Source organism: Panthera onca, chromosome A1, assembly GCF_046562875.1.
Source record: "Panthera onca isolate mPanOnc1 chromosome A1, mPanOnc1 haplotype 2, whole genome shotgun sequence".
NCBI lineage: Eukaryota > Metazoa > Chordata > Mammalia > Carnivora > Felidae > Panthera > Panthera onca.
In genome coordinates this window covers 62,297,994-62,441,265 of record NC_138339.1, presented here as the reverse complement: position 1 = coordinate 62,441,265, position 143,272 = coordinate 62,297,994, and the positions used below count along the sequence as shown (strand labels likewise).

General features: G+C 49.0%; 1 protein-coding gene across 2 annotated transcripts; it reads left to right on the top strand.

Moving 5' to 3' along the window:
* The first annotated feature begins 37,033 nt into the window (after nucleotides 1–37,033).
* Nucleotides 37,034–142,298, top strand: SH3PXD2B (SH3 and PX domains 2B). Of its 2 annotated transcripts, XM_081796372.1 has the most exons (14): nucleotides 37,034–37,263; nucleotides 71,193–71,273; nucleotides 82,825–82,900; nucleotides 89,246–89,322; nucleotides 102,016–102,107; nucleotides 106,035–106,060; nucleotides 114,177–114,311; nucleotides 118,393–118,497; nucleotides 119,902–119,985; nucleotides 122,486–122,603; nucleotides 125,652–125,878; nucleotides 127,778–127,827; nucleotides 128,744–128,869; nucleotides 135,953–142,298. In XM_081796372.1, the coding sequence occupies exons 1-14, from the start codon at nucleotides 37,189–37,191 to the stop codon at nucleotides 137,492–137,494; spliced, it is 2,814 nt and encodes a 937-aa protein (XP_081652498.1). In that variant the 5' UTR covers nucleotides 37,034–37,188; the 3' UTR covers nucleotides 137,495–142,298. The 2 variants fall into 2 exon arrangements, with proteins under 2 accessions (XP_081652498.1, XP_078302989.1); XM_078446863.2 differs by lacking the exon at nucleotides 119,902–119,985 and having other exon boundaries at nucleotides 37,035–37,263.
* The last annotated feature ends 974 nt before the right edge of the window (nucleotides 142,299–143,272 follow it).

Sequence of the window (143,272 nt, the reverse complement as noted above, 5' to 3'; positions counted from 1 at the left end):
TTTACATATATACCCACTTATGTGTATATAGTTATATGTTCGTATATCTAGATATTTGCTACATACTTGCAAACACATATAAACACTCATATATTTATTTGGTTTGTTCTCACAATCAAGAGATATTTTTACATGGATATGAAAAGAATATTATGAGTCGTACAAATCTGAAACCTTAAATAGAAATGTCAGGAACTTACAGGCCCCTGGTAATGTATGAGTCATAAGGAGGTGGATTAATGTTTTTAGGCCAAGAAGTTGATCAAAGGAGTTGACCATGTCTTTAACTTCATTTTCTTAATTCCATTACATAAATGATTGAAGGCTACATTTTTCAATCTTCTTTGTAAAAGGAAGTAATATGCTAATCTCTTTCTGGCTGTCCTATGGTATTGAAATAGACATCCTCCTAACTTGTTCTATTTGCTGACTCTGCCCTATGATTGACCATTTTCTTGTGTGTTTGTAGTTTTTTTGTTTTTTGGGGTTTTTTTTTTGTTGTTGTTGTTTTTTATGGTAACCTACCTCATCTTTCCCAAGGGCTGTGATTTCTATGGGGATCCCATGAGCCCTGACTTGGAGAAATGTCTCCAAAAACCAGCTTTACATTTGATCTTTCTGATGCACCTGAGTTTTTGCCAAGCATGACCGGTTTTTACAATGTTTTCTTGGTCTGGGTCTGGGTCTCCTGTATCAGTTGGACAGTGTAAATTCATCTCCACTCACTCATATGGCACAGGCTTGAGATTCAAATTTTCAAGAAGGTACTTTTTCATTTCCACCCGGAATCTGATTTTGAGACCGTGTTTTCGGTGAAGATTTCCCTCCCCCCACCTTTCATGGAGGGCTATGGCAGTCGGGATAGGCAAAGTTATTTCATGGTAGCCCCAATTTTCAGCAGCTTAACACAGCAAAGGTTTATTTCTTATACTCTATGTCCATCAGGGATCGGTTGAGAATTCTGTTCCGTGCATCTTCACTCAGGGACCCAGGATGATGGAGCAGCCATTCTCTTGAACATTCCCTGTCTGGACAATGAGCACACACATTTAAATATTCTGGAAATATTTGGCCAACAACAGGAGCAGCTATTCCACAGGAAATGCCTTGCTGAGGTCCCTGCTCCATTTAAGTATCCCAGTTCTTCCTGTCTACCACATGCATGCCAAGACCATGTCTCCTGTCCCAATGGGGATTTCTCTTTACTTATTTGAAGTTCAGCTAAGTGTTTCCAATACTTTTGTTTTATTTTACCCAGAACTTCTAGACGTCTCTTTGGTTGCGATGAGGAAGGAGAAGTGTCAGCTCAGTTTGCCAGGTTGCCAAAATCAGAAAAATGTATATTGTGTCTTTTACACTGGGAACAGGTGGTTTTGTAACCCTTTTTCTTTTAACTATGGGTTATAATTATTTTCCTGTACCTTGTATATTCTTCCGAAGCATAACTTAATTGCTACACAGTAGTGTGTGAATGAATGTACCACTCATTTAACCGATCCCCTCTTGTTGGACACCTAGATTGTTTCCAGTTTCTCCCTATTGACATTAGGGAGGCAACATTCTTATATTCAGGAGTGGCTTGCAAATATCTAACAACTGGGATGGTCTGGGTTTGGACACCGACCAGCTGGAACAGGCAGTGGTCATAAACGGCTGGTTTGTCTGAACCATGTGTCCCCGCCATGTATACATTTATCTTTGCACACATCCTGTGATTGCCCCTGGATACATTTCAAGAAGTGGGATTTCTGGGTGGCCCAAAGGATAAGCCAACATTTAGAGACTTTTGCACCTGCTTCTACAAGGCTCTGGCCTCATTCCCACTCTGAGAGAATCCCAGCTTTCCATTGGCACTGCTGTTCACTTAGTAACGGGTCAAGATAGGCGCTGGGATGGCATTTCTCACCAGAAATTCCCTGGTCACGGGGTTTGTAGTTTGCTGTTAGAGGGTGATCATGCTAATGACTCATGGAGTGTCCAGGGTCCCTGGAGGAGGCCTAGGCAGGGAAGTTAGAGACGTGAGTAAGTGTACCTCTGTCCCCACAGGGAGGGGTGGCGGGGCTTGTGGCCTGGAGGGGTTCCCAGCAGCAGAGGAGTCAGGATCTTCAAAGACCTGCCCTGGGTTAAGTGCATCATGTCTGAAGCCTGGGTTCCAATCAGCTCTGCTTCCAGCTGTGTGACCTTGAGTAAGTCCGTCCTCACTGAGCCTCAGTTTCCTCATCTGTAACATAGGGACACCTCCTCCCAGGGTTGCCTTGAAGCATACGTTCCACAAGATAATGTGCACATCTTTCAGGCACCGGGCAGCCACGCTTCAAGGAAGGTAAGGATGAGGCGGTGGGAGGAGCTCTTCCTGTGTGAGGACACACTGGGCGCTCCTAATTCTCTTCTGCAGGCTGAGTGTTCCCCGTCCCTTTGTGGTGCTTCCAAAGGGAAGGAGGTCAGGAAACCTGGACTGACCTGACCCAGAAGGAGAAGAAACCAGATGTGCACAGCAGGAATTCGCCCACTTGGCCACAGCACCTCATGTTCCTCCATAAGGATCTCTCCCTACCGTGACCTCTGAGGTCCTCCGTGTTCTGGCCCCTGTTCTCCCTCTGCCCCCATCTCCTACCACCCTTCCCTCGCTACACCACACCAGCCTTCTTGCAGTGTGTTGAACACATCCAGTTCCCAGCCCCAGGGCCTTTGCACCTGCTGTTCTCCCTACCTGACATGCTTTTCTGGATCTTTTCAGAGTTCATTTCCTTGCTTTTTTCAGGCCTCAGCTTCAGTGTCACTTCCTCAGAAAGGCCTTCCCTGGTCACTCCACCTGAAATGGCAGGCTGTCCCTGTACACCATCCTGTCCCTTGTTCTCCCTATTCCCTCACCTGCTTGTTTTTTTTCGTAGCACGTACCTTACTTAAAATTATTTCATACGCTCCTTTATTGCTTGCTTATCGCATGTCACCTCAATAAAACACAAGCCCCACGGGTAGAGATTTTGCTTTGTTCACTGCTGTACCCCCAGCATCCAGCACAGTGCCTGGCACACAGCAGATACTGAAGAAAAACCACTGATCCCCTTTTCATTGAAGCAGGTCCCTTTCTTTCGCTCCCAGGTGGGTCGCTTCACGGCAGTGTGACCTTGGGCAAGTCACTTCATCTCTCTGCCCCCCACTTGCTCAGCCACACAGTGGGGTTAAGCACCCCTGATACGCGGCACAGCGGGATCGCCACAACACGGCAGTTGTTTAAGACCTGCTGGTGCTCGTCCCCCTCCCAGGGCACATCCTCTAGGGAGCTGTGACACACGTCACCCCAGAAAGCTTCAGCTTTGCTTATTCAAGGCTGCGGCGGGGTGAAGCGTCTCCCACCTTTTACTCCATCGCCCCACCCCGCTTCCCAGCTGGGCTCTGTGCATGGGTTCCTTCAGGCCCCATGAATAATTGATGATGCGTGGGCCCCTCTCGGCGCTCCTCATAATCACTGGGGGAGAAAGAAGTCTTTCTCTGTCTTGTTTAGATCCCCAGACTTGGCCTCCCTCTCTGTGGATGAGTCACCCAATCTTAATCCTACAGCTCATCTTGGCAGGTGGCTGGAGGCCTCCCCTCGGAGCCCCAGAGGCAGGGCTGGGGAAAAGAGCCTCCCTGGAGTGTGGGCGGTCAGTGGGCAGGACTGGTGCACCCAAGCTGGTCTAGATCATTCTAGAAGCAATCTCAGCTCACCTGCAAATGATAGGCAGAACACCTATTCCTCCCACCGTATCTTTAGACCCAACCCTAATATTAAGTCTAGAGCTACCCTGAGGGCAAGCATGTGCCCAGGGGTGGACCAGCTATGCCCCACTGGGAGCCATGCACACTTGTTGGGCCCTGGCCATGGGCAGGCATTATGCTGGACATGTCATGAGTCGTATCTCATTCATCCCTCTGGAGAGCTAGGGGTGGTTGAACTCATGACACAGCCGAGGAGACAACAGGGAAGTAAAGTAACTTACCCAAGGTCACACAGACCAGCAAGTGACAGGTATGTCTGGCCCTGTGTCCATGTTCTCTCTATGATGCCAGAGAAACCACGCCAAGAATTTAGGGAGAGCTTCTGGAAGTAACCAGAAGTCTATCAAACCAGGGCCTAGAGACACATGAGACTAGAGAGGGCCCGGCCTGTTCCAGGCACCCTCCCTCCCCTAACCCACCAGGACAATGAAAAGACAGCCCAGGGTGATCCCCCATAGCATACCCCTTACTCACCTCCACTTAGGAGCATTTATTCACGACCCCGAAACCCAGGGATGTGACCTTTGGTGCAATGAATCACACCCCTGACTGAGCACTCCCCTGGGAGTCAAAACCCCTAAATTCTATCATCAGCTCTGTCACAGAACTGTGTGATCGGTCAGGTCATGACTTTCCCATTGCCTCGTTCATGAAATAATAGATCCTGTGGTTCCCCGTTGGGAAATTCAGGTTCTAGAAGCCACGGGGAGATCTTTAAAGCACTGTGGTTTTGCACCTCTTCTTTCGAGACAGGCGGCCCAGCTCCTAAGTGTGGGGACACAGACACCTCCTTCCTTGCCTACATTCTACCGAAATGCCCTCCATCTTCCAACCTTGCCAGCCCAGAGCCAAGGCTCAATGTTCCTGTTGCCTCAAGAGCACGAGGGTTTTGCCACCCAGCATCCTTCCCAACCCTCGGTCCATGGGGCAGTCAGAGAAGCTGACTGACCCCACCCCGGGGGTTGACCTGTGACGGACCTGTCCACTTCAAGTGTCCACAGACCTGACTTGTTCAGGGAGGGCCTGGAACCCAAGATGACCTGTGGGAATGAATTTCAAGGTTTTCCAGAAAATGCTGGAAAACGCTTGTCCCTCTCCGTGTGACGTGAATGAAGCTGTGTCTCTGGGCCCTGCTGGCAGCCACCGTGGGACCACAGATGGAAGGGCTGCCTGAGAACAGAGGCCTCACGGAAGAAGCCGACCCCCACAATCCATGGAGAGAAACCAAGAAGTCTTGGATGGAGCTACCCTGGGGCTGTTCCGTTACGCCAGCCTCTCTTCTGTCACTCGCCTCCAAAGAATCCTACCTGGTACTGGCCCAACTGGTACCCAGCCGCCGATCAATAAACGTTTACCAAACTGAGGTTTATTTCAGAGCTCAGCGCCACGGTCCTACGCACAGTGGTGCCCTTAGGGTCAGTAAATATAACCTGAGGCTGGCGGAGAACACAGCATGTGCCGGGGACAGAATGTGGTCGCCCAGGTAGGGAACGTGAAGCCCCAAGAAGAGCCTTGTCCCCAAATGCAGAGTTGGAAAGTGGCCCAGCCAGGACCCAGCCCCAGTTGATCTCGGTATTAATTCCACAGAAGTAAGGGAAGTGGGTTGTCCTATTGCTGGTCAAGGGCCCACTTCCTACAGAAAGAAGGTCTCTCTTTCCCTCCCGGAGTCTCGGCTCCAGAGCGACCTCCAGATCAGCTTGTTTGACATAGTCCAGACATCGGATGCCTTCTCTCGCAGCCTGCCAGTGGGCACAACCTGAGCCCCCAGCACAGGCCTGCCCACCAAGCGCCCTCAGGGGCCTGCCTGCACCCCCACACCCAAACTGCTGCTTCCCTCAAAGCCCCTCTGAGGAGCCCTAGCCCTTCTCTCTCCCTTCCCACTTTTCCACAGATCCCACTCCACTATTAAAGTTTTCACCGGGAGGCCTTGGGCAAGCTCAGACCTCCAGAGCTGTCCCTCCCACCGGCGTGGCTCTGACGGGCCACTCCCCAGTCTAGACCCCCACGGGCCTCCCTCTCAAGGCACCGTTAGGAACAGATGCTGAGCTGGGACATTGGAGGTGGCTCCCGAGTGCCCTGGCACAGCACAGCACCTGAGTTTGAAGTAAAAGGGCCCTTGTGAACACCTACTGTATACCAGGCAGTGGGGAAAGTAGGAACAGGACAGAAGCAGTGTCGTCTCCTGGTGTCAGTCTAGTGACATCAGACAATAGCTACCTAACGTCTACAGCCTGCTCCGGTCACGCTTGAGAACCATCCACCCACCAGCACCCACACAACAACAAGGCGAGATATAATTTCACGAGCACAAATAAGTCGATGGAAATGCAGAGAGCCTGGGGCGCCTGGGTGGCTCCGTCGGTTAAGCGTCCGACTTCAGCTCAGGTCACCATCTCACAGTTCATGGGTTCGAGCCCCGTGCCGGGCTCTGTGCTGACAGCTCAGAGCCCGGAGCCTGCTTCGGATTCTGTGTCTCCCCCTCTCTCTGCCCCTCCCCTACTCATGCTCCCTCTCTCTCTCTCTCTCTCTCTCAAAAATAAATAAACATTAAAAATTTAAAAAAAGAAAAAAAGGAATGCAGAGAGAAAGCTCTGTAGGAATCCATGTCCGACTGCTAACCACGGTCCCCTCAGAGATGGGGGGTCGGTCGTTCAAAGGGACTTGAGCCTCATCTACAGTGCTTGTGCCTAGAGGAGAATGTACTCTTGTTTGGTTTGTGCTCCTAAAAATTAACTTTTAAAAACAAAAATCAAATACCTGGCCATAGTTAAACCATAACTTGCATTTTTCTTAGAGCGTCCAGGGTGCTGACTCTGCCCATCTCAAGACAAAGAGTGCAGGAAACACAGAGCAGGCAGGAGACAGAGACAGGAGCTCCCCCTACCCACACTTCTAACCACCGCATGGGAGTGGTACACCCCCTTCAGCCTTGCCCCCAGGGCTTGGGAATTTCCTGGAAGCCTGAGGCATCTTGAGAAAAAGCATCTTTCCATCTTCTCACGGCCTTTGGACAAGTGTCTTTTAATTAATGTTTTCATCATTTTTCTGTATTTTACTAAATCTAACACATGGTGGAGTGTGGGGGGAATAAAGCTTCAGAGAGGAGAGGTCAGCGTTTCATTAGGTCCAATACCCATCAGAGTGATGTTTTCTGGATAAATCCAAGCCCAGGGCCAAACAAGCCTTTGACAATTTTTTTTTTAGTTTGTTTATTTAGAGAGATACAAAGACAGCACAAGTGAGAGAGGAGGGGCAGACAGAGAGGGACAGAATCCCAAGCAGGCTCCACACTGTCAGCACACAGCCGGACGCAGGACTTGAATTCACAAAACCATGAGATCGTGACCTGAGCCACAATCAAAAGTCAGATGCTTAACTGACTGAGCCACCCAGCCACTCCAAGCCTTTGACAACTTTTTAAAAATTATTTTGCAGGGGTGCTTGGGTGGCTCAGTGGGTTGAGCGTTCTGACCTTGGCTCAGGCCGTGACCTCATGTTTCATGAGTTCGAGCCCCGCGTCAGGCTCTGTGCTGATGGCTCCGAGCCTGGAGCCTGCTTTGGATTCTGTGTCTCCTTCTCTCTCTGCCCCTCCCCCACTTGTGCTCTGTCTCTCAAAAATAATGTTAAAAAATAATAATGAAAAATATTTTGTATTCTGTGTTTTAATTGGACAAGAAATATAGGAATATATGCTCTTAAAAATTCAAACAATCTCAGTGAAATTAGGTTCCCTCTGCCCCACACTCCGCATCCATTCCCCGTGGAAAGTGGCCATCCTACTCAACTTGACGATTATCCTTCCAGAACTTTCTTGGGAACTTTCAATACATGGATGCATTGAAATAGGTCATCCTGGTTTGGCTTTGTTTCTCCGTGAATAATGCTGTACATACTCTTCTGCAACTTTTTTTTTCTGTTAACAAGTCTTGCTCACGTGGATCTGTTTTGTTATTTTTAAATGCCACAAAGGACCATAGTATTGAAGTGCTGTGCATTATTTAACTATTTAATACGGCGCTATTTAAAACAAAACAAAACAACTTGTATCAATTTGCAAAGAAAAGAAACTTGCCCCTCTCACCCTGCACCCCCACACCTCTGCACCTCAGTTTCCTCGTTTGTAAAACCCAGACATTAGCTTCGATGACGTCTAAGGGCCGTAGCACAGCTTGTGGTTTTAAACATTTCCTCTGCCCTTGTTGAGAGTCCCCCTGCTATGTTGCTTTCCTCTTCAACCTTGGCTTTCTCCAGGTCTGTTTGTGAGTCAGCCAAGCAGAGTGGGGGCCCTGCCCCGACTGCCTGGCTTCTCAGACTGGATCCAGCTCCTCCGACAGGGCTGTGACAAGAGGATACACACAGCACACCCGGAGCTCCCGCCACTGCCTTAAAATAGTAGGTTCGTCTCACTCCTGTGCTCTTCTAAAGCAGTCACGCTTGGTTTTGTCTGGAACTGTCTGGAAATGGAGACAATGGGCCCTGCACATTGTCTCCAACTCTCAGAAGCTAGGGGCCTCGTGCCAAGGACAAATCCTTTGCATCAAAGGTCCTTTCTGATTAGTGCAAAGGAGTGGGGGACTCAGGCACAAGAGGGAGCCTCAGATGGGCCTAACTGCATGTTCCACTTCCAGCAGGGGGTAGTCAATCCTTCTCTTGTCTTGGTTGCTCCCCAGAAGGACTGCCCTCCTAAGTACCCGGTTTGGGTTTGTCTCTGCAAAGCTCTGTTCCCCACAAGATAACACCTGACATATTCCAAGTACTTTACATCCATAAGCTCATTGAGTGACAGAAGAATCTTATGAGGTAGGTTCTGCTATTATCCCCATTTAGCAGATGAGGAGACTGAGGCCAGTACCCCAGGTAAGCACAGCTACTTAGTGGCAGAGCCAGACCCAGGCAGCCTGTCCTTCAAACTGGAGACCATATATGCCCCATGATCTCACCCTTTTGGAAGGAATGGGAAGATCTTTACAAATTGAGAGTGGCGGTAACAAAAGGACTTACCTCAGAGGACCATAGGATATGGTGGAAGGGCTATTTATGGAACGAGGAGGCATGGGTCCAATCACAAACTTTTTTCTCACCCCAGGACCTTTGCACATGCTATTTTCTATTCCTGGAATATTCTTCCCATTCTACCCATCCTTCCATCTATCCTTCCTTTGCCTAACTCTTCCCATAACTAACCTTTTATCTTCTATGTGAGGAGTCAGCAAGAATCACTTACTCATTCACTCACTCATTCGTTCACAAAATATGTATCACATGCCTACTGTGTGTCAGGCACTGTGTTATCAACAAGGCACAGCATCTTCCATGGTGAGGCTTATAGACCAGAGCTGGGTAGAAAACGTTCAGCCAAGAGACCAGCACGTAGTAGGTCTTCAGTAAACACAAGGCAGACTTGGAGGAGTTATGGTGAGGTACGGCTGAGGACACGGAAGTGAGAGGGGCTGGTACCTATAGGAGCACACTGAGCAGTCAAGGGCACTCATCTGCCTCCCCCAACCCACCCCATGCTCTGAGTACCCTCTTTCCAAGATGGTGACAACGGAAACTGCCTTCCACCTCCCCAAACCACTTCACAGAGGAATTGCTGCCAAACCTTCCAGCTCCTCAGGGGGGCCCAGGCTGCTCTGAGTTTTCTGTGCTGTGGTTGCCATGGCAGCCAAGTGGGTTCTCGCCTGCCCGGCATCCTGTTAATTTCATGGATCCCCTCTGTATTCTCTGAGGTCACTCTGTGCCCAGGCCCATGCCAGACCGGGGACATACAGAGGAAACAAGCCCCTCCTGAGTCCAGGGAGAGCCCAATTGGAAGGAGCCTTGAAGGAGAAGATTGGCCACTCAACTCCACACACACACACACACACACACACACACACACACTTGCACACATACTCACACTCTAGACTCCAGAGCATAAGGAAGTGATGAACCAAGGCTTTCACAAGCACATGGGGGATGGGGGAGACATACACAGATTAGGAGACGACTCTCTGACCGTGATTCACAGGGCATAGGATGAGAACCCCTTGGGTGGGGGTGCTGCGGTAGCCCAGCTGCATTAGTTATCACTGACATAACAAATTCCCCCAAAACTTCGCAGCCTAAAACAACAAACATTGATTATCTCACAGTTTCCAAGGGTCAGGAATCCTTAGGGTCAGGAGCAGCTTAGCTGGTGGGTCAAGGCCATTCATGGGGTTGCAGTCTCTGAAGGGATCGGGGCGTCTTCTGAGCATACTCATGTGGCTATTGGCTGGAGGCTTCAGTTCGTGGTTACGGGGGCCTCTACACAGGGCTGTTCGTGACACGGCTTCCCCAGAGCCAGTGATCCAGGAGAAGGAAAGAGTGTGCAAGTGACCAACAGAGCAGCCAAGAGAGGAATCACAGTTTTCTATAACCTAATCTAGAAGTGAGACGTCATCACCTCTGCGCTATGCTATTGGTCACACAGACCAACCAGCCCAGTGTAAGAGGAGACTACGCAAGAGAATGAATGCCAGCACGCAGAATCACTGGGGCCATCTTGGAGGCTATCACACTGAGTCATAACCTATCCTCCTCCCCTGCTATTTAAACTCAAATTTCAATCAGACGATCCCTCCATAGCTCCAAGGAGAGAATCTGATTGATTTGAGTTAATCAGGTAACCCCAAATTCCTTATCTGGAATTGGTTTAGAATGTGCAGATGACCCAATCCTGGCTAAGGGAAACTTAGGGACTCTTGAGAAAGCTTTTCCTCCCGCTACAGGAAAGAAATTATCACATCCTCGCCAGGTGTCACACGCAGGTTTGTCTGGAGCTGTGGCAGCCATTTTGCAACCCTGAGGAGAGTCATCAAGAATGTCTACTAAGAGGCAAAGAGGAAAGACCTGGTTGTGTCCAAATTAACTTAATGGAACTGTCCTACCTCCAGACCCCTTGTCAAATGAAATGATAAGTTTCTCATCACTTCAGCTTCTTTTAGTTGAGTATTCTGTTATGTTCTGCCAAAGGCACACCAATAAAAATAGGCACTTCACCAAATCAGGGAAATCAGGGCAGGCTTCTGAGAGGAAGTGCCTTTTCAGTTGGGCCTCGCTGAATGACTAGGAGTTCACCAGATCAAGCAGAGAGAGAGAAAGCATTCCAGACAGTGGCCCAGAGGTCTGAAAGAACAGGGCCCCTTGGTTCCTTGGTTCCTGAGGCACATGAGTAAGGGGCAGAGGTGAGAGGCAATGCTGGAGCGGAGCAGGAAGTGCGTTGTGTGGCCCCCCTCAGTCAGGATCAAGTGGCTAGACTTTATCCAGAGGGCGATGGGAGTGCGGGGAGAGACACGATTTCGTTTTCTAGAAGGTCCCCTCTGGGAGAAGTATGGAGGCTGTAGAGGAGGCAGTGAGGCAGCACGAAGCAGGAGAATGAGTTCTACCTTGTGACGGACGTGTGGCTCCCTGTGGAGAGAAGGGCACCAGGGTGGCACCAAGGCCCCTGGCTGGTTGCAAGAGCCCCCAGAGCTCAGGGGAAGGGCTTTGCTCGGGAAAGTGGCAAGGTCAGATCACATCATGCCCCTTCCTCCTCTAAAATCATCCTGTGGTTTCTCATCACTCTGATGGTAAACTCCAAACTCCCCCCCTGGCCTCACAGGCCCCGTGTGATCCAGTCCTGGCCAACCGACATCTCTGGCTCCACCTTATACCCCTCTGCTTGCCCAGAATGCTCTAGTCACTGGCCCTTTGAACATGCCACCTCAGGGCCTTTGGATGTGCAGTTCCCTCTGCCTGGAAGGAGCCTTCCTGTGGCTTTTTGCTCGGCTGTATATAGCTCAACCTTCAGGTCGTAGCTCAGATGTCGCCTCCTCAGAAGTGTCTTCTTGACCACCCCAGTCCAAAGTAGGTTTCCTTAGCTTCTGTTACTTTCCGTTACACTGAACTCCTTAGTTCCTTCTAGCTCTTACCACAACCTTGAAATATCATGTGCATTTATTCATTTGCTGTATATTGTCCGTCTGTATATTATTGTCTGTCTGCCCCATTGTCACATGTCCTACTATCATGGCCCAAAGTGGGCACAGATAAATATCTGTTCAGCTCATACTCACATCTTTCCCTTCGTGTGGAGTATGAGGCCACCCAGACAGATAAGAAATCACTCTCAGAGGCAGTAAGATACCCAACCATTTTCCCATCTTGTTGCCATTACGTTCAAATTGATACCTGGCAGATTGTGTAAGTAACTTTGAGGGCAGAGACTGTGCCTTCGACCTTCCGTGGGGTCTGAGTACAGTCCTATATGGAGGTATTTGACGAGCACTTGTTTGTGCAAACCAATGATAATGGGGGTGGTGATGATAAGCTTTGCACTCGCACGCCCATTTGGAGGGACTACTTGCGACTTTCTATTAGTCAGTCATCAAACAGCTGGGGACTATGGGAATAGAAGTCTAAGGTAGAGCACTTACCTTCATGACTTTACAATCGAAACAGAGAAGCCAACGAGAATTCCAAAGATAACAGCGTAGGACAGAGGAAAGAGCATGGGCTCTGGAGTCAGACAGATTTCGATCTCCAACTCTATCACTTACCGCTGTGTGACCCGGCAAAATCCTTCACCTCTCTGTGCCTCTTTTTTCCCTGCCTATGGAAAAAATGAGTCATTCTTGCCTGAACGGTTGTAAAAACATGTCATTCAGTATTATTCCTCCACGAATGGTCATCAGGGATATAATCCCAATAGTATACAACACAGTAGACTCCTGGTCTAATATTGCATGTGGTTGCATTAAGAAAATCCAGCGACAGCCAATAAGTAAAAGTGTTTGGAATGTTTATCATAGTCATTCATGAAGAGCTCTAATGGCAGGTTATGGGAGTTACGTCACATCAAGGAAACTTTACCAAAAATCCTGGCCACCGAGAAAAGGCTCCACAAAACCAAAGTTGTTTTAACAGAGAGTGCTTATCTTTTACAGACATATACTGCAATATTTATAAATAAAATGCCATGATGACAGAGACGTGCCTCCAAATAATCCAGTGGGGGGACGCCTGGGTGGCTCAGTCAGTTAAGCATCCAACTTCAGGCTCAGGTCATGATCTCTCGCGGTCCCTGGGTTCGAGCCCCACATCGGGCTCTGTGCTGACAGCTCGGCACATGGGACTTCAGATTGTGTTAGTCCCCATGTTCGTATTTGTGTTTGAAGTGCTTCATGATGAAAAGTATATTTTGAAAGCTCCCCAAAGAACCTTGTGAAAAAGAAACTCTAATTTCCCTGTTGCACAGATGAAGGAGATAAGACAGAGAGGTTAGGTCACTTGTCCAAGGCCACACAGCTTGTCTGGCAACGGAGTCAGAATTCAAAACTAGGTCAGCGTAACTCCAGAACCCAGGCCCTGGCTGCCACACAGTCATTAGGGAAAAAATGACAAGACAACCAAATATGGGTTCAAATGTTCACAGAAAGGTATATTTAGTTAAACAACGAGAAGAGAACAGTTTTAAGAGGCCTAAACTGAAATATTGAAGGAAAACTTTTTTTTTTTTTTTTGAATCATCAGTTTGGTAGGGGTAGGAGGAGAAAGAACCCTGGTCCTCTTCCTCCATCCTGGTTCTCTTTTCTTTCAGGATCAGAGTTTCAGAAGGTGGAAATAAATAATAACCGCCATAAATGTGCCCTATGTTGCCAGCAGGACTGGCCGCTATCCCTGGGTCTTCCAGAGACCCCCACGGAGGCCTGGGCACAGCGCCGACCCCTCCACAGAGCCTGCCAATTTGGAACTGAATGGGGAATGGGGGCACATCACGGTTCCCTAGAGCCCAACGGCCAGGGTTCGAATCCAGTTTGCCCCCTCTAGCTGTGTGACTATGGGCAAGTTACTCTCCCCCTCTGACCCTCGCAAGGCCCTTAGCATTGCGTTGGGCAGGTAGGAACCCAGTGAAGAGGTAACCCCCCATCTCTGCCTTCTCTCTCTTGCAGGAGCGAGCCTTGCAGAGTAACATCAAGCACCAACCCAGCCCCCTGGGTGACGCCATAATAAATCGTGAATGAGCGAGAACCCACTTACAAAAGCTGGAGCTGAGTCATTCCCTGCACCTTCTGCATCTGTGGGGGCTCCTGCGGCAGAAGGCAGATGAATGGGCTGAGTACACATCGTCGGCTCGGCAGCTCTAGCACGGCATCGGCATCGCCACCAGGAGACTCCCCTTTCACATGGAGTGCACAGCAGGGGCTCACCTGTGTGCCCGGGGCACGTTCTCCCTAGAGGACTGGGACCCGGCGTCGTGAGTGCTGGTCTCAGCCATTCGGAGCTTAGAGTGATGGGCTGCCTAGCCCCTCATTTTAGATGAGGAAACAATCGATTGAGAAACAAATTAGAATCTGATGGGTTTGCCTATCGTCCAGCACCCTGTCCACCGGAAGATGCTTTTAAGAGAGGTGACAAAGCCCTCTGGTGGCAAGTCAGCCTGAGGCTGGAGGAGGCCCTCCTTGAGTGTGTACGGAATAACAAAGCCGTGACTGCCCCCATCTGGCGGGAGTCAGGAATACAGGACTCATGATTTAAGAGCTGAGAGCCCAAAGGCCCCCAAGCTGACACAACAGTCAGGAAAAGCTACCTTTTAATGAGCACCTACTATGTGCCGAGCTCTTTTCATAAGCAGTCTCAGTTAATCCTCACAGTAACCCTTCGGGTTACCATTTTACAGAAGAGAAAACTGAGGCTCCGAGAAGGTTGCTGGTCTGGCCAAGGTCACCCCGTTTATTCAGCAGCAGAACCAAGGTCACATCCAGACCCACGAGTCCCAAAGCCCAGGCTCTGTTTGCCAGATGGAAAAAAAGAGAGGAAAAGAATGAAAATAACATGTCCTGAGCATCATCTGTGTCCCAGGCAGCATGGCTCCCTTACAATAAGAGCTGCCAACACTTACCAAGTGCTCCCCACATGTCACGTGCTGTGCTGTTGTAGGGGCGTTCCCCAGACCAACTCATTTAACCCTCCTGATACCCCCTAAAGGACTATTTGTATTCTCAGTTTATATATGAGGCACGAGGGGGGGTGGGGGATCAATAGCCTCCCCAGATCACACAGAGGTAAGCGGGGCTCAAAGCCTGTGCATGTAACCTCCCGGCTCTGCGGCCTCTCGGAGGAGCGCTCACTGCCACGTGCAACCGCCCCCGGGGCCGCAGCTCCTCGCTCCCATTCTAGAGATGAACGCGTGGGCACCAGAGGTTCATGCACCGCTCCCTCACCCTCTCATCCAAGCGCTTGACCAGCCCCTCTGACTCCACTTGAATTCAGTTCGTTTCAGAACGTCAGACTCCCTGCCAGTGCCAGGGACGGGGGCTGGGACAGTGAACCAGCCCTGGACCCGGAAGTTCTTCCTTTCCCTCCACCCCCACAGGACGCCCCCACCGGTGCCACTAGGCGCCCCCATCCCGTCCTGAACAACCAACTTCACTTCCTCTCCACCCATCGTGGAAGATCTGCTTTCCATCCCGCAGCTGCGGAAATGCAAAGTCGGCCTCCCTGCACAGCACCCTCAGGGTCCCCACGGGGGCCTTCAGCTCAAAGTCCCAGCCCCTTGCAGGGCCTTGATGATGTGACTCCCGCAAGTCTCACAGCCCCTCCATCTCACTGCTCCTACTCCGGCCATGCCAGGCATCCCTCACTGTTAGCAACCAGGCCGCCCTTCGTCTCAGAATACACGGTGGCTAAGCACGCAGTTCTAAGCCGGACCACCTGGGTCCAAGTCCCAGCTCTGCCACTTACCTGCTATGTGGCCTCGGTCCGGTTACGGAAGCTTTCTGGGCCTCGCTTTCCTCATCTTTAAAATAGGGACAACTGTACATTTGTACATAACATGTACATGATACATGCCAAACATTTAGTATAGGGCCTAGCTCATTGACAGTGCTAGGTCAGTGCTAGCTATGGTTATTTTAGTTAAATTTCAGTTCCACCATTACTGGTTACGGTGAGGGCAGTATTACTCACCAGATATTCCGTTTGTTTCCTTATATTCCGCAGCGCCCCGCCGTGAGGCAGGGTCACGTGACCAGTCCGGCCAGCGACTTGCGACTGGAAATGTCAGACGTAACCTTCAGACTAAAGCAGTGAGAAGCACACAGGCAATTCTCTAGCTGCCCCCTTTCCTTCCATGGCCACAGACGGAGCTTCATGTGGGGATTAAAAAAAAAAAAAAAAAAAAAAAGCCTTAGGATCCAATTTGCCTGGTCACTGAGTCACCACATGGAGAAGAGCAGCCCTGGAGGGTCGCTGAGATGCAGAGCCAGTCTTCCGTAAGAATGAGTACTTGTCCGAGAGGTCTAGGGTTCGACGGGTACCACGGCAGAGCTTAGCCTGTTCTGACCAATCTACACGGGCTGAGCAAATTGAGTAAGCTTTGTGAGTTACTCTCAATTTCCTCATCCACGATAGCAAATTACATGAGGGTCCTGTGGCTGCGGCAGCAAACCACCACAGATCTGGGGGCTTAGAGTAACAAAAATGTATCACTTTAGGCCACCTGCCTCACAAGGCGAGGTGAGATCTTGCACATAATTTAACAGCCTGAAGAGATTGCGCCTTTTCTTCTCCCACCCCCAGATTCAGTGAGGTATAACTGACATAGAACACAGTGTGAGTTTCAGGTGCACAAAGTGCTGATTTGGTTTATGTCCATACTGCAAAATGATTACCACAGTTAGGTTACTTAGCACATCCAGTACCTTACATAGTTACCCGTTGTGTGCGAGTGTGGTAGGAACTTGTAAGATCTACTCTCTCAGCAACTCTCAAGCATACAAAACGGTATTGTTAGCTAGAGTTACCACGTTCTACATTACATCCCCAGAACTTACTTATCTTATACCTGGAAGTTTGTGCCTTATAACCTACGCCCATTTCCCCCACCTGCAATCTCTCGAGAATCACCAATCTATTCTCTGATTCCATGAGTTCAGGTTTTTAGATTCTGTGTACAAGTGAGATCATACAGTATTTGTTTTTCTCTATCTGACTTACCTCACCTAGCATCATACCCGCAAGGCCCATCCATGCTATCACAAATGGCAGGATCTCCTTTTTATGGCTGAATAACATTCCTGTGTATATGTACGTGCATACCTCATATGCACACCATTCATGTGTATGTATATATGTATATGTAAGTATATATGTGTATATATATCACATTTTATTTATCCATTCATCCATCAGTAAGCAGGTTGTTTCCATGTCTCGCCTACTGTGAATTGTTTCCATGTCTCGCCTACTGTGAATTGTTTCCATGTCTTGCCTACTGTGAATAATATTGCAGTGAACATGGGAGCGCAGATATCTCTTCAAGATAGTGATTACATTTCCTTTGGATGTATACCCAGAAGTCGAATTGCTGGGTCATGTGGTCGTTCCAGTTTTAATTTTTTGAGGAACCCTCTATACTCTTTTCCATAGTAACCATGGCAGTATGCATTCCAGGGTGCCTGGATGGCTCAGTCGGTTAAGTGTCCAACTTCAGCTCAGGTCATGATCTCGCGGTTTGTGAGTTTGAGCCCCGCGTCGGGCTCTGTGCTGACAGCTCAGAGCCTGGAGCCTATTTCGGATTCTGTGTCTCCCTCTCTCTCCGCCCCTCCCATGCTCATGCCCTGTCTCTCTCTATCTCTCAATAATAAATAAATGTTAAAAAAATTTTTTTTTACATGAGAGACTTAAATATGGAGAACAAACAGAGGGTTACTAGAGGGGTTGTGGGAGTGGGGTTGGGCTAAATGGGTAAGGGACATTAAGGAATCTACTCCTGAAATCATTGTTGCACTATATGCTAACTAACTTGGATGTAAGTTAAAAAAATAAAATAAAAATTTTTAATTAAATTAAAAAAATTTTTTTAAAATATGCATTCCTAGCAACAGTATACAAGGGCCTCCCTTTCTCCACATCCTTGTCTGTTGGATAATGGACATTCTAACAAGTGTGATGCCTCAAATTTGCATTTCCCTGGTAATTAGTGATGTTAAGACCTTTTCGTGTACCTGTGGCCATTTGTTTATATTCTTTGGGAAAATATCTATTCAAGCCCTGTGCCCATTTTTAAATTGGATCATATATTTTTTGCCATTGAGTTGTATGAGTTCCTTGTATATTTTGGATATTAACCCCTTATCAGATAGATGGTTTGCAAGTATTTTCTCCCATTTTGTAGGTTACTTTTTCATTTTGTTGATTATTTCTTCGGCTATACAGACGCTTTTTAGTTTGATGTAGACCCACTTGTTTATTTTTGGTTTCTTTTGCTTTTAGTGTCATATCCAAAAGTTTACTGCCAAGACCAATGTCATAGAGATATCCCCTTATGTTTTCTTCTAGGAGTTTTACGATTTTAGGTCCTACATGTAAGTCTTTAATCCATTTCAAGTCGTTAATTTTTGTGCGTGACATAAGATAGGCATCCAGTTCCATTCTTTTGCATATGAATATCCAGTTTTCCCAACACCATATACTGCAGAGACTATCTTTTCCCCATTGAGTATTCTTGGCCCCGTTGTCAACATTAGCTGACTGTATATGTGTGGATTTCTAGACCCAGAGCTGTTGCACTGTTTAGGTGTCTGTTTCTATGTACCATACTGTTTTGATTACTATAGCTTTGCCATATAGTTTGAAATCAGGGCGTGTGGTGCCTCCAGCTTTGTTCTTCTTTCTCAACATTGCTTTGGTTATATGGGGTCTTTTGTGGCTCACAACAATTTCAGGATTCTCTTTGCTGTTTCTTTAAAAAAAAAGTTCTTGGTCAGGCCTAAGGGGAGTTCCCAAGCCCACGTTGCCCAGTGGGGAACATCCCACAGAGGGCAACAAAGGCCTGGTTCTTGGACCCCCACTGTGTTCAGTCCAGGGTAAGTGTGGTCTGAGTGGACCAGAAGTGAGGCCGTAAGTCAAATATGCTCCCCACAGCAGGTCCTCTTGAAGGGAGATCTGAACAGAGCACACTCAATGGCTGTCACAGGCAGTGAAGGAGATGTCTGCAGATTGCCCCATTGTACCCCATTCCTGTAATTGATAAGTAACCTGTGGAGCAGTTCTTCAAGCCTACTTGTAGGCTTGAACATTCTGTTCACCTACTACCTCTCACCTACTGATTTTAGTAGTCACTCATGATCTGTGCCTGAATCAATTATCGGTTGCAAAATGGTGGCTTTCGACTTCTTTCATCCCTTCTAAATTTATTATTCGTCACTCTATTGTAAGACAGAGCCCCTTTCTTCTTCAGCATCATTATAAACTCATACATCTTTAAAATTCAATATATATCGATCCATTCCCAATGCTATCCTTTTGGTGTTTAAACCATACCCAAATTGGCCAGTGGGAGCCCTTTCAAGCAGACTCATGTGCCCTTCTTGTCCTTTACTCTTGTCCCCATTGGTCCTGGAGCACTTGCTTGTGCCCCAGACTCACCTTGTTCTCTTCCTGCCCCAGTGCTGGAATCGGCCATTTCACCACAGAGCTCCTTGTGATGTATTTAGAAACCAGGGTCTGGTTTCTCACCAGAGGTGCTCACCACTGCTCTAGTTTAGTGTTAGTCATTAGTTTATAATGTTTTTTTTTTTTAATTAAAAAAAATTTTTTTAATGTTTATTTATTTTTGAGAAACTGAGCACGAGTGGGGGAGGAGCAGAGAGAGAGGGAGACACAGAATCCGAAGCAGGCTCCAGGCTCTGTGCTGTCAGCACAGAGCCCAATGAGGTGCTTGAACCCACAGACAGCAAGATCATGGCCTGAGTCAGCACTTAACCGACTGAGCCACCCAGGCGCCCCTATAATGCTTGTTCTGATTCAAGTTCAACACCATAGGTTTCTTCTGAGCTTTCCCCCATTCCATAGCTACATCTTCCTTCTTCCAGAGGGAGAACTCTGGCTCACAATAGCATCAATGTATTAACTCCATTCCACAGTATGCACAAATCACTACTCCAACGTGACACGCAGCACCAACCACAAAAGCCCTACTGAGTGAAGATCATGATCTATTTGAGGTTCTTTTCACCCTTTCACCGTATCCAGCTAAGAGTATGGAGTCACAGCCCTGGAAATGCTTTCATGGTCTGAACGGCTGTCACCAAGTTGACAGCCAGGTTCATTTGTTTCTGTCTGTATTCAATCCTAAGGTTGCTTTCTCCATCATTATTCAGGTTTGTTTTGTTTTTTTTTTTAATTAGGGAAACTAGATGGCTGAAAAGTCAAAAGCTATAAAAAGATAGGGACTCTTCCAACCCTATCTTTCTTGCCCTATTCATACTTACCCCCATAGGTGACCGTGTTCATTATTTCTACCTTATTCTCCCCATGTTCCATCTTTACAAAACAACAAAGGACAAATACATGTACACATGTATGCGTGTTCTTATTTCTTTTTCCTACAAAAAGAGCACATGTTACAAGAACGTTTTTGCGCTTTGCCTTTTCTCACTTAAAGATACATCTTAGAAACTATTCCAGATGAGTTCCTAGAGGTCCTCCTCGATCTATTTGAAAATTTTAATTTTTAATTACACAAACACTAATAGCTCTCTGCTTGTCCTTTAAAAGCAGACCCAGGGCGCCTGGGTGGCTCAGTTAGTTAAGCATCCAACTCTCAGTTTTGGCTCAGGTCACGATCTCATGGTTCGTGGGTTCGAGCCCCACGTCGGGCTCTGTGAGGACAGTGCAGAGCCTGCTTGGGGTTCTCTCTCTCTCTCCCCTCTCTCTCAGCCCCTCCCCTGCTCACCCACACTCTCTCTCAAAATAAATCAATAAACTTAAAAAAAAATTTTTTTTAATTAAAAAAATAAAAGCAGAGCCTGGAAGGCTGAAGACTGTCTCAACATCTCCCCAGTCTCCCGCCTCCTTGTGAAGCCATCTCTACGGTTTGGTGTTCATCTTCCCAGACCTCTCCCCATGAATGCACGTAGCATACACACGCTTGGGAAAGGTTTCTTTACATAGATGGTATCATATTTTAAACACGATTCTGTAGACCAGCTTTCTTGACTGAACAATGCATGAGGATTCACTTGTGTCTCTCCGTAACGTCCCCCCCTTCCCTTACCTGAAGAAACACTTCACCTCCTGAAGACCCGGCCCAAATGTAACCTCCTCTTCAAGCCCGCAGGCATTGTGGGAGTGACGTCATCCTTACTCCTATGATCCTGCTGCCAGTGATCGTACAGCCTTTATCCCGATATAGTAATCATAACAGGAATACTATGTAAGGTTATGGATAGTGTCTGTGGCACACATCAGGCCCTTAGCATGACCTTAGGACAGGCACGTGCTGGGTGAATATGGGTGCTCTTGAGAAGAACAGGGCCCATGTCTTCATTTAACATTCTTCTAGGCCTGGGCAAGACACTGGGCATAGAGTGGAGGAAAAGGCAGATGTGGCCCGCTGGTCAATGCAGTATGGGGTAGTAGAAAGCATGAATTCTACAGCCAGCTACCTGGGTTCAGATCCTGGCTCTGCTTCTTAGGAGCCGTGTGACCTTGCTGATCCTGCCGTTATTTACGATTCTGCTACTTCTGGAGTGCCTGGGTGGCTCTGTCGGTTCAGCGTCCAACTTCAGCTCAGGTCATGATCTTGCGGTTCATGGGTTCGAGCCCCACGTTGGGTACTGTGCTGACAGCTCAGAGCCGGGAGCCTGCTTCAGATCCTGTGTCTCGCTCTCTCTCTGCCCCTCCCTGCTCGCGCTCTGTTTCTCTCTTTCTCTCTCAGAAATAAATAAACATTAAAAAAAAAAGGTTTTAAAGATTCTGCTACTTCATCATATTTTTTGCATTAATTTTGTTATTAATAAATCTTTCATTAACATATTTTTTCTCTTTGTTACTGAGGGTTTTTGGCACCCCCTTTACATTTTGTATCTGAGGGGCACCTGTGTGGCTCAGTCGGTTAAGTGTCCAACTTCGCCTCAGGTCATGATCTCACAGTTCGTGAGTTTGAGCCCCGCGTCGGGCTCTGTGCTGACAGCTCAGAGCCTGGAGCCTGCTTTGGATTCTGTGTCTCCCTCTCTCTCTGTCCTCCCCTCCCCGCCCCACACTCTCTCTCACTCTCTCTGTCTCAAAAATAAATAAACATTAAAAATTTTTTTTAATTAATTTAAAAATTTTGCATCTGAAGTGAGTGCTTCACTTAGCTCACCAATGTCCTGGCTCCATCTCGTGCATTTATTTCATCCCTTTGTGCCTCAGTTTTCTCATCTGTAAAATGGGGAAAACAGTAACACCTCCCTCACAGTGTTGCTGCAAGAATTAAATAAACTAATATACATACAGAGGTTAGACCAGAGCTCAGAAGGCGTAAGGTGAGTATTAGCTGTCATTATGACCATAGTGCCTAGGAAGTTTGGAGCACACGGTTAATGGTTGCTGTTAAGTAAATACTACAATAGCGTATGCTTGATATTTAATTTGGCACCTCTTACAGTCTTCATATTAAGCAGGATTTTTCCACAATCATCTGGAATATGTAAGGTGCCTGATGGTGCTCTTTGCCCTGCAATGATGTGTTTTAAATGTAATCTCACAGTTCTTTTATGAAAGATAAAAAGTTCCTCACTCAGACTCAGAATTCTGCATTCTTGCAAAACTCCGTTCATCTCTGTCCGTGATCACATCTTACCTTTTCCCCCAGCACACTCTCCAAAGCTTCAGGACCCCTCCCTGGACAGGGTTCCTATTGGATCTCAATCACCTGCCATCATTGCCTTCATTATCTTGCTTCCTTTTCACATTCGGTCTAACTCACAAAGGACATTTACAAAAACTGTCTTCCGTTGAACGTCTTCTGTCAAAGCAGAAACCTCAGGATTGCCAGGCAGATAGATCCGCCTCCCTCCTGCCTTACAATCTTCCAAACCTAGAGCCATCCACCTTTGAGCTCTTCCTTCTACTTGGTCCAGCCCCTCCCTGTGCTAGCTAGCTTTTAAATACACCTCAATTATTAATCTTTCTCTCATTGAATTGTTCCTGTTTCCTTTCTTACTCCATAACATATTCATTATTTTTCTCCCATTTTCTTTATTATTTTATTTGCTTCCCATTCAGAATCTTGATATTCTACTCTCTAGCTTCCTTGCCTATATAGTTTAAAGCAACAAATATTGATCTCCATTCCATGTGGCACTTCTCAGTTGTCCCCGGTGCCATTTAATGCACCCATTTGTAAAGCTTCTATCTTCCTGAATCCATTTCCCTTGTGATTAACTCCACAACAGAAGCCATTGCCACAGTCAAAGCCATGGTGGGCCCTGACTCCACTCCCGGGAGGCTCATCTATCCTGGCCTTGGTCCCAAGAGACAGAGAGAGTGTGAGCGGGAGAGGGTCACAGAGAGAGAGAGACAGAGGGAGACACAGAATCCGAAGCAGGATTCTCCCACACCTCTTGGTGCCCACAGGAACCTCCAGCGCCTGTCCCTAATTCTGCTGAGAAAAGAAGATGGCCCTAGGGACCACCAGACACTGGGAAAACGATGTACCCGCAGCAGAATCTCTGATAGCTTCTCAATCACAATAAGGGCACATTTCATTGATTTTTCTCTTGGGTCCAACATCTATTCAGAACAGCTTTTATTTTTTGTTTTTTCTATTTCTAAGTAGTTTGAGCATTTTCTTTTAGTTTAAATTAGTGTTATTTATGTCTTTGTTTAGTTGCCTTGTGGGCAAAGGATACGGACAATATGCTTTCTGCCTTTGGTGTTTAACTGTTCTTAGTGGCTTCAGGTAGGATCCATTTTTGTAGCTTGTGTATGGGCACATAAAGAAGGTACATTTTTTACTTGCAAAGTACAAAGTTCCATGTATGTCCAGGGCACCAAGTAAGAGCCAGCCTCCACTGAGGGCTTGCTGTGTGCCAGGCTCTGCGCCGTGCCCTTTGCACACATTCTCTCATGTAATCCCCCACAACCCTGCAAGAAATGTCTCTGTGATCCTCGTCTTACAGACAAGAAAACTACGGCTTAGAGGGGTTCAGTAACTTGTGTAAGGCCACACAATGAGAGGCACGGAGCTAGGATTCAAATTTAAGGTGATTGCTAAGCTCAGGCTAGTTTATGATTGAAGTCTTCCATATCAGGGACTCATGGAGCTCCTGGGGGACATAGTGAGCAGCCCCCATCCCAGTTACAAAAGTACCAGCATGCCTGCAGATGTGCATTTTTCTGAAGCAAGTGTTCAATGAGCACATTAGATGCTCCAAAAAGGTCAAAAAGCACTGTTCTGTGTCCATGTATATTTTTTTTGTCTATTTCACCTGTCAAAGATGGAGATGGGTGTCTTAACATGCCCCTTCTGTCTTGGGTTTCTTTCTGTTTCTTTCTATTCTGCTTTATCTATTTTGCTGCAATGTTTTCCAGTACATCAATGCCTAGGACTCATATCATCAATGCAAACTGTACTGCTTTCTCGAGAGAGGGAAACAAACCACAAGATACTCTTAATGATAGAGAACAAACTGAAAGTTAATAGAAGGAGGTGGATGGGAGATGGGCTAGATGGGTGATGGGCTTTAAGGAGGGCACTTGTTGTGGGGCGCCTGGGTGGCTCAGTTGGTTAAGCAACTGACTTTGGCTCAGGCCATGATCTCACGGTTTGTGGGTTCAAGCCCTGCATCAGGCTCTGTGCTGACAGCTCAGAGCCTGGAGCTTGCTTTGGATTCTGTGTCTGCCCCTCTCTCTGCCCCTCCCCCACTTGTGCCCTGTCTCTCTCCCAAAAGTAAATAAAATGTAAAAAAAAAAAATTTTTTTTTCTAAAAAGGAGGGCACTCCTTGTGATGAGCCCTGGGTGTTGTATGTAAGTGATGAGTCACTGAATTCTACTCCTGAAACCAATATTGCACTGCATGTTAACTAACTAAAATTTAAATGAAATTTAAAAAAAGAAATTGTATCTCTTTCTCAACATAAAATGACTCTCTACAACTAAATAACTACTTTTTTAGAATCCAGGTTTACTAATCCTTGGTGGCTATATACCTTAGACCCCACAGTTCCCTACTCTGAACTTTGGTCCTATAAAGTAAGACCCCCATTCCTGCCATCAGGACCCTGGCTAGACTCCACAGCAACCTCAAGCCCACAAGGCCAGAAACATGTGTCTACAAATGAATTCCTACCCCTCTCTATAGACATGCCTCCTCTCCCAATTCAAGCAGGTGGCAGGCTCCGGGCCTCCTTGCCTCTTGGGAGATTTGAAGCAAGACCTTTCCCTTCCCAAACCCAAGGAATAACAGGGTTCCCCTAGTGAGAACAAGCTTGAAGAAGGGGATGAAAAATAAAAAAGCAATATGATGGTCTCTTGCTCCCAGCCAGACTGTGCTGGTCCATCCTGAACATACACAATCTCCTAGAGCACCAGTGTCAGATGAGGACGTTCTGTGATTGTGATGGAACAGAACAAAAAAAGACCAGTCCTTAGTCACACCCAAGCAGAGAGAAAAACAGAGACCCTTGAGCAATCCCTTAAATTAGCAAACATCCCCTCCCCCCTCACCTGAGAGGTTACTGCCCAGTTCCTCCCACCTCCCGGGCACAAAGTGTCACCCGATCACTGAATTACCCCACTTCCTGACAGCACCCAATCCAAAACAAACCCCCATGTCCCCTAACACAGACCCCAGCGCTCTAATAAGCCCCCCTAACCTCTCTTACCCAGATGCCTCAGCTCTCCATTGTGTGCGTCCTGCTCAATGCAGCAGGTGATACACCCAACTCTGCACACAGGTGTGTGTGCCTGAGCTTTTGGGCTGGTGGCCATCACCTAAGATTTCCCCCAAGACAAAAAGAGCCCCCCCTCCCCAGGCTGGGGAGGAGCAAGAGGGTCTGTAGAAGGGATCTGTGTTCCCTCTTGAGCTGCACCTTGAAGAGTGATGGGAGTTCTGCAGAGATCCTGGGGATTACCAGAGAGGCTGGATCCTGGCCTAGAGCGCCCCCTAAGCCTCCCCAGAGATCCTGCACCCCTAGCAGGGTGTGGATGTTCTGGGCAGGGGACGTGAAAAGACCACGTGGGCAAGAGCCCTGGGCAGCACCACAAGAATGGCTGGCCACGACACCCAGAAAGAAGTTGCCCTGTTAGAGCCTAGGGGAAGGGTTGCCTCGAGAGTGGCTGAGATGAATTTATCCAACAACCAGCAAGTTAGAGAGAGTCAACAATTAGCTAATTTGAGAAAATTAAGAAATTAGGTCTTTCTTGGATACGTACATCTGTGGCCTGAGTTCCATACCTACTACACCGGATTAAGTCAAAAGGGGGATGAAAGGGACACTGACGTGTCTTGATGAACTACAAGGCAGAGATGAAGTTGGGCCTCCAGACGACTCTGTACCCAGGCTTGAAAGGAAGCGAGGACTCCGTGTTCACCTCCCATCCCGGTTTCTCTGCACAAACCTGTGTGATCCTTTTCTGCCATTTCACATGACCCACTATCCAGTACACCGGCTCGGTGCAGCCTGGGGTCCTGGGAAAGCAGAGCTTGAAGTCAAGGGAAGCCTTTTGCTGAAGACTGGGATTCAGGGAGCAGGAGGGAAGGGCAGGAGGGGGAGCCATTCAAAATGCCCCCCAGCGGCCAGGGCTTCAGGGGACGTGCTGCTCGATCCCACAGGCTCAGCAGAGAAGTCATCCTTCGGAGGGAAGAGAGGGGAAGCATCTTACCATTCCTTGAATGTACCAGCTAGCTCTGAACCTCTGGCCTGCCACCCAGTAATGTGATTAGGTGAGTCCTACTTATCCATCAGTTCTCCACTTAAACATGACTTCCTTGGGGCACCTGGGTGGCTCAGTCGATTGAGAGTCTGCCTTCGGCTCAGGTCATGATCTCGCGGTTCGTGGGTTCGAGCCCCGCGTCAGGCTCTGTGCTGATGGTTCAGAGCCTGGACCCTGCTTCGGATTCTGTGTCTCCCTCTCTCTCTGCCCCTCCCCTGCTCATGCTCTCTTTGCCTCTCAAAATGAATAAACGTTAAAAAAAAAAAAATGACTTCCTTAGGGAACCAGCAGACAACTGGTCCCTTTGTACACCAGTCACTGCTGTGGCCACAAGTTCACGCGCAGCCATGGACATAAATCACGTGATACCTGCAGACAGACTGCTTCAGTTCAAATTCTAGCTCTGCCACTCATCAGCTGTTGAGACCTTGAACAAGTCATTCTTTTTCAATTTCTTTGTCTGCAAAATGGGAACAAAAATAGTATCTACCCCATAATCCTGCTGTGAGGATTGACTTGTTATATACAGAGGGCTTAGAAGTGCCTGGCCCAAGGTAAGTACAATGTTTGTGTAAATAAGCAAATAAATAAAAATACATATGTGATATTAATGGCAAGTTAATAGTAATAGAAGGTTTTTTTTTTTTTTTTAAGCTGGAAGTATTTTTAAATCTCCCCAAAAGATGTCATACCTGGGTGGCTCGGTTGGTTACGCATCCAACTCTTGATTTGGCTCGGGTCATGATCTCATGGTTAGTGAATTCGAGCCCCATATCCTGGGATTCTCTCTCTCCCTTTCTCTCTGCCCCTCCCCTACTCACGCTTACGTTCTCTCTCTCTCTCTCTCTCAAATTAAATAAACTTTAAAAGAATTGAATAAATCTCCCCCAAAGCATCAGAAATGTAATAATATGTGTGTCCCTGGCCAGGAACCCAAATTGGTGACCAAAGAACTCAAGGCCAGTTTTATTCTAGAGGTATTTGCCAATGCAATCAATTGAGAGGCTAAATTGCCCTTTTGTCAGGTTCCAAGTGCTAGGTGGGCACAATTTAGAATCAAGGCAGGGATCTTAGTACAACACATTTGGTCTGAGACTCTGATAGACTATCTTCAAGAAATAATTATAGATCAGAAGGAAGCCAGCCATGGGATAGACTATAGCCTAACTTTGCAGCATTAAGCCCAGAGCTTATGCTAAGGGACCCCAAAATCCTTTATGAAGGAAGATAATATTATGTTGGGCCTCAAACTATTTCTACAAATACTTTCTCAAATAAAATGTCTAGGGAAAAAAATGGAAGATATGAGGAGACCAGACAAACATAAACTAGAAACAGCAGAAACGACCAGCCACGGAAATAGACCCATAGAATCCCGGGTGTTGAATCCTTAGACAGACTGTAAAATGCTATATTTTATCAACTCCAAAATGCCATTAATCATTAGAGATAGCATTATTTGATGTCTTACCAAAAGAAGAAGGTTAGGCTGCCAATAGGTCACATGAGCCTCTCGTGACTTTGAAATGGATTTCAGCCATGTGAAGAGATCAGGCAATTATTTTGCCTTCAGTAGCATCGCTTGGTGAATCATGGGCAATCTTTTGCACAGTTTCAGTATCAAAATGCAGTACAGGGCTTCCGGCCAAGATGAACTAACAGAGACCAGATTTACCCTTCCATCAGCAATAACTAAAAAGTAGGATAAGGTGTATGAAACCATGGCAGTCGCAATATTGCACACCAACAACAAAGGATGGTGACTCCAGGGAGCCATGGAACAATTGAAGGGAGCCCTAGGGCGCCCCAAACACAGCTCAAGGAAGAGAAACCTTGGCAGCCTCCCTGAGTCCAACAGAGGAAAACGTTGGGAGCGTAGGGAAGCCAAGGCAGCTAGAGTTTGCAGAACAAAGTATTGGAGAGGAGAAGGATTCTCAGAGAGAATTCCAGACATCTACAGAGGGTCCCCTATGAGTATTCAGTTGAAAGTTTATCAGCACATGCATGTGAGGAAACTACCAAGGCCAGGCAAAGAACTACCTTTAAAGATTAGAGGAAAATGTGCACAGAGCCCACGCAGGGGCAGGAATCATGCCTTTCTCCAAAAGCAAGAGCAGAAAACCTCATAGTGATGTTCCCATTCATTTCTAAAGGGCCTCAGGGCATCATTAAGGTATCTAAGAAGGATCTTGCCTCAGTAGTGGGGAAAAATTAGCCCTAGATTAAATGCAGTTCTGGTACTTCATAAAAAAAACGTAAAGATAAGATCTGAAAGGACCAAACTATTTCCACATAACATAAATGCATTCCAGAACAAAGCTCAAAAATGTCTATAGGAATATAAGAATATCCAGCACCCAACAGGATAAAATTCACCGTATCTAGAACCTACTGCCCTCAGCATTTCTACTGCCAATACTCTGGTCTGGGCCACCATCATCTCTCCCCTGGATGATTCAAGTAACCTCCCAGCGGTCTTCCCCTTCTCCCCTTGCATCTAGCAGTCAGGATAGGCCAGGTTATGCTGCAGTGACAGATAACTCCAAAAAGCCCAGCCACTTAACCAGCAATGGTTTCACTCCACACTCACATTCAGCACAGTTCTGGAGAGGGGCTCTGCTCATTTGTCTTGGTCCATTCGGGCTGCCATAACAAAGTGCAACAGACTGAGGAGCTTATAAACAACAGAAATTTATTTCTCACGGTTCTGGAGGCTGGGAAGTCTGAGATCTAGCATGGTTGGAGTCTTCTCGTTGTGTCTTCACAGGGTAGAAGGGGCAAGGGAGCTCTCTTGGGTCTCCTTTACAAGGACGCTAATCCCATTTGTAAAAGCTCTGCCTCCCAAAGGCCTCCCTTCCTAAGATCATCACTTTGGGGCTAGGTTTCAATATATGAATGGGGGGTGGGGCAGGAGTCACATTCAGACCATAGCATCACCATGGTCTTTGCGGGACCCAAGCTGGCAGAGCAGCCACAATCTGGAGCATTGCCAGGCAACAGAGTAGAGGTGAAATTGCCTATTCACCCTTCTGCCTGGAAGTGAAACACTGCTTCGGTTCACATTTCAGTGGCCAAGAAAGTCTCATAACCCACTCTGAATAAGGAGTGGCAGACTGCAATCCAAGCATGTGTCCAGGAGAGCTGGAGTCTATTCTCATTCTAGCAGACACAGCGATCTCTGTAAAACATACATCGGATCACGCTGCCCCTCAGGGTCAAAGCCAGCATTCCATGGTCCCTACAAGACCCTGTGGAAGTCAGCGCACCATTACCTCACTTCCCTTTCCCTGCTCCACTCCAACCACACTGACCTCCTTTCTGTTCTCAGACGTGCCAGTCATGCTCCCACTTTTGCACTGGCTGTTCCCCTCTTCTAGATGGTTCTTCCCCTAGGCGCAGACATGGCTCACCGCCTCACCTTCAAGTCTGTACTCAAGGTCACCTCCTCAATGAAGCCTACCTGTTCCACCCTATATAAAATTGCTTCCTGCTCTCCTGACCCCCAGCTTCCTAGTCCGCATTACCTTGCGCTATTATTTTGCTCTGAACACTTTTTACCTTCTAATTTCCCTATTTCTTATGTTTATTGCTAGAATAGGAGTACCACCAAAAAAAAAATCTTTACCTATTTAATAAAACTGATATGTCCCAAGAACCTCATGCAGTGCCTGGCACATATTAGGCACCCAATAAGCACTGCGGATGCAAGTGATCAGTATTTGCTTACAAGCCATAAATAAGTATCAGATTACATAACTGGGATCCATGAGCTACCTTCGTGGGATCATGCTCTGATGCACTTTATACGAGTAGGCAAGGCTGAACCATAACCTTTGGTGCAACAAACTTATAGGGTAATCAAGCAGTTAGATTCACCTGTTAATGTGGGGTGTGGGAAGCACTGGGGATGATTAAACAGTAATTGTCGTACCTGGGACGGGAATGGGGCGGTGCATTGGCAGGAGTGACAAGCTGGCTGCCACCCTGTGGCTGAGTGAGGAAATGCACCCAGTCTGATTTTGGGAAACTGACAGGTGATCTCTACCTTGTTAATACCTTTCTTCAAATTTCTTTAGGCTCTGTGAACAAGGTGGGAGTCACCAGTCTTGTCCCCATCCAAGGTCTCTGGAGTATGTGCCCATTGACCTGAAATGTAGCCCAAACCCTTTTCGTTATCTATCTGATCTCTCACACACTCTCACATCCATTTGTTCATCTGTTCATGTCTTTTTTTTTAAAGACTGAAAATTTTAAAAAGTATGTATGTATGTATGTATGTATTTTGAGAGAGAGAGAGAGAGAGAGAGAGCATGAGCAGGGGAGAGGCAGAGAGAGAGAGCATGAGCAGGGGAGGGGCAGAGACAGAGAGAGAGTTAGAGAATCCCGATGCAGGGCTCAAACTCATGAACGTGAGATCATGACCTGAGCCAAAATCAAAAGTTGGACATTTACCCAACTGAACCACCCAGGCGCCCCTCCATTCATTTCTTCAACAAACATTTGCTGAGCAGTTGCCAGGGGTCCAGACACTGTGGGGGAGAAGAGGCCCTACCTTTCTCGTGGAGAAGAAGGCCATTCATTTATTCCAAGACTATTTACCCACTACGAGCCTATGAGCGCTGTGCTGACATTACAGATGATAACTGATGAGACAGTCTGAATTGAAATGGTGGAGCTGATGTTCTACTGACAGAGAAAAAAAGAGCATGACAACAATGATAAATGCTGTGAAGGAAATGCACATGGGAGAGAGGGGCTACTTTAGGGAAGGTCTCATAAGAGATGATATTTAAACTAAGGCCTGAAAGACAGGAACGGGCCATGTGAGGGAAAAGCATGCCAGAAGGAGGGAACAGCATGTGCAAAATGGTGAGTATTCTAGGAATGGAGAGAAGGCCAGAGTGCCTGCAGGGGAGTGTGCCAGGGGGAGGGGATGAGATGAGGCCAAGAGGTCAGCAGAGGCTTGACCATAGTGAGGCCTTAACCTTTGTAGATATTTTCTAACTTTCTTTTTGTAAACACCCATCTAGCTGGAGACATAGAATGGCTTTAGGGGTGTCAGTCCATATGGGCTGCAATAACAGAATATTATAGCCTGGCTGGTTTATAAACAACAGAAAGTAATTTCTCACAGTTCAGGGGTCTAGGAATTCCAAGATCAAGGTGCTGATTTGGAGTCTGGAAAGGGTCCACTTCTTAATTCATCAACAGCTGCCTTTTCACCGTGTCCTCGCATGGCAGAAGGGGTGAAGGAACTCTCCAGAATATCTTTTATAAGGGCACTAATCGTCTTCATGAAAGCTCCACTATTGTGAACTAATCACCTCCCAGAGACCCCTACCTCCAGATGGTATCAATTTGGGAATTAGATTTCAACGTGGATATGGGGACACAAACATTCAGTCTGTAGCAGAAAGATATCTACTTAATGAAGACGAGTGGATACAAACATTAAGAAAACATCAGTCCTGGGGCGCCTGGGTGGCTCAGTCGGTTGAGCGTCCGACTCCTGATTTCAGCTCAGGTCATGATCTCACAGTTCATGAGATGAAGCCCCGTGTCAGTCTCTGTGCTGACAGTGAGGACTCTGCTTAGGATTCTCTCTCTCTCTCTCTCTCTCTCTCTCTCTCCCTCTCTCTCTCTCTCTCTCTCTCTCTGCCCCTCCCTCACATGTGCATGCTTTCTCTTTCTGTCTCTCCAAATAAATAAACATTTAAAGAAAAGGAAACATCAGTCTTATCTTCAAGTGGGGTCTTGCTTCCAGAAAAAAACATGGCTCACGCACCCAGTAGATCTGAGCTTAAAGCCCAGCTTCACCACTTTTCTGTGCTAGGACCCCTGGGCAACTTGTCTGAACTTTGCTTTTCTCACTTGAAAATGGGAAAAATAACACACCGCAGGTTTCCTGGACGAATTAGATAGAGGAATGCGCATAGAATGTCTGCGGCTGTACATAGCACCTGGTAGGTGCCGAGTAAAAGACACATTGCAAGACACATGCACATCCCTTTACAAAGTAAGGAACAGACAGAAACAGGTGCAATTTATAGACACAAAGTAGGAAGAGATGAAAGCAGTACTGAAGGGTCAAGGTCATGGAGGCCTTGAATGCCAATCTATAGCACATGAATACCTTGAGCAGTGGGTGGGGCGGGGGGAGGGGGGGCGAGGTCAGTGAAGGTTTCTGAGCAGCAGGGGGTGGCGGGGACAGTGCTTTCCTTCAGGAGGAAGATAATTATGGCAGCCAGGAAAAGGGAGAAGATAGAAGGAATCTGTGCTCTCCTCCTTCCAGCCGCTGAAATGTAACTTCACTCAAGCTCCTCCCCCACATCCAAGGCTCTGCCCTGCCGCCTGGGCACCTGGAACTTTGCTTTAAAGCCCACTTCCTTCCAGCCCGTAATCCATTCCACAGGACCACGTGTGCCTGGCCACTGAGCACTTGTAGGTTTAGCTATGAGCATCTTGCTGTGCCAGTCTTGGAGGGAAAGAACCTCTTTTCCAGTCCCCCGCCTCTGTTCTGGAAAGAGAGAGGTCTGACTCCATCTCAGACAGTTGATGGACAGAGGAAGGAAAGGAGCGGAGCCTCAGTTCCCTGGGCCTAGCCGTCTGTCTTGGGGACTTGGGATTTGGGAGAAGTGAAGCCTGACAGTCAGGCAGACATCAAAAATCACCAAATGACCAGAGGCCTCATTCAGCCTGATGGGCTCAATGCCCCTCGAATGTATAGCCCTCCTCTCAAGTAAACCTGCCATATGGAATTCTGCGGTCCGTTGGCTTCAGCATTGATTTTCTACAGTCTACAGCTCTTGAGCTTGCAAAATGCACTTCTAGAACAGAAATTTAGAAGAATGAAGTCAGCTAAGGCAACAAATTTACCTTTTTCTCTGCCCTGTTCTCCTCCCACCCCAATCAGGAAAAATGCCAGTGTTCCCAGGAGTGTGGACACAGTGAAGCTTGGTGTGAAGAGGTCTCTGGGGAACAGGTAAGGACAAAAGCCAACCCAACCCTGGAGAGGAGTTAGGTTAGCATTAAGGAGATGGAGATAGATTCATTCATCCCACAGGCATTTCCTCCGGGGCCTCTCTGTGCTAGTTTGTGCCAGATGCTGGGGGATCTGAGACAAATGGGACCCATTCCAGCTCCTTGGGGGCTCAGAGTATGGCAAAGGAATCAGATCTATAAGAAGGAAATAATGGCTATGACAAGGGATAGTGATAGCTGCGGGGGATGGGTGTTGGGGAAACAATTACATATCTGGGATGCAGGGCTTCCTGGAGGAAGTGATATCCCACCAGGGCTTTAAAGGCTGAATAAGAGGTCACTGACAGACAGGGTGGGGAAATGAATCACTTACCCTTAGGTATGCAGGTAGGAAAAAACAAAAATATATTTCCTTCTGGAGATCACAAGTCATTTCTATTTGGGGGAACAGGGAGGCAGCTGGTGGGAGATGAGGCTGGACACAAAATCAGGGGCTAAAAAGAGAGTCAAGACTAGGAAAGAGCAGGGGCACCTGGGTGGCTCAGTTGGTTAAGCATCTGACTTTGGCTCAGGTCATGGTCTTGTGGTCTGTGAGTTCGAGCCCTGTGCCAGGCTCTGTGCTGACAGCTCAGAGCCTGGAGCCTGCTTAGGATTCCATGTCTCCCTCTCTCTGTTCCTTCCCTATACACATTTAAAAATTTTTTTTAAAAAGGGCACCTGGGTGGCTTAGTCAGTTGAGCATCCGACTTCGGCTCAGGTCATGATCTCGAGGTTCACGAGTTCGAGCCTCGCATCTGGCTCTGTGCTGACAGCTCAAACCTGGAGTCTGCTTCGGATTCTGTGTCTCCCTCTCTGCCGCTCCCCCAATCACACCCTGTCTCTCTCTCTCTCTCAAAAATAAACAAACATTAAAATTTTTTTTAAAAAAGACTAGGAAAGAGTAGATATAATTCATGGCAGTTGGGATTAAAATTAGGTTTGAGATTTTGGATGCACTTAAAGGGAGATATTTAGCTATCTCAGATCAGCTAATAGCAAAATAACAAAAATACATGTACTTTACATGCATTGTCTCATTTAGACTACAGAACAAGCCAATGAGGTCAGTGGCTATTCTTATCCCATCTTATAGATCAGGAGATAGAGTACAGAGAGGTGGCGTGCCTTGCCAAGGTCACACACTAGGTAAATGGTGGTTGCCAGGGGCTGGGCAAGGAGGAATGGAGAGTTATTGCTTAAAGGGTACAAAGTTTCAATTTGGGAAGATGAAAAAAGTCCTAGAGATGGTTGTTGGTGACGGTTGCACAATGATGTGAATGTACTTAATTTCACAGAACTGTATGCTCACCAAGGGTTAAAATGGTAAATTTTAGGGGTGCCTGGGTGGCTCAGTCGGTTAAGCGGCCGACTTCGGCTCAGGTCATGATCTCGCGGTCCGTGAGTTTGAGCCCCGCGTCGGGCTCTGTGCTGACGGCTCAGAGCCTGGAGCCTGTTTCAGATTCTGTGTCTCCCTCTCTCTCTGCCCCTCCCGTGTTCATGCTCTATCTCTCTCTGTCTCAAAAATAAATGTTAAAAAAAATTTTTTTTAAATGGTAAATTTTATATTGTGTATATTTCACTACAATAAAAAAGAAGAAAATGGATGACAAAGGAAGGGTACGGAAAGATACAGGTATTGCCTCTTCTGCTACGGGCAGGTGAGAGGAAAGTTTGTCTTCCCAGGCCATTCCTGCCACCACAGAAGAGGTGAGCACAGGCGGGCTGAGGACCCAACTTTGCCACTCAGCACACAATTAGGGCCAGGTCTCATCGCCTTTCTGGGAAAACCAAGGAAGCTGGCTGATTCACAGATTTCCTCTAGCGTCTGCGTTCTGTGGTTCTGCCTTATTAGGAAGGCCGGGCTTATTCACAGGATGAGGTAAAAGGAACAGAAAAGCCAGGCCTTCGACATACTGGACATTTCCAAGTAATCCGACTTGCAACTGTGCTTCAGAAGAATGTGCCTTACAGAAATGATATCAGTGAGGGTCCTGGCATGAAACAGATGCCACCCTCAAACAGGGCGACCAGGGGACATTTACTGAAAAGTCCCCTTGCAAAGGTGTGGCAGGACTTGGGGAACCAAAAGGGGACAGGACTGTTAACATGTCTAGTGGAAACAGTGGTCCCAGGAACCCTCAGGGAAAAGGTATGTGGAAGGCCACCTTGGAGGCACAACCCTGCAGGACAAAAGAGAACTCAGGAAATTAATACCTAGACCTCTCTCTTCTTCTGCCCTCAAACTGCTGCCAGGGCTTCCCATTGGCCAAGCCCAAGAGGAAGCTGAGGACAGGGAGCCTGTCCCTGAAATCCTAACAGGCCATCCTCTAGGGCCAGGGCAGGGTGGCAAAACCTGGCAAGGAAGTTGGAGGTGCAAATGGAGGGGTGAATCCAAAATGAATCAGCACCAAACCATCCAGGAACCTGGCCAGGGCTGCCGAGAAGCATCCTCCCCAGGATGACCCTCACCGTCTTTCAAAGGCTGACCTCAGATCTAGGGTGGGAAGGAGCCCTGGGTTCTGTCAGGCCCGGAGGGGAGTTACGCAGTTTGTTGGAAAGAGCCCCCGCTTACTAGTGTGACAGCATTGGCCAGGCTCCCATCCATGCATCGATGTGTACATTCATTCAGACATTTGTTCAGCCAACATCTGAATATGACTCTGAGCCAAGCCAGGGCTAGGAGGCACTGGATGAAGAAATGTGGAACAGCCCCAGCCACCCTTAGCTTGTGAAATATGCCTAGAGCCAGATAGTGATGGGTTCCTTCCACCAGTTCTGTGAGTCCGCAGGCTGTTCTCAGTCACCTCCTCTGTAATACGGGTCAACCATCTTTTCCTCCCGGAGTTGTCTTGAGGATTCAAAGGGAACATTTTGGAAAAGCAGAAAGAAGGTTCTGCATCTGGCAAGGAAGAAGTGTCCCACATTTGGGACTCAATGGCCTCTGTTACCAAGCACCCAACTGCCCCTCACTCGCTGACCACCCTACGCTGTTCTGCCACTCTTGCAATTATATTGTACTTGTATTTGTTGCCATTTTACTCCCTGAATCTCCGAGGCTCGGGTCTGGGTTTAAAACTGCCAACTTTTATACCCTGGCCAGACATTGCCGACAGCTTCACGTGCATCTTCACGCGGGGAGCTCAGCCCTGGTTGGTGGGCACTCGTACCAGGCCCATTTTACAGATGGAGAAACTGAACCCGGAGAGGAGAAGCAACTCGCCCAAGGCCACAGAATAGACAGCGGCAGAGTCGGAATTTGAACCCGGGAGCCAGGCCCTCAGATCCGGCGCTGGACCGCGACTCCCGAGCGAGCGCGTGCGGGAATGAGCCAGCGAGTGACTGGACGGCGGGTGCCCGCCCGTCCCCTCCCCCGGCCGCCGGGGCACGGCGCCGGGACAAAGGCGCGGCGGAGGCCGGACGTGGGCCAGCCGGGTCCGCGCGCCGGGGGCGGGAGCGGGGCCGGGCCCTTTAAGGGGGGCGGGGCGGCGGCGCGGGGGGCGGGCCGGGGGCGGGCCGGGGGCGGGCGGCGGCGGCGGCCGGCCGGGCCCGAGGGCGCGCGGAGCGAAGGGCGGCGGCGGCGGCGGCGGCTCGTGCTCGGCCCGGGCTCCGGAGAGCGCTCGGCACACCGCTCGCAGCCCGCGGCGGCGCGCCCCCCGCACCCGCGCCCCCCGCACCCGCGCTCGGCCCCGCGGAGGACGGCCATGCCGCCGCGGCGCAGCATCGTGGAGGTGAAGGTGCTGGACGTGCAGAAGCGGCGGGTGCCCAACAAGCATTATGTGAGTGCCGCGCGGTCCCCACGCCCCCTCGAGCCCGTGCCCCGCCGGGGGCGACCGAGAGCCCCCCGGCTCTGAAAACTTCCGAACCGTCTGCTCTCTCCCCACCCTCTCCTTCTTTCCCCTCCTCGGCCCTGCTGCTTCGAGCCCGGGTCTCTCCAGCTCCTCCCCCTCCCCCTCCTCTCTTTTGCCCTGTTCTCCTCCCCTCCTTCCCGTTCTCCCGCCTCGCCCCTCCGCCGCTCGTCTCCCCCTTAACTGTCTTCTCCTCGGCCCCCCACTCCGTCCTGCCCATCTGTGGAAAAGTCTGGCCCAGGCAGTGTAGGGGACAGAGAGACAGAAAGAGGGGGAGGGGGAAAGAGAGAGACACAGATAGAAGCTCCTGTTCTCGGGCCGCCCGCCCTGTTCCTCCTTGTCCAGAGGCACTCAGACCCGCAGTGTCTTAGCCACAGGTAGCCCCTCTAGGGACCGCCAAGTTTGGCTCCGTCCTTTTGGAGCAGCCAGCCAGCCTAAGCGATCTCTGAGAATGGATCCTTTGAGTGCCTGCACCGTGAAGAGGTTTAAAAAAAAAAAAAAAAAAAGTCTCTGCCCTTTTTCTCCAGTAACTTCTGTTAAAAAATGTGCGAAAGTTTTCTCCTGGTACCTCCCTCTGTAAAATGAGAATCTTGTTTAGAGCTAGTGAGGACTTGAGAAAATGGGCCAGTAACCTCATTGTGCAGATGGGAAGGCTGAGGCTCCAAGAAGCTGCAGGTTCTAGAACATGGAGCTGCATTCAGGCCTTCCCTGCCTCTGGAACGTGTGCCAGGGCAGGCGGTGACCCCCACATGGGAAATGGATTCTGCAGCAATCTAGGAGCTGAATCTGGGTTCAGGGGCCATGGGATCACCTCAGAGGTTTTGGGTGGAGGTATAATGGGTCTGTGGGGTGTTGGGCCCAGGTGAGGCCTTGGGGAGGCCTCCCTTACTGGAGGGAAGGGGGCTCTGGTGTCTCTGGTGGTGAGAAGGGGGCAGTGGCAGCGCCTAGCTGCAGAGAAGTTAACCAGGAAGGAAAAAAGCAAGAGGGAGGGAAAAAATCCTAACAAAGAAGTGTAGAACAATGAATAGCAAAGGGCGTTGGCTGGCTAAATTCAGCTCCTTGGCCTCCCTGCAAGTCTTCTCTGGATCTGTTTTCTTAAGAGGCTCATTCTTACAGAGCAGATCTATATGCCCTCCGTGAATAGCTTATAAAATCCTGAAAGGAGATAGCCGGAATCCACTCTGCACTCTCCACGAGAAAGGGTGTGCTGTGTGAGTCCGTATTGTTATTGGCTGGGCAGCCAGTTATTCAGCCCTTAGCCAGGCTGTGGGAAGCAATTTCCTGGACCTGTGGCATCCTTAAATAGAGTGAAGTTTCCCTTGATTCCAGAGCTGAGCTAAATTGTCTTTTTTTTCTTCTTCTTCTTTTTTTTTTTTTTTTTTTTGTCAACTGTTTCAAATACTGCCAAATCGTGGTTTCTTGTTTGAGCTTGTTGAGTGTGTAACTGAGTTGCCTTTTTGGTATGAAGACAGTTTTCACCAACATGGCAACAAAAGGAAGTCTAAAATTCTCCATGCTGCCTCCCACCCAATCTGTGAGCTGGCAAAACCAGAATAGATACAGTCACCACGAAGTGGGCATCATCATCCACTAACCCTCTCCTCTCCGCTCCCGGTGCACACCACATGAGGCAGAGGTTCTTGAGCCCATTTGACGGATGAGGAAACTAAGGCTCAGAAAGGTGAGGTCTTCTGCCTGAGGTCACAGTCACAGGCAGAGCAAGGATGTCAATCCACGTCTGTTGGACATCAAAAGGTGGTGTTTCACCTGACCACTACATCACTTTCTAGATCCCATACCTTCATAGTTTCCTGAAGCAAAGTCCCCTTAAGAACCAAGAAGTCTGCCATCATTTGTGATCATCCTGCGGCTTTTCATTCCCTGCTTAGTCGGATCCATATCCGCCAGCTGTTTGAAGGTTCGGCAGCTTTAGGGGGCATCTTGCTTGCTTTTCCATCCCTTTTTTCGGGGTCCTTTGAGACAAATTACAATATGGATTTGGGTTCACATCGTGGCCTCAACTTGATAGCTGTGCGGCTTCTGAGCCTCAGTTTTCTCATCTGTACCTGGGGGGTGATGGTGCCCACTTCCTCGGGGGAGGGACCACGTGACAGCAGGGCTGGCTTGCCATCATTGTTAGAAGCCTGCCTCCCTGCTCCATGGTGTCCATGTCACCCTGATTGGGAGTGTGCCGAGGTCACATGTGGAGGGATTTCACCAAAAACTTGTTTTTCTGCATGTGGGGTTAGTCACTCTTGTGACTCAAGGGGGCCCCCTCCCTTGGATCCAGCCTTTTGGGTTCGTCAGATGACATGGGGCAATGGGTTGAACTGAAGGCTGAGTTATCTACAGGAACAGGGCAGATTTAATGCCATGATGGCAGGGGACCTGAACCCACCAGAAACTGCCAGTGCCTCCCCCTCCTGTTCTCAAAACACACCCACCCCACCACTCTGGAAGAGTGTGGAGGCACCTATTGGCATAGGCCTAGACTCTCATCCCATTTGGTACCCTCCTTTCAGAACCTGGCCCAGCCACCCTGGAGGGAAAGCATGAGAAGGGAAGTTGGACAGTCCTGAGCTCTGCTGTGTGACCTTAGGCTGCTCAGTTTCTCTCTCTGAGCTCCAGCTTCTGTAATCTGCAAGCTGTAAATACTGCTGCTTCCCCCTAGGACCGAATTTCTCACCTCAACCCTGTTGCCACGTTGAGCCAGATCATTCTTGTTGCCAAGGGCTGTCCTGAGCACTGTAGAATGTTTAGAATCCTCTCTGGCTTCTATCCACTAGGTGCCAGTGGCATCCCCCTCCCAAATTGTGACAACCAAAAATGTCCCAGGACATGTCTCCCATGATTCCCCCCAACCCCCTGCCCCAACCATTGTGTTAGAATATACATATCAGTTATGGAGAGTTCCGTTAGCCATGCCCCGTAATTTTCCACCCCCTCCTCCCCATTTGCAGCTACCTTGCCTACCACCTGTTCATCCCTCAGTTGCTTTGGAAGGAACAGGTAACAGGGACTGTAGATGTCATAGAGAAACTGCATCTGAGCTCAGGGCTGGGCCCCCTGTTCCACCTGAAAAGGCAGATCTCCATGATCAGGGTGACATCCTGTCTCTGCCCAGCCCCCGCCTCCTTCGCTTTTGGGCACAGACATCATCAGTGGGCCCAGGGGCAGAGCCACAGGTCAGGAGGTCTGGAGAATGCAGGGGCAGAAGCTCCCGGGGCCTCTGAGAGCCTAACAGTTGGAGAGGGGGTTTTGTTGGTGATAATATTGGTAATAAGGATAGGATTATTTGGAGAGTCTCTCCCGGAGCCACCACCCTCTGTCAGAGGCAGGGAGAGATAAAGGCTTAGAGAGCTGCTCCATTTTTGTGCGGCCACCTTTCCTGCCCCGGAACCCAGGGCTTTCTGAATGAATGGAAAGGGGGCTTTCAAGCGCGATACCCTGGGGAGACCCTTCCCGGCTAGGTTGTCTTCTTTCTGACTTGAGGGGAGGAGGAAGTGCTCCCTGTACGTTTTGCAGGTTTTATTTGGATCACCCCATTTCCTGCACTGGAGCGGGATGTGTAGAAGCCTTAGGTTCAGAAGACAGTGCTGTCTGCAGGAGCTAGGAGATGCTGGCTTGCCTAATCGAGATCTTGAGATGTTAAGAGGAGCAAGATGGTAGTAGTCGTTACAACAGCAGTAATCACAACAGCTGAAATATGATCAGTCGTGGTGGGTCAGGCACTGGATTAAGCTCTCTATATAATTAGTCATCATAACAGTCCTTTAAAATAGGTACTCTTGGGGACGCCAGGATGTCTCCGTTGGTGGAGCATCCGACTCTTCATCTCAGGGTCATGAGTTCAAGCCCCACATTGGGCATGGAGCATATTTAAAAACTAATAATAATACAATAGGTACTTTTTCATTATATTAATCTACTGTTTGAAATATACGAATACAGAAAGTATCTATCCACCATCCAGCTCTGTCAGAACTTCATATCTTGCCATATTTCAGATCTTTAATTTTGTTCGTTGAGAAATAAAACATGGCAGATGCAAAGCCCCTCGTGTACCCTCCCCAGCTCACGCCAACCCCCTCCCCCACCCAAATGAACCAGTGTCCTGCATTTGGTGTTTGATGTTTGTCATTCCCATTCGCTTAAAAAAAAAAAAATAGAACATTCGGTCTATTAGATAGGATTTTTTTTCTCCAGCAGCTTTATTGAGGTATAATTTACATGCCATAAAATTCACTCATTTTAAGCGTATGTTTGCTGATTATTTTAGTAAATTTACAGAGCTGTGAGACCACCACTACAATCCAGTTTTTTAACATTTGCATCAACCCCAAAAAGATCCCTTGGACTGGTCTGCAGTCAGTCCCCTTCCCACCCCAGCCCTTATGCCCCTTTTAATGTTTTTTACCTTTTTAACTGCCCCAAATCTTGCATTGAGTATTTTAAAACTACATAAAAACATCGCCCTTTCAAGATCTATGCTGACACACGTGGCCCCAGTTTCATTTTAACTACTATTTAATATTCCACTTGAGGGGCACCTGGTGGCTCAGCCGGTTAAGCATCCGACTTTGGCTCAGGTCACGATCTCGTGGTTTGTGGGTTCGAGCCCCGCATCGGGCTCTGTGCTGACAGCTGAGAGCCTGGAGCCCGCTTCTGATTCTGCCACTCCCCCTCTCGCGCTCTGTCTCTCTCTGCCTCTCAAAAATAAATAAATGTACTAAAAAATTTTTTTTAATATTCCATTTGAATATACCACTATTTATTCTAGCTCCTGGTGGGGTCTTTTGGGGTGTCCCCAGCAGTTCAGATCTGTGTGGCTGCTTCCTGCACGTGGTGGAGTTGCTGGGTCAAGGGGTTTGTGCACTTTCAGCCTTTACGTTTAGATGCCCCCAGAGCAGTGTCTGTGCATCCCTTTGCTGCGTGTCCTAGCTAACACCCCAAATTGTCAGCCTTTTTAGTTTTTGCCAAGCTGCTGGGTGCAGAATAGTATCCGATGGTTGGTGTGTGTTTGGATTTTTCCCTGCTTGCTGGTAAGGTTGAGCATCTTTTCACACCTTTGTCGGCCATTTGAGTGTCCTCTTCTGTGAATTGCCTGTTTTATCTTTTGCTCCTTTCTCAGTATATCGAGTTATTTGTCTTCTGTTAATTGGTACGATTTATTTATTACAGTCAAGATCCTAATCCTTCAGGTAGTTATTACATTAAGGGTTCCCATTCTCCCCTTGAGATTGGAAGGGAGGGCGTGCACCTAACTAAGGTCACACAGCGAGGAGTGGCAGCATGGGGATTGAGCCAGATATGTACGTGCTCTAGGAGAGGTGGCAACTGTGTGATCCCAGCCCTAAGCCAAGTGATGTCGGGTGTGTCACCTGGCTTCTGGACCCCAGTTTCTCCACCCTGCCCTTCCCCCCATCTCACTGCTCCCTCAGCCTGGATTGATGCAGCTCAGGCGGCCGCCAGCCCTAAACATTCTCACCCCAGGAAGCTCTGGGTTGATTGTGCCCCTGGAGTGATGGGGTGGCAGACCCTGTGCCACCAGTCTTGAAACCTTTCTCCCTTTGCCAGGCCCCTAGAGCCCAGGGGTCACTATTCGGAGCTGCTGATCACGCCCTTCTTAGGTATTACTGGCAATCTCAGCTCAGCCTGTAGGAAGCCTCTGGGTGGTGAGCTTGGTGGTCTGGAACAAATTGTGAATCTGCATTAGCTGCATTCAGTTTCCAGCTACTAGTTACCTGGCACCCCCTTTTTTGCAGAAACATGCAGGACAGGGCAGTGAACTTGAGTGGAAAGAACTTGGGTGTTAGAGATGAACATGGCCTTGGCTGACTCCGCCCCTAGCCTTAGTTTCTGCATCTGTAGAATGAGTACAGTGTCGTCCTCCTAAGACTGTTGTGTGCTGTTTTTGATAACATATGGACTCTATCTACACTCCATGCCTTCTGCCGGGAGAGATAAATGCCAGTGGCTAGCACATTTCTTTCATTATGAAAAGACCAAGGTTTTTTGTTTTTTTTTTTTTAATGTTTGTTTATATTGGGGGACGGGGCGGGGGAGAGACAGAGGGAGACAGGGGATCCGAAGCAGGCTCTGTGCTGACAGCAGACAGCCTGATGTCGGGCTGGAATTCACCAACCACGAGATGACCTAAGCTGGAGTCAGTCACTTAACCAACTGAGCCACCCAGGCACCCCAAGAAGACCTAGCTTTGAGTCCTCTCCAAGCACTTCTGGGTTAGATGAGCTCTCTGAGGGTATGTAAAAAGGGAGCCGGAGTTGTAATAGTCCTTACCTAAAGTGTGGGCAGTTATGAAGATTCACTCGTGTCACACAATATTCAGTCTGATGCATCATGTGTAAGAGGCACTTAATCAATCATAGTAGTCATGAAAAATAATATTGACAGTAATAATGGCCATGATCCAAATCTGTGCCTCTTTCCTACCTGCTGCTGTGAGGCCAGGCTACAGGTTCTCCATGCTCTTTCATTCAAGAGGCATTTCTAGGGTGCCAACCCCAGGCTGGACACCCTACGGCTGCTGGCATAGGCCCTTGAGCAAGGCTGAGCCTTCCTATCTACTCGGTAGGTGGGTTCTTGTCGTGCGCCCTATGTGGGTCACAAAGAAGTAGACATTAAGACCCCTCAGGTCGGCTTTTTTTTTGTTTTTAAATTAATTTATTTATTTTGAGAGAGAGACAGAAAGCAAGAGCAGGGAAGGAGAGAGAGAGAGAGAGAGAGAGAGGGAGAAAGAGAAAGAGAATCCCAATCAGGCTCTGCACTGTCAAACACAGAGCCCCACGCGGGGCTCAAACTCACGAACCGCAAGATCATGACCTGAGTACAAACCAAGAGTCGACACTGCACGGAGTGAGCCACCGAGGCACCCCTAGGTAGGCTTTTGTTTTCAATGGCTGTTGCTTTCTTCTGATTGAAAAATAATGGACCTTATCAGTTGCATTGCCCCATCCTGCTCTGTCTGGCCCACAGATGCAAGGAGCTAGATAGGGCATCTCAGCAGGAGATATCAGCCTGCTGATTATACTCTGGGCTCCTGCAGCTGTCTCAAGATCAAGGCAGGTGGGGCTCTCATATCTTCAGATTATTTACATGTCACTTTAGTTCAGACTTTGAACCTGTGTCATTCCGTGCTTCTGGTGAGCAGAGAAAGTACACCAGAAAGCCTGCGTTCAAGTCCCTGCTCTGCCACCTACCAGCAGTGTGACTTCAGACAAATGTCTTACCCTTTCTGCACCTCAGTAAAATGGGAATAATAACAGTTCCAATATCATAGGGCGGATGTGAGGATTAAACAAGCCTAGCATCTCATAACTATGAGCTTTATTGGGAACATACAAACATAGTATCATTTATGATAGTAAAAAGTTGGTATCCACTTAAACGCCCGTGGCATGCTAGGATATCATCAAGATGGTAAAAATATATTCTGTCTTCTGTCATGGGAATATTAAATAGTAAAAGCTGGTTGCAAAACAACATGCTCAGGCTGATTCCCACCTGATTACGAATGAAGGATGAAAATATGTGTCTGTATAAGCACAGAAATATAGCTGATAAAATGTCACTTTTTTTTTTTTTTTTTTTTTGCTCGTCTGTGCTTTTCTGTTTTCCAAATGTTCTGCAGTGAACACATATTCCTGTTTTTAGTGAAAATAAAAAATACAGCAAATGCTCATTTTAAAAAAGAAGCAGTGCCGGGGCGCCTGGGTGGCTCCGTCGGTTGGGCATCCAACTTCGGCTCAGGTCATGATCTTGCAGCTCGTGAGGTCGAGCCCCACGTCGGGTTCTGTGCTGAGGGCTCAGAGCCTGGAGCCTGCTTCAGAGTCTGTGTCTCCCTCTCTCTCTGCCCCAACCCACTCGCATTCTGTCTCTCTCAAAAATAAATAAACATTAAAAAAAAGGTTTTTTTAAAAGAAGCAGTGCCAAACTGTGGGTGGCTCCAGCCGGGTTCCCACATCCTGCTGCCCCATCCTGTCCCGAAGCAATGGGGTTCTCCCGGCTCCTCAGAGAGCCTGTCCTCCCAAGGTAGGCGCCAGCCTCCAAGACTCTTCCCGCTCTCCTGCTGCAGAGGGAGGTCTCTGGATGTGGCTTTCCAGTGCGAGAGCCCAAGAAATGGAAAGAAATGAGTTTAAAATACCTCGAGGGAAGGCCTGAGCAGACGCTTTTCTAGTTAAAATGCTGTTTGCTCTGCAGGTCCAGGCCCTCCTCCCATATCGCCTGCAGCTCAGGAGGGTTGGAAAGAATTGCAGGCCTGAGTTCTATGGTCTGCACCGAGGTCACAGGGCACAAGAAAGTTCATCCAGATTAGAGAGATGCCCTGCACCCCCCTCCCTGGGTGTTCATTCATTCGCTTTTAGCCCACCCCAAGGCGCATGGGGGTCAGCACGAAGTACAGTTATCACACTGCCAGAAAAGTACCAGGGGACCGCACCATTCGTTGTACTGAACATCTAGGACACTGCTATCCTCATTGCAAATGATGAGTGCTTTTTTCCTGGAGGGAGGGCTGTGGTAGGGAGAATAGTCTTGCTTTGCGTGACTCAGTTTTTTCCTTCCCCTTGGGGATGAAAGCCAGCCGTGGGCCACTGCAGCTGCAAGAAAGGGGGCCATTGGCTGAGGGTCCTCTCAGCCTGGTGGATACAAGCAGTGAGTCATGGGCACCCATCCCTAGCTCAAGGAGAGAAGTCGACGCTTGTTAAGAAGGCCACGTGGCCGGAGGGTTGTGAGTGTGGCTTCTGCCCTCAGAGACTGAGTTCTAGTCTGAATCTGCCATTCACTCACTGTTGGCCTTGAGCCTTCTCCTCTGGGAATGGGTGGCTTTGGTGGCTTTGCAAATTAAGTGAGCTTTTGCGCAGAATGCCTGAGGACAGTACTGCTGGGACAGTTGTCCTTGGAGCTTCCTGGCCTGGGGTAATGCCCAGACACTGGGGCCCTGTGGTTCCTTCCCCAGAGCCCTTGTCAGCAGGGTTAGCCAGACCCTGGCTAGAGCTGGCATTGCTGCCCCCTGCCACGACATGGGAACTGGCTGTAATTGAGTCAGGAGGCTCGGTGTCTCGTAGTGGGCCAGTGGGCAGGGGCTTGTGTGGCTCACTCCTCTGGGACTCTCCCAGGAGCCCACAGGCCCAAGCTTTGTCACACATCCATCGTTCCTCCTCCCCCTTCTCCAAACTGCAGGGTGTTTTCCTCCCATACTTGCTGGCCTGGATGCAAGCCTGCAGGTGGGCAGAGAGCCCAAGCGCAGGGCCCTCTTGAGGTGGTGAAGGGAGGAGGGACTATTGGTGCATCTATTGTGTGCAGGTGGACAGAGCTCTCCTGCCTGCTTCTCTGCAGGCCTATCCCAGGCCATCCTCAGGCATCCTTAGGGTTGCCAGATTTACCAACTTTAACAGGATGACCTGTTAAATTTGAATTTTAGATAAACATGCGATATTTGGGACATACTGACACTACGGAATTAATCATTTTTTATTTGAAATTCAAGTTTTACCAGGCATCCTGTACTTTGTCTGGCCGTTCCACCAGAACCACCACTTTCAAAAAGAAACAACAACCAAGAGACCTTTGCACTTTGTAGTCGACCATGTTTCTTGAGAATTCACTGAACAAATATAAATCCTTACAGGAGCTGGGCACTTTGACATGCAGGGATGATATACAGATAAACAAACCAGGAATTCAGACTTCAAGGAGGTCAGTGTTCTGAGAGAGACAGGTAGACAGGGTGTTTCGGAGCTAGTCTGGAACTTGGGGAGTAGGCACTTGGGTTCTGGGGAAGTTGGACTTGGACGAGGCGGCATGGCAGAGGTGATCCAAGGCCGATCACAGAGCCGGGGAGGGATTCCACAAGTGGAGAAAGGGAGGGGAATTTCAGGCAGAGAACAGGAAGGCGAAGAAATGGAAACCCCAGCATAAAGTGTGTTTGAGAAAAGCAGGAGAGCTTTGAGTGACAGAGATGCAGCGTGCCTGGCAGGTGCAGGCCAGAAGGACCTGGGGGCTCCTGAGTGGGCCAGCAACCACAAAAGAATACAAAGCATGGACGCCACGCTCAAGAAGGCCATGGCCCCAGTATACACGGGCTGGGGGCCAGGGGTCGGCACCAGAGGTGTCCAAAAGGAAGTCACTGGAGTAGTCAGGAAGCTGGTAGTCAGGGCCCCTCCTGCTGGCTGGGTGGTTAGAAAGGCCTTTCACAGGAGAATGGAGGGGGCAGAACACAGATAAAAAGTGGGAGGATCTTGGAGAAAGAAAGCACCTGTCCACAGAAGGGCTGTGTGCAGTGAAGATGAAGTCAGGGTGGGAGGGACGGGAGGGACGGGAGGGAAATATTAGAGGGGACTGTGGGAGTCCAGCTCCAGGAAGAGAGAATCTGATTGGTCAAGCCCAAGATCACCTGGCCGTCCTTTGGCCCAGCAAGGGCCAGATATTGGAATAGATACTCCCCCTAAATTGCAAGCAGTGGGAGAGACAGTCATTGTAGGAGATTCAGGGTACTGTTGCTGAAGAAGGAGCTGGTGGAAACCATTGATGCCGGCCACGTGGGTACTATTATTAGCCCATTTCACAAGTGTGGAAACTGAGGCTTGGAAAGGTGGAATAATTTACCCAGGATTGCACTCAGCTCTATGTGCATCATTGACCACAAATGAGAGTATAGTCTCTCTCCCCAGACATGAAGGGAAACATTGCCTTAAAGCACATAAGGATAATATTTTCTAGTCTGCTTAATTAAGCAGAATTGCATGGACCCCCTGCCCACTGCATTGGCAAAGACAGCTAGAAACCCACACAGTGGCGTCACCATTTCCTCCTCCCCAGCCAAGGTGTGAATCAGCAGCCTTTGGCTTCGGGCCAGCCTTGGCTGCCAGTCCCTTGCACAGATGTGGGTTTATTGTCTGCCCTGGCCAAGCCTGGCCCCAGGCCGGAGAGAGGCTAAGATAGCCAGGCAGCCTTTGTCCCCATGGAGGTCACCGTCTGTTGGGAATGCATCACCACTGCACTGGGGCCCTGATGGGGCATAGCATGGAGCTGTGGTGACAGGGAGGGGTCTGAGGCCTGGGCTGCCTATTCTTCACTGGGACAGAGAGGTTTGCTCTGGAGGGGGAAAGCCAACTGGCAGAGGAATCCTCAACACAGGTAGAATTCAGAGGGTCCTGAACTTGGAAGGGGGAAAGTTCATCTCTATTTCCATTAGCCTCCGGCCATAACTTAGCATTGCCTTTCTTTGTGAACGAAGGCAGCAGCCCTCGGTGATGTTAGTAATACCTGGGACTTTGTCGCCAGAGGTAGTGTCGTATCACTTTATAGTTATTGCATGGATCCCAAAGATCATTCATTTATCGTCTGCTGGTAGTAAGTAGATCATTCACTACTGCTAGATTTCGTTAATAAGGGGGTACCTGTATTCGCCGTTTTGGTTTTTGAAACCCTTTCAATATATATAATTCAGTGTAATCCGTTTTCATTTGAAATCCTTTGTGCTTTATTTTATTAATGCTAGATCATTCTGAGAAGTGGTCCATGGGTTGCGTGAGGTTGCCAACGGGGTCCTAAGCTCAAAAAAAAAAAAAAAAAAAGATGAAAAACTTCTGGGTAGAAGTTTCCAACTTTGGGTTTGGAAGCCAGATGGCATGGGTTCGACCCAGCTCTGCTGGCTCCCGGCTGTGTGAGCTGGAGTAAGCGTCTTAACTTCTCTGTGCCTCACTTTTTTCATCTGTAAAATGAGAATAAGAATGGCACCTACTGTGGGTTGTTTCACATAAAGGGTTTAGAGCAGTACCTGGCTGTGAAAGGGCTGGGTAGTTACCTGTTAGTATTGTCTTAGCATCATCATTATCACCATTACTTTCCAGACAAGCAACGCAGCTGATATGACTCGGGTGGTCTGGAATGATCGCACGTTGAGAAGCATCCTCTAAATGGACTAGCCCGGGATGCACCCCCTGAGATTTAAAGCAGTTTTCCTGGATGATTTATATACTCGGATATTCAGCGGTGTGGTAATTAAAGCAATGTCGAAAATAGCCTAGATGTTTGTCGTTGGAAATGTGATTAGATAAATGATAGATGGCCTTCGGTGGACTATTAAGGGTTCTTTAAACATGGTTTGTTCAAAGAATTTTTAACGAGATGAGGAAATGCTCACCATATAATGCAAGTGAAAAAGACAAATTGTATATACAATGTGATCTTCATTTCTTGAGTACTTCCGAAAAGAGTCTGGGGAAGAAATATGCCCAAAACAGCATTTCTGGTGGTGGAAACACGGACAGTTTTAAGACCTCAGACTTTGCTGTCAGGGCTTGTTCCCAGCTGGATTGCACAAGTGACTTGACCTCCCGAGGCCTTACTTCCTCCACTACAGAATGGAAACAGCGATACAATGCAGCCTCATAGGAAGTACATCTAGGCTGTTAGTCGTTGTGAAGAATTATATTGTTTTATATTGCATTATATTTTTGTGTGTTATCGCACGTTTCCCTGGAGGGGAGAGGACAGTGTAGTATGGCAGAGGTGGGAAGGAGAGAGGGAGAGGAGGGGACCCTGCTTCCCTTGCTCCCCCTTTTCCTGTCTCATGGACTTGTGTATGAACCATGAGAAGCTGGCAGAAAATTCCACACAGGAGCTCGAATTGAGGCTGGGAGGAATATTCTCTGCCAGATGAGCCCAGCAGGATATGGGGACAGGGGTGGCCAAGGATACTCACAGAACTTGACCCTTAGGAATCACTACGGTTTTTGCAGGAAAAAAGGCTCCTTGTCTGTACAAAGCTTGAAACCCACTTCTGTAGCCCCCCCCCCCCCTTTATCTGGTGCAAGAATCCCTCTCTCCTTATGACACCTCTACTAGGTGGCTGTCCTCAGGGTCTGAGAGCTCAGTCCTTCCACATTCTCATCTAGTTGTTTTCTCCTCCATGTCCCCAAGCCCAGTGGGACAAGATAAGGCCAGACTTAGGGGTAGGGGGCAGTTGTTTAGGGAGTATTCTAGATTAGTTGGCCTCTTTCTGCCTGTCACCCAACCAGGGCACCCAGCTTTGATTCTGAGGCTCTCAATGGACAAGCACCATTGCAGTGCCCATATGTTGGGTCCAGTCATCCATTGACGTGTCTTCTCTCCCACTGGGCCTGAGTCCCTCATAGTCCAGGGCCTTACTCAGGACAGGAGCCACGTGTATTCCTTGAAGCCATAACTGCTTGGGCTCTCTCAGTCCCAAGGTCCCATGATTCTAGGGCGATGGCCGTTGACATTGTTCACCTGAGACAATCAGATTCCTCCTGACGACCTCCTTTTGCCACCAGACCAAGCCTTTTGTCATAGCTGTTAAGGCACAGGCTTTGGAGGCAGCCAGACCTGGATGCAAATCCCGGCTGTGTCATTTTCTAGTTGTGCAATTTTGGGTGGGTTACTTAACTTCAGTATCTTCTTCATTTATAAATGGAGGAGTCATCCCAGTACATGACACATAGTAAACACTCAAGAGAAAAGTAACTGTAATTCTTAGTCTATCTGGAAACAGAAGGAATCCTCTAACCCTCTGGGATGCTGTTAGGTTGAACCCTATGAAATTGTCCATTTTTTACCCAAATGGCAGTTTCACTGGGTTCAACCTAATGATATGAATTTGATTTGGGCCTAAGGAACTCACTCTGCTTGCGTGGAAGGAGATTCACTACTATACCAGACATGTTGCAGACATTATCCCATCATATGCATTACAACAACCCTGAGAGACAGGAAATACTTTTATTAGCATCTCTGTTTTACAGACGGGGAAACTGAGGCTCCTCAGTAGCTTGCTTGAGGAAGTGTTTTTAGCAGGATCAGAACCCACGTCTGTCCAACTCAGAGTCCGTGTGGTTGGCATTGTTGCTGTCTTGAGGCTGGGCTGCCTGTCCTGTGTGGTGTCATGGACGAATGCATGGAAGAGCTCCCAGCATTCTCTTGAGCCCCCTGGCCCAGCAGCTGGCAGATGTGGACCAGAGGCTCCCTGAGATGTCACCTGGGGGACCCCACATTTCTGACCCTCAGTTAGACTGTCTCCGCTTCCACAGTATTCTGCTGCAGTGCCTTTGGCCTTGGTTGGAGGACTGGAGGGTGATAAGGACTTGTGTCAGTTATCCTTCCGAACTTTGGGAGTGTTCTTCCCAAGCCCTCCTGTTCACCTGATTCAACACCTAGATCCTGGTGTCTAGACTCTGGATCCAGGCACAGTGTCCCCTCGTCCAGCCCTTGTCCACAGCCCCACTGAGGCAGAGCCAGAGTGGCCACTAGAGGCAGGAGGCCGGACAGGGAGCCCTTGCAGAAACCCAGACTGGTGACTGTGTTGGCCTGAACTAAATGAGGCCATCGGCTTTTCCAGACTCAGTTACCCCATCTATAAAATGGGGAAGACAATAGGTCCTGCCCCATAGGGGAATAAGGATTAACTGGCCTGAGCATGGCCAGTAGTAAGGAAGTGCTCCTTAAATGTGAATCTGTGTGGTTGTTTTGCTGTTTTTCATTAAGAGGGAACCCCTGAGAGACTCTAAGGAGGAAGGAAATCCAGTCAGATGCTGTGTTTTAGAAATATCCCTGTTGAGGTGAGCAGAGGGGCAGGAGGCCCTGGAGGGAGCAGCTGCTGCATCCAAAATGAGGTGGCCCAGGCCTGAGCTGAGGCTGCGTGGTGGAGGAAATAGCCAGCGAGGAGGCAGCATGAGCCAGTGGGGCGGGGAGGACCCAGGATGAGAGCTGGTTGCCAGATTCTTTGCTCTGTCTTCTCTCCTACATCTTTCCAGCCACCCTGGCCCCCATCTCCTCCTCCACTGAACTCCCTCCCAGCTTGGAAGTCCCAAGTCCATGTGACCTTGTTTTAGAAGGTGCCAGACTTCTGGGGTCTTCTGATTTCTGCAGGATCAAGAATAGCCAGGCATCTGCACACATTTCATTGCCTTGGTACCCACTAACTGTAGGTTGGGGGAGAAGTAACAACTATTCTTTATTGAGTAGCTGCCGTGTGCCTGGTGCTGTACTTAGAGCTTTGCATGCGTTGAATCAGCTGATCTTTACTGTCATCCCATGAGGGAGGCACCACTATTACCCCCATTTTACAGATGGAGAAGCAGGCTGAGATAGGACTTGCCCAGGCCCATGCAGCTAGGAAGTCACAGGGTTTGAACCCAGGCTTCGGGTGGGTCTGGCGGGGGTCACACTCTGGAGTTTTCAGACGCACCCCAAATGTACTGTGCAGCCAGGTTTGAGAACCTGTCGGGGACAGTAGGTATGTGGTTGGGGCCGTGCACTGGTTTATGAGCCCATGTAATCTGTACATTAGAGAGCGCCTACTGCTCACAGGCACTCTTTGACTTGGAATATGTGGCCTCATTTACATTTCAAAACAGAGACTTGTTGCCCAAAGTCACCTGGCTGGTAAGTGGTAAAGCAGGATTCGAGGTCGGCTCTGATGTTCTTGGGAGCCAGGGGAAATGAACATACTTACTTATGGTCCCTTTGACTCCTTTTTACCTGGTCTTCTTGGTTAGGAATGGGCATTCTGAAGTGAAATAAATCTGGGTTCACATTCTGTCATCCTCCTTCACCAGCTGCATGGCTTTGGGGCAGTGACCTAACCTCTCTGAATGTTGGTTTTCTCTGCTGTGAAATGGGGTGGATAGTAAATTTCACTCCATAGGGTTTCCTGAGAGCAGAGTGCTGGGGATTTAGTAAGTGGTCATTAGGTGTTGGTCCTCCTTTGGAAAACTCCTACTGATTCCTCGAGATCCAGAGCAGTTGGTTTTTTGGTTTTTGTGGGGTTTTTTTGTTTGTTTGTTTTTCATCTGGAAAGCCTCTCTGAAGTTCTCCCTGCACAATTAGCCCTCATCCCCTCTGTGCCCCCACAGAGTCTATAGAGTGCTTCTAGGGAGCCTGTGGCCTGTGATGTCGTCTCTCTTGAGTACCCACTATGTGCCAGGCACTGTGCCAGACCCTTTAGGTAAGAACTGAGACCCATCTGACCTTGCCTGCCTGACCACGTATCCTGGGCTTTTCCTACCATGTCACGCTGCTGGGGTTTAGATCTTGGCTGTGTCACGTGGTGGCTGTGTGACCTTGGGTAAGCTAGTTGCCCTTTCCGAGTCTCCAGATCCCACGACATAACATAAACGAAGTACTTGGCATAGCCCCCGATCAGCCCAATAAATGTGGCCCGTTTTGATTCTTTTTCATTACTTGGGCAGCTTTATCCCTACTGTCTGTGGGGATATCCCTACATACAGATGTGTTGCACATAGTGGGTGCTCACGTGGGCTTCCCAGTTCTGTCCCGTCAGCCCTGTTAACACAGGACAGGTCCCAACTTGAAATCTCTCAGCTCTGTTTCCTGCAAGGCCCCGGGCTCCTCTGAGGCCTGGCAGCCTTAGAGATCCCCACAAGCCCTAAGTGCCTGCCCTGGAGGCTTTCCTAGAAAGCCAGCCTTCAGGTTGGTTTCAGCAAGCCTGGGCTCCAGCTGCCAGCACCTCTGCTTGCCCTTGGAAAGTTCCCCATGCTGCTCTGGGCCAGATGTGTGCGAGGACGTGTGTTGGCAGCCAGAGGCCCAGGCTGGAGCTGCACACCCGGCCCAGCGAGTGTTTCCATCAGTTCCATGGCTCAGTATAGAAGAATGGAGGTAGCCTGGCCAGCCTGGAAGTGGTTCCTGCTGCCCGCCATCTGGAGAAGACTCTGGCAGTGAGGGAAAGACAGGCTCCAAGGGTGGGCAGCTCCATGTGCAGGCACACAAGGAGGGGACGGTTGACTGGGTTTCGCAGCATGACCTTCCTGACTGTTCCTTTTAACATAGCTTTACCTCGAAAAGATTTGAGTTGGCCCCAGGGGAGACGGACTGTCTGAGCCTCCAGCGCCTCATCTCTATAATGGGGTTAGCAGTGATAGTGCTGGAAGCTACCTAGAGTCGGGCCGTGTGCCAAGCACCTTGCATGCATTAGCTCCTGTAATCCTTAGCCAACCCTAAAAAAGTAGGTACTATTCTCTCCATTTTACAGATGAGAAAATGGAGGCTGGAGCCATGCATGAACTTGCAAAGTCACACAACAGCTTCCAGCTATAGAGCCGAGATTCATACCCGGTACTCTAAGGCCAGTGCCTGCCTGTTTTTTTAATGACATTAAGAAGTGATTGATGTGTGTGTGTGTGTGTGTGTGTGTGTGTGTGAGAGAGAGAGAGAGAGTGTGTGTGAGTGTGTGTGAGTGTTATTTTTAGTTTTTAGTTGTGTGCGGTAAAACTCCCTCTTTTGGTATAGCATCCTGAGTTTTTATGCATGTGCAGGTTCTCATAACTACCACCACAGACAGGATACGGAACAATTCCATCATCCCCGCCAAAGAATTCCCTCAGGCTGGCCTGGTGGGATGGGAATTTGCTCCTGTGGTGTGCTCTTTTTCTCCATCGCCTGTTCCGAGAAGCCTGGGGGGGGGTGAGAGGTGGACTTCTCTTCCCGGGTTGGGCCCCATGCCTGCATTCTCCTCTGTCACAAAGCTGGTTCTGTTTCTAGTTGAGCTGTCCATTCAGCCATTTCAAGAGCATTGTCACTCTCCAGACACAGAGAGCCTTGAGTGAGGTCACCTTGATTTATGACTGCGTGGCCCTGTCTTGGCTTTTTGTCACTTTGCCTGCCTGCCTGCCTGCCTGTCCATCCGTCTGCCTTTCACCAGATGTTTCCCAAGGGCCTAATGTCACCCAGATGGATTTGGGTGGCAAAGCCACGGTGCACCAGATGGATTTGGCCCCTGCCCCCTCAAGCCTCCTGGGGGAGAAGGGGTGACAGTCGTGCAAACAGAACGGCACACCCAGAGGAATGTATACAGAGAGAGGGCAGTCCCAGTGGCTGCGGGAACCCAGAGAATGGGGCCAGACCCAGACGTGGGGTCTTCAAAGGCTTCCTGAGCTGACCCCTGAGAAGTAAAGAGGCACTAGACAGGCAAAGGGAGAGGTGTTCCTGCCAAAGGCCATAGCATGTGCAGGGCCAGGAGGCAAGGGAGAGCCTTGCTGGGAGGAAGCCCCTAAAACCCCATAGCGTGCTGCTGTTGTCTTCCTTGACAAGGCTGAAAGCTCCAGAAGGGCGGGGGCCTCTGCCTCCTCCATAGCCAGAGCTCCAGCTCTTGGAAGGGAGCCTGGTACACAGTGGGCACTCTGTCCGTATTGGCTGAATGCATGAGCGAATGAATGAACTGAAGTGTTTGAAGCAGAGGCAAGAGACACAATTAGATTTTCACTTTAGAGAGAATGCCCCTTTGTCCCATCTCCCAGCCTCGCACTCCTCTGCCCACGGGTGGTCAGAGACCCTCAGCTCCACTGCACATTCACTGCATACCCTATGGACGAGGAGCGGTCGGAACACAGCCCTGAACCAGAGCATCTTATCTGCAGCTAACGCCACAAGCACTTGGATTTGGGCCCCATTCCAAGCATTCACTTAATTGAAAAGATTGGGAAAAAAAAAAAAAAAGAAAAAGAAAACTTGGCAGCCAGCCACCCCCAATGTGTCACTTGCTGTAGAGCCTGAGCTTGGTGATTCCTGACGCCGATGTGGGGACAGGAAAGTTCTGGCCTGGGGCCAGGACACCTGAGGCCTGGCGCTGGGAAGCTAGGAGGAGACAGGACCTCAGAGGCTGAAGGGGCCAGGATCCAATCTGAAGTCACCTGCCCTTCGCAGCTGCGTGACCTCAGGCATGCCACATCACCACTTTGGGCCTGAGTTTCCCTCCCCTGACCTAAGGGGGGGCCCCACCTTCCTGGCAGACATTTCATGAGGATTGCACACTCTGTTCATAAAGCACTTAGCACAGGCCCAGTGTTTAGCAGCACATTTCCCAACATGGTCAATAGTTTTGCCTTGGGCCCCCACTCGCCTTGGTCCTGCCTCACTGTGACACCCTGCGATCACCTCCTGGGTCTCCAGGACATCGTGACATTTGGCAGCGTTTTCCCAGGAATAGACTCAACGTACTTTCTCTGAAAAGATAAATACACGGTCTTCAGCACTTCCGGTGGTGTCGCTGCTCCGGGGTGCTGGGAATCAGACAAACTGCAGGGTGTTGCAATTCCAAAAAGAGGTTGGGAGTGCTGACCTACATAGGCCAGATGTTGGGCAGACAGCTGGGGAGAGCCGACAGATCGGAACCAGAGGGAACTCGTGGTCTCCACGGGGAGCGGCAGAATCATGTTTCCCATTAGTTAAGCCTTCGGAGCCCATCCAACTGCCTCTGCTCTCGCCCTGTCTCCTCCACCCTTTTCTCTTTCTCTCCCTGCCTGCCTCCTACCCCCCTCAGACTGGGCTCCGTGGCCCACCTTAGGCCAGCATATTGCCAGAGACTGGAGCCCGGCCAGTCATTACCAGGCTGTCCCCGGGATCCGCCAACCCAGAAACCCAATGAGTGTGGGAGCTTAATGGAAGAGGGGGTTGCACTAGCCTTTTAAAGCTGGTTTCTTACTTAAACTAGGGTCTGCGTCTCCTGGGCGCCCTTAGACATATCCCCAGGAGCCTCCTCTGCAGGAAGTGGGTTCATCTGGATCTTGAAACTGACACAGCTGCCTGATTTCAGGACTGCACGTGCTTTTGCAGTTAAGGTTGCGGCACAAGACAGCTTCTGTTATTGCTGGCTGAGCACCCGCTGCAGAAACTATGTGACTCTAAGCAGAAGCTGTAGCCCCTCGGTGAGCTGCGTAAGAGACCATTTTTCCTTCCTCCATCTGAAAGGGACTCAGCTGCTCCTCAGATCTGAAGAATGGCATTCTGGAGCAGAGCTCCTGCGTCCTCAGCACCTCCCAAGAGGAGCTCTGAGTCTGGTTCCAACCCTCCTATCTGCCCTCTATGTGACCTGGGCAAGTCGCTTTCCCTCTGTGGCCTCATAACCCCAACTGTAAAATAAGGGATGGTCTGGGGTGCCCGAGTGGCGCATTTGGTTAAGTGTCCAAATCTTGATTTCGGCTCAGGTCAGGATCTCACGGTTCATGGGAGGGATCAAGCCTCACATCAGGCTCTGTGCTATCAGTGCAGATTCTCTCCCTCTGTCTCTGCCCGCCCCTGTTCACATGCACATTCTCGCACTCTCTCTCTCAAAATAAATAAATTAATTTAAAAAATAAAAAAATAAGGGATGGTCTAGAACAGGATTTTCAAGTATTTTGAAGTCTTGGAACCCCCTGCTGTTGGCAGTGAGGACTGTGGGCAGTGGAAGAGGCCAGGCCCTATCAGAACCTTCACTGATGATTGCCTTGTGGACCCACAAGGTCTGGCAGTCGGGCCTGTAGGCTGCTGGGTTACATCCTTCTTCATATATACAAGAGCTAAAGTGGTGCTGCCTAGTGGAAACCAAGGTAGAGAGACCCAGCCACCTCCCCAGGATCCTGGGGCTCCTTACAGGCCAATTTGGCCACTGGCTTAATCACTCCTAAAGTTCTCCAGACCAGTCATTGTGCAGGAGGCCTGAGCCGGGGCAAGAGGATCCTGTATAGAAATTTGGACACTCTCGTGGAAGTGAAAGAGTCCACAGCTGGCAGGTTGCTGCACCTCTTGGCCCATCCGTATCTTCATTTGTAAAATGGAGGGGTTGATCCAGATTAGGGATGCTGAGTATGCAGCACACATCCTACAATCCCCGTGCCCATGGCAGACATTGTTAATGGATCACATAACTCTGTCTTGCTGATGTGCCTTTCTTTTTTTTAATTTTTTTTTTCAACGTTTTTTATTTATTTTTGGGACAGAGAGAGACAGAGCATGAATGGGGGAGGGGCAGAGAGAGAGGGAGACACAGAATCGGAAACAGGCTCCAGGCTCCGAGCCATCAGCCCAGAGCCTGACGCGGGGCTCAAACTCACAGACCGCGAGATCGTGACCTGGCTGAAGTCGGACGCTTAACCGACTGCGCCACCCAGGCGCCCCTGATGTGCCTTTCTTACAGCCTCTGCAGGTAAACAGCCTCAGTCCCTTCCGCACCACTGGTGCCCTCTCTTTAGATATTTTTTTTTTCCATCTCCCAGGTCATTCCAGACTGCCCACCAGCACTGTAGAGCCAGAAGAGGGCTTCCAACTTAAGAAATGTTGTGGGCTCATTGGCCTGTAAACAACGGAACTCCAAACCAAGTGAGAATGGCAGTGGGTTCCACTGAAACAGTACTGCCCTCATTCTCGAGCCTCCTTCTGGCCCCGTCACAGTGTCTGACATATCCACAAACCCCTGTGCTACATATTCTTAATTCAGTATTCTTCAGATTGACTCCATTTTTTTACTTAAATTATTTTTAAAGGTGAGGCTTTCACTGTCTACCATAAATGGAAAACTAGCACTTGCTAGAAATAGAAGGAAACTAAATAAAAAGGAAAAGGAAAAAGCCGTGTGTTCAAGTTGTTCCTGGCTAGTGTTGCCTGCCCTGAGCTGTCCCTTCTTTTCTAAGAAGAGACCAGCAAATGTTGGAGAAAGTGTTAAAAAGCCATTATTGCCAGCCTTCTGAAGGGAGGGGAATGTCAGAGACTAATTTTCCCTCTGTGGGATTCCCTGCAGCTTAGTGCTGAGATCCCGTATCAGCTAGTACCCTCTCATGTGCCCTGAGCTCCTGTGGACCTTGAGACACAGTGATCTTAGGAAAGACCGTCACTTTGGAAAGCCCTTGGACCAGACCCTCCCCACCCCACCAAATCAAAGCTCTGGCCACTCCAATCCAGATCAAAATGTAATCACTTGGCCATGACTCGTGCAGCAGCCCCACCCCTTCTAATAGTATCAGCTGGGACTTTAAGCTGGGTTCTTTGTCAACCCTAAAAACCCCACTGAATATATATGCAAATATGATGTTGGAGGGTGTTCCCCCGGGTCTCAGAGATTTTATGCACAGGGCAGAAACACCTTCTCATGTTTTCGAGAGTTCATATGATGAAAGCAAGCGTCTGAGATCAGAGCACTCCTGAGGCAGGGTGACAGCTGCTTCATATCATGCTGCCCTGGGGCCGTAGTACTGGGGCCTTTCCAAAAGCTGCAGCCATGGCCGGTGGGTCTGCGGGGGATGGGGTGACAGTTAACTAGGCTGCTGGGAGCTACCCAGGCGCTTGGCTTGTTTCAGACCAGCCACTGCTCCTGGAGTGTTTCAGGGGCCTCTAAGCTTTGTTCTGATTTAAATCTTTATTCATGGACAGATTGGCCCCTTGGCTGTTGTCTCTTGGAAATGGGGTCTAAATTCCTGCATGCTTAATGGGGGCCCTCCAGGCACTGGGAGCCCTCACCCCCTTGGACCAGGGCTGGACCTGCCGGGTGAGGTGAGGGCAGAGGGCTTAGGGAGCACACATTGAATACCCTCCCTGGTGTCCCAGCCATAAGCTGAGATTCCAACCAACACGGGTTCCATTTCTGGAGCTTAGAAAAAAAAACAAAAACAAAAAACCCATTTGATCTTACAATGCCATAAGGTTGGATTTTTATCCCCATTTTTCAAAGAACAAAGAGGCTCAAAGAGGCTGAGGACTTAACCCAACTCACGGTAAGGTCAGGACAAAGGCCCCCTCTGCCAACTCCCAAATTCCTCCCACCCCACACTCTCACCTGTGCCATCGGCTGTGCTAGCACCCGGTAGGTGCTCTGTGATGTGGAAGGATATTCCAGAGGGATGGCCCCAGGACTGAGCCAGGGTAGTGAGAGAAGATGCTGTCCTGGGGCGCAAGGCAAGAAAGTGGGCCACAGACCCTTCTGTCTTCCTAGAATAGTGGCATCCTTTTTTCTGATTATAAAAGAAAATCTGAAAAATATGAGAAAACTTCAAGAACAGAATAAAAAAAAGTCCTACATATTCCTGCCAACCCAAGCAAACCATATATATGATATATGTATCTCACTGGCTTATACACATAACACACACACATTTATATGCCCTACAGTCAATCTGCAGTATTTGTAAATTCCATACTTGGGAATTTGCCTACTTGGTAAAATTGATTCGTAATCCAGCATCAAAACGTACCACAGTTTTGTGGTCGCTTGCAGACGGTGGGCATGTGCACAGCAGCAAAAACACACAGTGTGCGTGTTCCCAGCTGAGGTTAGACAGGACGACATTCTGCCCTCTGGTTTCAGCCCTTATACGCTAAACAAGTGTCTTTTTCATAATCTCTTTAGTGCCATTTTTTTTTTGTACTTTTGTTGATTATTTCACCTTTTTTTTTTAATGTTTATTTTTGAGAGACAGAAAGAGAGTGCAAGCGGGGGAGGGGCAGAGAGCGAGGGAGACCCAGAGTCTGAAGTAGGCTCCAGGCTCCGAGCTGTCACCACAGAGCCTGACACAGGACTCGAACCCACAAGCTGTGAGATCATGACCTGAGCTGAAGTCAGACATTTAACCAACTGAGCCACCCAGGCGCCCAGTTATTTCACATTTTAAAATGACCCCATAGTGCTAAAGCGCCGTCTAGCGTTCCTAAGCTCAGAAGGGCTGTGATGTGTCATAGCAGAGAAAATACACGTGTTAGATAAGCTTCATTTAGGCATGAGATATAGTATCACTGGCCCAGAGTTCGGTATTAATGAATTTATAATATACATTAAATAAGGTGTCTTTACACAGAAACAGCCAGGCTATATACTGACTGGTTAATGAAAACGTTGGAACCAGAACCTTCAGGATCCTAATCTTGTAGTTCCCCAGGAGCAGTGGTTCAGTATTTGCTAAATCAGTGTTCACAAAAGACTTTATAGAACATAACTACCGCAAATGATGTATATGCATGCACACACATACGTTTATATACAGTACGTATAACTTTTTCAAGATGGAGATTACATTTTTTTAGCCTGTTCTTTTTACCTAAGATAGTGCCTGAACTTTCTTCTGTACATCATAGAATTCTTTTCGTTGCATAAAAACTCTCTTCCCGCCAAAAGGGGAATTAACTGGAAGGCCCAGGCCCCTGTCGTGCGTCATAGAAGCCATGGGTGGGCAGGCGGGCCCTGGAAGCAGGAACTGAAGCACTGGCAGGAGCCTAGCAGGGCTCTCCCTCTCTCTCCTTTCTGTGCCTTTCCTTCATTTGTCCCTTTCTGCACACTGAGCTCCCTCATAAAGTGTGGAGGTGCTCAGGCTGCAGCCAGCCCCCTGGCTGGAGCTGACATGTGGTCTGATTCTAGATACCTGAGAGAGAGAAGCTGATTGGCCCGCCCTGGATCAGTTGTGGTCAGTTGTGGCCATGAGACCGGCAGGACAGGTGGTGCTTCTCAAGTGGGGGGTCCAAGAAGGACTCTCAGCATCTACCAGAGGGCTTTTTTTTTTTCTGTCTTCTGAGAGCAGTCTAAGTTGAGAAAAGTAGCTTCTAGAAGCCTCAGAACAGAGTAGTCCTCAGAATCCAGGGGTCCCTGTGGCCAAGGCCACACCCAGCACCATCCATGAGCAGATGGGGTTCTTCATCCTTTGTGAGGTACCTCCTGGCAAGGTCAGACTGACCTAGGACTCCTGGAATAGTCTTCACCCCTTGGTAGAGGAGGAAAGGCCAGGGTGGGTAAAGCCTGGCACCAGGCAGGCTCACAGGTATGTGATGACCCTGCATTTGGGCCAGACACAGAACTCCCCTCCACTGAGGCTGAGGCTCAGGGTGGGGGTAGGAGGTGGCGGGGGCCTTCCCCGCAGACATTCACGGGGAGGGGACAGGGCCCTGACTCATCTGACAGCTAGAAGATGTGTGCCCTGGCTCAGGTGAGCTGGGCCTGTGTTCCCAGGCCACGCAGGGGCCAGTCCTTCTGACCCTCATGGGGCCTGGAGAAGACCGTAGAAGAGGCAGGGCCCTGGAGGGGGTGGAGAGATGGGGGCAGGTGGGCAGGTTGTGAGAGGCGCATCTGTAGAGGCAGTGAGCAGAGACCGGGTCTCCCTCAGCTTTGTGTCCCTGGGTTTAGCTCAGCATGCTGAGGGCAATGGTACCTTCTCTACACCAACCATTTACCGCGTGCAGGCACCATGCTAGGCACTCTGTGTGCACATTCTCGTGTCATCATCACCCCAACTCTGAGGTTGCAACTATTGTGATCCTCATTTCTTCCAGACAGGAAGCTGAGTCACAGAGAGTTCAAACCACTTTCCCAAGACCACGCAGCTAGTTGAGTAGTTGAAAGCAGAGGTGAATCAGGGCCATCTTAACTCCTGAATCCCACAGCCTCCTGGTGGGCTCTCAAAAACAGAAGAACCAGCATGCATCTTCCTGTAGGCCCACAGTCCAGCTGCAGTCCAGCTGCCGGGGTGGAGGCCTGATTCCCTGGTGCAGCAAGGCCATCGGGGTTAGAGGCAACCTGGATCAGAGTCCTCATTTTGAACTGCAGAGCTCGTGACCTCAGGCAGGTCACTGCACTTGTGTGCCTCCGTTGCTGGCTAGGAAAATGTGAGACATGTTATCCTAACCTGTGGGCTCTGGGGAATTTGGGAGACACCACGGCCCAGCCATGTGCCCAACTCTACCCCAAGCACCCTGGTCATGGTATACCCTGCCCCCACAGCCCTCCCCTCCACCAGTCCATCTCTGTACTGACTTAGAGGAAGTGAAGAAACCCAGCACTTCTGGGCCTGGTGGGAACCCGGGCCTGGGGAGTCTGGGCTTTGTAAGTCACACAGGCCTGACTGCTGAGGTTGAATAAGAAGGGGTTTCCATGGTGGCTAATTCCAGTTTAAGGCCTCCTGTGAGGGAGCGGGAGGAAACCCTTGGGGGCCCTCAGACACCAGTGTGGTCATTCCCAGAGGGAAGGAGTCCCGGCTGCTGGGGGAGACTCTCTGCTCCAGGCAGACGGGTCAGTGGGAGGGGTTGTGAAGCAGGGCACGGAGCACAGAGGATAGGCGAGCCTGAGGGACCATCTGAGAGACACGGCTGGACCAGGCTCCCTTCCCACAGACCTCAGGCCTGCCTCGGGCAGGCATTGCCACCTGTGAGAGCTTGACCACCTGGCATCTCCATCTCATTCTCATTTTTTCATGAAGCATAGATTTTCCACTGTGCTCAGAGCTGGGCATACAGCACCCGGGGAACAAGACAGGCATTGTCTCTTCTGTCAAGAAACTTAGAACCTAGTGGGAAAGCAATTGCTAGGTAGCAATTGCAGTAAAGCTTAACTGACATGAGGAAACGGTGATGGGGAAACAGGTACCAAAGGAGACATGTAGCAGGGAGAGCCAACCCAGTATTGGTGGGGAAGGAGCAGTCCGAGAGGGCTTTCCGGAAGAAGTAGCATTTGAACGATGCCCTGTTAGCAGACTTCTAGAATAGCCCACATTCGGAATTTGACTGTTTCCTCATGGTGTCATTTAGCTTGTTCCCCATCCTCTTTTGTTTTCTGTAAATTGGAAATTAGGTCAAGAGGCTTGAGATTCAGGTTAAACATTTGGGCGACAGTACTTGACAGAAGATTTTCTTGATTCCACGTTGCATCACCTCGGGGGCCGCGCGGTGCCTGCTTGCCTCTATTGGTAATGCTGGGTTTGGTCACCTGGCTCCAGTTTGACTGCCAGACCTCCATTGAAACGGACATTTGTCCCCTTGCTGGGAGAGTAATCCGTGGGGTGATCCTTTCACCGTCTGACTACCCTGATCAACAGCCTTTCACCCTGTGGTTCCGCTTCCATCCAGAGTGGCTGTGCCATCTTGCTTTCCCACCAATGTGTGAGAGTTCTGGTGACCACACACTTTTGTCAGCATTTGTTTTCAGTAATTTTTTGTTTGTTTTTGTCAGCAATTTTTATTCTAGCCATTCTGATAGGTACGTGGTGAAATCTCATCATGGTTTCGGCGTGCCTTTCTCTGATGGTTAATGATGTCGAGCATCTTCTCATGTATGTCTTTGCATCCATATATTCTCTGTGGTGAAGGGTCTGTTTAAATCTTTTGTCCATCTTGTGATCACGTTGGTTGTTTCCTTACTGTTGAGTTTTGAGAGTTTAAAAAAAAAAAAACATGCTCTGGATACAAATCCTTTCTTGGATATGCAGTACATGTTTTGAAGGCTGTACCAGGGAGAACATTTCAGTGTCATTTCCAGAGGAACGTGACATGGACTATATAAATCTGCTTTTGTTAAAAATTATTTTTTTAGGGGCACCTGGGTGGCTCAGTCGGTCAAGCGTCTGACTTCGGCTCAGGTCGCAATCTCACGGCTCGTGGGTTCGAGCCCTGCATCGGGCTCTGTGCTGACAGCTCAGACCTAGAGGCCGTTTCAGATTCTGTGCCTCCCTCCCTCTCTGTCCCTGCCCCGCTCACATTCTGTCTCTCTCTCTCTCTCTCTCTCTCTCTCAAGGGTAAATGAACATTAAAAAAACCTTTTTTAATTATTTTTTTAATTGTGATAAAATATATATGACATATCATTTTACCATTTCAACCGTTTTTTGTTTTGTTTTGTTTTTATTTTTTTTAATTTTTCTTTTTTTAACGGTTATTTATTTTAGAGACAGAGAGAGAGCATGAACGGGGCGGGGCAGAGAGAGAGGGAGACACAGAATGGGAAGCAGGCTCCAGGCTCTGAGCCATCAGCCCAGAGCCCAACGCGGGGCTCGAACTCACGGACCGCGAGATCGTGACCTGAGCTGAAGTCGGACGCTTAACCGACTGAGCCGCCCAGGCGCCCCTCAACCGTTTTTAAGTGTCCCGTTCAGTGGCATTAGGTGCATTCGCTTTGTTGTGCAACTGCTACCACCATCCGTCTCCAGACCTTTTATTTTTTCATTAACACTTATATTGTATTTAACACCACTGAACACTAACTCCCCATTTCCCCACCCCATCCCCTGGCGACCCCCACTCTACTTTCTGTTTCTATGAATTTGACTCCTGTAGGGACCTCCTATAAGTGGAATCGTACGGTATTCGTTTTTTTGTGGCTGGCTGATTTCACTTAGCATAATGTCTTCAGGGATCATTCATGTTATTAGCATGTGTCAGAATGCCCTCCCTTTTTAAGGCTGAGTGATATTCCACTGTATGTATACAACACATTTTGTTCCTCATTTGGCTGTTGTGAATACTGCTGCCATGAAGAAGTCAGCTTTTAATTCCTTCAACGGCAGGCCATGGAGCGTTAACTGGATTTGGGATATAATCTAAAAGTCGTTGGGGCGCCTGGGTGGCTCAGTCGGTGAAGCGTCCAACTTCAGCTCAGGTCATGATCTCGTGGTTTGTGAGTTCAAGCCCCATGTCAGGCTCTGTGCTGAGAGCTCAGAGCCTGGAGCCTGTTTCAGATTCTGTGTCTCCCTCTCTCTCTGACCCTCCCCCGTTCATGCTCTGTCTCTCTCTGTCTCAAAAATGAATAAACGTTAAAAAAAAAAAATCTAAAAGTCAAGGTCAGATATGTTAGGATTGCTTTGGTTGCAAGTAATACAAACTATAACAGGCTTACACAAGAAAGGGAAGGTTTTGGCTTGTGTCCATGAAAAGACCGGGACACTGGGTCCAGGGGTTCAAATGATGTCACAGAACTCAGGCCCTCTCTGTCCCTCTTGGCTGCTTGCTTCTGTGTGGCAGGTGCTTCCCACATGGTTCTCCCAGCTAGCTGTCACAGTAGGGAAGAGGGGCTCTTCCCTGATCGTGCCATCAAAAGTCCCAGAATTGAGTCTCATTGGCCTGGCTTGGGTCATGTGCCCATCCCTGAAGAATTGTGGAGGCCAGGGGTAGACAGTAGTTTGGGACACCCACCCATTCTCTGTCACAAAGACCCAGTGGCGGCAGAGGAGTGATCTTCCAAGGGAAATCAGGTGCTGTTACCAAGAGGAGTAGAGGAGAACCAGAGAAGCAGTAATGTGTCGGACAGCTGCTATGCAGGAAAGACTGTTTGCATATGTCCTGTGTGCCAGGCATCGGGCAAAGCCCCATGTACCTTAGTGATTACAGTGAATCCTCAAGGGAAAGTAGAGAGAAGGACACTGCGGCCAGAGAGGTTGGTGCGTGTGAGTCTCACCCAGCAACAGGGCTGGCATTAGAAGCCAGTGAGTACGCCCTTTCACCCCAAACCCTGGGCAAGACCAAAACCCTGCACTGGGGCAATGCTTGTTAAAAATTAGATGTGTGCCTAAAAATGCAGACATTAAATTGTGTTCACAGGTTGGTTCCACTAAGCCAATTAGGCCTGCTGCAGAGTCCTTGTACCATATGTACAGAACTTTAAAAACTATAAACAAGAGATCGAAAATGAATTGTGTAAGCAGAATTTTTTTCCATTTATGGGAATGTTTTTCTTACTGGTTTTCAGAAAACAATGAAACTTTGATGGTCAACCTTTTTTTTCCCCCTTTTTTTTTTAGTTTACTCAACGAGCTTTATTTCGATACTCACTTTATTTTTTTTTTTTAACATTTATTTATTTTCGAGAGACAGAGTGTGAGTGGGGCAGAGACAGAGAGAAAGGGAGACCCAGAATCTGAAGCGGGCTCCAGGCTCTGAGCTGACAACACAGAGCCCGATGCGGTGCTCAAACTCACGGACCGTGAGATCATGGCCTGAGCTGAAGTCGGATGCTTAACTGACTGAGCCACCCAGGCGCCCCTTTTCCCTTGTTTTTTATTTTTATTTATTTATTTTTTTTATTTTTTTATTTTTTTTTTTTTCAACGTTTATTTATTTTTGGGACAGAGAGAGACAGAGCATGAACGGGGGAGGGACAGAGAGAGAGGGAGACACAGAATCGGAAACAGGCTCCAGGCTCTGAGCCATCAGCCCAGAGCCTGACGCGGGGCTCGAACTCACGGACCGTGAGATCGTGACCTGGCTGAAGTCAGACGCTTAACCGACTGCGCCACCCAGGCGCCCCTTCCCTTGTTTTTTAATCCCCATTAGTATTATTCTTCACACATGGTCATCCAGACTTTGCTTAAGCATCCCCCAGTGACAAGACTTTTGGTATGGTATTCTCTGGGCCTCAATTTACCCATCTGGATGTTGGGCCATTGGATTGGCTGTGTCCCTCTCAGTGACAGAAAAGCCTCCTTAGTGGTGTCCCTCCTCCTTGTCAAACCATTTTTCACACAGCAGCCAGAAGGATACATAGGAAAACTTTTTTTGAAACATACGTTCAATCATGTCACACACACACACACCCCACCCTTTGAAACCCCTTAACAGAATAGAAGCCCATCTCCTCCCTGTGACCTGCAAGCCCCTCATAATGCCGCTGGTGCTTGCCTCCCAGCCCCAGCCTCCTTCCTCCCCCGGCTCTGCTTGCCATGACGGCCTTTCTGCACCTCAGACATGTCCTGAACCATCCGGCATCCGCATCCTTATTCATCCTTTTCTTTCTGCCTGGAATACTCTTCTCTCAGTTCTTCTCCCTGCCAGCTCCTTGTCCCTCAGGTCTCCGTTCAAAGCCTGCTTGCCCCAGTGGGTCTTCCCTTCCGGGGACACTCATCCACCCCAGCCTCCCCCATTGTACAATCATACCAGACTTTGGGTCCTTCCTAAGCACTGACTGTAACTTATAATTCATACGTACTTGCTTGTCTGCTGGTCTGTTGCCCATCTTCCCATTTCCCAAGGGCAAGGTCTAGGTCGCTCTTGCTCTTCATTACGTCCCAGCACCCAGAGAGTGCCTAGCACGCAAGAGGTACTTAATAAATGTCATAGAGTGAATGAATGAATGAATGAATGACAAATGGGAGCCATTCAGAATCTCTGTGCCGGAGTCTTGATGAACAGAATGGATGTCTTTTTCATAAAACTGACAACTCTCTGGGTGGCTTTGGAGACAGTTCTTTTTTGTCAGAAAATCACCTTTCCAAGGTGACTCCTAAAGGATGTCTTGACCTGTTCTTTGGCTCCATGAGGTTCCCAGGACCAGGGAGCACCAACAAGGGAGGGGGGTGGGCCCGGATGCCCAAATCTCTGATGTTGAAATAGCCTGTTTTTATGAACAGGGTGGGACAGGCCCTGGGGAATCAGAGTGCAGGGTACTAAAGTTTCTTGAACTTTTCCTTTCTGCCAGGCAAAGAGCTCAGAGCTTTGCCTCTTATAATCATCGTAACAATGTGTGAGATGGGCTTACTGACCCCATTTTACAGTTAAGGAGGCTGTGGCCCCAAGGTTAGGAAATTGTGTGAGTCTAGAGCCCAGGTTTCTTCCTCTCCATCATGCTTCTTTGAAATAAAATCCATGTTGGATTTGGAGAGGTCATTCGTGGTGGACTTAGCTTGGCACTCAAGGGCACTTCCCCACCTTGTCCTGAATTACCTTTCCATTATTCATTTCTTCTACCTGTGAGACCCTGGTGTTCACACTGGTCCCTGGCTCCAGCCCTCCATGGTTTCTCCACCCTGTTCCATTTTGAATGGAAGTTTCCTTGTAAAGTTTCCACATCGTTCAAAGTGCACCGTGATGACTCCAGGCTTCAGAGAGCTCTCTCCTACCTCCCATCCTGCCTCGGTCAGGACTAGATTACCTATGTCAAAAACCCAACTTAAACTGGCTTCAGAAATAATTCGAGAGGGCAGGTTTGGCCCAAGGTTTCTCGGCTCAGTAAACTTGACAGACCAGGAGTAGATTGAGGTTCAAGCAGAACTGGATCTAACGGTTCGACTGTGTTCCCAGGAACCTGCTGATGTTGGCATCCTTGCAGGCAGTAGTGAGATGGCCTGCAACAGCTCCAGATCTACTGCCTAACAGCCTAGCAACTTCAAAGAAAAGACAGCTTGTCTTTTTTAAGGGTTGGAGCAAAAGAGCCGACTCTTGCTGGCTCTGATTGGCCCAGCACAGGTCACATGCTCATTTCTCAACCAATCACCATGGATCATGAATGGCACCCACCTCTGTATCTAAGGCACTGTGCTGGGGTGGGGAAGGAGGTTCCCAGGAGAAAAGTCAAAAAAGCTTTGGTGGGAAGAAAAGGGAATCAGTACTGGGCAAAAAATAACAGGCGTGCACTGCCCACAGGTTATTTTCATTTACGTATGTGTTGTCCCTCCAGCCACTCCTCAGCTCATGGCCTCCATCACCGTCGAGCCCATCGTGTTTATACAGCATTTCCGCCTTCCCAAAGAGCTTTCACATACATCCTTTTTAGTTGTCCAGGTGGTGTGCGGGGCCACGAGGTACTGCCTCTGACCAGCTGCCACCTCAGTTTGCCCAAATTTGTCATCATATATTATTTTCTGCATGTGCCGTGACTTATGACAATGATGGAAACATGGCCCTGTGGTTGCCCCCCCATCGTCGATCGCGTGATATCCTTACACTGTCACCCTGAACAGATGCTGTCAGACCAATTTACCAATGAGGAAACACACCTGGAGGGAGAAAATGACTTGGCCCCAGGCCCCTAATTGGTGGCAGTGGCGTGAGGCTTAGCTTATGAGAAATACCACAGTGCTAAGAGCCACAGGTCTCTGCGACTTCTGACAAAAGGCAAAGTGTTAAGAATGACTGGAAAAATAGCCAGCCCTGTGGCTCTCTGGATTGAGTGGAAAGCAAGAAGTCCCTGCAGTGCTGAAAATAACACTATCTCCCGAGATGAGCAGGGTGTTAATGTTTTCCATTCTTGATTTCACTTAATCCTTTGTATAATTCTCAGAGGTGGGAGTTATACCCATACTGTTGAGGAGGAAGCTGAGGCCCAGAGAAAGCAAGTAACTTCTCCAAAGCCACACAGCATTTCAGCAGCAGAACTTAGATTCAAACCCAGGTCTTTCTGACAGCCCTGTGCTTTACTCCAGAGTCCTGGAGATGGAAGAGCTCCCCGCCCCCACCCCCAACTCTTTCCTTTCATTTAAATCCAAGTTAGTTACCATGTAGTGTAATAATGACTGCAGGAATAGAATGTAGTGATTCATCACTCACCTATCACACCCAGTGCTCGTCCCAACAAGTGTCCTCCTTAATGCCCCTTGTCCCTTTAGCCCATCTTCCCACCCAACACCCTGTCAGCAGTCCTGAGTTTGTTCTCTGTATTTAAGAGCCTCTTATGGTTTGTCTCCCTCCCTGTTTTTATATTACTTAATTTTTTTAACATTTATTTATTTTTGAGAGACAGAGACAGAGCACGAGCAGGGGAGGGGCAGAGAGAGAGGGAGACACAGAATCTGAAGCAGGCTCCAGGCTCCGAGCTGTCAGCACAGAGCCTGACGCGGGGCTGGAACCCACAGACCGTGAGATCATGACCTGAGCCAAAGTCGGACCCTCAACCGACTGAGCCACCCAGGGGCCCCTGTTTTTATATATTATTTTTCCTTCCCTTCCCTTATGTTCATCTGTTTTGTGTCTTAAATTCCACAAATGAGTGAAATCATATGGTATTTGTCTTTTTCTGACTGATTTCACTTAGCATAATACCCTCTAGTTCCATCCATGTAGTTGCAAATGGCAAGATTTCATTCTCTTTGATTGCCGAGTAATACTCCATTGTATATATATACCACATCTTCTTCATCCATTCATCTGCCGATGGACATTTGGGCTCTTTCCATACTTTGTATTGTCAATAGCATTGCTATAAACATTGAAGTGCATGTGCCCCTTTGAATCAGCACTCCTGTATCCTTTGGATAAATGCCTAGTAGTGCAATTGCTGGGTCGTAGGGTAGTTCTATTTTTAATTTTTTGAGGAACCTCCATACTGTTTTCCAGAGTGGCTGCACCAGTTTGCCTTCCCACCAGCAGTGCAAAAGGCTTCCTCTTTCTCCGCATCCTGGTCAACATCTCTTGTTGCCTGAGTTGTTCATTTTAGCCATTCTGACAAGGGTGAGGTGGTATCTCATTGTGGTTTTGATTTGTATTTTCCCTGATGAGGAGTGACACTGAGCATCTTTTCACGTGTCTGTTCGCCATCTGGATGTTGGAAGAGATCCCTTGGTGTTAATGCCTGTCTCTTCTGTCCCTCTCTATAGGTCTATATCATCCGGGTCACGTGGTCCAGTGGCTCCACAGAGGCCATTTACCGGCGCTACAGCAAGTTCTTTGACCTCCAGGTAAGGATTTGGAGTCTCCAGTGGGCTGCAGGGTCGGAAAAGTTTAATTGGACTAACTTTCCATTTTGACTTCAGGGTCTAGATGCTCACCCCACAGCGGACACAGAGTGTTTTTTTTTTTTTTTTCCTAGACTTAAAAATGATGTCCATTGTGCTCCCTTGAGCAGCACAGCTACTGAAGTCAGAAGGATACAGAAATTAACATGGTCCCTATACAAGAATGACACGCAAATCTGTGGAGCATACGTTTGAATATCCCAGGAGAAAAAAACCTTCCTGGCTTCAGGCACAGATTGATCCAGGGTTTTCAATGGTACCACCTCACCCAGCTCCTTCCTCTCATCCTGCATTCCTACTTTCAGTGGTGTTGGCTTTATCCTCAGATCCCACGTGGTTACAAAATGCTCTGGGATTATACTCAGCAGGAAAGAGTGAAAGGTCACTTCCCAGAAGTCCCAGCAAACACAGTGTCCTGCACACCATCCTATCTCTTGACCCCACATGTTCTTTTAGAAGCTTGGGTGATACTAACCACCGACATCTTGGTTGTATGGACCTAATCCATTCCTAAAAATGTTGAATAAAGAATTTTCAGAACCTGTATTTCATTATTTTAAAGGAAGAGGAGATGATAATGTGCTTCTCGCAGGTTTCCCCAGTATCACTAAAACCATCTCAAACGCCTACATAACAAACTGCCAAGAGTCGTTGTGTAATGTCAACCGAGACTCCCGTTACCTAATTATTAAAATGCAGTGAACTCATTAGTGGTGTTCTGTGTTGACAAAATGCAACAAAATTAAACAGTACCATATGTAAATTATATTTTTCTTCTAGTCTACAGCAGACCTAGAAGTGCACAAAGAGACTATATGGTAACGATGCTAAGACTCTAGCTAAAACAGACTTGGCAGGAGCAGCATGGGGGCCAGGAAAGGGCTGAACCCTGGGGGAAAGGAAGGGAAGATGATGCCCAACACCTTTGAATGTGATGAGCTGGAGGCATCGTCCTGTCTGAGAAGGACCAAGATCCACACCCTCTTTGCCAGGTGCAGGGGTGACTTAGGCAGATCCATTATAGCAGATCTTCAGTTCAGAGATTGAAGTTGCTAGACTGACTTTTCACGCACAGAGGGTCTGTGTAGGGACGACCACCTGTATTTTGCTTTCAGAGGCCTCTTGCCTGCCTGACACCTCCAAGAAGGATGAAGGATAAGAGGGGACAGAGAACGGCGACACTCAGGATTGCTGTCCCGGGGATTATGGGAATCCACAGAGCAAAGTGGCCACTGGGCAGCTTAGGCAGGAAGAGAGGAGTGGGGTAGATTTATGGGAGGAGGCAGGTATGTCCCATGGAGCCCCAGAGCAGGAAATGAAGCTGGCCCCACAGGGCCCCAGAACCAGCACCTGATTGGCCCTCAGAGGACCAGCAGCTCCCCAGCCGTCTGTCATTGTGGCCACAGGGTCTCCCATCAAGCCTATTTTGTTTAACTGCTAGCTTCTCTGGACCGGCTTACTCCCCTAGCCCATTGGCCCACATCCCCCAGACAGCACCTCAGTCCCTCACTTTTCCCTGTTGTCAACCCTCTGGAGTTTCTAGGTGCTGAGTCCAGTCTCCAGGAGAGAGAGAATCTGATTGTCCCAAGGGTCCTAAGTGTACCTCCACGCCTGTCAGCTTGGCCAGAGAGGTTGGGGTGTTTGCTCCAGCATCATCTAGAAGAGGAGGTTGGATGAAGACGGGAGTGAGGAGAAGGGCATATGGAAATGTCCATGGCTGCTGTTTTGCAGCCAGCAGGGCAGCATACCCACAGCTTTAGACCTTGACCTCTGGGGTTAGAGAGACTGGGTTTAAGTCTCAGCTTCGTGTTTCAGGTCTCAGCTTGGTGTCACCTCTGTATGCTTCTGAGACTCAGTCTCCCCATCTGCATGTTAAAGAATGAAAGAACTTTCCTCATGCATTCGTGGTGATGGTTAATCGAGCTGCGCCTTGCTCAATAAGCACATTAGCTGCCATTAGCTGTCCCTCAGTTCAGAAGGGACTTGCCCGAGGTGACATCATTTCGGAATGCCTGAGCCAGAGCGTGATCACGAGTGTCCCTGGCCCAAAGCCTGTACTCCCTCCACTCTCCTGTTCTGACTAAACTTTCTTGTTTCTACCAGAACTTAAAAGTGAGGTTTTCTTCCCCACTCAGCATAATTGGCAATAATTGGGGGTTTGGTATAGCATAAATAGCTGCCTCAGACTCCCCTCCCTGTTAGTCCAAAGGCAGTGCTTCAGCCAGCCTTAAAGAGGCCCAGATGGGTGGCTGGAGTGGGAAAGTCATAGAATTCCAGAGGGTCCTGCTGTCCTAGAAACAGCCACCCCCCAAAACCCAGAGGAGGAAGCTGGAAGAGGGCAGGGCGGGATCCCACCAGCCAAAGTCAGCTGTTCCCGAGGAGCAGGCAAGGAGGCCGGCCCGTGTGGGGCCGTGACACCCTAAAGTGAGGTGATTTCATGATCCCACACTCCCCTTCCTCCTGTCTGGTGAGTAGCCTTGGCTTTGTCAAAAGTAACTTGGCACAAAAGAGTATGGAGAGGGCCAAGCTTTCGTGGAGAAACAGCTAGGCCAATGTGGCGTAATGGAAAAAGCAGAGGACTCGGTCAGGAGACTTGGGGCCCAGCCACCTGTGCTATGAGGCCTTGGGCACGCCTCTTAACCCCTTTGTGCCTGATTGTCCTCACCAGTAACAAGGTAATGACAAAAGAAACAGCTGGCATTTCTGGAGCACGGACGGCTAAGCATCTAGATATAATGACTCAGTTAATCCTCATATTAAGTTTATTAAATTACATAGATGAAGAATTCTAGGCTCAGAGAGGTTAAGTCATTTGCACAAGGTCACACAGCTAGTGAATGTCCAAACTTAGATTTGAAACTGGGTGGGCGACACCAGATACCGCACTCTTTGCCACTGTGCCGTCTAGTGCCCCTGTCTCTAGTGGCTACTTCACAAAGTTTATATGGAGTTAAAAGTGATGATGTGTGTCCAGAAGAGGCAGATCCGTAGAGACAGAAAGCAGATTAGTGGTTGCCAGGAGCTGGAGGGAGGGGCAAAAGGGGAGAGGCTGTTATTGGGTACTGGGTATCTTTTGGGGAGTGATGGAAATGTTCTGGAATTAGATGATGGCCCTGGTTGCACGGCCTTGTGAATGTACTAAGCACCACTGAATGGTACGCTTTAAAGGGGCGAATTTTATGGCACACGAAGTATCTCTCAATTGCTTTTTTAAAAAGAGTGATGATGTGTGCGAGCAGTCTCTGGGCTGTCAAGCCCTGAGCAAGTGTCAGCTGTTGGGATTATTGATGGGCGTGGGTTGCTGCTAGGAACTGGCATGAAGATCAGAGGAGGCGACGATGCCAGTTTAATAGAGTGGTTAAGATCCTGGGCCTTGATCCAAATACTGCCACTTACTGGCTGTGAGATCTTGTTTTAGTCAGAACTGTTTTAGTTGCAGATGACAGAAACCTAGTCAAAATGGATTATTCAAAAAGAGCATTGATCAGCAAAATGTAACTGAGATGCCTAAGGGTACTAGGCTGCAGGTGTGGCTGGATCCAGGAGCAAAAATGTCCACGAGGACCTGGCTCTCTCCACTTCTTAGCTTTCTTCATGCCCAAGCAGGATGGTGTGTGATACAGTGGTGGCCACAGCTCCAAGCTGTATCCAACAGGTCAGCTCAGTGGCTTCAGAAAAAGAAGAATACCCCCAACAATTTAAGCAAAAGTCTCATTGGTTCATCTTGGGTCGACGGCTGGGTCAGTCCGGGCCAGCCTAGGGACTGGAGGAGAATGAGTGTAGACTAACCGAGGAGTAGAAATAGTCCCCAGAAGAAATCAGACAGCTGCTTCCAGAAAGGGAGAAATAGCCTGTAGATGACAAAAACCAGTAAATGTTCCTTCTGGTCGGGGCGAGACATTCAGGCAGAGGAAATCCTCTCCAGAGAGGCTGCCTGGAATAGAAAGAAGGAGCATGACTCAGGTTCCTTTGTGGGAAGAGAGACTCACAGTCACCAGCGAGAAGGTCCTGTTTACGACAATTCACCTTCCAATGTGATTTCCTAACCCTCTCACGCTTAGAGGAGCCGGACCCTGATCGTCATGCCTGCCACTACTAGCTGACATCTGGCCACAAGTCTCGTTGACATGAGGGTGCAGGTAACAGAGCCCTGGGCTTGGAATGGGCAGACCTGGTGTCAGGTCCTAGTCCTCTGTCTTCCCAGCTGTGTGGCCTTGGGCAGGCCACTCAGCCTCTCTGAACCTCCCTTTCTGCCCTAGCCTAGGCCCACGTTGGAGAGTCCATCAGAGTGTGACGGAGGGAGCTGGCCTCTGAGCAAGATGCCCACAGGGTTGAGGGCAGTGCCCAGAGAAAATGTATTTGGGTTGAGTGGCACAGTAACAGTATCAGCAATCACGTACTGAAATGGGCCAGGTGCCCATTTTCTACGCCGCCTTGTTTAGTCCTGATTTGCAGGCCCGAAGTCGGTATCGTGCCCATGTCACAGATGGGGAAACTGAAGCTCAGAGAGGCGGAGTCATGTGCCCAGAAACAGCATGGCTAAGATTCAGGCTGCGGCACACTGAGTCTGAAACCTGGGCTCCTAACCACGGAGCCCCCCGGCCTTCCTGAGGCCCAGAATTGCCTTCACCCATGTCTCTTCAGAGTTAGCTTTGCCTCAGAGTTCTGCCTGTAGCTGGCCTTCAAAGACCCATTTGGCCCTCCTTCTAGATGTGGGCGGGGCCTATCCTCAGGGCTACTCCGAGCAGACCACAAGCCCTTCACAAACGGGCCTCAGATGCATGAGGGGGTCCGCTTTATACTGCACCGTGCGACCTTTGCCCTCTGAGTTTTCCCACTGGTTCATTCTATCCCCTGGGCTGGGGTCACGGTCATCCCTGGAGCCAGGCTTCCCTCACAGAAGGCACGGTTAAACACGTGCTGAGCCAGACCCCAGGTGTTCAGAGAGGGACCTCTGTCCCAGCCAGGGAGCCCAGGCAGAGCTTGCTTCCTGGAGGAACAAACATCTGAGCAGGGCCTTGACAAGGAGTAAGGAGTTGACCTGCCCGCAGGACGGGGGGAAGGCTTTCCGCAAAGAGGAAACCACGTGTGCAAAGGTGTAAAGGCGTGAGGAAGCAGGACTTTTAGGGCGCACTGCAGAATTACAATGGTGGGGGACACAGAGCCAGCTGGGTCACTCTGCCCCGCAGGGAGCTCACATGTGTCCCACGTGCAAGAACGCTCCATCTCTGAGGACCCAGAGAGGGCTGTTCCTAGGCACAGGGGCTCTCGCGGGATGCTGCGCCCTGGACGCCGCACATCTCAGAACTGGAGGCAACCTGGAGGCAGCATGTCGATCCGCGCCTTTCTTTCTCACCAGAGAAGGGAACTGAGATCCAGAGACAGGAGAGGCTGTCCCAAGTCACACAGCAAAGTCATTTGTTTCCCACTGTGATTGAGACAGGACTGGCCTGTCCCCCTGCTGAGAGTCTAACTGCCCCCCCCCCCCCCATGCACTTCTGAGCTTTGGGGACTGTCTGCCCAGGAGCCCCCACGCTCCACCCCAGGGGCCAAAGGGAAGGGAGTGTTTTTCTCGTCTCTTCTGGGGGCAAGTACAGGGGTGGCAGAACCCAAGAGCTCTCACTCCCCAGGCGGGCCTTGCCCACCCGGGGGGGCTTCCCAGTGAGATCCTAGCCCACAGCCGGCTGAGGAGCCCGCCACGCATATTTATCCAAATGCTCGGACACACTCCTTTCCACAGACGTTCTCTTCTGAGATCGCAGCGCACCTCCCACGTGTTGGACGCGCTTCATACACTCCTCCTTCCCTTCCGTCTGAAGAGCTCTTGCCACCTCAGTTGTGTGTCGCTAAGAAGACAATACCGTCTTGCCCTTTTCCACACAGTTAGCAAGTCTTTCTTTCTAAACTAGAAAGAAGCGAGACTGTGTTGCTCAGTTGCCTCTGCATCCCAGCCCGGGTCCTGTTGCTCCACCTGGAACATTATAATGTAACTTCCCCTCTCCTGGACAATGGCTGGCCAAACCAGATAGCCACTTTCTTTTACTCATTTGTTCGTTCGTTCGTTCGTTCATCCATTCCCTCTTTGCACAGTTGCTGGCACACACCAGTGGGGAGGTGGCGGGGCAGGCCAACGGGCAGGCAGAGCAGTGAGGAGGTCAGACTGAGGCAATGGACTGAGGGGCAGTAGGGAGAGAGAGATGGATCGGTGGGACGAGAGGCGGGCCCCACGTGGCAGGTCCACCGGGACGCCGGAGCAGGCTAACCTTTGGGCCAGCTCCTCGAGGGGACAGAAGCCCCAAGGACAGCGAGCCGTGTCACACAGGTCCAGGTATGCTGTGTCCTGCTCTGAGGACCACGCGGCCTCTATCCAGCCAGCGACTGCACATGACGGTCCCCATGGGCCGCCCTGGCTCTTCTGGGTTGTGAGGCTTGGTGATACTGAGGGAGGAAAGCCCTTCAAGTCCAGTCTGCCACTAACACAAACCACGTGTGGCCCTCCATGCCAGCTTCCATGCTGTTTTCCTTGGACAGCACGTCTCCTTTCTCTCTACCACAAGCTGATGTCTTGAAAACTGCTGATGGAGGGTTCTCTCATCCCCCTCGGAGGCCTGCAGTGTAGCCACTTGACGTGGCTCCCTCTCCCTCCCTACCCCTCAGACTGACTCACTTTCCTCCTTGGTTTCCAGTCCTCCTCACCCCGAGCACCACTTCCTTTTATTATCTGGGGGGAGGGGCATGGATTTTCTAGTTTCCAAGGAGAGCGGTCCACAGTGGGACTTAGCCTGGCATGTCTCTGGTCCTGCTGCTGCAGACAGCTGGGTCTGGGGGTCCCCACAGAGTGTCTGGAACGTGGCCTGTGGGTGCCAAGGATGACGGTTCTCTGGATAGGAGCGGCTTGTGGCCTGTGAAACTGGACACACTAAGACCAGAAGCAAAACAGCTCCCAAGCCTCCGATCTTCTGTCCTTTCAAATAGCAGTCTTAGACTATAGTTGTCATTGACAGGGTGATAAAGAAAGCGAAATAAACCTGGATACGGCTAAACGAGGAGGATGGATGTTCTAGTCCAGCCCTGCACTGTTCACTATGATGGCAGTAGTCATGTGAAACTATTTAAATTAATAAGAATTAAATTAAATTAAAAGTTCAATTCTTTAGTCTCCAGAGCCTTGTTGCAAGTGCTCAATCTTGGAGCTCAACCTAGGGCTTAGTGGTGACCGTAAAAGGTCTATGCAGATAGAGAACATTTCCATGGTTGCAGAAAGTTCTCTTGGACAACCCAGCTCTGGCTTGTGGGGGGCCTTGGATAGTCTGAGGAGTTTTGCTAAGTTTAAAACACAGCCTTGCAATGGAATGTTCTTCAGCTTTAAAAAGGAGGGAAATTCTGGGGCGCCTGGATGGCTCAGTCGGTTAAGCGTCCAACGATGGCTCAGGTCATGATCTCACAGTTCGTGAGTTTAAGCCTCACGTTGGGCTCTCTGCTGTCAGCCCAGAGCCTGCTTCAGATCCTCTGTCCCCCTCTCTCTCTGCCCCTCCCCTGCTCGTGCACTCGCACATGCATGTGCTCTGTCTCTCAAAAATAAACATTAAAAAAAAAAAAAAAAAAGGAAAGGACACCTGGGTGGCTCGGTCAGTTAAGCATCCGACTGGCTGAGGTCCTGATCTCACGGCTCATGAGTTCGAGCCCTGCATCGGGCTCTGGGCTGACAGCTTGGAGCCTGGAGCCTGCTTCAGATTCTGTCTCCCTCTCTCTCTGTCCCTCTGCCACTTTCTCTCTCTCTCTCTCTCTCTCTCTCTCTCTCTCTCTGTTTCTCTCAGATATAAATAAACATTAAAAAAAAAAAAAAGGGAAGAAATTCTGACACCTGCTACAACACGGATGAACCTTGAGGACATTATGTTGAGAAAAATAAGCCAGACACAAAATACTGTGTGGTTTCATTATATGCAGTACCTAGAATAGGTAGGTTCATATGGATAGAAAGTGGAATGATGGTTGCCAGGGGCTAAGGGAGGAGAATAGGGAGCTGGTGTATAATGGGGGATAGAGTTTTAGTTTGAGAGGATGGAGAAATTCTGGAAATGGATCGTGGTAATGGTTGCACAGCAGTATGAACGTGCTTAAGGCCGCTTAATTGTATGTTTAAAATGGTCGAAATGGTTTATGTTAAGTGTATATAACATAGTTTTTAAAAACACACAGCCTCGAGGTTCCGGGGGTGGCTCAGCCAGTTGGGCGTCGAACTCTTGATTTCGACTCAGGTCGTGATCTCACGATTCATGAGTTTGAGCCCCACATTGGACTCCACGCTGGTGGCACGGAGACTGCTTGGGGTTCTCTCTCTCCCTCTCCCTGCCTCTTCCCTGTTCATGCTGTCTCTCTCTAAATAAGTAAATAAAACTTTAAAAAAATTAAAGAAAAAGAAAATCACAGCCTCACAAACTGCTAATTATTCCCAAAGAACTTTCAGAATAATGTATTCCTTATGAACAGAGTGCAAGGAGGGAGGATCTGTTTGCGAGCACCTGTATGTCCTTAAAGGGCTCACATTCAGCATTCATGTACACAAGGACCCTGACAGGCAGGCTGTGGTCCTTGTTCCCCAGATGATGAATCAGGCTCCCTGGGTGAGGAGTCTGGCCGCTGACACACAGCTGGCATGAGGAAACATCAGGATTTAACCCCAGGGCTGTCTGGTCCCCAGGGGTAATAATAATCTGTGGTTACTCTTTGCAGCATTAAACCCAGGTCTGCTGCCTCAAATTAATAAATAACACTTGGGGGGACACTTCAGCTCTTTGGGCCATGCTTGTCTGGGTTTAAAAAAAAAAAAAAAAAAAAAGCAAGTCAGGACAGAGAATGAGAGAATAGCTTCCTAAGCAGACTGTTGACCATAAGAAACACTGGGGGGAGGCCTCTTCAGCTGGCATGCACATTCGGACAGGGGCTCAGAAGGAAGCCTGAAGAATGGAGAACGGGCATAAGAGGGTGGATGGATTACTGGTGCAGACCCTTTTTTCCCCCCTAAGTTCCTTGTAATGGTGTTTCAGCAGTGTCTTAACAAATATAATTGAGAAGGACAAAAAAAGATGGTGTCGGGCAACACCTATAATCGCTAAAAGACTGCAGCTGGGACTGATGGGTCACCCCGCTTTTCAGAAGAAAACACGTTCACCTGTGCCCAGAATGTTACACTTACTACATCTCGGGCTGAGTTTTCACGTTGGCATGACATTCCAAAGCCACCTCTGAGGGTGATCTTAGGGAAAGAGAATGGGATTTACATTAAGATACTTGAACTGGCCGGACCGCCACTTAGCTGGGCGACCTAAGGCAGCCTTCGCTCTCTGCTCCCCAGTTTCCCCCCTCTGTGACATGGGGAGCATACGTTTATATCACAGAGTTATTGTAAAGGGCAGGTAAAATCATGCATAGGAGAAGTCTTGTTAACTGTAAACTGCCAAGCAAATGTTAGTAGCGGTTACTGATTGTTACTTAATATTAGTGACATGAATAGTATTAAGTAGGGTACTTGGCAAACATGTAAAGCTGTCCTCCACAGTGTTCACTCCGTGAACATTGGTTGCTTTCGTCGGTTTTTATTGAGAGCCTACTTTGTGCTGGCTTCGAAAAACTCCTGGGTTTGAAGCAAGAAGCCTGCCTTTTCCAGAAGGCCCGCCGTGGCCTTGCCAGTTGCTGAACGACATGAACCGAGCATTTCCCCATCACCACACAGCACAGAGTAGGGCCAGAGAGTGGGGGGGGAACCACATATAAAACCATGGCCTCCAGGCAGCCCTTCAGGGTGCTGGCCAACCTGAGGGGGACCCACCTCCCTGGTGCATCCCATAAGACAGCGTGGAGGAGGCGTGAAACCCCAGCCCGTTTCTCAAGCCTGAGGAGCAGTCCGTGTTAGTTGTTATCTTCGCTGCTTCGTAGAGGCGGGGTGTGCGACAGCGGAGAAGCCATGGACTTCCATCTTGGCCCATCCACTTGCTGGCTGCAGGCCTCTGGCAGGTTTCTCCACTCTCTGGGCTTCAGTTTCCTGGCTAATCTTGTCCACCTTGAAGGAGCATTCTGAAGATTTAGTGAGAGCCTGTGTCTAAAGAATCGAGTCTATGCCTGGCACGGACAACCTGCTTCTCTTGCTCTTCCGGCCTCTTCTCCCTCCCCCTGCGCAAGAGCCCTGCTTATTTCTCCAGGGCTAGTCAGAGCTTCTCTCCTTCTATTGGAGGGACATCTTGAAAGCCAGGGTGACTCTCTCCTTAGGGGAAATAATGAGCAGGCTTTTCACGTTCCAGCCATCACTCTGGGACACCCCAGACTCCCTTTCCCTCTGCTTGAATCCTGGGCCCAGATACCAGGAGGATGGTCATACCACCATGACAAAGCCTCTCTATACAACAAGGGTCAGCTCTCCCTCGGGCTGCTTGTCCATCAAAGGTTGTTGGGGGCTCCGGACCCTCAGTGGCAGAGAAGCCAGGGTCTGGAGTGTGGCCGGTCACGTGGCAGAAGGAAGTGGGGGGTAGTGAATCACGCACCGCTCGGAACTCGTCCACCCCAAAGTGACGTGGTCTTTTGTCCCTCACATTTAACTGGCCATGTCCCAGCTCAAGTGCGGGGTGGGAAGTACAAACCTACCATGTGTGCATCTACTGTGAGAAGAACCAGAAATCCGACGACAGCCTTAGTCGCCACCACGACCCGGCCTTAATCCATAAAGTAAGGCTGCAAGTTGGTATCATTACGGCCAATTAGAAGTTGAGGCCCAAGGTATGTCACTTCCCCAAGACCACAGCTGCAGGTCCTTGTGATTTTGTGTATCAAATCCAAAGCGTCGTCCCACTGGTAAAGGTTTTCAGTTCGGGTACTCTGCCCTTGTTCTTTCTCACCCCCACAGCAGCCTACACCTCTCCCTGCAGGTACCGCCTACACCACCCTGTAACGATCCGTTTCCTTTGCAGTCTCTCTCTAGACTGTGCATCTTTCCATCTCTGTACCCCATTCACCTAGCACAGATTCAGGCACAGATGTATCTGTTGAGCCAACCTGGGGAGTCTTAGTGGGACATGGGAGTGTAATGATTCACAGGCATAGACCTAACCAGACTGAGTCGTACTGGTTTGTTACTTAACAAAACCTGCAGTTCTTAGGAAGCAGATTGGCCTGCTGTCAGTGGGATTCTGGTGGCTCTGGGGGTGTTGTTCACATTTCAGGTCCTGTGGCTAGAGAACCCCAAGAAAACTGAGAATGGTCTCTCCCAGCTCTGAGCCTTCACTTATATGGCGGCTGTGGACATAAAGAACTGTTTTCATGGAGAACCTAAGTCCAGTTGACATTGTCTTTCCCATGTGCACATGTCTGGGTTTCTGAAGAGCTGAACAAAGTGAGCCTTTATGTATCAAATCACATATTTCACATAATTCCCTTAAAATGTCAGAGATGCATGTATCATATTAAAGGCTTCCATTTTTGCTATTTTCTCCCCGTTTAGATGCAGATGTTGGACAAATTTCCCATGGAAGGAGGACAGAAGGATCCCAAACAGCGGATCATTCCCTTTCTGCCAGGTAGGTGAGACACATGCTGTCAGAAGGGGCTTCTGGGGGTTCCAGGACCGCCCCCAGATCTCTCAGCTCAGCTTCCTTGGGGCATAATACTAATGACCAGAGTCCCAGTCATTTGTGGAAATTAGTGCCTGAGAATATGGGCTTCGGGGTTGGTTAGATACCACACCATCTACTTAGGCAAGATACTTCACCTCCAGGATCCTCAGTTTTTTCTGTCTCTAAAATGGGAATAATTAGAGCTCATAAAGTTTTTGTAGTGAGTGGCATCTTTATTATGGCTGCAGTATTAATTTGCTATCTCTGTATAACGAATTAATGCCAGTTTAACAGCTTAAAGCCACACTCATTTACTATCTCACAGCTCAGTTGGTCAGAAGGCCAGGCAGTTCTGCTGGGTTCTCTGTTTAGGGTCTCATAAGGCTGAAGTCATCATCTTGGCCAAGCTGGCTCTTAGCTGGAGGATTGAGGAAGAATCCACTTCCAGCCTCATTCAGGTTGTTGGGAGAATTTACTTCCTTGTACCTCTAGAGCTTAAGTACTATTTCCGGTGTGCCTGGGTGGCTCAGTCAGTTGGGCGTCCAACTTCAGCTCAGCTCATGATCTCGCCGTCTGTGAGTTCGAGCCCCACATCAGGCTCTGTGCTGACAGCTCAGAGCCTGGAGCCCGCTTCAGATTCGGTGTCCGCCTCGCTCTCTGCCCCTCCCCCACTCACGCTCTGTCTCTCTCTGTGTCTCAAAAATGAATAAACATTAAAAAAAAATTTTTTTTTAAGAGCTCATACAGTTACAGTATACCTCCCTAGCTAATCCAGCATAATTTCCCTCACTTAAAGTGAATTATGGCATATATTGTAACATGAGCCCAGGAATGAGATCTCATCATATTCACAGGCTCTGGGGACTAGGATGGGACGTCTTTGGGATCCGTTTGAGAAATTCTGCCTGCCTATCTACCATAGCTACCAAGCACCTTCTGAGTGCCCAGCACCACTCTGGGCACTGTGGAGGAGTTAATACAATCATGGCTGGTCCCTGCTGTCAAGACATTAAGTGTTCCTTTCCCCCGCAAAAATTCCCTTACCGAAGGAACAGCATGAAGGCTTCAGCTCAAAAAACGGGGCTACCCGAACCAGAGTTATTGCTTCAAGTAGTAACATTGGATGTCTACTGCAGGCCAGTCACTGGGCTAAGTGCTTTACATTCATTACCACATTTAGTCTTCAGAACAACCCTGTGCCCATTTCACAGATGAGGAAATTGAGGCTCAGAGGAATTATAAGCATTTGCACAAGTAGCAGAGCTGGGGTTAAACACTGGTAGGGCTGGCCCCAAAATTCATGCCTGAAGTTAGAGGGCCCAAGTTCAAATCCCAGTGCCCTGCGGATCCACTCGGTTACCTTCGGTAAATTATTTAAGCACGCACATTATTTCCATTTGCAAATTGGAGATAATAATGATACTTAAATGATAAAGTTGTTATGAGGATTAGCTAAGGGACTGGCACAGAACTAGCAGCAACCAAGCACTTACTATTTTGATGTACAGATAATCAGCAAATTGACAATCGCCCCAAATCACAAATATTTAGCGCTGAGGGCCCTTTCCATCTTTTTCATTTTGCAGACAGGAAGCAGACCCAGAGAGGAGGGGGACTCCCTGGGTCACACAGGAGCCCACTCTCCCCTCCCCCACCCCAGAGTTCTGCAGTCAGCAACACATCGAGTGGGTTCTTCCAGATGTTAGCATCATCGAGTGGGTTCAGAGACAGGGTAGATGTATTTGCCAGGCCCCCATCCACTGGGAGAATCATTTGCCTAAAAAAGCTAATGTTTTTAGTTCTTCCACGGAGAAAGTGTGCAATCACCCTGGAATTTTTGTTTCCTATTGGAGAAAACCCAGTGCACCGACTGCAGCTGCCAAATAGCAGTGCCCCACAGCGTGTGCTTTAAAGTCCAACAGACCCAGTTGTGTGACTTCCAGCAGATGACATCCCCCTGCCCCTGAGCCTCAGTTTCTACATCTATAAAATGGGACCATGACCCCCTTTTACAAGCTTCTTGCCCTTGGATATAGTGGGTTCTCTGTCAAAGTCAGAACCAGGATCCTGGGATATTCCTTTGGAATGTCTTGTTATTGATATTTGAGAGTCATACATAAATGATCAGTCTGAATATTCAAGTTGAACTGGACTCTAAATGTAGGCTTTTCTTCAAGGAAACGAAGGAAAGCAGTAAGTTGTAACTCTTCACTGGATGAAAGGCAAAACCAGCTCTGAAAAAACTTCCCAGGACAGGGAAGAACTTGAACCGACCCTCTCCCAAGCCCCTGAAAGCTTTTGTGGTTACGTAATCTTCCACCCACGAATTTATGAAAATGCTCTTCTCAGAGACTCAGCCCCATTTGCCCTGCTCAGGATACCGACTTGCAGCTTGGAGTGGTCTGGTCGGGCCCCAGGACCCCTAGAGCATTCCTTCCCAGCCCACCCCTTGGCTTTTCCTTGAAGCCAAGGCCAACGGCAGGGATAACGCGGAAGACAGATCCCCTCTCCTCGGGGTCAGTTTTCTGCCAGGACTGCCGCGTCAGCAGAACAAAAGCAAGTCTCATGTTAGCACAAAGGCAGGGGGAGGGGAAAGGAGCCCTGTACAATTTTCCATCCCAGCAAGAGCTGGGGAAGCCAACTTGGCAGAGGATACAGCTTGAAAAATAAGACTTACAGTTTGGCCTTCCACCGCTGTGGAAAACAAAAGCCTGCCCATTCCCACCAAAGGCTGTGCTCTCCGCTGAGCACCCTTTCCACTCCAGGAAAGCTGGCCTGCCGGGGAAGCCTCGGGCTCACCCTCCTTCCCTACAGCTCACACCGAAAGGCATCAGGTGCAGACGAGGGGCCGTTGCCCAGCTGGCATTTCACTCAGAGCCACCGGTCAAGGAGGTACTGACCACGTGCTTCTGCCCCGCAGCCCAGGGCCTGAGCCAGGTTCCAGTTCTGCTGCGGATAGACGATGAGTTAGCCCATTGGAGACAGGTCTTCACAAACTAAGCTGCAGGTTGAGGAAAGAACGTGTGCTCTTAATTGCAGAATATAAGGCCGTATCGTCTAACCCATGTTTTTTTAAGTGATTTACTCTTTTTGTGAGCACCTAGGAAGGGCCAGGCCCTGTGCTGCGTGTGTCATGGAGGGTACTACTAAGGAATAGGGGCTGCTCTCCCATTTTACAGATAAGGAGACTGAGGATCTGAGAGAGAAATGAATTTCCCAAGGCAGCATAGTCAGTAAGAGACCACCTTGGAATTGGCCCAGGGCCTCTCTGACTGCAGAGTCTGTGGCCTCCCTGGCAGGTGCCACTGCTGCCATGGGGCTTCCTGTCCCCAGACATCTACCCAGAGACTCCTATCCCACGGAGGCCACGCAGGGAGAGGAATGGTGCTTTTGTTGTTGTGTCACCCATCCAGGAGACATTGAAGGTGCCTGAGTTCTCCATCCTTCTCTCTCCGCCCCTGCAGGCTGGGCCTCGGGTGAATTCTCTTTGATGGTGGTGCCTCCAGGACCAGCCTGTGCTGTTCCCATGGGCCGGTGCTAGCAGCATGCCCGTTGTGAATTGTTTGAGTCGGGTCACGATCTCCCCAGTAAGAGGCCTGAACAACCCCACTCTCCACCCTTCCTCTGATTTACAGAAAGGGACGTTATATCAAAATGGGACCAAATGTTTTTGCTGTAGGAGATTTCTCTTCACAGGCATGCATTCCTTGTTTTTCCTCAAGGCTCAGGATTCTCCTAGGGGTTCTAAACTGCAAATGGTCCCACCCATGAGGGTGGTAATGTGATTATCACAGTGACTGGGGGTGGAAAGGGGTTGGGAAGGCTGTGCGCTTTCTCTGGATTTGGGCCACGGATGCTAAACATCCTGCAGGGTGGGGAACCCTCCCACACAAGGAAAGACTGCCCCACCCGAAATGTCAGCAGGGTCCCTCCCTGTTGGGAAACACTGACTCAGTGCCAAGAGGGCAGCCCCCTGCGCTGGCCCGCAGAGGGCTCACGTGGAGACTTATCTATCAACTGAATAAGAGCAGGGATGCCAGGTTGTAAACCCTCCCCACTTGGCTGCGTAATTTACTTTTTTATTGTAAAGGACAAGAAAATTTTCTGATTCCAGAAGCAATGCATGTTTATGGTAGGAAATTTGGGGAAAGTCAAAGAAGAAAACAAAAAGGCTCTGTCTTCTACCCCTTGGAGACAAGCACTTTGAATCCTGTGATGCATTTTCTTCTCGATTTTTTCTTTCCTAATAGACATGGTATGTCCGAAGTTTGACTCATGAGCAGAATTAAAACAATCACCATAATACACAAAGGAGATTCCTTGTTATTAAGGAATATGAGGAAGATGTATTTTATCTCACTGTGGGTTGTTGTTTTCTTTCTAATTGGTAGACATTAAGCAAAACAAAACAAACACACACAAAAAAAAAACCACCTCACTATGAGGCTGACCATATCTACCTAATATCCTAATTGTGCCCTTTTGCCCAAGAGCAAGTGGTCAGATAATTTTAAATGTTAGATTAGCCACACGGTCTCTTTGGGTGCAAATCTCCCTTACCAGTTTGCATGAAACATCTCAAAGGCAGTACACTGTCTCCCATCATCATTTCCAGTTCTGTCCTATTACGAAAATTCCTTTGGACCTTTCCTCCTATTCAGTTCCTGCTCACCCAAGTTCATTCTATGCGGTCTCACCAGAGCAATGTTGGCATGCTGATTGATCTCTCCTTACCCTGCCAGGCTCGTGGCCCAAATTCCTCTCCTTGACCTGCCTCCTCAGGCCAGAAGTAAGTGAAGTTCTCCATAGCTGTCCATACTCTGCTGTCTGAAACGCTATGGCCCCCCTGTGTCTTCCTCTTTGACTTCCCCCTGGAGACCTCTTGACACTCTGATAAGCTTGGCAGAGGAGCTTGTCTCCATCCCCCACCTTTTTGGCCCCCCCCTTGGTGTCTTATTTCTGATTTTGCTCACCCCCTCCCTGTGTGACAGGTCCAAAAGGGTAAGGCCGAGCTGTCTTAATGGTCAGTGCATGTACTTGACCACCATCTGCCCATGACTCTCCCCTGTGAGACTCACGGGAACTCACCAATTTGCTTAATTTTTTTTAACATTTATGTCTTTTGGGAGAGAGAGAGCATGCGCATCTACACATGAGCGGGGAGGGGCAGAGCTAGAGAATCCCAAGCAGGCTCTGTGCTGTCAGGGCAGAGCCTGAATTGGGCTCCCTCCCACAAACCATGAGATCATGACCTAAGCCGAAATCAAGATTCAGACCCTTAACCGACTGAGCCACCCAGGAGCCCCTCACCAATTTGCTTTAAACAAACCTCACCCATAACATTTTAGCATCTTGGATATTTCCAGACATCCTCAGCGGCATCGTTTATATACTTGTCTTTGCCTGTGACCTGCCCACATGTCACACTAGAAGCTCTGGATATCACCGAGCAAGTCATCAATTGATTCTCAGTTCGTTTTCAGTGAAATAGGAAGGCTTGGAACTCTTCTGTTAGAGAGAACTGATTGCAAGGAATTTGTCATCTTGAAGGATTTGTCAATTGAAGGATTTGTCATCTTGGCAAGTGAAATCCTCCTTTATACATTCATCAAACGTGAGTGCCATGTGGTGAGGGCACACAATTGACTAAGGCCCAGTCCATCCCTTCTTGTGCAGAGCTCTATGACTAGTAGGAAAGAAGAAGATGTAAATCAACAATGTGATGTGTGCAGTCAGAAAGAGACATGAACTCTTAGTCCGTTTAAAGTGGGTAAAAGTTTCCCACTGGGAGAGTGGGTGACGTTGGATGGGGAAGGTTTTCCAGACAGAGCAAAAGACAGAAAATAATGAAGACTGTGGAGTATTTGGGGAATGTAAGACTAGACTAGGTGTACGAGGAAAGAGGAAGAAAGGAGACTGAGCTGTTAGGTTGGACATATCAGAGTGTCCTCTCTACTGCTCGCTCCATCTGAGAACCCTGGAGTTGGATCATCAGATCTGACCTACCTTCTTCATCTGGCAGGAGCCCCTTCCTTCCACACGATTGGTCCAGCCTCCCTTATCTCACCAAAACTTGCCTAGTCGACCCCAGTCACTCAAGCCCTTGCACTTGATCTGTGAACAAGGCTTTGGAGGACCATGCATGGGGTCATCCAGGCCCTGTGGACATCCAACAGGGGATATTAATGGAAGCCGGGAATTTGGGTACCACTCACACCTAACAGAGGCAGCCACATCCACACCCTCCAGGATTGCTGACAGCTTGTCATTGCTCGCATACAGTGTCATGTGTGCTTTCATTTTCTGCAGGCAAAATTCTCTTCCGAAGAAGCCACATCCGGGATGTTGCTGTCAAACGCCTGATCCCAATTGATGAATACTGTAAGGTCGGTCTAAGAAATGCCAACACTTGCCCTGTGTCTCATGTCTTTCATTGGGTTGTGTTTTGTTTTTTTTTTTCCTTCTTTTCCCTTTCTGGCTACAAAATAGTCATCTGCAGTTCAAAGAAATGTAAAAACAGAAAAACAACCACCCATGATCCCTCAACTCAGAGACAACAATTATTAAGGTTCTTATGTTTCCTTTCTATCTTTTCTCTCTACATGCATGTCTTTATGGTTTTGACACTATCCCACATGTGTTATTTTTGTTGCTTTTTCTTTTTCCTTTAATATTGTAATATAAGAATTTCCCCATGCTATAAAAACATTCTCTTGAACCTCCCGTAACTGGTTGCATGGTATTCTACTGTGTGTGAATGTCCCAGAAGTTATTCAGCCAACCCCTGTTGTTGGACAGTGCAGCTGGCTTCCAATCCCCTGAATGTTCTAAACCACAAGGTACCTGCCTTTTGGTTGTATTTCGTTTGACTGGAGGCTGTGGTTGGGGAAAAAAAGCATGCTTTTCCTCTGTTTAGTTTCCCTTATCTTTAGTATTTATTTCTCTAGCTTCAAATCACTAGAAGCTCTGATTGGAGAGGGTGGGAAGAGCAAGAAATACTATCACAATGGAGCAGCAAATGCTCTCTCTCCCTAGGATCAGGAACAAAGCAAGTACATTTTTCTTGCCACTTCTGTTCTACATTTTGCTGGAGGATCTAGCCAATGTAAGCAGACAAAAAAAGAAATAATAAAAGGCATATGGGTTGGAAAGGAGGAAGTAAAACTGCCTTCCTTCACAAATGACATGATTCTATTGTAGAAAATCTTAAGGGATCCACAAAAAAAAACTTACTAGAACTAATACAAAAGTTTAGTAAGATCACAGGATACAAGATCAATATCAAAAATCAATTGTATTTCTAAGCACTAAGCATGAACAATCCAAAAATGAAATTAAAGAAATAATTCCATTCTCAATAATATCAAAATAAATAAAATACTTAGAAATAAATTTAATAAAAGAATTACAAGGTTTATACATTGAAACTACAAAACACTTGACAGAAATTAAACCAGCTCAAAATTAACAGAGAGACATTCCATACTCATGGATTGGAAGATTCAATAGTGTTAAAATGGCAGTTGTTACTCAGCCATAAAAAAGAATGAAATCTTGCCTTTGCAACCACATGGAAGGAGCTAGAGAGCATATTGCTAAGTGAAATAAGTCAGTCAGAGAAAGACAAATACCATATGATTTCACTCATATGTGGAATTTAAGAAACAAAACAAATGAACAAAGGGGTAAAGAGAGAGAGAGAGAGAGAGGGAGAAATCAAGAAACAGACTCTGAATTATAGAGAACAAATTGGTGGTTACCAGAGGGGTGGGAGGGGGAGGGGATGGGTGAAATTGGTGATGAGGATCAAGGAGGGTACTTATGATGAGCACCGGGTGTTGTATGGAAGTGTTGAGTCACTGTATAACTAACTGGAATTTAAATAAAAACTTTTTAAAAATCTAGGAGGGCAAATTAGAATTTGAGTGTTAGGATGAATGTCTTAATGAGGACAATATATTGTATATTTGTGTGTGTGTATAATATATACACGTGTATGTGTGTGTGTAGAGAAATTGATATGAAAAAGACAAACAACCATATAGGAAAAATGGATGAAAGACAGGACTAGAAATACAAAGAAAAACAAATCCCAGGGCGCCTGGGTGGCTCAGTTGGTGGGAGTCCAACTCTTGGTTTTAGCTCAGGTCATGATCTCACAGTTAGTGAATTTGAGCCCTGCATCAGGCTCTGTGCAGGGCCTGCTTGGGATTCTCTCTCTCTTCCTCTCTCTCTCTCTGCCCCTTCCCCTCTCACGCTGTCTCTGTCAAACTTCCCAATGACCAACAAAACAAAAGATACTACAAATAAAATAAAATAAAATAAAATAAGAAAAGAAAAGAAAATGGCAATTCTCCCCCAGTTGACCTATAGATTGAATATAATCTCTGGCAAAATCCTAGTAAGCTTTTTTAGAGAAATTTACAAGCTGATCCTAAATTGTGTGGAGAAATGCAAGGAACCCCAAATAGCCAAAACAGTTATGAAAAAGAACAAAATTAGAGGCTTCTACTATCCATTTTCAAAACTTCCTACAAAGCTATAGCAATGAAGACAGTGTGGTACTGGCATAAGGATAGGCATGTGGATCAGCGGAACAGAAGTAAGAGGCTAGAAATAAACTTTTGTGAAATTTATAGTCAAATGATTTTCAGCAATGGTGCCAAGAAATTCAGTAGGAAAAGGATAATCTTTTTAACAGTGTGGGATAGTAGGACATCCGTACACCAAATAGAAGAAAAAAATTATGTTGGATCCCTACCTCACACCATGCACAAAAAGCAACTCAAAATGGATCACAGACCTAAACGTAAGAGCTAAAACTATAAAACTTCTAGAAGAAAACATAGGAGAAAATCCTCATGACCGTAGTTTAGGCAGAGAGTTCCTAGCTGTGACACCAAAAGAGAAAAATTGATAAATGGGACTCATTAAACTTCCGAACTCTGTACTTCAAAAAGATCCCATGAAGAAAATGAAAACACACACCACAGATTAGGAGAAAATATTTGTAAATCATATCTCTGACAAGGGACTTGTACTGAGTCTATATGAAGAACTCTTGCAACTCAACAATAAAGATGGCCTGGTTTAAAAATAGGCAAAAGATTTGAATAGAAATTTCACCTAGGAAGCACATAAAACACATAACAAGGTGTTCAGCTTCTTTATTCATTAGGCAATGCAAAATAAAACCATAATGAGATACCCTACGCAGCCCTTGGAATAGCTATAATCAACAAGACAGACAAAACCAAGAGCTGGTAAAGATATGGAGAAATTAGAGCCCTCAATCTGGAGGGTATACATGATGGAAAGCCACTTTGGAAAACAGTTTGGCAGTTTCTTCAAAAAGTGAAATTTAGGGGCGCCTGGGTGGCTCAGTCGGTTAAGCGGCCGACTTCGGCTCAGGTCACGATCTCGCGGTCCGTGAGTTCGAGCCCCGCGTCGGGCTCTGTGCTGACAGCTCGGAGCCTGGAGCCTGTTTCAGATTCTGTGTCTCCCTCTCTCTGACCCTCCCCCATTCATGCTCTGTCTCTCTGTGTCTCAAAAAATAAATAAACGTTAAAAAAAAAAAGTGAAATTTACCGTATAACTACTCTTTGATATCTACTCAAGAGAATTGAAAAACTATGTCCACACAAAGACTCGGATGTACATGTTCTAGCAGTACTAATCCATAATAGCCCAAAATTGGAAGCAATCCAAATGTCCATCGTCAGGCGCATGGATAAAGAAAATGTGGAATAATCATACAATCGACCATTATTCGACAGTAAAATGCAGTGAAAGACCAATAAATGCTGCAACTTGGATGAATCTCAAAAACATGATGCTGAAAAAAGCCAGATGCAAAAGACTACATACTGCATGATTCCATCTACATGAAATGTGCAGAAGAGGCGACTTTACGGAGACAGAAAGCAGATCAGTGGTTTCCTAGGCCTGAAGACAGCATAGGCAGACATGGACTGCAAATTAGGTGGGGGAAATTTTTGAGGTGATGGAAAAGTTCTAAAACTGGATTGTGGTCATGGTTGCACAGTCTATAATTTACTAAATATCATTGAATTGTGCACTTATAATGGGTGGTTCTTATGTACATAAATTATACTTCAATACATCTATAAAAAAATTTAAAGGAGGCAGTGTGGGCATAGATGACCCTTGTCTTGGCAGGAGATGTCATGGAAGGGTAGAAAATCATTCCTGATCACTCCTGTCCTCTCTTTACTGGACATAACCTCGTTTCATCCCTCCAATAACCTTGAGAAGTAGGTTTTACTATTCCCATTGTGTAGATGAGGAAACAGAGGCCCGACAAAGTTACTTACAATGAGAGTATTACAGAGTTTGATGGTTGAACCCTGGCCTTTTAGGCCTTGGCACTCACATACCACATATGGCCTCTCTTAAGAAAGTAAAAATTCAAGAGATCAAAATATTCAAGCATATATTTCATAGACGTAGATAAACTCAGACTCTTTTTCTCCTAAAGATACCCTTAAAAAAGGATTGGGGAGTGAAGCACAGAGAAGGTCACCCAGGCACAAAGATGCTACTACTGCCTCCCAGCTCTCAGAGGAAAGTTCGGATCATCTGTGCTTTGTGTCTTTTCAAACCTCTAGAGCCTAAAAGTCCTTTGTGCCAGCCTTGCTGGCAAGAACTTTGGACCTCTGGGGTCACCTTGGCCAGCTGGGGATTTCTCAGACCAAATTGTGCTATCCTGCTTCTTCCCCTGCCCACCCACCTCCTCTCCAGAGTCACACTTTCCTCATACCCAGGGGGTCACGAACCTCTAGACATTTGATTTTGAAAAGGAGATTTAATAAAACCCTGAAACGAACAGAGAGCAGCAGCTGCCTGCATCTGGCTGATGCTTGGAATCGTACGGAGATCATGAATTCACTTGGATTAGCCATAGGGAAGAAGCCGCTTATGTTGTATGAGCCACATGGAAGTTACCACCCCCTGCTATTAATGCATCATAAGAAGCAGAGCAGATATTTTGGGGTTTTGGTTGGCCAAAGTCCCTGGCTTAGCTTCAAGGGAACTGCCCTCCTGGAGGGAGATGAAACTATCTATTCACACAGTCTGCAAAATCTTTTACAGACTACATAGACTTATTTAGCATTTGGGTATCTGTTATTGACATTGTTGTGAGCTGACTTAAGCCAATTTAATCTATCACTCTTAGCCTTATTTTAGTAGAAATTGGTAGTCTCCAATAGGGAAACATAGACAAAGGCCGTAGGTATCCCTAGACCTAGTTACCAGCTAGGAAGAAACCTTCTGCTCTGCTAGACCTATTATAAAGTTACAGTACTTAACATAGTATGGTGTTGGCATAAGGAAACAAACCTTTGGAACAAAATAGAGAATCCAGAAACAGACCTGTGTGTATTTGGACATTTTAATACTGGCAAAGGCAGCCTTACAGGTCATTGAGGAAAGGTTGGATTCTTCAGTAAATGGGAATCCTTATGGGGCGCCTGGGTGGCTCAGTCAGTTAGGCAGCTGACTTCAGCTCAGGTCATGATCTTGCGGTCCGTGAGTTCTAGCCCCTCGTCAGGCTCTGTGCTGACAGCTCAGAGCCTGGAGCCTGCTTCATATTCTGTGTCTCCCTCTCTGTGACCCTCCCCTGTACATGCTCTGTCTCTCCCTGTCTCAAAAATAAACATTAAAAAAAAAAATTTAAATGGGAATCCTTATGAGGAAAACAAACAAAAGATAACTAATCCCTGCCTCACACCACACATGTAATCATTTCCAAGGAAATTAAAGACCTAAATGTAAGAGGCAATACTATAAATGGCTTTAGAAGGTAAAAATAGGGGGGGAAACTTCATAATCTCTAGGTATAGAAGGCTTTCTAAAGGCACAAAGTACCAACCATAAAGAGATTGATTTATTTGACTACATTAAATTTAAGAACCTCTGTTCATTGAAGAACACAGTGGAAACATGCCAAATTCTGCCACATATACAAACATTTATTATCATGCACCTCCCTAAACAGCCTCTCAAGTTGTTCTGCAAGCTTACTGGAATGCCAACTGTCTGACACCACTTCACATGAACGTTTCCTCAAAACAAATGGAATGATTATCCCTGTGCCAGGATCAGCTAATCCCACTGGTGATTAGCTGGTGTGACAGTAAAATCCCCTAGAAGAAACAGAACACAGTGGATTCAGAATCCTAGACCCAGTGCACCATTTTGGAGGATGGATGTGTCAGGTTCTTTTTATGCAAGGGTTAGAGTATCTGAGAATATTTCTAGAACATTCTTCATTCCACCAGTAAAGAATTTCATTTCTAACAACTGTTATGCTGATGGATAAAGGCCATGGTGTTGATCAGAGGTGAAGACAACAGAAGCCATGAAGTAGCCTTTTCAGGAGGGAGGGCTTGTGATTAGAGTTTTTTACTTGCTAAAAATGATCATTTCTAGTGAAGATGCTTCAGATTTTCACCATCATTGGAGTGTAGCTTACACACACGTGAGTATGCACAGCCATAATGTAGTGTTTTGTTTTGTTTTGTTTTTTAAAGAGAGAGCACAAGAGGGGGGAGGGGCAGAGGGAGAGAGAAACAGACAGACAGACAGACAGACACAGTCCCAAGCAGGCTCCATGCTCATCATGGAGCCTGACACGGGGCTCAATCCCACGACCCTGGGATCATGACCTGAGCCGAAATCAAGAGTCAGACACTCAACCAACTCTTGATTTTGGCTCAGATCATGATCTCACGGTTGGTGGGTTTGAGCCCCGCACTGGGCTCTGTGCTGACAGCTCTGACTCAGCTTGGGATTCTTTCTCTCTTCTTCTCTCTCTGCCTCTCGTCTGCTCACATGCGTGCATGCTCTCTCCCCCTCTCTCAAAATAAATAAACATTAAAAAACAAGTAAACTGTAGGCATCTAACAGCAGTGCTCACCAGACACCAGCCATTTGAGACCTCTCTTCAAGAGTTTTACTATATGCTACCCCCTGTATTATTATTATTCAAATTAACTCACTTTTTTAACTTCTTAAAAATACACATTTTAGAGGAAATTTTCTAACATGACCATAATATAAAACTGGCATCATTTGCCATAAAAATAAAAGTAAGAGCAATGAAACGACAGCAACAAAGGATATGTCTTTAAATCTAGCCAGCTGCTGCTGCCTGCCTGCCCGGCAAGTTAGAAAAGCCTTTTCTTCCGGGAATTCCAGAGTTTGGGGTCTTATGTTTCAATCTTTAATCCACGTGGAGTGGATTTTTGTGTGTGGTGTGAGATGAGAGTCCAATGTCATTCTTCTGCGTGTGGATATTGTTCTCCCAGCACCACTCGTTGAAGAGACTGTCACTTCCCTCATTGTATGTTCTTGGCGCTTTTGTCAAAAATCAGTTGCCCATATGTGTGGATATATTTCAGGGCTCTTGGCAGTGATTTCATGGATCTGATACCAAAAGCAGAGGCAACAAAAATAAAAATAAACAAGTGGGACTGTATTAAACTAAAAAGCTGCAAAGCAAAGGAAATAATCAACAGAGTGGTAAAAAAAGCAACCTACAGAATGGGAGAAAATATTTGCAAATCAGGTGTCTGTGAAAGGGTCAATCTCCAGAATATATAAAGAACCCATATATCTCAATAGCAAAAAAGCTAATAACCTGATTTTAAAATGGGCTAAGAACTTGAATAGACATTTCTCCAAAGAAGATCTACAAATGACTAACTGTATATATGAAAAACTGCTGAATGTCACTAATCATCAGGGGAATGCAAGTGACAACCACAATGTGATATCACCTCACATCTGTCAGGATGGCTATTATTAAAAAACAAAAAAACAAGTGTTGGTAAGGATATGGAGAAATTGGAACCCTTGCATACTGTTGGTGGGAATGCAAAATGCATCCACTATGAAAAACAGTATGGAGGTTCCTCAAAAAACTTAAAATAGTACTACCATGTGATCCAGCAATCGCACTTCTTTTGGGTATACATCCAAAGAAATTGAAGTCAGGATCTGGGAGAGATATAATCACTCCCATGTTCATTGCAGCACCATTCATGATAGCCAAGATGTGGAAACAACCTAAATGTGGTATATACAATAGAATACTATTCCACCTTTAAAAAGAAAGATATTCTGAATATGTGGCAATGTGGATGAACCTGTGCTAAAGTGAAATAAGCCAGTCACAAAAAGATAAGATACTACATAATTTCACTTACATGAGGTATCTAAAATAGTCAAACTCATAGAATCACAGAGCGAAATGGTGCTAACCAGGGGCTGGAGGGACGGAAAAATGGGGAGTTACTAACCTACGGGCATAAAGTTTCAGGCAAGCGAGATGAATAAGCTGTAGAGATCTACAGCCAACAATACTGTATTGTACACTTAAAATTTCCTATGAGGGTAGATCTCGTGGGGACTGTTCTTATCACCCTAAAATAAAATTGTTGAAATATAAAGAGAGGGTCACCTGAGTGGCTCAGTCAGTTAAGCATCCAACTCTTGATTTGGGCTCAGGTCATTGACCTCACAGTTCTTGAGTTCGAGCTCGCATCAGGCTCCCTGCTGACAGCATGGAGCCTGCTCGGGATTCTCTCTCTCCCCTCACTCAGAATAAGTCAATTTTTAAACATGATAAAAATAAAATGTAAAGAGAAGTGTTCATTCTCTGGGGCACTCTTTTTTTTTTTTTTTTTTTTTAATTTTTTTTTCAACGTTTTTTATTTATTTTTGGGACAGAGAGAGACAGAGCATGAACGGGGGAGGGGCAGAGAGAGAGGGAGACACAGAATCGGAAACAGGCTCCAGGCTCCGAGCCATCAGCCCAGAGCCTGACGCGGGGCTCGAACTCACGGACCGCGAGATCGTGACCTGGCTGAAGTCGGACGCTTAACCGACTGCGCCACCCAGGCGCCCCTCTGGGGCACTCTTTTGAAGCTGAGAAAACTCCCTCACTAGCCAAGCCGCTGTTATTTAAGAGTCCTCTTGCTGGCTCCAAAACCACCTCTGGGAACCACCACCCTATTGTACTTGATACAGTACTGAGAGACAAAGGGTTAACTTAATGTTACCAAGGGGCTGGTGTATGATGGAAGTCTTAAAGTCTTGTAGCACAACCTTCCGACATGGATGTTAGTGATTTCCATTTTACAGATGAGCAAACTGAGGCTCAGAGAGGTGATGGGACATGGCTAGAGCCAGAATGAGGAGCTGGGTCTGTCTGACCTTTCCTCGTCACCCTCAGCAAACAACACTTGTTCTTACCTCTCCTCTCCTCCCTGCATTGACCAGCCACGTTTATCCAAAAGGCCCGGACTCTATCCAGGGAAGAACCGAGTTTTCCTGGAACTATGGTTCTTTGTCTTTACTGACCAAACACAAGATGATTCTGGAGTATTGCTCTGCCCCAGGTCATGTTTTTACTGTTAGTCTGTCCTTCCAGAATGGAAGGGGCAAACATCAAAGCATTCGGGCTGCCTTTTATTAGTAACTTGGCTGTATTTTATGGTTTGGAGGTTTGGCTTTTACTTCCCAGGAATTACTCAAAACCAAAAGAGAACTTGGCATTGTCAGGAAGTTTCCGTGGGCCTTGTTGTCCCTTCCCTCGCTGGTCCTTCTGGAGCCTCTGCTCATTTCAGCAAGGAGCACCCTGGGAAGCCCCTGTAGGCAGAGGCCATGGCCACTTCGGGGCCCACCCTGCTGTCCCCAAACAGGGCCACGTGGCCACATCCAGGCCATTTCCTCGTGTCATTGATCCAGTGAATACTTTCAACCAGGTATGAAGGTCTCCCCAGCACTGTCTAGGCATGAAGAAAGGTGCAGGATGAGCAACTATGTACCCCTGCCCTCTGTAGATTTGGGGTAGAGGAGCTGGTGTCAGCCAGTCCTGGGCTCTCAAGTCCTCCCTACTTCCCCAGAGCTTCCATCTGCTCATCTCTGAAATGGGCCAGCCCTCCCAGGATTACATGGAATGACACAGACAAGCGCGTTTCAGGAGCCATCGAGTGCTGAGCCCACATAAGGGAATGAATGGTGTTATTGCAGTCGGGGGGGAGCCGCAAGATTTCTGCCCACTAAGCAGCCACGGTCCAGCATATAATCAGCTCTTTCATTATGTGGTTCTAACTGTAAGAACTGCAGGGTTTCGGAGGAATGAGAGAGCCACAGGGGTCCCCAAGATGGCAGCTCGTCCCAGGAAGAATGAATACTCTAAACCAGAAGAAGGCGGTCAGGGACCAGAGGCAGGGGAGGGGAGGGCCCACTCTCTCCCTCTTGGGCTGTCTGCCTCCGGCCTGGAAAAGGTCAGTTCCTGGGGATTTGCTACAGAGCAGAAGCTACTTCAAGGCTAATAAAATCAACGAACCACAAATATCAGGCCCCGTATGGTCAACATCTTTCAACCCAGAAGGATAGAGCATGGACGGTAACTGGGGACATCACCCTACTAAAAACATGTCCACCCGCTTCACATGTGTTCTCCCACTTTAGATCCGGGACAGGAGCCTGACTCAAAGGCTGTGCAGGGTCAGCAACCCAAGTGACCATCTTTGGCTGAACGAATAAACAAAATGTGGCATATCCTTCCGGTGGAATGTTACTCAGCCTTGAAAAGGAAGGAAATTCCAGCACATGCTGCCACATGGATGGACCTAGAGGCCATTAGCTAAGTGAAAGCAGCCCGTCACAAAAGGACAAATGTATCATTCCATTTGTATGAGGTACTTAGAGTAGTCAGACTCATACAGACAGAAAGCAGAATGGTTGCCAGGAGCTGGGGAAAGGGGGAATTGTTTAATAGGTACAGGGCTTCAGATTTGCAAAATAGAGTTCTGGGGATGGGTGTTGGTGATGGTTGCACAACACAGTGGATGTACTTAATGCCACTGAACCATATGCTTAAAAATGGTTAAGATGATGGAGCACCTGGCTGGCTCGGTCAATAGAGCATGCACCTCTTGGTCTCAGAGTCATGAGTTCGAGCCCCATGTCAGGCATGGGGCCTACTTTAAAAAAAAATGATGAAAATGGCAAATTTTATGTGTCTTTTACCACAATTAAAACTTTTTAAAAACCAGGGGCGCCAGTGGCTCGGTCAGTTAAGCGTCCCAACTCCTGCTCGGGTTATGATCTTGTGGTCTGTGAGTTCCAGCCCCACATTGGGCTCTGTGCTGACGGCTCGGAGCCTGGAGCCTGCTTCAGATTCTGTGTCTCCCTCTCTCTCTGCCCCTCCCCCACTCACGCTCTGTCTCTCTCTGTCTCTCAAAAATGAATAAAATTTAAAAAAAATTTTTTTTAACTTTTTAAAAACCAGAAAAATAACTCAGAACCCCTCCTGAGACTCCAAGAAGGGTGCCGTTGGAGACCTCCCCTGCATCCGTCTCCCCATTTAGTCCATCACAGCCCTGTAGCAGGGTTGGGGGGGGGTCACTTTGCAGGGGATGAATGGGAGGTGAGTTTATGGAGGCTTGTCATGTAGAAAATACAAGACACGATTTTTCCACGCCCAGCTCACACTCAGCATGGTAAGGGGGTACGGGAGTCCTGCCCACTCCAGAGCATGACTGTGGGCTGGCAGAATGGCCTGTGCTATTCAAATCTGTGCATGGGCCCAGGCGCCCTCCCTGCATAGAAGTTTGTAATAAAATGCGTGCACGAAGCTGCGTTACTGCACACAGATCCGCGTCCTCAGGAGCTGCGCCAGAAGGGGCTTAAATAGATTTGTTAAGCTGAGCTGTTTATTCGTCGTGAAGCCATGTCTTAGTTTCAAATCCCTTCGTGATCAGGATGTACCCTATCCTTCTTGTATTGGACACAGAAACCATGCAGTTCTGGGCACAAAGATCATGTCTGTTGAATCAATGAATGGATACCTATTGGTAGGTAAATTAGCACGACACCTAGTCCCATTTGTGCTTTCTACCCACCCCATATCCAGTCCGCTGGCACACCTCTGAGGGTCCTTTAACTGATGAGCTGGGATGGCAGCTTTCTATGACCCGGGCAGTGGGAGATACCAGATGTTTCAATCCCTCAGTAACCTCGGGAGTTCTTTTCTTTAAAACTTTTTTTGGCGGGGGGGCACCTGGGTGGCTCAGTCAGTTAAGTGTCCGACTTTGGCTCAGGTCATGGTCCATTGGTTTGTGAGTTCGAGCCCCACATCCGGCTCTATGCTGACAGCTCAGAGCCTGGAGCCTGCTTCAGATTCTGTGTTTCCCTCTCTCTGCTCTCCTCTCTTGTTCTCTCTCTCTCTCCCTTTCTCTTTCTCTGTCAGAAATAAACATTAAAAAAAATTAAAAAGTAAAACTTAAAAAAAAAATTTTTTTTTATTTATCTAAGAGAGCGAGTGGGGGAGGGGGGACAGAGGATCCAAAGCGGGCTTTGTGCTGACAGCAGCGAGCCCAATGTGGGGCTCAAACTCATGAACTGTGAGATCATGACCCGAGCCAAAGTCAGATGCTTAATCTACTGGGCCACCCACATGCCCCATAACTTGGGAACTTCTAACCTCTACCCAAATCCTAAAGCTACGCCTTCACTTTAACACTGCAGATCTGTGAGTTAAGACGTCCATGCGGGCGTGTTGGAAACAAGCTAAGCGTTCACCACTAGGCAGCTGGGTCAGTAAAGTAGGATACGTTTGTGCAGTAGACACCCAATATCCAGTAGAGTTGAAGTTGTGTAAGAATGATGACGTGGCATGAAGTCCATAGTTGAGTGTTTTATCTAAATGTGTGCATGTTATTTGTTCAGATACGCCTATAATGCGCGTGCGCACGTGTGTGTGTGCATACAGAGTGCGTGTGTGTGTGCATGCATGTGTGTGTGCGGTCCGCAAACCAGCAGCAGCACCAGAGAAGGTGTCAGACATGCACATTCTCAGGCCCCACCCCACATCTACTGAATCAGAAAATCTGGGGCTGGTCCCCAGCCATCTGTTTTCACACGCCACCCCTCCCGCCCCCCCGCCAAGAGATTCTGATCATACCCAAGTTTGAGAACCCCTGGCTCATTGCGTTCCCGACACCCCTTTCCTTCCCTTGGACTCACTTGTGTCTCTTCTCCAGGCCCTGATCCAGCTGCCCCCCTATATCTCTCAGTGTGACGAGGTGCTGCAGTTCTTTGAGACAAGACCTGAGGACCTGAATCCCCCCAAAGAGTAAGTTGGCGTGTGTACAGCTTCCCAGAGTGTGCCCTCACAGCCGTCCCTGCTGCCAGGCCAGCCCCAAGAAGAACGGGAGTATAGCGAAGTAAAGATTTTCTCTTTATTTGAGAGAGAGAGAGAGAGAGAGAGAGAGAGAGAGAGAGACAACATGCGAGTGGGGCAGAGGAGCAAAAAGAGAGGGAGAGAGAGAATCCCAAGCAGGCTCCGCACTCAGCACAGAGCCTGATGTGGGACTCAATCCCACGACACTGGGATCATGACCTGAGCCAAAATCAAGAGTCGGACTGAGCCACCCAGACGCCGCTAAAGCAAAGTAAAAATTGAGCTGGATCCCATTGATTGAGCCCTGGTGGGGCCTTGCTCCATGTGGCCCTCCCGGGGAAGGAACCCCCTACAGATCCACACTTAACCACGGAACGCATGGAGCATGCTAGAAACAGGAGGCTACGGGCCCTTGAGGCAGGGCCTGTGCAGGAGATTCATCCCAGTGCCTTGCCCACAAGGGTGCATGTGCTCAGGACCGTGAGGGAGATGGACGGGTGAGTGACGAGACCCGCTCAGGGTTATGGGGCCAGGGCCGGGATTTGATCTTGGTCATCCAGGGTCCAGTGCTATCCAAAATGTTCACCACAGCCCCTACAGCAGACAGACGACACTTCCTGGCGCCTGTCCGTGCACAGCCGATAGTCCCCACTGCTTGGGGCATGCGGCAAAGAATTTCCCCACCTGCCTTCTAGCTTTCACATACCAGGAGTTGATGGCACCAGATGCCCTGCCAGTGAGACAGTGATATACACATAGTGCTTTTTGACAAGTTTTATTGTGGGGGAGACCACCATGTGTGTCTGCAGTCGCCATGAGGGGAGGGGAGACCAGCCTACAGGTGCAGGGCCGTCATGGGGTCCTAGGAGCAAGAGACAGCACCTGTCAGGAAGGGCTGAGAAGTGCCAGCCAGGCTCTTTGACCAGAGAGAGAGAGAGAGAGAGAGAGCACGTGCACACACACACATGCACACCAATAGAACATCCACTAAAAATACAAAACATCGCCTGGACTGTACCAAAGAAAGCACAGCTTACCAGCATCCTGCTGGAGGATATGCATCTAGTTCCAAGAGGCTTCCTGGAAAGAAGGAAAAGTTCCCAATTTCTGTTTCCTTTTCCTGCTTGTCCCCTTGAACAAGTGTCTTGACTTCCTTGAGCTTCTGTTTCATCAGCAAGGTGGGCTTGGCTAACCTTGATCGCATCGTGGTTGTGAGGCTTGAACACCACCCTGCCGATAAAGGAGAGTCTGGCACGCGGCAGGTACTTACCTGGTGACGTCTTCCTGTCTTTAAAGCAGGCTTTGAAGGGGAAAGGAAGAGGGTAGGAAGGTAGGAGGGTTGCTGAGGGCCCAGGGGATGGCTCTGGGGCCCCTCAGGCAGTCCCTAGTGGGCCTTGGTTGTTGGCTTAGGGAGGAATGAACAGCAGCAAAGCAGCTGGTCGCTTGGTCAGCCTCCTGAAGCTCGTTCCCGAGTCAGGGCTGAAGGTGGAGACTGGGGGTCGTTCTCAGCAGTCTTGAGGCAGACAGAAGATGGATTCCAAATGGTGCTGTTAAAGGAAGGTTTTGCTTCCGTGCATGGGAAAACTTGGGACCGTGCCAAGCATGTCACACAGAGAGGTAATGTGCCTGCATGAGCCCACACATGCTGCTGCTGCTGGAAACCAAGAGCCCCCTCCTGCCCCCAGCCCCCTGCCCCAGCTGCAGCACCCTTGCCCCTGGCCAGGCCAGGGTTCGGGCAGGAGAGTGGGCCCCAGCCAGGTCTCCTGGGTTCTGATGTTGGCTGAGTTGCTTCGCCTCCCTGGGCCTCCATGTCTCCGTCTGTGAAATGGAGTAACCCTCAAGGATTGTCATGAGGGTTCACTGGGGCAGTCCAGATACAGCGCTCTGACCAGCAGTGTCTCCACAGCAAGTGCCAGGAAGCCTGAGCTACATTATTCCTCCGTAGCTCTCACCACCACCACCCCCAACCCCCCCTGCACGGGTGATGAATTTTAGCCCCACTGAGGTAGTGCCTGGCCAGGGGACATCACGATCGACCTGCGCAGCCCAGCACTGGGGCCTGCCACTCCTCCCAGCTGCACAGGAATGTGGCCTCAGGCTCAGGGGATTGTCTAAGCCCCTCACCCCCTTCCAAGATAACGGTGAAAGCATCATTACACGGTGGTTAAAAGGCCAGACTGTAAAATGAGACTAAATTTGGGCACCTGGGTGGCTCAGTCAGTTAAGCATCTGACCTCAGCTCAGATGTTGATAGATGCATATTCATAATGGACAAAAAGCGGAAACAACCCAAATGCCCATCAGCTGATGAACAGATCGGCAAAGTGTGGTTTTACCCACATGAGGGAATAGCATTCAGCCATCAGATGGTATGAAATACTGACACATGGTACAACATGGATGGCCCTTGGAAACATTCCACCCAAAAGAAGGCCATCACAAAAAGCCTCTTGCTGTATGATCCCATTCATATGAAACGTCCAGAATAGACCAGTCTTTAAAGGCAGCAAGCAAATTAGTGTTTGCCAGCTACTCGGAGGGGTGGGGATAGCAAGTGACCATTATAGGTACAGGGCTTCCCTGTGGAATGATGAATATTTTTTTGGCATTAGGGTGATGATTGCACAACCTTGCGAAGATGCCAAAAACCAGTGGACTCTACACTTTAAAAGAATGAATTTTATGATGTGTGAATGATAGCTCAATTTTTAAAAATTAGGTAAATCTGGGGCACCTGGGTGGCTTGGTTGGTTAAGTGCCTGACTTCGGCTCAGGTCGTGATCTCATGGTTAGTGAGTTCAAGCCCCGTGTCAGGCTCTCTGTTCTCAGCGCGGAGCCTGCTTCCGATCCTCTGTCCACCTCTCTCTCGGCCCCTCGCCTGCTTGCTTGCGTTCTCTCTCTCTCTCTCAAAAATAAATAAACATAAAACAAAAATTACGTAGGTAGAGCTGGCTTCCGCTTGCTACTTACTAGCTGTGTTGCCTTAGGCAAGTTACCTAACCTCTCTGGGCCTCATTTTCCTCATCTATAAAATAGGCATTAAAAGAGTACTTATTCCCAAGGGCTGTTCTGAGTGTTAAGTGAGTGAACTAAACAGTATCTAGCAGGGTACTGGCATATGGTAATAACATTTGGCTAATGTTATTGCCACCACAACATCTGTCTCAACCCAACCACCCTGTCACCTCCCTTTTCTCTTTATAGCATTGGAAACCTTTTTACTACTGGGATAATTTACTTAAAAAGTATGTGTAAACCCTGATTTGTCATACTGTACTTGTGATGCAGCGATGTGTACACATTCTGATGTGGTTGACAAATACAAGGGTTGACAAATACATTACTCACTGTTCGGTGTGAATTCTAGCCCACGGTAGTGTTCTCTCTGTCACCACGAGGGAGATGTGTTTTCTTCGCTGCTATCGAGACTCCTACCCAGTGTTATAGTGTGTTCCCCTCACCACTTAACTGCCAAGAGCTTTCTGCTTCATGTATATGGCTCAGGGCACCCCCAGGAGGTGGGACAGGGCCTCTGCTGTGCCTGACGAGGTGGGCATCAGGCTCAGTGCAACATGGGGGCCTACTCTTGCTTTTATACTGCATGCCCCCACAGCGGCTCCTCCCCAGGGCCCCCTACTCTACAAATAGAGTGGAGATGCTAGTCCCCAGGGCACCGGAGCACTTATCAGGCAAAAGGAGTAAATGAAAAGGAGTTCTTTCTTCTTTGAAGAGTCTGGGTCCCTGGGGCTGACTTGGCTTTTCTTCATTCACTGGAGATGATGTGGAATGGAGAATCTCTGTTTCCTAATGGAATAACTCGTGTCGCTATGTAACAGTACTGACTTGTTATCCTCTCCCACCCCTTTCTTTCCTGTGCAGGGAGCATGTTGGGAAAAAGAAATCTGGTAAGAATATTTTTCCATTTTCTCCTGTTCGTTCAATGGTGAGCATACCCCTACTCTGCACCGATGATTGCCAGTCCCTGGGCACTGCCTGAGGGATACAGCATGGGACTGGGTGGGTGGATGGGTGGATGGATGGGTTGATGCTTGATTGATTGGTTGACACCCCAGCCTGTTTTCCAAAAAAAGTATTGGAGGTTGTTGCATCCTGTGTCAAAAAGTTAGAGTGGATAAGACCTGCTGTCTTTCCCTGAGAATGCCTCAGAGGAATAGGGGAGCCCGATATCTCCTGACCACCTGTAGGGGGTTAAATACCTTTATTCTGCTGTAGACAGAGGAATGTGGTGACTCACAGCTAAGAGCATTCTTCTCAGGTGTTGGAAGGGGTCACAAAAGGAGGGACACTGGGTCTTAAAGAGTGAACGGGAGCTTTCCACAGAGCGAAGGGGCAGTTAGGGCTGCGGGGAGGTGCGCAGGCAGGAGGCACGGGTTTGGGCCCAGCCTCTGGGCTGCTGTTATTGCTGGGCAATAAGAGCCACTCTTTCCACCACCTCTGGCACTCACTCCCTTCTCCCGGGCACCAGTTCCTTTCCTTCCCAGCACCCCTTCCACTCCCTAGAGCAGTGATGGGAAAAGAGAAGGTGGGGATTTAGGTATGCATAGAGGAATGATTGAGTCATCTCAGGCCTGGGGTTGATAACTTTAGACTCACGATAGTCCAACCTTTTCTTCTGCAAACCCAGTATTATCTGCCCCCCCCCCCCCCCCCCCGTATCTGCAGAGTCCCCTACCCATACCACCACACCTGGAGCCAGCATGGTCCTCAGAGCTTCCAGAATTCCAAGTTCTTTTATGTATCTAGGACTCCAGGAAGTTTGAGGGCATTGATAATGCTGTGGGGAGAGAAGGGCCAAGCAGAGATCCCAGAAGTAAAAAAGGATGCCTGCCTCCTCTCGTGGCCCTCCATTTCCTCATCTGTAAAATGGGGGATAATAATAGTAATCCATCTTGGAGGGTTATTGTAGGATTTATAGTAATATGTATAAAGCACTCAGACCAGTGCCTGGCACATTTTAAGTGATACATGTTTGCTGCCGTCTTTATACTGCTGCCATTAATTCAAAGCACATGGATGTCCCTGTCCAGCATCAGTAGAAATTCCAAATTCAGTAGCCCTGGTCCCTTTACTGCCCCCTGGGTACAGGGCCTGTGGTCAACTTTACAGGGCCCAAGCTGTGCTTGCAAGGGAAAGTAGAGAGGAGCTAGGTCTCTGCCTCAAGGTCTCGTGTCTGGAATGAACGCCCGCCTTTCCCCAGCCAGTCTGTTTAGAGCTGCACTTTGCGTTTAATAAGTACTGGCCAGAGCCATGGCATCCTGTTCAAGCTGTGCGTGGCCCTTGGGCTCTGAGGATAATGATACGTTTCTTAGAAAAGAACAGAGAGGAGAAGAGGAACTCTTGGGCTGATGACAAGAGTTTCTGGCTTTGAGCGTGCAGAGACTTTCCTGGAGGGAACGGCTGAAGGAAGAGAGGAAAGAGACAGCTCTAGTTTGCAAAAACCAAAGTGTCCGGTCGGAACAGGCTTGATGAGGGGACTGGTCTGGAAAAGAGAGAAGAAGCTCTAATTTGTGGTGATGACTATTACATCATTCACCTGCAATGATGGAGGGGTGGATTTATTTATAGTTCAGCTGGATGGAAAATAACATTTTTCTTTTCAGACTAAGGACCCTTGCGGAGATGAGCCTTATTTTTTTATCTGACCTTTGAACTCTTCCTCTGTGTTAGAAATGGCCTTCTTGATTGAGTGTGAAAGGGATTTAAGGTCGACAGCCCAAACCCAGAGATTTCTGTGCTGGTACTCTGAATTGGAGAAAGCTCACCTGTCTCCAGAATTTGCCAGCAGACTTTGGCTAATGTGGTCTCAACTTCTGCTCATCTTGCAAGAAAAAAATCCTCCCACCAAAATTTAAGAGGTCATCTGATTATTTAAGGAGCATCTTTCTTCTTGATTTTTCTACCCTTTACTTATTGAAGTATACTCTGATTTACTGGCTCTTCCAGTAAGATTGGCAGTATGGTCAATTTCTGGAAAGAAAATCCCATGTTATCATTGCTCACTATATTTTGCCATAACAAAAAAACTATTGACTGAGTGGCTTAAACGACAGAAGCTTCTTTCTTTCCAAGTATGGAGCCTGGAAGTCTGAGATCAAGGTGCCGGCATTATCAGGTTCTGGCAAGAGCCCTTTTCCTGGCTTCTAGGCTGCTGCCTTCTCTCTGTGTCCTCCCATGGCCGAGAGAGAGCAAGAGCAAGCCCTCTGGTGTCTCTTCTAGTAAGGGCACTAGCCCCATCCTGGGGGCCCCACCCTCATGACCTCATTGAAACCTAATTACCTCCCAAAGGCCCCACCTCCAGATGCCATCCCATGGGAGTTAAAGCTTCAGTATATGAATTTTAGAGGGACAGAATTCAGTCCATGGCAGTTATCTTTAAAATTCAAAACATGGGGCGCCTGGGTGGCTCAGTCAGTTAAGCGTCCGACTTTGGCTCAGGTCATGATCTCGCGGTTCGTGAGTTTGAGCCCCGCGTCGGGCGCTGGGCTGACAGCTCAGAGCCTGGAGCCTGTTTCAGATTCTGTGTCTCCCTCTCTCTCTGACCCTCCCCCGTTCATGCTCTGTCTCTCCCTGTCTCAAAAATAAATAAACATTAAAAAAAAAAATTAAAATTAAAAACATGTCAGGGCACCTGGGTGGCTCGGTCGGTTAAGCATCCACCTTTGGCTCAGGTCATGATCTTGCGGTCCGTGAGTTTGACCCTGACATTGGGCTCTGTGCTGACAGCTCAGAGCCTGGAGCCTGCTTCAGATTCTGTGTCTCCCTCTCTCTCTAGGAAATTCTGTGGTAGATTAGGCACTGTACCTCTTGAGAATATTTTATAGCACTTCCTCAATGTCAAAATCACCCTTCTGCTGTCGAATCTCCTCCTTTATGCTGACCTTTTCCTTCTCTTACTCCTGCTGGACCACAAGAATGACACTGCTTACCTAGGAACACTTTGATTTCAAACTTGTAGCTCCTAGTACTTAGCTACCTGCATCAACTTGAGGTATTGCTATTACTATGCATTATAGAGCTTGGGTGCAATATCACTGTCCGCCGGTAGGTGTCCACCTAAAACCTGAAGCCTAGTGTGGCCTGAAGCCTAGTGTGAGAATTCTGGTAGTCAAACCAATGAGGTTTTCATAAGTTGAGTGCTCTGGGTAAAACAAAGGCAAAAGAACTGCTGGAAAGGCAGCCCCATGCACTTTTTTCTGAACCACTTAATGGCAGGGTACTTCGGTATAAAAGCTGCTGTCATAGAAGAAGAAGAAGGAGATGTAAGACAGAGACGTGGCCCCTGAGCAAGTCTTGGAGGAAGTGCCAGCCCTGAGCCCTGTGCCAGTAACAGATCTGCTCATGGCCAGCCCAGAGTCCTAACCCTTGCTCCCTGACCTCCTCACTTCCTGGATTTGTGTCTTGTTTGCAGTGAGTCCCATGATTTTCTGATTCTGTCACTGCTGTTGGTTCTCTCAAAAACCCTTGGCAGCATGGTTGGGAGAGTTGGTGCAGAAATGAATAGATCACTCCATTGATCAGATTCCTGAAAACTATATGGTACAGGTGTACCACCATCAGTTGTTAAAACTGGGTGGCAACAATTAACTTTTTGGACAGAGCAACCATACTTAACTGGACCCTGACCTAATCGAAGCTCTATCCCTACTTGTAGGCAAGAAGGAACAGTCTTTGGTTGCCCATAAGATGGACAGGTGCCTTCTGTAACTCTCAACACAGGAGGAGGCCTGGCGCCATGCAAAGCAAAGAGTTTCTAGAAGTTTCCCTTCATCATTTGTCGATTCAGTCCACAAATATCCGTTGAGTGTCTGTGCTAAGTGGTGAGTGAACAGGACAGATGCAGTTGTTGATTAAATGTTTACTAAGCACCTACTGTGTACCTGACAGTGCTCTAGGCCCCCAGGGAATGCAAAGGTAAATAAGATGTGGGAAGCCTTCTTACAGTCTGGTAGAACGAATAGGTGGATAAAGAAAATGAAATGTCGTAGGTATGGCAAAGGAAGACATTTTAATTTATTTCTGAGGAAGGAAGTCTGCCAAGGGTGAGTTTTAGAATATTCTTTTTTTTTTTCCTTCAGATGTTCATTGAGCCTAGTAGGTGCCCTTCACATTCTAGGCCAGATGTTGGCAAACTTTTTCTCTGAAGGGCCAGAAAGCAAATATTTTAGGGTTTACAGGCCACATACAGGTTCTGTCAATAATAATAATTTTTCCTCTTCCTCTCCTTCTCCTTTACAACCCTATAAAAATAGAACAACTTTCCAAATTCCCTTTGCACCAAAGCAGACCACGTGGGCCTGTGAGCCTTTAGGCAGGGAGTCCAACACTAAACAAGAGCCTGCATGCATGGGGCTTATGTTCTAGAGTGGGAAAACAGACAGGAAAACTAGTGACTACACAGACTCTGTGTTTTTTTTTTTTAAACTCTATGGCAAAATAAAATAAGGTGAGGCAGTGCAGGTTGGTCAAGAGAAGGTTCCGTTGATGAGATACCACTTGAGCAGGATGCTGAACCATGCAATTTCCTATGCCACATTGGGGAGAGTGGAAAAGAAATGGTCAAAGAGATCAGGCAGGACCCCATAGGCCTTTGGGCTTTTCCTGAGTGAGGCAGAGCCATTGTAGGGTCTTGACCTTTGGGGAACATGATCTTACACATCTTTTGAAAGGATCACTATAGCTGCTGTGTCCAGAGCAAATCGTAGCAGTCAAGTCTGGGGCAAGAGACGAGTTAGGAGGCTAAGAATAGGTGGTTCCCATGTGAATGCAGAGGAGAGGAAAAGGCATCCTGAAAACAGCCTATGATGTTTTCTAGGTACACCTGGGGTGAGGGAGCCAAAAGACACAGCCATAAAGGCCAGCAGAGTCCAGATTGTAGAGAACCTGAGGGCATTGGGGAGCCACAGCAGGTGCTGAGCAGGGAGAGGCATGATCAGAGTAGCATTTTTGAAGCAAGCACTCTGCAATATGGAGGACAGACCAGAGGGGCAGGATAGAGACCAGTTATAAGTGTCGTTTCCCCCCTCCCCCCACCCACCACCACCATCCCAAAGAAGCCTCACTCAGTCCCTGGTGCAGAGGATAGGAGTAAAGTCAGGTGACGAAGCACTAAAAAGGTGCACCCGCATCAAACCTGTGGCTCTGTGACAAAGAATCCCGACCTGCCTCCAGGTGGCAGCAGAGAACCCCCAGGCATGAGTACAGCCGCACTGTGACTCCACCAGCCCCCTGACCTCCTCCCTGGAAGACCCTGGGCACCTGAGCAGTGGGCACAAGTTCCAGCCTGACTGTGAAGTGGATACTTTTCTCGTGTCTTCTCCAGTTCTTTCTCTCAAGTTAAGAAACACAGTTGGCCTGGATACAGCCCACCGGAGGGCCAAATCAGAAGAGTAGCTGCATTCCTGGGATTGTGATCCCCAAGGCAGGCTATATCCTGGGGTAAAAACTCTAGACTCTGGAGTCTCTACCTCTTGCATTCCCTGGGGAAATTGTCCCCAGCTCGCAATGGCCAGGAGCCTCCAGCAAGCCAGAATCTACCTCCATTCACTCACGTGGTAGGATCTTTGTGGGCCCAGTGCCAGGTGGTTCAGGACACCGTCAAGACTTCTGCTGTCCAAAGCTTATTATCTAGTGGGGGCAGCGGGAGGGGCAATAACCAGCTTGCTCGAAGGCGACTGAAAGCCCAGCTGGGCTGGCTGGGGCGGACTGTTGTGCTCAAGGCAATGAGGAAATCAGCCCTGCAGGCCAGCCTCAGGAGAGGTGCTGGAGGAGAGAAGATACCCCTGAGAGACACAAGGAAATAAAACTTGGCCTTACTGGTCCCCGGGGGTGCTCACAGGTGCTCATGGGAACCCACAGGGAAGGAAAGCAAGCGGGCCTCAGACCACACTTCCTTCCCTAGCGTCTTTTCTTTCCTCACCTACCCCCACCACACCCCACCACACTGGGAGCCTTTGAGCCAGGTGGACCTGATTCAAGTCTGGCTTTGTCACCATCCAGCTGTGGGACCCGAGGGAAGTCACTTGATATCTCGGGGCCTCTCTTTTCGTGTCTGTAAAACAAGGTAGTAGCCACCTTCCAGGTGGTTGTGTTGACATAGTTTATGTATGGTGTGCAGCCATACAGTTTACGTGTGATGTGACGGGCATTCGTGTGGGGCTGCTTCCCTCCAGACCTGCTCCTGAACCTTCGGCCTACATCTCCCTCTCTCTCCTCTGCTCTTTCTCTATTCCCGTGCTTTCTCTACCCAGGGTGGCCCTGGGACCCTCCCACTCCTGTTTCCCTCCATCAACCTCAGCTGGGAAGAGGGACTGGCCTCAGTCACAGAGCCAAGAGGCAGTTACGCTTCACCCTGCTACAATGCCCTATTCTGGCTTCCCACATCAAAAATTCAGAGCGCATGGTGCTGACAAAGGGCTTTTGTGCTCTTTCTGGATGCCGGAGGCTGGAGGGCACTGGCGTGCTGGTGAATACTTCACAACCAGCTTTCTGGTCGAAAGCCCTGCTTTGTAGCATTTGCCAATATCCATGGTGTAAATACTCCCACGGTGGCCAATTTCAAGCTACCGGCAAGGCGCCACCCAACAGAGCTGGGAAGAGATGCACAAAACGGGCTCAGGGTGGCCTGGCGCTTACACACCACTCCGTTACTGGGTGTGCTTGGACACAGAGAGGTGGGATTTCTTGGCTATTTCAGTTGTTTATGGAAACAATAGGAGGAAATGCTGTGAATCAGGACTTGCAGAAAACGAAGACCCTGTGGCCAGAAATGTCAGGCTGCCCTCCCACCGCATTCCGTCTGCTGCTCTAAGAGGGCCATTCCCTTCTCTTTGGAGTCTCTGAATGCAGATTTCCCTTTACATCAGCCATAGTCTGCAATATCTTTTCTTTTGTTAGGCAGGTGTGATTTACTGCTTAACCAGAACCACACAACTCCAGAGGGCACCATCCACCGTGTCCTGTGGAAACTGCCTCTCCTGGCGCACCTGTCCACACCCTTCTCTCCCACTGCCACTGCCATGGTCCAAAGCCACCGCCGTCTCCTGCCTGACAGCTGGTCTCCGTCTGGTCTCCTGCTTTCTTTCCGGGCTCCGTGTGGCAGCCAGAATTATCTTTCTAAAGATGTAAATCTGTACTTGCCATTCCTTTCTTCAAGTCCTCTACTGGCTTTCTACTTGAGGGTGAAAAAAATCCAAACTTCTTATCTGCCTGCTCTGGCCCTTGCCTGCCTCTGTGTCTTCATACGGGACCGCTGTCCTCACTCACTGGACTTCAGTCCCCTACCCTCCTCCCAGTTCCTAGAAGGCTCTGGGCCCTTTCCCATCCGAGAGTCTGCCTGCACCGTTCTTTCCCCATCCTCTCATGTCTCCTGTTCATGCCCCTGTCTTAGGGAGGTCTTGTTCACCACCCCATTGAATGTGGCATCCCCTTTCCCAGTCTTGGTCCAGCTTCCTGGTTGTTTCCAGCAATGTAGCTATCAAAAATTAATACTTCTATTATCCTGTATACTTGTCATGATGTATATTTGTTTATGTGCCCCAACTAGGTTAACTTACTTGAGACTGGGAGTCATGTCTGTTTCATTCACTTTAGTACCCCCAGCACCTAATAGAGGGTCTGGAACATCACTGGTGACTTCCTGAATTACGAGATGAGTGATTTTGGATGGGCGGATGGATGGACGGATAAATGGATGGAAGGAAGGATTGGTATGCATGAATGCACTTTCCCATCAGGCTGTCTGCTTCTTCAAGGCAGGTACCATATCTTGACCAACTTTGAATCCCCAGTGCCTTGCACAGTATCTGCATAGAATAGGTATTTGGTAAATTTTGGTGGTTGCACGAGCAAATTATGCAGGAATGAATGGATGAAGTGACCCTCAAGGTAAGTCCTATGATAGCTTCTTTCTCTCTTTGGAATGTTCTCCTGACCCACCCTTCTCCCTTGGCTCTCGCTCCTTCATGTGTGGGCAGTGGCTGCATGTGGGTTTTGTATCCACAGGGGGTGACCTGACCTCAGTGGACCCCATGGTCCTGGAGCAGTATGTGGTGGTGGCAGACTACCAGAAGCAGGAGAGCTCGGAGATCAGCCTCAGCGTGGGGCAGGTGGTGGACATCATCGAGAAGAACGAGTCAGGTAGGGGAACTAAACCATCTCCCTCCCCGCCCTACACTGTCCCCGAGCCCCTAGGACAGGAGATGTTTAGAAACACAGAAACAGCAATCGCTGATCTGAGCCGGGCCGTTTCCACAGATCCAGCTGACAACCTCTTAGAAAGCTGCCTCTGTTTGATCACGGGGCTCAGATATCCCCCTTGGTCACAACTCGCCAGCATCCTGTTGGGTCCGTCGTTACCGATTTATTCTGCGGGTCACATTTCGTGAACGTGTCTTCTGGTTTCAAAGACACTTAGAGACATGGAGTCCAGCATTCCACTGGAACATTGCCTTTGATTACCGTGGGAGTCTTCACGAAGGCTCCGCCAGCTGTGGGCTCTGGTGGGATGGACACGCCACCTGACTCTTCGGCCCACCTGTCATGACAGGGGCCACTGGTCATGTACACTGGCCAGGTCTGGGACGGAATGTGGTATGATCCGACACTTAGCCTGAACTCTGCATCTCACAGCAGTCCAGCTTGCTGCTCCTCTCAGACCATCAATTCTCTCATATGCAAAATATGCAAAATAGAAAACGCTGCTACTTCAAAGAGCTATTTTAAGGATCCAATGAGATAGTGCCTAGAGTGTGCCTGGCACACAAAAGGTACTCAAGGATGTGGGTTTCCCTCCCGGTTGCCTTCCTTAGCCACAGAGTAGCCATCAGCACTATCGAAAGAAAAGGGCAAGGAGTAGGGGGTGAGCAGCTCCTCTCCAGGAAAAAGTGGCATAAACCCACCCGCTTTGTTGTGGCTAAAATGTGACCTTGCCTAATAATATGATTGGCAGGCCCGTCTTTGTGACACCCCATTGGCCAGTTAAGGACCAACAAACGGCCAACAAACAGAGGGAAAGCTGTGTTTGCAGCAGCATCTGAATCATGTTACCACAGTCATGAGATCTGCTTTAGCCAACCAAACTCGTTAATTACTCAATATAGCAACTACCATCCCCGCATCACAGCCAAAGAAACAAGACGCTAAGTGACGTGGTCGCTCACCCCAGATCTCATGACAGGTTACCGAGCTGGAATTCCAAACCAATTCCAGCTGGCCCCAAGGGCACGTGACTTTCTAATTCCTGGGAATGAATATGTGCTTCGCAGGGACGAAGGAAGACAGCCCCCACCCCTCTGGGCAGCCCGCTTGCGGGAAGTCGGGAAGACTCCGCGGCTGGGAGGAGAGTAGAAGCCAGGATGGGGTGTTGAGGTTAAGCCTGGTGTGTCCAGAAGGCGGCAGGGAAAAGGAGGCAGACAGTGAAATCTTCCTGGGGCCAAAAAACTGGCAACATTTATTTTTAGTTGTATTTTACCAGCCAAATAATACTGGACACATTCTTCTTAGAACAACCATAAAGTTAAAATCTGCTTTTTCCACTAGCTTCAACATTAGTCCCTTTCAAAACCCCAAATAGACCCTCTAACGGTTCACTCCAAATCCTTCTTGATAACTGTATACACGTACATATACGTATATGTATATATGTGTCTTTGTGCATGTGTGTATGTGTGTGAACTGTATGTCTACATGTGTGCCCATACATAGATACATAACCATATGCACACACACAACATTTTGTGTGTGTTGATATAACTTTATAGTTTAACCCCAGTGTTATCATTCTGTACCTTTTGATCATTTTGATCTGCAACATACTTTTTAGTCAACATTCAGCTTTTATTCCTTTAACATCTGCCTACTGTTGATCTGCATAAGCCATATTTTTCTCTACTATGAATAGAATATCTGTGCACACTGGTGAGTGTTTCTTTAGGTTAGACAATGAGACATAGAACTATTGGACCGTAGGTACACATATTTTGAATTTTAAGATCCTGCCAAATTGCCTCCAAACTGGTCATGGCAATTTACTCTCCCTCTAGCAACGCATGAGGCATTGGTGCAGAGTTAAGAGCTGAGACTGTGAGGCTAAGATAGCCTAGGAATGAATCCTGGCTCTGCCACTTTCTTTGTGACCTTAGTCAAGTCACTGCCTCTCTCTGAGCCTTGGCTTCCTCATCTGTAGAATGGGGCAGTAATAGTAGGCAGCTCGTAGGGCTGTTGTGAGGATCCCGCCAGTCAGATGTCAAGCACTGCGACGGTCTGGCACACATTACTGTCGTTGTTATATAGTGAGTTTCCTGAACCCCCACACAAATACCGGCAGATACAAGTTCTTAGGAAGACATACGATGTATCTTCTAATTTCTGGTTTTCCACAGACTTATCCACCCCATTCACTCGCGCGCGCGCACACACACACACACACACACACACACACACACACACACACACACACCCCCCCCCCCCCCCCCCCAAAACTTGTATTGCAAAAGGAGTGTCCAGCCGAGTAAAGTAGGTGACTTCCAAGTCAGGGAGGTCAAAAGCAAAGGCCTCCCTGTAAAACCAGAAAGGCTACTCAGTAGGCTGCCCCTTCCTTCTCTTCTTTTGTGAGGTCTCTAGGGCTTGGAGGTATGTGATCTTGGGGAGCAGATCCTGTTTTTCCATTATACTGTGCAGAGCCTGTTGGGCCCTGTGTTAATTTCCGGTTGCCATTACAACGAAGTACCACAAACTTAGTGGCCTCGAACCACGTAAATTATTTATCTTACAGTTCTGTAGGTCCAAATTGGGTCCCACTGGGCTAACATCAAGGCGTTGGCAGGGCTGAGTTCCTGTCTGCAGGTTCTGGATAGGATTTGCTTCTCTGCCTTTTCCAGTCAATTTCTAGAGACCACCCCATCCCTTGGCTCATGGTCCCTCCCCAGTCCTCAGAGCCAGCAGTACTGTGCCTCTCTCATCTTTCCTCCGGAGCCACACCTCCCTGACTCTTCTTCTGCCTCCCCTGTAATGCATGGGGCCCACCCTGATAACCCCAGATAACCCCCTATTTGTAGTTCAGCTGCTTTGCAACCTTGATCCCACCACCTGCAACCTTATTTCCTTAACATAGGCACAGGTTCCCAGGATTAGGACACAGACATCTTTGGCCAGTCACTGTTCTGCCTGCCACAGGGTACAAGCCCTTCTCGAAAGGAGGAGGACCTGAGTCTGGGTGAGAGGCCTCTCAGTTACACTGCAGCCAGGTTTACATTGACACGAGCAAATGCAAACTCAGTGTCTCAGATAAGTCATCAGGGCAGTGGCTTCAGTATCTCTTAGCCCTGGGTGCACATAGCAGCTTTGCCCTGAGCCATGTGAACTTGGAAAAGTGTACTGACTTCTTGGAGCCTCAGTTTCCTCATCTGTGCAATGGGGATGATAATCTGAAGATTATATAAAACAGTGTAAGTAAAAGGGTTAGTGCCTTGCATACCTTAGTGAAGATAGCTACATTCTTTACTCTCACCATTCAGGACGACCTTTCTCTCCCCTGTCCCAGCTCAGAAGTGGGTTTTTTTTTCTTTCTTTCTTTCTTTTTAAGTTTATTTATTTATTTTGAGAGAGACAAAGACAGCGTGAGCAGGGGAAGGGCAGACAGAGAGGGAGACAGAGAATCCCAAGCAGGCTCCACACTGTCAGCGTGGAGCCCAGTGTGGGGCTCAAACTCAAAAAACCATGAGATTATGACCTGAGCCGAAACCAAGAGTCAGACGTTTAACCAACTCAGCCACCCAGGTGCCCCCTTTTTTTTTTTTTTTAATGTTTATTTATTTTTGAGAGAGAGAGAGAGAGAGTGTGTGTGTGTGTGTGTGTGAGAGAGAGAGAGAGAGAGAGAAGGGGGGGCAGGCACAGAGGGAGGGGAACAGAGGATCCAAAGCAGGCTCTGTGCTGCCAGCAGTGAGCCCGATATGGGGCTCAAACTCACAAACTGTGAGATCATGACCTGAGCTGAAGCCCGATGCTTAACCACCCAGGCGCCCCAGAAGTGGTTTTCTTCTTAGGCTATTCTTAGCAGTTAGCAGGCAGCTAACATGGGTAGTTGTGTTCTATGATAAAATGGCAACTTTTTTGCCTTACCCTAAGCATGGACTCATAGTGGCTGAACATATTATTATACTCTGACCCCCAAGCTTCACATCTGACCCAACTAACATCAGTCTGCACTCTCATTTTCCAGGTTGGTGGTTTGTCAGCACGGCTGAAGAGCAAGGCTGGGTCCCTGCAACCTGCCTGGAAGGGCAGGATGGTATGCAGGATGAGTTTTCACTACAGCCTGAAGAAGGTAGGAAGGAGTTGGAGCCTTGCACTTGCCGTGGGGTTGGGACTAACAGCAAGCCCACCCTTAGGGGCCTTTGGGAGCCAACCCAGGTGAGGCTAGCCAGAGCTGGGGACCTAACACTTCCATGGGACCCCCAGGAGGGCCCCAGCCTGATCACCCCAGCACCTCATTATTCCTCACTCGAACCATTCTGATGGCCAAGATGTTGGGCTCCTTCCAGCTCATTCGCAAGACATCTGAAAGTATCTATCAAAGTGTGCTTTCTCAGCGACCAGTCTGGGTGTCAGCATTAGGACTGACCCTCTCCACGCACACTTCCGTTTCCTGGAGAACTTACCCTACAGGTGTCCTGAAGGGTGGTTCCTACAATGCCAAAAATGCTAACGCCCAGCTGACTCTGTTTTCCCCACTAGAAGCATTCCTGAGACTAGAGTAGGAGTCCATCTTAGCTAATAAATCGAAGGGTTTTAGAGTCAGACCTCAATGTGAGTTAGCTGAGTCGGGCCAGCACCTTAACCTCTCTCCACCTCAGCCTCCTCCTCTAAAAATGGAAATGATGATGTCTGTACCGTGAGACTTTTTTTCTTAATTAAAGGAGATTCCACATGCAAAGCATTTGGCAAAGAACCAGAGACAGTAAATAACTAGGAACAGTTATTAAATAACTATGCCTTACCCAGGGGTGACTATTTGGGCTTTTAGCTGACTGTTTGGGGGAAAGCACAAAACCACTTCTTGTGTTTATCAGAAAAGAGGGTGACAAGAAGGGGGATAATTCTGTGCTGAAAGGTTAATAAAAAATGTGTATGTGGGTTTGCATTTAGTTTTATTACAGCCAGCACCCCTCATCGAAAACGTATGTCGTTTTACTGGTGGTTTTGTGGGGCCCCCAAGCTCTGAGGGGCTGGGCCAACTCAAAGAATCCACTCAGATTCAGGGGTTGTGGTGTTCTGCATGAGAGCTGTAGCTCCCTTAGGCAGTTGATGATTGCCATTGTGGGCACCCCGCTGTAAGAGACTGATTGTTAACCCCATCTGATAGATGAGGAGACAGGCTCAGAAAGGTAGAGACACTTGCTTGGGGTCACACAGCTAAAAGGTGGAGAGATACCACATTTTCCTAAGTTTGCACATTTTTCTTCTCCCTTGACACAAGGGCTTCTTTTAGTGCCTCTTTATAAGTCACGCTAGGAATAGAATTATATCTACTGGTGGCCTCTGCACCCGTGTTCAAGGTTAATACTCAGGAAGTTGGTCCTTTTAAGATACCTGGGGCTTGGCGTAGGCTCAGAAATAATTCCTCCCAAACGGGAACGCACACTCAGCGTCCCCTTTGCCTCCAGACACTGGGAGTGCTTTCTTCTCACCTCTGCCTTCTGCCCTTCACCTCTACATGCTGCCTGTCCAGTCTCATGGAGGTACTGGTCTTTGCCCCGGCCTGTGGGCCGCCGCCGGACTCTGGGGGACTTGTATGCCATCAGCTGGCGTCAAGGTGCCTACCTTGGGGTTTTCTTCCCTGTTCAGTGTTTGGAGCTGGGTCCCTGCATCTGCATGCGTCTTCCTGCTCGGGGACTGCCCATGCCTGTTGCATGTGAGAAACAGTGACCTTGCCTGTTCTGCGTGTGTTGGTATGTAGGTTTGGGCAGTATTTCTTGGCCTGGGGCTCTAAAGTTTACCAGGTTGAAAAATAATGCCTGGGGCCTCTATAATGCTGAGCCAGTGACCTGTTTCTTTTAGCAGACACATCACAAGGGGAAGAAACCCACATCAAACTGTCCTAGGCCAAAAGGGAAATGTATCAGCTCGTCACTGAAAAGTCTGGGGAAGGACTAGCTTCAAGCATGGCTGGATCCAGGGGCTTGAAAACATTATGGGGACCTGGGACTTAACTCTCCTCCCCTCTGCTCTACTGTCTACCTTGCCGACACCATTTTCTCATGACAGCAATTCCAGGCACCTTTCAGAGATACCTACCAAAGAAAGTGCTTCTCCTTCAACACAAGTCTTAGGACTGGTTCTGACCGACCCACATGCTATCCCTGAACCAATCACAGTGGCCAGGGGAAGACAGCACTTTGGCCAGGCCAGGGTCCTGCACCCTCCCCGTCCCTCCAAGGCAGTGGTGAGGTCAGCCTTACCCAAACCATGTGGATGGAGGCTGGTAGTGGCGACAGAGGAAGGGCAGATGGACGCTAAGCATGCAGTGTCAGCGGGCACCTGCCATGCAGTCTGCAAGGTTTCCCTCTGTAAGGTTTGTTCGGGATCACTAAGTGTTTCATGGAGCCCAGAGAGCGCCTCCGGGTGCCGGAGAATCTCCCTGTGTAATTCAGGTGAGGGGTGGGCCCCCAGGAGTCCAGGGCCCGTAGGACTGACTGCATTTAGTCTAGGACTGAAGCAGCAACCCTTCCCACCCAACCAGAGAGAACTTCTGTGCATCTACGGGTTTGAATTACCCCCTGCACCCCTCACGGCACCCGCACCCACCCTGCAGCTACCATGAGTGAGGAGAGCAGCTGACTCTGCTGTACGCATGATATCTGCAACTTGAGTCAGCTCAGCCCCCACAGAGCAGGTCAGTGGGCTAGATCAATAAATAAATAAACTCCCTCTGTGTTTTCCACCTCCCTCGACACCAGCTGGGCAGGCCACAGACAGCTTGTGGTGTTTTCCCAAAGAGAAGAGAGTTGGCCCCAACACGCTGGCCATCAACACCAGCCCACAGCTGGCTCGGTCACTCCCTGGGGGCCGGAATGTAAGCTAAATAGGAAAGCCCTTCCGTGTCCTCTTCAGGGTCCCTGGGGACACTCATCTGTTCTGTCTCAGGAGTCCCTGCTGACAGTGTTGAGCACGGGAGCTATTCTCTTGTTCTCCAGAGGGCCCTGCCAGCTTGTGACAGTGAGCAGTCCTCCAAGCAGAGCCTGAGAAATAGTCCCATGGCTTTGAGGGGAAAGAGTGAGGCACCACTGAGAGTGAGGTGGAAGGCACCCCAGTCACATTAACGAAAGTTGAAGCAGGCAGTGATTTCACTGCGCACACGTGTGTGTGCGCGCGTGCGGTCATGTGTGTGCATAAAATTATTATGTGACACGCTTAAAACGAATACAGTGTTAAATGTCAATTATATCTCAATTTAAAAAACAAAATATTAAAAATAAAATTGAAGCTTCAGGTGTGGTTGGATCCAGCAGCTTGAAAATAACTAATGAAAAATGAAGATCAGTTACCCACTAGGTAATGACAATTGCTTTTAAAAATTAAAGGAAGAAAGAAAATTGCTAGCTGTAGCCTCCTTGGTAGGGATTTCAGCCTAAAACCAGCTGTTGCCAAATCCAGCTTACCCCTGAACCCTCTACCAGCAAGAACTGTGGAGGAGCCACAGATGACTTAACCCCCTCTGGCATGAGCTAGGTGGCTCCCACCAGGCCTTTGGGAACTATTCATTTACTAAACGTTGACTACTTTACTGAATAGTTACACAGTATTGCCAGTACCGTGCCCAGTGCTAGAGACAGAGGAGTAACTGAGACAGACACAAGTCCCTACCTTCGTGGTGCTTGTATTCTAGCAGAGAACACAGACACAAAACACAGTCACCAGGTAAATTGTATGGTGTGTTAGAAGGTAATTCCTGGTATGAGGAAAAAAATAAACCTGGGTAAGGGGGATGAGGTTGCCATGAGTTGGAATACTGCATAAAGCAAGGTCAAGGAAAGTAACCTTGAAGCACAGCTTTGACCTTGAGGAAGATGAGGATGACTGCATGACCCTGAGGGATTTCAGAGGGATTGGGACCTGACCTGTGTCCTGTTGCTGCTTGCACAGGGTCATCCAGGCCTAAATGAGGGCCTAGGGGGTCCCCAGAAACTTCTGGAGGAAATCCTTCCTTTCAGTGGGCAAGGACGTCTCATGTATCACGTCTCATGCCCTTGGCCGTCAGCATCCCAGGACTCTCACTGTCTTTGACTTAACCCAGCATCCCTTTGTCCCTGCAGAGGAGAAGTACACAGTCATCTACCCGTACACAGCTCGAGACCAGGATGAAATGAATCTAGAGCGAGGGGCTGTGGTGGAGGTGATCCAGAAAAACCTGGAAGGCTGGTGGAAGATCAGGTACCTGCTGCAACTGAGTGGTCACATGGTCTCTGGCTGCTCAGAGGTCTGTAAGTGATTACGGATGGATGGGATGAGGTTTTGGCCTGAGCCACAAAAGGATGCTTCTCCTCGATGCCGTTTAGACTCCCTCCCTATCCAGATCCTTCTCTAAAAATCCGCAATAGACAAAACCTCCAAATGCCCCAAACCACAGATAGCGGTAACCCTGTTGAGCAAGACTGGTTTCCACCCCCATGTGTTTCTCGTAAGGAGACGCTGCATTGCCCTGTGCGGGTGATTTCCCACTCCAGCCCTGCTCTGACACCAACAGGATGCATAACACCACAGGACCGCAGCTCATCCTAGAGCCAAAAATTGCCCTCATCTCAGAGTTCAGTAGTATAAGCTGGAGGCCAGCTTTCGAACTCTTTATCACAGCTCTTTTGCCTATGTGATGCAGTCAGCACCCTATGAGCGCCAACTCCTCCTGGCCTGCCTGCCACTTCCCCAGTGTTAGTCCTGGGAACCCCTCCTTGGTTACCTTAGTAGGCAGGCAGTGGCAACAAGACATCAGGGCAAAAAAAGAAGTCCTTGGGACCTGGTGTCTATACAGCAATGTGATGCAGGATATTAGGGCCATTCATCGGGGTTCAGCCTGTGGCATTTCATTCATTCACTCAACAAACACACACCAAGAATCTGTACTGGGCCAAGCCCTTTTCTGGGAGTTGGGGAGTCAACAGTGAGAAAGACACGGAGGTTCACACCAGCAGGCACAGCAGGCAGGCTCAGTCCCCCGGCAGGGTGGTGATGCATGGGGACTCTGGAGCACAGAAGAGGAGCTCCTGAGCTCAGGGGGCAGGATGGCTTCCTGGGAGGGGTCTACAGAACTGAGGTTTGAAGCAGGAGTAGTGACAGTGACACCTAACATATCCTGAGTGTATATGGTGTCAGCTACATTACGAATTATCCCAAAACTTAGTGGCTCTGGAATTCAAGGAGTGACTTACTTGGGTCCCTCCTGAGGTTGCGGTAGGATGTCAGCGACGCATGCCATCATCTGAAGGTTCAGCTGAGGCTGGAAAGTGACAAACCAGGATTTAAACCTGTACCTTTCTCACCCCAGAGCCACTCACCTCTACGTGTGCTGCTCTGCTTGTGGCTTTGTGACCTCAGACAGTGAATTGTCTCGTGCCGAGGGCCTGGATTCTAGGTAGCATGACATTTTCCAGTTAGGACAAGATTTGCTCCCTCTCAGAAGATATTTTAAGATTGAAAGGCATCACATCCTGCAGATTTCTGTCTCCTGTAAATTGGCTTCCAGTTATAAAGGACCTTTTTCGTCACTGAAACAGTGCTATTTAGTTCTTGAAGTGATTCTTGACGAGAGATTTGGCCTTGCCATATATCATCTCCAGCCATTCAGGTCTCTTCCACTCTCCCCCAAAGGTGTGGGCATGCATTATGTGGGCCAGAGCAGCGGGGTGCTTGCAAATAGTTGACATCCGGTTCTCAAGGGAAAACTACCCTTGAGTTGTGGTGTTTTCCAAAGTGTACATAGTCCCACCGGGTGATTCCAAGCCTCCCGTGCAACGTCACTAAATGTGGAGTTCGGAAGAGACGAACACAGTTGACGCTCACCAGTTGGTGCAAGCAGGCTCCAGCACCCCTCTGGTCCAATTTGACCCCTCGGCTCATGCTATGAAACTGAGCTCTGTTGTGCAGAGAATTAAGCGATCGCCTTCATTGAATCCCTTTGGAATTCAGTGAGCTGTCCGTCAGGGTCTCGGTCACTCTGCAGTTCAGTGACCACCAGCTGACTCTTAGCAAGTCGTGGAACCAGCTCCTGACCGGCTTGGTTCCCATCTGAATGCATGGTGGTTGTTTTTTTATTTTTTAAGTTTATTTATTTTAAAGATATAGTATGAGTGGGGGAAGCCACAGAGAGAGAGAGAGAGAGAGAGAGAGAGAGAGAGAGAGAGAGAGAGACTCTCAAGCAGGCTCCATGCTGCCAGCACAGAGCCCAGTGTGGGGCTCAAACTCACGAAAACTTGAGACTGTGACCTGAGCCGAAACCAGGAGTCTGCCAATTAACCGCCTGAGCCACCCAGGCGCCCCCTGAATGCATGTTTAATCTACATGTTAACCAGTGTGACTGGAGCCATGCCCTGCCTGTGCCAAGCTTTGTGCCAGAAGCTGGGGCTGCTGGGAAGAGGCAGCAAAACAGGTTAGGAGCAGAGACTAGACTGGTGCCAACTGCCTAGGTCTCAGTCCGTTTCTGCCACCTCCCAGGGTTGGATGCGTGAAGTACGTCAACAGCGGGAAAGTGGGTAGAACAGACTGGCATACAGTAGGTGCCCACTAAGTGGCAGTTATCACTGTTGTCATCTCTGCGATGACTGTGACGGGACAGTGAGTGTAGCAGAGCTTTATGGCTGCTCGCCTTTGCCAGGCCCGTGGGCAGTTTGTCCACTTGTCCTTTTATTTCTTTATTCAACTCCCTGGCACCGAGGCTCTTGCCACACAGAGATCAGTCAGGTGCAGCGTACCCCAGGAGCTCGTGTTCTAGCTGGGGAGACAGAACCGCCACAGCCAAGTGCACTGTGTGTCCCAGGTGCTAGGGTGGTGTTGTGTGCGGGAGACACTGGGTCACCGTGGAGGGAGGGGTTCATTCTCTGTGAGGCTCAGGGAAGGCTTGAGAAAGGAAATGACAGTAAGCAGAGCTGGGGAAGAAAGAACAGGAAGGACAGTGGGAAGGGGCTTTCCCGACACAGAGTTTCCAAGAGCAGAGGCCGCCGGAGTGAACGATGGTGGTGCGTTTGGGAGACTGCAAGCCTCGTGCGGTAGGAGGGGCATGGGGGTTGCTGTTAAGAGATGAGGCTGGGGAGGCAGGCAGAGGGCGGGTTGGAAAGGCCTTGAATGCCGAGCTGAGGTCAGCAAGGGGTGTGCCAGCCTCTGGCCCATCATTCCTGCCGTCTGGGACTTGAAGTGCAGTGCGTGGTAGGAACACGGCTTCTTTCTGTGCGTCTGGCAGAGCAGCCTGTCCAGCGTCCCTCCTCTTCCCAGGTACCAGGGCAAAGAGGGCTGGGCCCCAGCCTCCTACCTAAAGAAGAGCAGTGGGGAGCCCTCACCCCCGAAGCTGGGCCCCGGCTCGTCCGCCCACACCGGCGTTCTCGACCTAGACGGAGTTTCCCGGCAGCAGAGCACGGTGGGCAGGGAGAGAGAGCTGCTCAACAACCAGAGGGACGGCCGGTTTGAAGGCCGCCCGGGGCCTGACAGCGACATCAAGCAGAGTGAGTGACGCCCCACAAAGCTCCGGGGGCTGAGGACCTACTATGTGCCAGGCTCCGTGCTCGGAGCTCCTCACGTGTCCCTCATCCTCACAACAGCCCTGCTGCCTAACATCCTGTAGACAGGAAAACAGTCCCAGAAACCCTGGGGAGCTTGTTCCAGACCATGGTTTTTCCACGATCTTGCGCTGATCGTGATAGCTTCTATCTCTCAAGCCCTACTGTGTACCAGGAATCTTACAATTAGTCTCATTGGCTCCTTGTAACAACCTCAGAGGGACTAAATTAGTTTTGTTTTACAGATTAGGAACCAGAGAGATGAGGTGATTTGTCCAGGGCCACCCAGCTAGTAAATTGTAGGGCCGGGACTTGAACCCAGGCCCACCTGACCCCAACACCTGTGCCCTCTCTTTAGGGCCTCGTTTCTGAGCCAGAAGTTGTTGACCTTGCGTTGAGTTGACTCGAACAACAGTTCTTTATGCATCTTACTTTCCAAAGCCTTCTGTATATATGCTTCCATTGAATGTTCCCAACACACCTGAGAGTATGGGTTCCTTATTGTTGTCTGCAGTGAGCATGGGACTCCACCCCCGGGCACGTGACCCTGCCCCAGTTGTGCAGGGCAGGAGGAAGCCGTCTGCTGGGAAAGTCCCCTGGCCCAGCTAATCTTCTCCAACTGTTTACAGCAGCTCAGCAAACTTGTAAAAGTCAGTGAATTCTTGAAACTCAAGAATTTCTCCATTCTCTGCTCAGCTGATGTCTCAGGAAAAAAAACAAAAAACAAAAAAAAAAACACTGGCATGCCATGGCGGGGGTTCTGGCCAGCCCCTGGCTTTTGTGATTCTAATCTATCATGGCCAAGAGCACAGGATTCCCATTAACGCTGAGCAAATAAGAATCTGAACCCCCATGTCTTTGTTAGGAGATGGGTTCCGATGCTCAAGCAAACTCTCCCTACCCCTGCCTCACACCCCCCCACCCCCAGTAACAGGGGCTCAGATCATTTAGATATTCATTTCTTTCTCACAAAGCTGTCCAGCTCTGCGTCCAGGGCTGCTGGGGCAGCTCTGTGCAGTCAAAGGTCTTATTAGACGCTATCTTGTGTTGCCCTCATCTTGCTGGTCCAGGGTGGTGCCCCACTAGTCCAGCCAGTGAAGAAGGCAGGGGGAAGTGGAGGACTTGACTCAGAAGCTATATGCTCTCCACTCTGTCACGTCCCACTGGCCAGAACTTAGTCACATGGCAATACCTAGCTGCAAGGGAGTCTGGGAAGTGCAGTCTACATAGGCAGCTTAGTGGCTGGCTAAAACTCCATCGCTAACTAATTCTAACAGAAGACAGGGGAGATGGGGATTTAAGAGATTAGTACATCCCAGCTGCCAGACTTGCCCTCCGTGTGGACCTGTGCTGAGCCAGCTCAGGGGATGACACATGTTCCGCCTTGAGCCAGGAGCCTGGACCATTACGCAGTCATCCTCCTGAGCCTGAGACTCAGAGCAAGGGCAGCCCAGTTCCAGAGTAGAAACCCCTGATGTCGTCAGCCCACAATTGTTTGTTCTGTTTACGTGTGGTTTAACATTACACGCCCACCAGGTGCCCCCGGCCTCGTTTGCACCCTTTCCTTTCATCTCTGCCACTGCCCCTGGGTGGCAGGCAGGCATTACCACGCCTGTGTTCCACCGAAGCCTACATCGTGGGCCTGTCTGGAGAGCCTCACGCCGTTCCGGCACACGGGCAGTCCTCATAGTCCCGAGCCAAGTCTGAGCGGCCCCTTCCCAGTCAGGCTGTTTCTTCCCACAAGAAGGGTCACAGCGGCTCACGAATGCCTGCCTGGTGTCCCCCTGAAGAATTCCATCTGCAGAATTCTGCATGTGTGTGCAGTAAGCTCTCGTCTCTTTGTAGGATCGCCCAAGATGAGGCAGAGACCCCCTCCTCGCCGAGATATGACCATAGTAAGTGGACCTTTGCTGCCGGGAAGCCAGGCCCTAATCCGAATCTGGCCCCTCACTCCCACCTTGCCCTTTCCAGAGATGTTCTCTTGCCTCTCCACACAGCTGCCTGGACAAGTGTCGCAGACCAGACGAGTGTTGGTCTGGTCAGAGGGGGAAAGGCTAGGGTCCCCTGGGAGTGATGCAAGTTACCTATGGCTCTGCCACGGTTAGCTCTCAGGATGTGCCCTCTGCTTCCTGAGCCCACTTTGCTTTATTGTAGATCAGTCTTCTCAGAGAAGGTAACTCGAAACCAAAGCTGGGATGAGGCATAAGTATTGTTTGTGGTGCCATTCTGGTATTTTCCTTTCAGACTCTGTTTTTAATTCTTTAGGTACCTTTTCTAACCAATACTTTGAAAATTGAGCCTTCTACCATTTATTGAGCACCAGTTGGGCACCCTGCAGTGTGCTGGGTGCTTCATTACGTGGACCTATTGAATGCTTACAGTGATCCCACCAGGTAGATCCCCATTCTACAGGAGATGAAACTGAGGCTCCAGAAGGGGAAGTGATTTGTCCAAAGGTGCACAGCACGCATAAGCAGTATTTCCAACCCAGATGGGTCTGACCTGCAAGCCCGTGTTCTTTCCACAACCCTCACTGCCTCTTGAATTCAGAGACTGTTGTCCTGCCCCAGATTTTCATGATTGTAGGTAAATGTCCCATGTTTCTCCTCCTCACTCTGAAGCTGATGGTCCAGTGAACCATCTAGGAGACGATCTGCACAGATGGTCCTCTGTGTTTTGTCCCTTAGAATCCAAATGGGTCCACCAGCTCCCCTCGAGGGTGATCGTGTGCCCCCGACCCTTAGCACCTCCCCCCTTCAGCCAATGACAATGGACTTACCCTGGATTTAGCACTGTGTTTGATTGTGCCAGCCTCGAGGTCTTAACCTGCCCAAGCCTCCCGTTCCACCCCAAGTGGAGGAAGAGTATTACACTATTGCTGAGTTCCAGACAACCATCCCTGATGGCATCAGCTTCCAGGCGGGTCTGAAGGTCGAGGTGAGTGGACCTGGTGTCCCTTTGCCTACTTGTGATTCTTGAACCACGGCACCACCTCCTGCTTCTCTCATTTCTCTCCTCACCCTCCCTCCCTCCCTCCCTTCCTCTTTTCCTTCCTCCCCTCTTCCCTCTCTTCCTTCCTCTCTCCCTCCCTCTCTCCCTTCCTCCCTTCCTCCCTTCTCTCCTTTCTTTGTGGCAGCTTTACTGATATATAATTCACACCATACACATCACTGACTTAAAGTATACAATCCAGTGTTTTTTAGTATATTCACAGAATTGTGCAACCACATTCAGTGTTAGAACGTTCTCAACACCCAAAACAGAAAGGCTGTATACATTAGCCGCCACTCCCTGTTTCCCCTCAACTGTTCTCAGCCCCCCTGCCCCCAGCCCTAGGCAGCCACTAATCTGCTTTCTGTTTCTGTTGCTGTGCCTACATGAACATTTCATATAAGTGGAACCATACACTATGTGATCTTTTGTGACTGCCTTGTATTCTGTTTTTATCACCACCTACTTCCCTTCTTGCTTCTCTCTCTCCTTTTCATCCCGCTCCTTTGCTTGTCTGCTCTGTTCCTGCACCAAGGCCAACATAAATCCTCTCTCTCCTTCCATTTCTTTCTCCTTTCCTCGTGTAGTCAGAGCTTGAGGCTGTTTCCCGTATCTCCCGGAGAGCCTGGAAGTAATGCTATAGCAATCAGCTGCCAGGCACTGAGCTCAGCACTTCACACAGTCTCTCTCTTAATCATTTACTCTGGTGAGGCAGGACCATTAACAATCCCCATTTTTCAGATGAGGAAGCTTTGGCTCAGGAAAAAAGGTGCTGTCCAAAGTCACACAGCTGAAAGGTGGCAGAGGCAGGATTTGAACCCATGTCTGTCTCCAGATTTGAGCCAGGACTGTTAACCTCCTATTGTTAGCCATCTGATGGACATTTGGGAACATCGGGAGGGCGGGCACCTTATCTGTTTTTCACTCCTGTGTCCTTACAGCTAGCACAGTGCTTGGCACATGGTAGGTTTGCAAGGAATATCGATTCAGTGAAAATCTGTCTCCCCACTAGCCTCCTGCCTAACACTCAGAAGGCCGGGGAGTATCTTCTTCATTCTTACCCACAGCCCTGGCATTGGGGCTGGTCCATAGTGGGTGCTTTAGAAGTGAACGTTTGGCTGATTGCAGGACATAAGCAGTGGATGGATGACTGTTGAGCCAGTGCACAAGTGTGGTTGCCCTGAGGGTCTTTCATCACTCTCTAAGAGATCTGCAAAGCACCTGCTGGTTCCCTCCCACTCTGACACTTCCTGCCTCTCTCTCTCTTTCCCCTCATGCCCTGGGGCAGCTGCCCAGGCAGCTCAGCAGAAGGTGGCTCCCCAAAGGTGCTGCGTCCTGGGCCTCTCCACCACCGATTCTACCCAGGCATCTCCAGAAAGTCATCCTCAACCAAATGTCTTTCAGCCCATTGAGGGAGGGCTATCTGCAGAGAGCTAAAGTCTCTCCAGCTAATTTTATAAAATGCAAATCCCAATCTAGGTAGACAGACTAAGGGGAAAGCAGAAACACCCACAAAGTTCTAAGAAGACTTCATAGCTGTTCCTCTTGCCTTTTTTTTTTTTTTTTTTTTTTTTTTTTGGCCTTTCTGGCCTTTCCAACTTCATATCTACAGAGAACTCAAGGCATCTTGATTTGTGCTAAAAGATCATTCTATGCCCAGTTCCCCATTTTGCTGCTGTAAAACATATACATCCGATTCGACATGAAACATGTGCCTTCTTCCGAGCATCTTTTCACACCCCAGGCCGTGTCTCCGACCAAAGCCTGTTTCCACAGCTTTTCTGCGAACCCCACTGGTCAAGCTGGCCCTTCTCCAGCTCTCTTACTCTCTCTGCCAGGACTGACCTTGCTTTAACCCAGCTCCTAGCACTCCACCTGCCTTCTCATAGAAGGCACTCGGCCTGGGTGGCTCAGTTGGTTAAACGTCTGACTTCAGCTCAGGTCATGATCTCCAGGTTGATGAGTTCGAGCCCCGCATCAGGCTCTGTGCTGACCATGTGGAGCCTGCTTAGAATTTTCTCTCTCTCCCTCTTTTTCTCTACTTCGCCCCACCTTGTGCTCTCTCTCTCACTCTCTCTCAAAATAAATAAGTAAACAAACAAACAAAAGGCACTGAAGGCCATTTTTTGAACTGAACTTGGCATCTCAAAATCAAATTCATTCTTTAAATCCTCTAGGAAGCCTCCCCTGATTCACATTGGTTTCCCTTCCCTACCCTGTATGGCTTATCTGGGCCCTATGTCTCAGTCTTCAGCTGAGAGCAAGCCCCTCACTTCTGTACATGCTTTCTTGACATGATGAGAAATGAGTGTTGTTCTCTTCTTCTTCAGTGACTGGGTTTTGTAATCCAAGTTGAAAGTTCCCTTCCCTTGGCACTTTGCATAGATCACTCTGTTCCCTTCTCACATCTAGTGCTGCTGGTCATGAGCTACTACCTCCCTAATTCTTATTCTCTCGTTCATAATCTGTCATTTCTCTGATTCTCGCAGGAGCTCATTATCTTTAAAATGCTTGGATTTCACGAAAGTGCGTCTAGGTGTGACTTTCTTTATTTTTACCTGCTTAGCATTGTGGTGACCTTTTTGATCTAGGCCTCGAGATCTTCCTAGAGAGTTCCCCACTTTTACTTTTTTAAACAGTGCCTCCATTCACCGTCTTTATTCTTTCCTCCTGGAACAGTTATTAAACAGCTTTGTGACCTTCTGCCCCTGTTCTCCACGTCTCCTGACTTTTTCTTCACGTTTCTATCTTTGTCCCTTGGTGCTGCCTTCTTGGAGCATTGAGCCTCATCTTTTTTTTTTTTTTTTTTTTTAACGTTTATTTATTTTTGAGAGACAGAGAGAGACAGAGTGCAAGCGGGGGGTGGGGCAGAGAGAGAAGGAGACATAGAATCTGAAGCAGGCTCCAAGCTCTGAGCTGTCAGCACAGAGCCCGATGTGGGGCTCGAACTCATCAACCGTGAGATCATGACCTGAGCCAAAGTCAGTTGCCCAACCAACTGAGCCACCCAGGTGCACCAGCATTGTGCCTCATCTTCTGGTTCATTCATTTGCTGTTTAACAGTTCAGTCTGTTGCTGATTTTATTTCCACAATTATTTTCATTTCTGAGAGTGCAGTAATGATTCTTTTTCCCGGGCGCCTGTTCTTGTTTCAGCAGAGCCTGTTCTTTCGCAAATTTGGTGCCCTTCCATCACACTCTGAGAATATTAAATATGTTGAATTTAAGGTCCTACTGTTATAGTCCATTATCTCTTTTCTCAGCCATATATCCTTTGCAGTGCTGTTGGTTTATTTCCGTTCTTCTCATGGTGTTAGTACTTGCCTTGGGCTGTGCAAGAAGAGGCAGCAGTCAGACGGTCCAGCAGGGGCTTGTACACAAAGTGCTGGTCAGCTCCCACCAGTTCCAGCGCTAGGTTGGGGACTTCCAAGCCAGCCACTGAATAGTGTGGGGTCTCTCTGACCCAAGCTCTCACATTCCCTGTTTCCACTTATGAGCAATCACCTTCTTTACTCTGCCTGCCCTAAAAGAATGGCAAGAAGGGGTGTGAGGAATCAACCAGCCTGGCCGCTTCTGCTCTGGTATCTCAGTTAATCCCCTGTTGCTTGCTCCTGGGAACCCTGTTCCCAGGCTCCGCCACCTTGAAGTCTGGCAGACCTCAGCCCTGCTCCACCTTTGGTGGCAGGTACCCCTGCAGCAGCCCTGGGCCACAGCCTCCCTCTGCTGCCTCTGTCCATCTGTGAGTCCTCACAATTCCTGGTCCGCTAACTTCTCCCCTTCCTCCTTCTGAGCTTGGCTTTGTATTTATTTATTTCCCTGGCTTTTTCGCATCGAGGGGAAGCTGCTATTCACCCTCCTCTCGAAACCAGAAATCCAACTTGCATAGTATAAAGGTTTGGTTTTCTTTTCCTTGGAGTGCTGAAAAATACGATAAAACCACCTTCTCCTTCAAGACAATAAGTTTCCAGCGTTTTGTACACACACACACACACACACACACACACACACACACACCCCGTTGTTCAAGCATGTCGGCAAACAATATTTGCTGACAGGCACCACCACTACCTGGCTCAGAATGTTCTGAAATCAGCCAAGCGCAGCTCAGGATGTCGTGGACCATGCGCCAAAGCTGAGGCCTGACTCTGTGTGCAGCCAGGAGCTCATGGATCCCTGGAGTTTCCTGGGGGTGTTGGGGTGCCTCCCGCCAGTCTCCACCCCCCACTTCAACTAGAACCAGTCCCCTTTTTTATTTCTGGCCTTTATCCTGTCTCTCTTTGCTGAAGCTGATCCATTTTAAAAGCTCACATACCCGACATTCTTTTCCAGAAAACACAGACATAACCCAACCTTGAAACTTAACTGCTCGTTGTTCCATGATGTCAGCGTACGGCTCTGCCAGTGGTGGCCTGGGGGCCTCCGGTGGGAAGGCACTAAAGCTTTTGGCTTACCCAAGTATTCTCATGAGCAGTTCTGTATCCTCTACTTTCTTCCCCACTTTGCTTCCTGGCTCATTTCAATCTCCTCTTAGCCTTTAGATTTCGTTAATGGAGCCACAGTGTTCCAACACGATGCCCAGGATCACCTTACTTGCCTGCCTGGTCTGTGTATGTTCAAAACATGTGCGGCTGCTGCTGCTGCTGCTGCTGCTGATGATGATGATAGAGGCACCTCTCTGTGCCGGGGACCTTACGCCCTTGATAACAGTCTTCACAGAAGTCCCAACGGGTCGATATCTTCAGCCTATTCTACAGATGCACCTGAGACAAAGAGAGGTTAGGTCCACTGCCCAAGGTTGTATTGCTAGTAAGCGGAGCTGGGATTTGAACCCAGGCGTCTCTGGCGTTAAAGCCCAGGCTTTTTTCCTTCCCCTTCATTCTTGTGATTTGGCATTGGCTTTTATTCATGATAGCTCTCGGCCTCCCTCTGGTAAATGAAAACTCCCGTAAGTTGTGATCAAGAACACACATGTTGAGTGCTTCTGCCGTAGGACTTTGCATAGAGCGTAAGCTTAGCAAATCCTCATTGATGTATTTCACCGCGATTATCGTCCTGTTTTCATTTTCTCATGTACACACTTGGAGTGGTTGAACTCATGGGTGTGCTGACAGTGACTTGTATGCCCAGAGTCACCTTTAATTATTACCAGAGCCACTGGGTGTCAGGGAGATGCTGGTCACCCTCACGCAAAGGGCTTGCCTGTATCAGTACCCTTTCTGGGAGACCAGCGGGGCTTGTTAAATATACACTTGTCACACGCATCCTGCCTTGTCAGTGATCTCCACTGTAATTTAATAATAGGAAACATTTACCTTTCGGCATTGACCGAGGGCCACTGTGTGCATTCGCTTATGCAGTGCTCCTGAAAATCCTGTAAGGGGTGTTCTTGTTCTCACCACCGTCCTCCATCTCACGCTGTGGAATCTCAAGCATGCGGCTTGTGCGGGGCCATGCAGGCGATAAAAGGTGGAGCCAGAACTGGAACCCACACCTAGGGCCTCAGAGCCCAGCCTCTGCCTCCTGCGCTAGGCTGGGCGGAGGAGTGCAGCGGCAGGACTGCACCCGTGGCCCTCTCTGCCCCCAGCACTTTCTCACCTCGAATACAGCTCCTCCCCAGGCAGGTCCCCTTTCCCGGCGGCCATGGTCGTGTAGTGATAAAGGCTCCAGCTCTGAAACCCACACACCTGCCTTTGGCTCCCGCCTCCTCCATTAACTTTCCGCAAGACCCTCTGAAAGTCCCTCAGTTGTCCCGAGGCTCAGTTCTGCATCTGTAAAATGGGATGATAATCCCCATCTCACACAGCGGTTGCAAGCATTAATCGGGTCTCCTGTGGAGGGGGCCTGCCAGGGAACTGCAGAGTATTGGTTTGCTCAGTCTGCTGCCACAAAATGTCACAGGCTGGGTGGTTTAAACAACAGAGGTTTATTTCCTCACAGTTTTGGAGGCTGAAAGTCCAAGATCAAAGGGTTAGCAGATTTGGTCTCTCGCTAGGCCTCTCGCCTTGGCTTAGAGACCGCTGTTTTCTTAACTGTGTTCACACGTGGTCGTCCCTCAGTCTGTGTGTTCTCTGTGTCCTAATCTCCTCTTATAAGCACACCACTCATGTTAGATCAAGGCCCAGCCATATGACCTCATTTTAACTTAATTACCTCTTAGAAGGTTCTACCTCCACATGCAGTCACATTCTAAGACATGGGAGCTGGGGCTTCAACCTATGAATTTGGAGAGAGCATACTTCAGCCCATAACATGCAACATACACGCCTTACAGTCAATTCAGCCATATGATACTGAACAAAAAGGAGACAGGAAACATAAGATCTTAAATACCATGGGTGATTCCACCCATGGGTGTCTGTCCCAGAGGGAGAAGGAGAGGAGATAAAAGTTTCTTTTACCTTCATCAGCAGAGGTTCCCCTCTGTCTAAAGATGAGCTGAGTGTGGAATTGGAGCAGACACTGCCGGTCCTGCAGCCCAACCCTCCTGCAGCCGCACACAGGTCCCTGAATATGACAGCCTCCCATCTCCTACACCCCCATTAGGGCAGCACCCAGAGAGGCCAGGGGATTAATACCCCAGGGGGGTGAGGGGGGCAGGGACTAGGAATCAGGAGATAAATGTCCCCACCCCCCAAGTTGGGATGAGTTCTGCATGATCTCAAAGGGTCCTGGCAGATTAAGCCCCCGTGGCCCGAAACAATAACATACTCCTAATTGGCTCTCTTTTCCCACTTTCTCACTTGCACTTCCTGAAATCACCTCTCAGATTAATTACTTATACCCAAGTCCATGTCTCCAGGACTGCTTTGGGGGATATCCAAGATTAGACCAGAATCTACCCCCATGTAAGATGTTTCTGACCCACAGTAAGGTCTCCATAGATGGTCCACTACAGCCGTTGTCTGGGGATCTGCTGAGTGAAAAGTCCTTGCTTCCAGAATCCAGTCACATGTGGGTTCTCCCAGACTGTTCTGGTCCACTGGCCCTCAGACTATCCCTACTAAGTGCTCTCCTGTGTCCTCCCCTCCAGGTGATTGAGAAGAACTTGAGTGGCTGGTGGTACATTCAGATCGAAGATAAGGAAGGGTGGGCCCCAGCCACCTTCATTGACAAGTATAAGAAGACAAGCAATGCCTCAAGACCCAACTTCCTGGCTCCCTTGCCCAACGAGGTGACCCAGCTCCGTCTGGGGGATGCAGCAGCAGCGGAGAACAACACGGGCAGTGAAGCCGTCGGCCCCTCCCGGCCCCTGCCCGACGCGCCACATGGTACCACGGACTCCGGGATGCCGTGGTCCAAAGACTGGAAGGGCGGCAAGGAGGTCCTGAGGAAGGCGTCTTCCGACATGTCCTCGTGCGCAGGCTACGAAGAGATCTCAAGCCCCGACCTGGAAGAGAAGCCCAGCCTCCCTCCCCGGAAAGAATCCATCGTCAAGTCGGAAGGGGAGCTGCAGGAGAGGGGGCGGCAGAGGATGGAACAGCTCCGGGGCTCCTCACCCAAGCCTCCGGGCATGATTTTGCCCATGATTCCAGCCAAGCACACCCCCCCGTCCCGAGACAGCAGGAGACCAGAGCCCAAACCTGACAAAAGCAAGTTGTTCCAGCTGAAAAACGAGATGGGGCTGGAGTGTGGCCACAAGGTCTTGGCCAAGGAAGTGAAGAAGCCCAACCTCCGACCCATCTCCAGACCCAAAGCTGAGCCACCAGAGGAGAAGCCGGAAGTTGTTCCCCAGAATCCCTTCTTGAAGTCCAAACCTCAGGTTAGGCCCAAACCAACTCCTTCCCCCAGGACAGAGCCACCTCAGGGCGAAGACCAAGTAGACATCTGCAACCTCAGGAGCAAGCTGAGGCCTGCCAAGTCCCAAGAGAAACCCCTACTAGACGGAGAGAGCGGCCACCAGGCTGCTGGGGGCCAAGATGCAGCCTTCAGCCGGGGCTTCCTCCCAGGCGACGGGCCTGGCCGCACCCAGGACAGGACGGCCAAACAGGATGGGCTCAGCCCAAAGGAGATGTCCTGCAGAGCCCCTCCGAGGCCAGCCAAGACCGCAGATCCTGTGCCTAAGAGTGTGCCCGCCCCGCTGCAGGAGGCTTCCCCGCAGAGACCCGTGGTCCTGCCCCGCAGACCACCGCCCCCCAAGAAAACCACCTCATCCTCCAGGCCCCTCCCAGAGGTCAGAGGACCACAACGGGAAGCCAACGAAGGCAAGACACCTCCTGCCCCAGGCCGGGCCCTGCTGGTCCCTCCTAAAGCCAAACCTTTCCTTTCCAATTCCTCAGGTGGCCAAGACGACATGAGAGGCAAAGGTGGTCCGGGACCACGGATGGCGGGCAAGATCGGAGAAAACAGGGAGAAAGCCGCAACCCCCTTCCCCAATGCAGATGGCCCGAAGGACTCTTTATATGTGGCTGTGGCCAACTTTGAAGGAGACGAAGATACCAGCAGCTTCCAGGAGGGGACGGTGTTCGAGGTCCGGGAAAAGAACAGCAGTGGCTGGTGGTTCTGCCAGGTCCTGAGCGGGGCCCCTTCCTGGGAAGGGTGGATTCCTTCCAACTATCTCAGAAAGAAGCCGTAGCCACCTCCTTCCCTGTGTGGCGGTCCCGTGCATCCCTGCTGGCTTTACCCACATATTTAATATGCCTCTTAATTTATCAACCTTCATGCAGCTTCAAAGGAAGGAAGGCTCTGGAGTACTGTGGTTTCTTCCCTCCCATCACAGCATTCCCTGGAGGCTCAGAGGGTCAGAGGCCACACCCCCTGCTTCCTCTCCAAGCCAGCATCCCTGCCTTAAGGCCGGTGGCATTGCCACCCTGTGTAGGCCACCTAGCAGCGGGACCGTGACTCTCCGATGCCTCCAAGACCAGAACCCATGATCTGGAAACTGCAGAAAGGGTCTCTCATTGCTGGCACCCCACCCAGTCCGTGATGGCTGGCCCCCAACTTCTCCGTGTTTCTAAAATCCCAGTGACTTTATTTACTCAGTTTCCAAAATGCCTGGTACCAGAAAGAACTCCATCCCCTGGAAGTTGGCTCCATTGCCAATCCCAAGGAGATGTCCTCCTCGAGGCTCGGGGCCCGGGAGCCTCTCAGGTTTGACCAGATGCAGCTGTCCCAGGAGTGGACCTGAAGGTCTGCTGAGCCATTCTGCCTCCCATCTTCTGTCTTGGGACCCTGACTGATCCTGAGGGCATGGTCCCAGCCCCAGCACGCTTCACTTTCCCACAGCAGGGCTTTTTAAATAGGAATCCCCACCCCACCATGGGGCATTTCACTTTGTCTCCATAGAGCCAGAATCTCAAAGTCGGTTTGAAAGGAGCTAATCCCAATCCATGCCCCTTGTGAGTAGCTAGTAGGTGCCAGATTCTGTACTTGGCACTTTACATTCATGTTTCAATCCTCACATCAACCCTCTCTTGTAGTATACCTGTTTTACGGACGAAGAACCTCAGACTCAGTGTGCCCAGGGGCACACGAGCTGGGCAGAAGAAGAACGAGAACTTGAATCGAGCTAGTGTGACTTCGATGCCGGTGCCCTTCCCCCAGTAAGAGGCTAACCAGGCAGGGGAAAGGAAGAAGCTGACAGTGTCAGGAGCAGGTGGCCAAGGGCTTCCTCGTGGTGTGGGCACCAGTAGCTGCTCCCACACCCACCACGCCTCCAACCCATCACAGCTTGCACCGAAGGCTGCCCTACACTGTGGACAGCTACTTCTCGGCAACGTGGGGATGCCCAGGGCTCTGGCGGCTGCCACAGGGCCCTGTTTCCTCCTCCTGTGCTGCTGCCTGCTCTGGGGGATAAAGCTCGTGGAGCCAAGGGAGCTCAGATGGTCTCACGTGCCAGCCTTGAGGGGCCCTGGTGGCTCAGGGGCCAGCAGCTGCATCTCCACAGGCAGATGCCTCCCGGCCCTCTCTGCTGCTGCTTCCTGCTCCTCTCTGGCATTCACAGAGCAATTTTTCTTTCTTTCTTTTTTTCTTTCTTTCTTTCTTTCTTTTCTTTTCTTTTTTTTTTTTTTTTTGCATGCATTCTCCCTCTCTGTCATCTCACTTCCACCCATTTGGACAGATATGCTTCACGGAGGCACAGCTGCATTGCAGAATCAGAATCGGGCCCCGAGGTTTCTGGCTCCAAGCCCAGAGTGCTTGCCTGTGGACCAGGCTGCCTGCGGGGTGAGAGGGCAGAACCCCTCTTCGCCCCACCCTACCCTGCAGAAGAGGATCCAGCTGCAATCTCCAATTCAGTGATCGTCTGCTGTGATGCTTTGTGGACCACAGGGCCAGCTTTCCCAGGGACGCCCACTGGCCCCCTGCAGTGCCAAAGACTTCTGTGCAAACAGCCCTCTTCTGCACTCCGCTGCCCGCACTGCCACGTGGGCTCTGGATGCTTCTACGGGAGAAGGAGTGTCCTGAGTCACAGTAGCATCTTTATTCCTTCCTTCAGTCAGTCCGTGGACCCCGGGCAGGGCCCCGAGGTGCTTCTGGCGGTGCCCGCTTGCCCCCTGGCCCTCTGCCCAGAACCGTGGGGAAGGACAGCAGTCAGGGAGAGGGGGAGCCGGGAGAGGGCCACCCACATCTTTGACATCCCCTCATTTGGAAGGGAGAGAGCCCGTAGCATGGTTTTCAGAGTTTTTGACCCACTTTGGCTTAAACAGCTTTTATGAAGCTGTTATGCAGGATTCGACTACATTTCCAAAGACAGAACTCGGTCTCTTTTTTGCTGATTCACTTCTGCTTCCGTTGACCTTTCCAAGTATTTTGTGAGTGCCTACCACGTGCTAGGCACTGGGTACACCAGGATACGTGTGGCTCCAAGCCCGGCTCTGAGAGCTCTGGCTTTTGTTTGCTGATTCCACTGAAGGGGTTATCTTTGGCTCCGCTCCCTCCTCCCGAAGGTCTGCTGGGTGGGAACAGACTGGTTCCACCTCCCTGTGGGCAGAAGTGTTCCTGCAAATGAAAGAATTTGCTTTTTTGTTATTAGTAGTATTCTGACGTGAACTGAAGGTACTGAAACCACATTGCTCTCTGTTCACCGTTCTTTGCTCAGGACACGTCTAGGGCCTGAGGACTCCTCTCCCGGGCCGGCTCCGTTTGCCACAGTGGTGGGCCCTTCCTCAGGCAACTGGAAGTAGGGGGTCTTGATGGCCCTGTGGCTCTCCCTAGCTGTCCTTGCTCGGGAACTTAGGTTTACAGCATTCAGCCTGGTGGCCACCATTCTGCGAGCAATTGGTGAAGCCTATGCAAAACTCCCCTGAGGTGATGCCCACAGAAAAATGCCCAAGACCACAGTTAAAACTCCCATGCCACGCTCAGGACAGGTCACTGGTGCTTAAACTCCTTCCTTTAACTTAACTCTCACGACAGCCCTGTGAGGGCATAGGATCAGCCCTGAGCGGTGGAGAGAAAGTTGAGGTTCACAGGGTGAAGCCACGTGCCCAGTTTCATTCAAGTTGTGACCGAGTTGAGACTTGCGTCAACGGGTGCCCTCTCCCCAGGTCCCGGGACTTTTCCTCTGCCAATGGCAATGAAATGTGCGTGAAGCAGGTCACCCCCGCTCATAATTTCGGTTTCTCCTCCCCTCACCTCGTGATCACACGTAGCAGTAGGCCACAGGCCAAAGGCAGGCGGAGGTGGGTTTTGTTTTCTCTTCTCACCCCTGCTTCGTTCCTCGTGATGACTGTTTCAGCCTACGTCCTACGACCAAACCACAGCTTACAGTGCCACCAACTCTCTGGAAAATCTGAGTTGTAGGATCACCACTTGGCAGACTAGGCCTTTGCAAAAAATCTCTGCCATTTGGTGGGTTTATGTCACTGTCCCAGGCTGAGACGGGGGAGCTGGGCGCTCGCTTGGACCACTGTTAACGCCCTACCCCGCTGAAAATTGCTGGAGCCCACATGAGCTCCCATTAATCAATCATCTTAAGCCTCCACCACAAGGCCTTCCCATGTAACCAATCTCTTAGGCAAAGTTCTTGGCCTTAAGACATTTCTGAGCCCACCGAGGATCCCCCTACCAGGCGAAACGTAGGAAAACAAACTTGCCACGTGAAAGGGCAGGCGCCATATCTCCCCAGGATCTGGATGGTCCTTAGGCTGAGGGACGCACTGTGTAGTATTGTTACAGCCTGTATCAAGTACAAAGCACTGTGTGGGATCAAGAAGTCACTCCTGCCTTCAAGTAGCTGGTAATTCGACATCATCAGGAACAGGAACATTCGGGGCTTGGCTGCCATCCTTTCATTGTGCCCAAGTCTCTTAAGTGTTGGGTCAGGCTGCTCCCTGGGAGGTCTCGCCCTTCTCTTTGGACTGCGTCAGTGGGTATGGGACAGCCTGAGCCCTGCACTGCAGTCCTATCCCTCCCCCTTAGTTGTCCAGGCTTCTGCTGCAAACCAGCCACACCACACCATAGACCAAAGATTAACTAATGTCAAACTCTGTGGCCTGGAGGAGTGGGAAATTGGCTCACACTGAGGCCTGAGGGTGTAGGATGCCCTCTGTTCGCCCGGAGGAATTGCTCCTCACTTGGCTGAGGTTCTGACATTGAGACGGACCACAGCCGGGGTCCCAGACGGGCCAGTCCCAGCACTGCAGAGCGAAAACCCAGAAGGCTCCGTGGTCTTCACCTGCTCATGGACCACCTGCTGAGGACCCTTTCCCACAGACTTGAACGTCCAGCTTCGTAGGGTAATGTCTGGTTTCTGGTGCTACCCTGCCAAGTTATCCACACCCTCATCACGCTTCAGCATTTCCCTCTTCCTTCCTGTCTGCATCCCTCCTCCAAATTAGGCCTCTCAGTGACTCAACTGCTGTTATCCTTGAAGAGGCCAAACCCAGTGCTACAGCCAGTAGCCTTCACTTCCAGGTCTTCTATAAACGTACAAAAGGAGGTGCCCCCACCAGGCTTGTTACAGCAATAAGCAATTCTAACACAGCTGAGGTGTCCGTATTTTATCCCAGTGCGTGCCTGTCTATGCCTTTGTGCCCATGTAGCTGTTAATAGTGCCCCTTTCACTCGTCCAGGGGAGACGATAAACTATGGTCACCTTAGCGATCCCCACATTTCCTGCTTCCGAGCGCCACCAACAACTAGGCCATCTCTCACATCCCTCCAGGAACGGGGGAGCTCTGACCACCTTGTCCCACCGCCTCCTATCTGCTCACGGAGTGACACTGGAGATCCCTGAATGTCACAGCACTCCTCATACCCTCTTGGCAAACTGACGAATTCTGGTGGTGGTTTTTGTTTCCTTTTAACACACACACACACAAATACACGAGGATATGTAATGTGAGGGGGGGGAGGGTGGTGAACACTTAGCTGTAGCATGTATAGACTATATACCATTAGACTTTTTTTTTTTTTTTTTTTTTTTTTAATAAAAAAGTGCTTGACTGGTTTCAAGCTTCATTGTGAAGATGCAGTGTCTACGAATTTTATTTGGCTAAAGAAGAATTACATAGCTTTGTGCCCTGGCATTTTGGGCTTGAGTTTGGGGAATCAAAGAACAGAGAAGCCTGTGAGCTGTTTGGCCGAGAGGGGGGACTTCTCTGTCAGCCTCCTAGTTCATCTTGATTCTTTGAATCACAATGTCCAGAAATTAAGGGAAAACATCCTTGTGTTCACTGGGTATCTCCCACATATCCTCAGCTCTGTGCCTAAGGGTGGAAAATTTAGCACATCTGAGGTGTCTTGAACCTCTCGCTGGTGTTGCCTACCCATGGGCAAGAGTGTGGGGTGGAGGGGAGGGGCAGCCGTGCTTGGGCTGTGGGGACTGCCCAAGCCATCTGCTCTGGGGAGAGGGAGGGCATTGTCTGATGCGTTATCACCTTCCCAAGGGCACAGGCAAGGCCAAACCTACCCCCAGCCTCCTTGGCCTCAGGTGAATCATTAAACAAAATGACACCACCACCCACCTTCCTAGGGAGAGAAGAAGAGAACCAACAGAGTCCCTGAACAGAAAACATCAAAAGGGGAAATTTACATTTGATATTCACCCTCCCTTGGATGAAAGATTTCAAAGAATGCAATTACCTTCTGGACCTTGCTTAAGGATAATGGTCCTTTGTGTGTTAGTCTCTGTTTCCTTTTAAAAAAAAAAAGAAAATCATGTGCTTCAGCCCCCTCCCCCTCTTAGGAGCATTTTCTCCCAAATCTTCCAAACTAATTGTGGTTGTTCGTAAGAATACAAGTGATAAGGGCATGGGATTCCTGGAGCAGGCATGCAGGGGCACCTGACCCTGATGGGATGGGATTGGACCATGGTCAGGAACCAAACCTGGCTGACTCTCTGGAGGGGGGGGGGGGGGGGGGGGGGCGGTTCTTACCCCATTGCCCTCAGGACTCAGTTGGAACTGGTACA

Excerpts from the sequence above, each read along its gene's own strand:
- SH3PXD2B (XM_081796372.1), top strand. The coding sequence starts at position 37,189 with ATGCCGCCGCGGCGCAGCATCGTGGAGGTGAAGGTGCTGGACGTGCAG. Across the intron at positions 82,901-89,245 it reads GATCATTCCCTTTCTGCCAG|GCAAAATTCTCTTCCGAAGA; the intron begins GTAGGTGAGACA and ends CATTTTCTGCAG. Across the intron at positions 114,312-118,392 it reads CATCGAGAAGAACGAGTCAG|GTTGGTGGTTTGTCAGCACG; the intron begins GTAGGGGAACTA and ends CTCATTTTCCAG.